Source organism: Cherax quadricarinatus, chromosome 9 (assembly GCF_038502225.1).
Source record: "Cherax quadricarinatus isolate ZL_2023a chromosome 9, ASM3850222v1, whole genome shotgun sequence".
NCBI classification, from domain to species: domain Eukaryota; kingdom Metazoa; phylum Arthropoda; class Malacostraca; order Decapoda; family Parastacidae; genus Cherax; species Cherax quadricarinatus.
The window spans coordinates 13,228,417-13,372,595 of record NC_091300.1 but is presented as its reverse complement, the minus strand read 5'-3'; the positions used below and the strand labels follow the sequence as shown (position 1 = coordinate 13,372,595).

General features: G+C 40.2%; 1 protein-coding gene across 3 annotated transcripts; it reads right to left on the bottom strand.

Annotated features, from left to right (window-relative positions):
• Nucleotides 1–29,051: 29,051 nt before the first annotated feature.
• On the bottom strand, nucleotides 29,052–127,383 carry LOC128686230 (BCAS3 microtubule associated cell migration factor-like). 3 transcript variants are annotated; one of them, XM_070083246.1, is made up of 17 exons: nucleotides 127,229–127,383; nucleotides 119,733–119,865; nucleotides 114,183–114,356; nucleotides 113,603–113,818; nucleotides 112,901–113,055; nucleotides 87,424–87,571; nucleotides 72,056–72,181; nucleotides 70,968–71,216; nucleotides 70,296–70,435; nucleotides 57,708–57,922; nucleotides 53,456–53,541; nucleotides 47,671–47,868; nucleotides 45,624–45,797; nucleotides 44,365–44,599; nucleotides 37,489–37,638; nucleotides 34,672–34,755; nucleotides 29,052–33,042 (listed from the first exon to the last, which is right to left on the bottom strand). In XM_070083246.1, the coding sequence occupies exons 2-17, from the start codon at nucleotides 119,853–119,855 to the stop codon at nucleotides 31,124–31,126; spliced, it is 4,392 nt and encodes a 1,463-aa protein (XP_069939347.1). In that variant the 5' UTR covers nucleotides 119,856–119,865; nucleotides 127,229–127,383; the 3' UTR covers nucleotides 29,052–31,123. The 3 variants fall into 3 exon arrangements, with proteins under 3 accessions (XP_069939347.1, XP_053629049.2, XP_069939348.1); XM_053773074.2 differs by lacking the exon at nucleotides 127,229–127,383 and adding an exon at nucleotides 127,081–127,150; XM_070083247.1 differs by lacking the exons at nucleotides 34,672–34,755; nucleotides 127,229–127,383 and adding an exon at nucleotides 127,081–127,150.
• Nucleotides 127,384–144,179: the final 16,796 nt, after the last annotated feature.

The window sequence follows — 144,179 nt, the reverse complement described above, 5'->3', positions numbered from 1 at the left end:
TTGGGCTTTCGAGCAAGGGAGAGAGAAAGAACAGACTCGAACAGCTAGAACTTCCCAGGGGGGTAGGGAAAAGTGAGATGCTACATGTACATAGAAAGGTGGTAATTGAAGAGAAGACAAGAGCGAATGAAGGCGAAGAGAGAAGGGACGGAGTAAACAGGGGCGGCGAACAAATAAAGAATGTCTACTAATATCAGTGACCATTCTATAAATGGAAGGATTGCGGAGATCATGAGAGCGTACATAGTAGCGAAGGCAATGGGCATCACAGTGATCGGATAAGGATGGAACGTTCGCTTCTGCATAGAGGCTCTCAACAGGGGAAGAGCGAAAAGCACCAAGGCATAAACGTAATCCTTGGTGATGAATGGGGTTAAGGCTAGAGAGAGTAGCAGGAGATGCCGCTGAATAGATCTGGTCACCATAATCAAGTTTTGATAAAATAAGGGTGGAATGTAGGCGAAGGAGGGTTCGACGATCAGCTCCCCATGAAAGATGAGCAAGGGATTTAAGAAGGTTCAGCCGGCTGTGACAAGTTGCCTTCAGAGAGGTAATGTGAGGTTTCCAGGATAACCTACGATCAAAGAGGAGGCCCAGAAACTTGACTGTATCACGTTCAGGGATACGGGAGCCATAGAGGTACAAAGAATGATCGGAGATGACAGAGCGTCTAGTGAAAGTTATTTGGTGGGTTTTAGTGCTGGAAAATTTAAACTCACGTGTGGTGGCCCAATTGGAAACATGGTCGACTGCATGCTGGAGAGAAACTGTAATAAGGTGACAGTCAGCGCCTGCACAGGCAATAGCGAAGTCATCAACATAGAGTGATGACCAAATATTTGATGGAAGACTAGAGGCCAAATCATTAATAGCAAGGAGAAAAAGTGTTGTGCTCAGAACACATCCCTGGGGGACACCTTCAGCTTGGATAAAGTCTGGGGAAAGCACATTATTAACCCGAACACGGAAATGCCTGTCAGTTAAAAAGTTCTTAAGGAAGGATGGTAGATTGCCTCGAAGGCCTAAGGAGTGGGCTTGGGCTAAAATATTATACCTCCAAGTTGTGTCACATGCCTTCTCAAGGTCAAAAAATATGGCAATAACTGAGTGGTTATTCGCAAAGGCATTACGAATATACGTATCCAAGCATAGTAAGGGGTCTATGGTAGAACGTCCCTTACGAAAGCCATATTGACGAGTGGAGAGACTGTTGTGTGTCTCTAAATACCACACTAAACGTCTATTTATTAGGCGTTCCATCACTTTGCAAACTGCACTGGTAAGAGCAATGGGACGATAGTGGGAGGTTTCATGTCCCATAGTGCCTGGTTTGCGGAAAGGGAGAACAATGGCGGATTTCCACAGCTGTGGAAGAACTCCTTGTGACCAAATAAGATTGTAAAGGCGTAATAGGACTGCAAGGGCTAACTGATGTAAATGTTGTAGCATACGAATATGAATGTCGTCGGGCCCAGCTGCCGATGATCGGCAAGCTGAGAGTGTTGCCTCCAGTTCTTGAAGTGTAAAAGGCACATTATACTGTTCTTCTCTGAGAGAAGAAAAGTCCAAGGGTGCTAACTCTCTGGCAGACTTTGAGGAAAGAAATGAGGGGCATAGATGGAGTCCCTGAGAAATACGGACCAGATGATTGCCAATTTCATTGGCAACATCTAGTGGGTTTGCTATATCAACACCGGTAACCCGCAGAACAGGAGCCGGGTCATGAGAATATTTACCACTCAGTTTTCATACTTTTTTCCAGACTGCACTCATAGAGGAAGCAGAGGTGATGGTGGAGACATAATCTCGCCAGCAAGTGCGTTTAGCGTCACAGATGACACGGCGAGCGATCGCACGCTTCTGCTTAAAATCAAGAAGTCTCTCTGTGGTTCTACTGTACCGTTACCTGCCCCATGCAGTGCGTTTCAAACGCACTGCACGAGCACAAGCAGGAGACCACCAAGGCACGCATTTCTGAGAATGCCTGCCCGAAGTTTGGGGTATAGAATGAGAAGCTGCGGTTAAAACAGAGGATGAGAAGAGGTGTAAAAGCTCATCGATGGAGGACGAAGGAGGAACCTCTCTAAAAACAGTTAGGTGTGAGTAAAGGTTCCAATTTGCCTGATCAAATTGCCAGCGTGGGATGCGAAGAGGTGGTGAATATGAAGGGGAAGTAAGAATGATTGGGAAATGATCGCTGTCATGTAAGTCCGGAAGAACAGACCAAGTGAAGTATAATGCGGCAGAGGAAGAGCAGACTGAGAGATCGATGCAAGAGAGAGTGTGAGTCCGAGGATCAAAATAGGTGTGAGTACCTGTATTTAAAACATGGAGGGGGTGGGTGGCAAGAAAAGCCTCTAACTGAATGCCACGGGAATCACAGTGAGACCCCCCCCCAGAGGAAATGGTGGGCATTAAAATCACCAAGTAACAGAATCGGTGGCGGTAATGACGAACCAAGAAAGGCAATATCCGGAATAGATAATGCCCAAGAAGGAGAGAGATATAAAGAACAGAGCGTATACCACCTATGCAAGTGGATACGGGCTGCTGTGTAATGCAGCGAAGTACGAACAAATAGCTGATGGTACGGAATATCAGTGCGTAGAAGAAGGGCACTTTCATTAAAGGTCCCATCAGGAAAAGGATCTGAAGAATACAATAAATTATAGCCTGAGATGGGAGAGATAACAGCAGAGTGTAATTTTGGTTCCTGTAAGCAAACACCAACAGGGGAAAACTGGGAGAGTAACATCTGAAGCTCACCCCGATTACCCCTGAGGCCGCGTATATTCCACTGTAAATAGACCATGATTGGCAATGATAAAGATACCTGAAATCCGCAGGTAAGGGTTCCTACGGACTAGAGGGGTTAGAAAAGTCCACATGCGGAGGCAGTGGAAAACGTTCAAGCGGCGAAGGAACGGTGCACTGTGAAGAAAGGAGTTGCGCAGATGGAGTAGAGGAGAGAGAAGGAGCGGAGGGTGGATCAGTGTCCATTGAGATGGGTAGGTGTTAACGGACCTTTTTTTGACTTTTGAGAAGTAGAGGGACGATTGGGAGGAGGTGTCATACGAGATCTCGTCGCTACTGAGGCTTGTGAGAGAGAACACGAAGAAGCGAGATCAGACTGAGACGTTGAAGTAGGGACGTCTGAGCCGAGGACAGCAAAAGAATTAGCTACAGGAGTGACTATGGGAGAGGTAACCACAGAGGTGGGTGCAGAAGATGGGATACCAGAAGTGGGGGGACGTTTTGAAACACGAGGTAGTCTCCCTTGGAGGCGGAGATGAGAAACTGCCATGGCATAAGGGAGACCTTCTGCCTCTTTGAGGTAACGGATTTCCCGCTCGTTTAAGTAGACTTGACAATGGCGAGAGTACGAATGGTGAGCCTCATGACAATTAAGGCAAAAGGGAGGTCGATTGCAAGACGTATTAGAATGGTCATCGGCACCACAGACTGGGCATTCGGCGATAGATCTGCAATATTTCGCTGGATGGCCAAATCGCCAGCAATTTCTACACTGTTGCGGTGTAGGGATCACCTTTCGAACTTGTAACCGATGTCCTGCTACATAAACTGAGGATGGGAGTTCACGGCTGTCAAAAGTTAAACGAGCCACATTGTTAGGGTATCGTCTCCGCCCGCGAGCAGGAAGAACATAAGTGTCTACCTTGAGGATTGGGAGATCTTGGAGTTCCAGCTGTTCAAGAATGTCAGTGCCACATGTCTGGAAATTTTGTTGAACTATGGTATGGGGCAGAATGACGGTACCACTACAAGAATTGAGGGAATGATGCTTTTCAATAGTGACAGGAACAGTATCGATATGGGAAAGACGAGAAAGCTCATGAGCCTGGGTAGCATTCTGTACGGTGATGATGCGCGTACCGCTTAAGAGCATGAAAAGAAATATCTTTACCAACATGGCGTAGGAGTGCCTTGCCAATACTGTGGTCAGAAAGATAGGCAGTAGAGGAAGTCGGTCGTAAAGTGAAGAATTTAGTCCATTGTGCAGTCTGAAACTTGAGCGTGGAAAGGTAGTGAAGGACGTGTCGATCTTTTCTGAGAAGAACGAGAAGGTGGAGAAGTATCATCAGCAGGGAATTGTCGTTGGCATTTAAGCGTGGGACCAGAGTTGGTCCGACATGGAATGGGCCAGTGATTCGAAAATTGCCGCACCGTAGAGGGAGAGGCCGGAAGCATAGTCAGAGGAGAGCGAAGGTCAGATAAATCGAAGGAGTCAGTCGAGGCCTCAGTACCTGAAGCAGGTGAGGAAACAGCACCGGCAAGAGGTACAGAGGCATGAGGAGTGTCCGAAGAGTGGTCCAAAGACGAGGCGGGGTCAGAACGGGGTGCGGTATCAAGAAGGGGCCCGGGGGTAGCAGGTTCATGGACTAGGGCTGCCATGGTTAGGTTACTTTTTTCTTTTTGTTTTTAAGAAAAAAAAAGAAAAGAAAAGAAAAATAAAAAAAAAGAATAAAAAAAAGGGGGGGACCGGGGAGGGATAGTTCCTAGGAGGAATGAAAGGGCCAGAAATCTCCCTCAGCACCGCAAGTAGCACAGATGCAGCATGGAACCCGTGCCATACCCTACCCATCATGCCAGTAAACCGGCAATCCGGGATAGCAACCTCACATCTGCCGAGCTACCTCAGTGGACAAAAGAGAGGGCGGCCGGAAATCAGCCACAAAGCATACCTCCTTCGGCCACCACCCCCGGAATCCGAAAGGTGGCTTCCAGAGATACACCCGTCGCCCGAGAGACACCCAAAGCCACCCTCCGGGATACCGGAGAGGGATCAGGACATCCCCAGGCAATCCAGAGTCCATGGCAAACTGCGCCACTGCCAAGAACCTCAACGGAATGGGATGGACCCCGGTACCCTTTCCCCTACCTAGGAACTAGCGTGCCTGTGGGGGAAAAAAAAAAAAAAAAAAGGGCCAAAAAGGAAGGGCAAAAGGGAAGGGTGGGGAGGAGGAGGAGGAAAGGAAAAGGGGGAGGATGGGGAGGATGGGATAGGGAACGGGGGATTGGGGGGTAATTAGGTTTGATCTGAGGAAGTAGACCGACAGGTCTAATTCCTCAGACCAAGAGCCTCGTCACCACGCCAAGGAGCCCCCCTTGAAGAGGACAACTAAGCACAGCTTCTGCAATATTCTCACACAAATGTAATGAAACCAGTTAGCCAGATTTGAGTTCTGGAGGTGGGAAGTATAGTACCTGCACTCTGAAGGAGGGGTGGGGGATATTTGCAGTTTGGAGGGGCATCTGAACTGTAGTAACGGCATGTCTTTGGCAAGACAGTGACAGTGAATGATGGTGAAAGTGTTTCTTCTTTTTCAGGTCACCCTTCCTCAGTGGGAGATGGCCAGCATGTTAAAAAAAAAAAAGTCTTCATGTCAGACTTTTAATAAATAAGGTGTTCTGTTGTTAAACATTGTTACGGCCCCCTGCCAAACTAGCGGTTAAATAGTTAACCTGCAGGCCGGCAGTACCATTGGGTACGTCATCAAACCCAATGTGGGGACTGCTGAGCCGGCCTTAGAGCATTAAGTACCTGAACTCCTCAGGGTACGCATCTAAGCAGTAGGTACCTGGACACCTAATGGTACACATCTACTGGCTTTAGAAACATTAAGTACCTGAGCACCTCATGGTACGCATCTATGCAGTAGGTGCCTGAACACCTAATCGTACCCATCTACTGGCGTTAGAAGAACCGCTCACCGCAGCTCACTGAGTCTGTTGGCCTCAGTTACTTGACGGCCGCATTATTATTATTATTATAATCAAAAAGAAGCGCTAAGCCACAAGGGCTATACAGCGCTGCAGGGTAGGGAAGGAAGCAAGGGAATTGGATGGCAGGAGGGAGGGGGGATGATCAGCAGGTTACAGAAAACAGCGGGGCAGGGGATAGTACGGGGGTAGAGGGTAGCAAGAGATACAAGTAGAAAGGGCTGAAAGTATCAGAATTTGTGAAGTAAGTCAGTCGTTGTCAAAAAGTCAATAAGAGAGTCCGGATGAAAGGTGGGTCCATCAGCGAGAAGGGAAGGTAAAGAGAGAGCAGCGGGGCGAAGACGACGACAGAGGTAAATTCTGCGTGCTCGTTGATAAAGTGGGCAGTCCAACAGAATGTGGCTGACTGATAATGGAGCTTGGCAATTCTCACAGAGAGGAGCAAGACGCCTCTCCATGAGATATCCATGAGTAAGACGAGTATGGCCAATGCGAAGACGGGAGAGAGTAGTCTCCCAACCTCGACACTGGTGATAAGAAGACGGCCAGTAACCTATACTCGGTTTAATAGACTGAAGTTTGTTGCCGAGCATAGTAGACCAACGTTGTTGCCAACGGGTGTGAAGGTGGGAAGATATTACAGCAAAATAGTCCGTACATGGAATACCTCTGTAAGAAACTGGTAGGTCATGTACTGCTGACCGCGCAGCAGTGTCTGCCTGTTCATTGCCCTGTACGTCAACATGACCAGGGACCCAACAAAAAACAATATCTTTATGCTTAGTAAAGATGCGGCGTAGCCAAAGTTGGATACGGAGGACTAAGGGGTGAGGTGTATCAAATTTTTGTATAGCCTGTAAAGCACTAAGGGAGTCTGAGACAACCACAAATGATGACACAGGCATAGATGCAATACGGATAAGTGCTGTAAGGATGGCATATAATTCAGCAGTAAAAATACTAGCTGAAGATAGTAAATGCCCTTGTACGACGCTGTCCGGAAACACTGCTGCGAATCCTACGCCGTCAGAAGACTTAGAGCCATCTGTGTACACAGCAATGGCATGAGAATGAGAGTGAAAGTGGTCAAGAAAAAGAGAGCGGGAAGCGACCGTAGACAGTTGGGCTTTCGAGCAAGGGAGGGAGAAAGAACAGACTCGAACAGCTGGGACCTCCCAGGGGGGTAGGGAAAAGTGAGATGCTACATGTACATAGAAAGGTGGTAGTTGAAGAGAAGACAAGAGCGAATGAAGGCGAAGAGAGAAGGGACGGAGTAAGCAGGGGCGGCGAACAAATAAAGAATGTCTACTAATATCAGTGACCATTCTATAAATGGAAGGATTGCGGAGATCATGAGAGCGTACATAGTAGCGCAGGCAATGGGCATCACGGCGATCGGATAAGGATGGAACGTTCGCTTCTGCATAGAGGCTTTCGACAGGGGAAGAGCGAAAAGCACCAAGGCATAAACGTAATCCTTGGTGATGAATGGGGTTAAGGCTAGAGAGAGTAGCAGGAGATGCCGCTGAATAGATCTGGTCACCATAATCAAGTTTCGATAAAATAAGGGTGGAATGTAGGTGAAGGAGGGTTCGACGATCAGCTCCCCACGAAAGATGAGCAAGGGTTTTAAGAAGGTTCAGCCGGCTGTGACAAGTTGCCTTCAGAGAGGTAATGTGAGGTTTCCAGGATAACCTACGATCAAAGAGGAGGCCCAGAAACTTGACTGTATCACGTTCAGGGATACGTGAGCCATAGAGGTACAAAGGATGATCAGAGATGACAGAGCGTCTAGTGAAAGTGATTTGGTGGGTTTTAGTGCTGGAAAATTTAAACCCATGTGTGGTGGCCCAATTGGAAACACGGTCGACTGCATGCTGGAGAGAAACTGTAAGGAGGTGACAGTCAGCGCCTGCACAGGCAATAGCAAAGTCATCAACATAGAGTGATGACCAAATATTTGATGGAAGACTAGAGGCCAAATCATTAATAGCAAGGAGAAAAAGTGTTGTGCTCAGAACACATCCCTGGGGGACACCTTCAGCTTGGACAAAGTCCGGGGAGAGCACATTATTAACCCGAACACGGAAATGCCTGTCAGTTAAAAAGTTCTTAAGGAAGGATGGTAGATTGCCTCGAAGGCCTAAGGAGTGGGCTTGGGCTAAAATATTATACCTCCAAGTTGTGTCATATGCCTTCTCAAGGTCAAAAAATATGGCAATAACTGAGTGGTTATTCGCAAAGGCATTACGAACATACGTATCCAAGCGCAGTAAGGGGTCTATGGTAGAACGTCCCTTACGAAAGCCATATTGACGAGTGGAGAGACTGTTGTGTGTCTCTAAATACCACACTAAACGTCTATTTACTAGACGTTCCATTACTTTGCAAACTGCACTGGTAAGAGCAATGGGACGATAGTGGGAGGTTTCATGTCCCGTAGTGCCTGGTTTGCGGAAAGGGAGAACAATGGCGGATTTCCACAGCTGTGGAAGAACTCCTTGTGACCAAATAAGATTGTAAAGGTGTAATAGGACTGCAAGGGCTGACTGATGTAAATGTTGTAGCATACGAATATGAATGTCGTCGGGCCCAGCTGCCGATGATCGACAAGCTGAGAGTGTTGCCTCCAGTTCTTGAAGTGTAAAAGGCACATTATACTGTTCTTCTCTGAGAGAAGAAAAGTCCAAGGGTGCTAACTCTCTGGCAGACTTTGAGGAAAGAAATGAGGGGCATAGATGGAGTCCCTGAGAAATACGGACCAGATGATTGCCAATTTCATTGGCAACATCTAGTGGGTTTGCTATATCAACACCGGCAACCCGCAGAACAGGAGCCGGGTCAGGAGAATATTTACCACTCAGTTTTCGTACTTTTTTCCAGACTGCACTCATAGAGGAAGCAGAGGTGATGGTGGAGACATAATCTCGCCAGCAAGTGCGTTTAGCGTCACGGATGACACGGCGAGCGATCGCACGCTTCTGTTTAAAATCAAGGAGTCGCTCTGTGGTTCTATTGTACCGGTACCTGCCCCATGCAGCGCGTTTCAAACGTACTGCACGAGCACAAGCAGGAGACCACCAAGGCACGCATTTCTGAGAATGCCTGCTCGAAGTTTGGGGTATAGAATGAGAAGCTGCGGTGAAAACGGAGGACGAGAAGAGGTGTAAAAGCTCATCGATGGAGGACGAAGAAGGAACCTCTTTAAAAACAGTCAGGTGTGAGTAAAGGTTCCAATTTGCCCGATTAAATTGCCAGCGTGGGGTGCGAAGAGGTGGCGAATATGAAGGGGAAGTAAGAATGATTGGGAAATGATCACTGTCATGTAAGTCCGGGAGAACAGACCAAGTAAAGTCTAATGCGGCGGAGGAAGAGCAAACTGAGAGATCGATGCAAGAGAGAGTATGAGTCCGAGGATCAAAATGGGTGTGAGTACCTGTATTTAAAACATGGAGGGGGTGGGTGGCAAGAAAAGCCTCTAACTGAATTCCACGGGAATCACAGTGAGACCCTCCCCAGAGGAAATGGTGGGCATTAAAATCACCAAGTAACAGAATCGGTGGCGGTAATGACGAAACAAGGAAGGCAAAATCCGGAATAGATAATGCCCGAGAAGGAGAGAGATATAAAGAACAGAGCGTATACCACCTATGTAAGTGGATACGGGCTGCTGTGTAATGCAGCGAAGTATGAACAAATAGCTGATGGTACGGAATATCAGTGCGGAGAAGAAGGGCACTTTCATTAAAGGTCCCATCAGGAAAAGGATCTGAAGAATACAATAAATTATAGCCTGAGATGTGAGAAATAACAGCAGAGTGTAATTTTGGTTCCTGTAAGCAAACACCAACAGGGGCAAACTGGGAGAGTAACATCTGAAGCTCACCCCGATTACCCCTGAGGCCGCGTATATTCCACTGTAAAAAGGCCATGATTGGCAATGATAAAGATACTTGAAATCCGCAGGTAAGGGTTCCTACGGACTAGAAGGGTTAGAAAAGTCCACATGCGGAGGCAGTGGAAAATGTTCAAGCAGCGAAGGAACGGTGCGCTGTGAAGAAAGGAGTTGCGCAGATGGAGCAGAGGAGAGAGGAAGAGCGGAAGGTGGATCAGTGTCCATTGATGGTTTGGTCTCTGCAATATATTCAGAGATTGCTTCAAGTGTTTCGGAATTCAGAGATGTCGTATGGGAGACAATATTGGGAATGGTAGGGGGAGGATGAGTAAAGATTGGAACTGTATTGGACTGTACCAAGGTAGGGGGGGGCGAAAGGGTGGAGGGAACTGGAGAAGCGTGGCAGGGGACAGAAGAGACAGGAACCTGGGAGGTGGCAGAAGAGGAAGAAACTTGGGAGGGAACAGGGGAGGAAGGTACATTACGAGGAGGAGGGTGAACCTCTGCACTTGTAACTGAGCCAGTGAGAGGGGAAGAACTAGGGACAGAGACAGGGAGGGTAAAATGAGGAGGTGGAAGATGGGTAGGAGGTGTTACCGGACCTTTTTTTGACTTTTGAGAAGTAGAGGGACGATTGGGAAGAGGTGTCGTACGAGGTCTCGTCGATACTGAGGCTTGTAAGAGAGAACTCGAAGAAGCGAGATTAGACTGAGGCGTTGAAGTAGGGACGTCTGAGCCGAGGACAGCAAAAGGATTAGATACAGGAGTGATTATGGGAGAGGTAACCACAGAGGTGGGTGTAGAAGATGGGATACCAGAAGTGGGGGGACGTTTTGAAACACGGGAATAAGAAACACGTGGGAGTCTCCCTTGGAGGCGGAGATGAGAAACTGCCATGGCATAAGGGAGACCTTCTGTCTCTTTGAGGTAACGGATTTCCCGCTCGTTTAAATAGACCTGACAACGGCGAGAGTACGAAGGGTGAGCCTCATGACAGTTAAGGCAAGAGGGAGATCGATTGCAAGACGTATTAGAATGGTCATCGGCACCACAGACTGGGCATTCGGCGATAGATCTGCAATATTTCGCTGGATGGCCAAATCGCCAGCAATTTCTACACTGTTGTGGTGTAGGGATCACCTTTCGAACTTGTAACCGATGTCCTGCTATATAAACGGAGGATGGGAGTTCTCGGCTGTCAAAAGTTAAACGAGCCACATTGCTAGGGTATCGTCTCCGCCCACGGGCAGGAAGAACGTAAGTGTCTACCTTGAGGATTGGGAGATCTTGGAGTTCCAGCTGTTCTAGAATGTCGGTGCCACATGTCTGGAAATTTTGTTGAACTATGGTATGGGGCAGAATAACGGTACCACTACAAGAATTGAGGGAATGATGTTTTTCAAGGGTGACAGGAACAGTATCTATATGGGTAAGACGAGAGAGCTCACGAGCCTGGGTAGCATTCTGTACGGTAATGATGCGCGTACCGCTCTTAAGAGCATGAAAAGAAATATCTTTACCAACATGGCGTAGGAGTGCCTTGCCAATACTATGGTCAGAAAGATAGGCAGTAGAGGAAGTTGGTCGTAAAGTGAAGAATTTAGTCCACTGTTCAGTCTGAAACTGAGCGTGGAAAGGTAGTGAAGGACGTGTCGATCGTTTCTGAGAAGAACGAGAAGGTGAAGGTGGAGAAGTATCATCAGCAGGTAATTGTCGTTGACGTTTAGGCGTGGGACCAGAGTTGGTCCGACGTGGAACGGGTCGGCGATTTGAAAATTGCCGCACCGTAGAGGGAGAGGCCGGAAGCATAGTCAGAGGAGAGCGAAGGTCTGATAAATCGAAGGAGTCAGTCGAGGCCTCAGTACCTGAAGCGGGTGAGGAAACAGCACCGGCAATAGGTACAGAGGCATGAGGAATGTCTGAAGAGTGGTCCAAAGACGAGGCGGGGTCAGAACGGGGTGCGGTATCAAGAAGGGGCCCGGGGGTACCAGGTTCATGGACTAGGGCTGCCATGGTTAGGTTACTTCTTTCTTTTTGTTTTTAAGAAAAAAAAAGAAAGAAGAAAAGAAAATAAAAATAAAAAAAAGAAAAAAAAAGGGGGGACCGGGGAGGGATAGTTCCTAGGAGGGATGAAAGGGCCAGAAATCTCCCTCCGCGCCCAAGAGGACTCGACACCGCTAGTAGCGCAGATGCAGCATGGAACCCGTGCCATACCCTACCCTTCATGCCAGTAAACCAGCAATCTGGGATAGCAACCTCACATCTGCCGAGCTACCTCGGTGGACAAAAGAGAGGGCGGCCGGATATCCGCCACAAAGCATACCTCCTTCAGCCACCACCCCCGGAATCCGAAAGGTGGCTTCCAGAGCTACACCCGTCGCCCAAAAGACACCCAAAGCTACTCCGGGATACCGGAGAGGGATCGGGACATCCCTAGGCAATCCAGATTCCACGGCAAACTACGCCACCGCCAAGAAACCTCAACGGAATGGGATGGACCCCGGTGTCCTTTCTCCTACCTAGGAACTAGCGCGCCTGTGGGAGAAATCCCAAAGGACAAAAAGAGGAAGGGCAAAAGGGAGGAGTGGGGAGGAGGAGGAGGAAAGGAAAAAGGGGAGGATGGGGAGGATGGGATAGGGGAGGGGAGATTGGGGGGTAATTAGGTTCGGTCTGAGGAAGAAGACCGATAGGTCTAATTCCTCAGACCAAGAGCCTCTTCACCACGCCAAGGAGCCCCCCTTGAAGAGGTTGACGGCCGCATTCAGTGAGCTTGCAGCATGGTGTTCGGCTAGCGGTGTGTCAACCGGCTTTGGAGAGTATTTACTGGACTACCGGTGATGTCTGTGGACTCACCGCCTACGCTTGTCAACTGTGGGCCGGAGTCATCGGATGCTGTTTGGTGGGACATTACATGAAGATAAGGTTGGAGTGTTACACTGAACTGGCCAGGACCATAGTGTGACACTTAGGGACGTATGATGGAGTGGAACACTGAGATATGCTACAGGACCATAGTGGAACACTGAGACGAAAAGGGTGTCGTGTGACACTGAAGATGGCCTGGTTGTAGTGTACATTGAATAGTGTCATGTGACTGGCCTCGACAAAGACGCTATGCGGGTAGTGTGACGCAGAGACAAGGGTGTCAAGTGTGACACGGTTGCGAAAGTGTGTGTATTACACGGAGAAAAGGGTGTCAAGTGACACGGTGGAGAAAGAGCGTCACAACTCGGATAAGTGTCGTGATAAACACAGTTGATTGTAATTTATTATTTTAAATGTTACTTAATTTATTATTTTAGCATAGAGATATATATATAGTGACACAGTAGTGTCAAGAGAGTTGTACCCTGTGTAGGGTCACGAATTATTATTTATTTTAGTTAAATGCTAATTATAATTTATTATTGTAACATGTATATATTATCAGATGTTAGTTCAAATACCTCTAGACCAAAGATAGTTGATTTTAATATTATATTAAAGATTAATTTATTTTAATGTGTGTATTTATGTATCCCGAACTCTTTATTACAAAAGGAGTAAAACTTACCATCTTTAAAAATAACTTTTTTTTGTAATAAACATTTTGACATTTAAGCAGAGTATCAGAATTCACGGTGATTGTAAGCATTGAGAAGTGATGATAATGTAAGCCACCAAGTTTAAATCAATATTTAAATCAAATTTAATATCTAAAACTAATCCACATTCCACTCATTCTCTTGGCATCATAGCAATTATTATCCTGACTTGAAAATATTTCATGCAGAAATAAAACAAAACTTTCATAAAAGAAATATCAAAGCACCTATAACCTTACCTCAAATGCTGTTACAACAAATGCCATCATAAACATTAATTTAGTCAGTGAAGATGTGGATATAAGCACCAACATCAAGGAGATAGAATTGTTGACCTAATTAGCAGAGGTAATGAAAGATGAAACATTTTGCAATGTTTTCTATGCACTTGCATTACAATGATCTTAGAATCATCATGAGACTAAGAAACTGCTCTAATTTATTATTACTTTATAATAAATACTGAGCTTAAAAAGGAAACATTCTTATAGTAAGTATTGGTTTCAAAGTACAACAATACGTATTCACTTAAGCCAAATCAAGCTATAATTATCAAATCTGCATGTAAAAAAGAAAAACAAATTTGGGGATTTTCATTTACTGGTAAAAAAGTAGCACACACATACATAAATACAGAAGTTCCTTACTTGGCTGCTTTGCAAAAGATCATAAACACAATTTATCATTGTGCACTAACGTACATTACAGAGTAAGATCAACAAGGCATAACCAGGAAAACAATTTTGCATTACACCAAAACTGAAGGTATTCTCAGCTGAAGAAACTTGACATAGTATATATGATATTTTTTATATTTCTAATGGCATTTTGATCACAATAATATAGTGTACGGCATTTGGGTATCCTATAACTTAATACAGTAAAATTACAGAATACAATGAAAGAACACACTTACCTATTTTGATTAATTTTGTTTGCAATAATTGTTTAATTTTATTACATGAAAATATATAGCAGAATAATATCTTGAGAAAACAGCCAAGAAGATTTTATCACAGTTTTTCTCTTTTTATAAGTTTCTTAATAATAAATTATACTGATAGTGATTCCCTAAATTTGTGTGTAACCATTAACCAGAAGCTATTGTTCCAGTGATATTTTAAGTACATGTAAAAACATTTAATTTGAATCAACACTTAAGAAACTACAACAGACTATATCAGTCATCATTACACACTATATAAGGCAGGTTACACGAAATTTAGGAAAAGCACACTACAACATAGATAAATTTACACTGAAAACACACCTCTTAGATAGACCACAATGAACATATTTCAAATGCAACAAATACATTAGTAATGACACGGTTAAGGAAAAAAATTAGTCCTACGGAGAAATATTGGATATGCAGACCAGGTGTGAAGCTGTTTATGTACAGCGGGAGTGTTTTAATCCCCGCCATGGGGAATAAAGTATTCTCGGCTGGTAAAGACTTTATTTGCAGTCAATAAGCTACAAACCTAACAGACCAATTCTATAAATACTGTACTCTTTATCAATTAAGTAATCATCATTTCTTATTAATCTAAGTATAATTTTAGGCCAATATTTCCATTATGAACTACAAACCAGCAGTTCCCATTGTCCTTTTTATTCAATTCCACTAACATTTAACATATATATATATACATTCGATAAATGAAAAAAAAGAAATACAGGAAGCATTAAAATAATAACAAATAAAACATTAAATAACTAAAATTCTTATTTTAATAAATATGCAAACATATTTTGATTGAGTCACACTTGGTAAGGAATTCTTGTAACATTTTTAGTATACTGTATGTACAAGATTGGAAACTATCGCATTTTTGTTATAAAGTACTTCAGCTCAATTGCCTCTTAATTTATATTGTTCAGTAGAAAAAAAAAAAGATTTACTGTAACTGCTCAGCAGATTATTATTATTATAATCAAAACAAGCACTAAACCTACTAGGGTCATACAGTGCTACTGCTCAGCAGAGTTGGGTGATTTATAATTTACAGTGGAGGTGGGAAGTGCAATGCCTGCACTTCAAAGGAAGGGTTTGGGATATTTGCTGTTTGAAGTGATATCTGAGCTGTCATATCTGCAAAGACAGTGATTATGTAAGAATGATGGTGAAAATGTTTTTCTTTTTTGGACCACCCTGCCTCAGTTAATTTTACACTGGATTTCATTTTTGGGAGCAAATCATCAAAAAACTATTTTTTCTTTTAATTTAGGTTAGGTTAAAATAAGATAGGTTAGATTAGGTTAGGTTATGTTCTAACCCAATCCATCCCAAATTGACAAACCCAATTTAAAACTAAATCAACCTAATCTAAACATAATCTTACCTAATAAATACATATTCTTAAGTGGTACTCATCACATTATTGATGCAGGAAAAACTCCATGATGTGGAAACACTTGTCATGTTTATAAAAGTTGAGAATTTGGTTATAAAACGTAAATTCACATGTGTAGACATTAGCCCAACCTACTTTTTTTTATAAACTGAGAATATTATTCAAACACCTGGACTAAATATTGACTGGTGAGTGGATATGGCAGGCATTTTATCACAAAATCTTCTAAAAAAAAAAATATTTTGTGGTTTATATCTTGCACAATAGCAATTTGTGAAAAGATATAAATGTGTGTGCCTGGGTTTAGATATCTTGCTTGTATGATAAGAAACAAATAAATGGCTAAGTTCTGCTGAACAGCTGTAACACTTGCACTTCTTTTTCATTATAAAAATAATAATCTGCTGAGCAGCTAAATTAATAACTGATCAATAAAACTAACAAGCATTATGATTCTTACCTGCTACAGTACTTAAACAAAGCCTGTATATTTTTTTATTGTATTTTGAATATACGAACTGTTTTGCACAAGTACAATAATCTGCAAAATTTCAAAATAAGTGAGCACAAGGGAATTATTACAACAATATTTATAAAACTCATAAAAAGCACAAAACCTGTTAGGGGCACTCTGCGCTGCATGACAAAGAGGAGCGCACATCAAAAGTATAATTTGGTAAACATGCGATACAAAGGGTAATTAAAATGAAATGGGAGACAGGGCAAGAATACAAGAATTAGACAATGTGGTACATGACAAAATGTCATCCTCAATAACCATGACATACTCAAAGCACTGAGTAATTCCATACTGTACTACAAAGATTTTTTTATAAATAATATATCATCACATTTTCTGAAGTTAACCCCTAAACTGTCCAAACATAGATCTACGTTCGCTTGCGTAGCACTCCGAATGTAAATCTACATTTTTTTTTTTTACATGCTTTCAAATGGAGAAAATCAAGGTCAGGGTGCTATGCGTGTAAACATAGATCTACATTTGGACAGTTTAAGGGTTAAACACTCTTGCTAATATTACTAGCAAAATATAACTAAAAAAAAATAGTATACAAGATAATGCAGTATTAGATAATATTAGTTAACTTACCACATATGCTACTGAGACAAAGAACACAAAATTAAGTTATTACAAAGATGTTAATGATTTCTTCTCTTTCAGATAAATACCCAGAAGACAGATTAAAAGTTCCTGTTAAGAAGTAGCAGATCTACATTCAGACAGTATCAGCGAGATGTGAGTACAAAATGCCCAAAATAACACATTTTAAGAACCAACCAAAAAAACTGTACAGAAGTATTATGTGGCCATTATCATCATTGCAATGGTATACAGTAAAGTAGTTATCAATTAAAACCTTTATTATTATTATTATTATTATTAATATTCATGAAGTGCTAAACCCTTATTAGGGTCAGGTTGTGATATACAGCAAAATGCTTTGAATTTGCTAACATCCAAGTTACTCAATGGAGATTCAAGACAAAATCTTACAAAACAGATTAAATTAAAGTTAAATTCTGTAATGACTGAGTAAGACACTAATATGACAGTATAAAGACACTCAAAGCAGAGAAATTTTTTTTATTTGTACGTACTATTATTATTTACGGATTAGAGGCTTTATAAAGTACCTGATTGAGCACCTAGTGGATAAAATGTTATAGCACAGAAGAAATTTTTATTTATACAAGTGTCTTCATAACAGCATTTGTGGGCTTACAACCATACATCTACTAACACAATGTTAATAGAAGAATAACTGATTTTTAAAGCTAAACAAGAGCAATATTAGAGCCTGCAGAAAAAAAAAGCAAGTAAAGGGTGAATCTTTCTCTATGGCTGAAATATTTTATCACAAGTGTAATAACTAACACTTGTTTATTAAAACCTATTGCTAAAAGCAATTTCTTAGTTGTCATTATTATTATTATTATTATTTCAGCACACTGGCCATATCCCACCAAGGCGGGGTGGCCTAAAAGGAAAAACGAAAGTTCCTCCTTTTACATTTAGTAATATATACAGGAGAAGGGGTTACTAGACCCTTGCTCCTGGCATTTTAGTCACCTCTTATGACACACATGGCTTACAGAGGAGGAATTCTGTTCCACTTCCCCGTGGAGAATTACTGTATTATTATTATTATTATTATTATTAGGGGGAGTGCTAAACCTATAGGGGTCATACAGCTCCTGGGAAATAGGAGGTAATTTGGTTCAATCCAAGGAAGGGGAGAGATGTAGTTGTCAAATAACACACACTGTTAATAAACTTGCATGTACTGTACTTTCAAAACTTAGGAACCTGAATACACACAGCAGTCAAATTGCACTACACATTCACTATGATTTACACAAATTTAGACTGCAACACAAATATTCTTTAATGGTAATGTGCTGAAGTTATCTGAAATTACTGTTGCACTTATCAAATTTAATGCTCAAATTTATTATTATTATTGCACTGAGTAATTTCTTTAGGTCAGCTATTACTGCATAACAGGCCCCAATATTTAAATAATTCTGTAAAAATTTTATAAATTTAACATTTTTGTTTTTAACATTTCAAAGTGCAAGTAAAACCCTAAAAACCACTTGTCTCTACTAGCTCTGATCTAACATTTTCATATACATGTGCATGCTTACTGCATGTTCAAGCCTCTACCACTTAGAACCTCCTCCACTTCCCCTCCCTCCAACACTTAATCATGACTTTTCCACTGTCTCCAACATCCTCCTCACTGCAACATTTAAATATTATGCCTCACACTCATATAAGTATTGGTACCACAAACTCTCCTACATTTCTCCTTTCTTCCTCCTAAAATAGTCTTCTTTCCACAGACATCTCAACACATCAAACTTTTTTCACTCGTCTTTTCTATGGTTAACCTCGCCTTCAGTAGCCCCCATTAGCTGACATGTTCACTCCTGACTACATTCACTTAATACTCCCTCCCTCCAACATAATATTTGGTACTTAATTACCGAATATCGTATGTAGAAACGGAATGTAAAATTTTTTTTTTTTCAACAAGTCGGCCGTCTCCCACCGAGGCAGGGTGACCCAAAAAAGAAAGAAAATCCCCAAAAAGAAAATACTTTCATCATCATTCAACACTTTCACCACACTCACACATTATCACTGTTTTTGCAGAGGTGCTCAGAATACAACAGTTTAGAAGCATATACGTATAAAGATACACAACATATCCCTCCAAACTGCCAATATCCCAAACCCCTCCTTTAAAGTGCAGGCATTGTACTTCCCATTTTCAGGACTCAAGTCCGACTATATGAAAATAACCGGTTTCCCTGAATCCCTTCACTAAATATTACCCTGCTCACACTCCAACAGATCGTCAAGTCCCAAGTACCATTCGTCTCCATTCACTCCTATCTAACACGCTCATGCACGCTTGCTGGAAGTCCAAGCCCCTCACCCACAAAACCTCCTTTACCCCCTCTCTCCAACCCTTTCGAGGACGACCCCTACCCCGCCTTCCTTCCCCTATAGATTTATATGCTTTCCATGTCATTCTACTTTGATCCATTCTCTCTAAATGACCAAACCACCTCAACAACCCCTCTTCTGCCCTCTGACTAATACTTTTATTAACTCCACACCTTTTCCTAATTTCCACACTCCGAATTTTCTGTATAATATTTACACCACACATTGCCCTTAGACAGGACATCTCCACTGCCTCCAACCGTCTCCTCGCTGCTGCATTTACCACCCAAGCTTCACATTCATATAAGAGTGTTGGTACTACTATACTTTCATACATTCCCTTCTTTGCCTCCATAGATAACTTCATTAATTTAGTTGCAATTTTTATGCAAAGAAAAAAAAAATGGTGTTCAGAAGCACCCAATTGAATCTCAAGAATAAAAGAATCAACAGAATTCTCCATGAAATTCTCATTAAGAGGAAAATATGGCCATCAGTTTGTGTGGAGTGGATTAATAAATTCTAGCAGGGTTGATAAAAATAACCAAAATAATTTAATACAAAAAAAATGGCAAAATAATTTCGCAAAGCAACTAACCTGATAAAAGAAAAAGGCTATGATACGAAGTCTACTTAAAAAGAATGAGAACATGCATAATTTCAAAACTGTCCCAACTCTGAAAGGTTAAGAGAGGATTAATGTAAATTACTAGATATGTAACATAGAGAATGGAAGCAGCATGTCTTGATGCAATGGAAGACTTCTTAATGTAGAATTATAAAACGTTAGGAATAATAATTATGGAAATACTGCACAAAGACAGAAGTGCTGGACAAAAAAAAAGTCAAAGGTACAACTCTTAAGTAGAAATGTACATGCAAATTGTCTTAAAAGCTTTTTCTTGTACACAAGACTTCAGTTTGTGCCTTCACAGAACAGCATCCAGTATAGGATGTGATTGGAGTGTGCGTTAATACCCATAGCCAAGTGGTAACAGCAGCAAGCTCTCAACAGAGATGTTGCAAGATCAGTTCCCAAAACTTCTTTCACAACTCTGTTACTTTCACAATACTTTGCATCATACCAAGATTGTGTAGTGTGATTCAGAACATGCAGATTATTAGAATTTTTATAATTTTTTGAAAATAGCTGATATGTTAATCTATTATTATACAGTAGCCATCTCCCACCAAGGTAAAGTGACTCGAAGAAAAATTCATTCGCTATTATTCGTTCAATAGCTGTCTTGCTGGAATTGCATAGATGTTACAATTTAAATGTCCATGCACTAACTGGCTTCCTTGAATCCCTTCAGGGAGTATTATATTTATGGAAAATACTAAACACATGCATCATTCAGAGTTAAATGGCAACAGTGAAGGAAACAAAAGGGAAAGTAATTGACGCAGCAAGGACAGTGGCAGAAGTTGAGGGTCATAGTCTGTGTAACAAATCGTTGTCAGTTAAGAAGTCAGGCACCACAGCAAAGGTGGAACTGACAGACGAGGGCTAATCATCTCGATAACAACACTAACAAGAGAACAGGGTCAACAGTAACAAGAGAAGCAGGAAATGGACCTAGTAGTGACCAGTGAAGAGGTGGGGCCAGGAGCTATGACTTGACCCCTGCAACCACAATTAGGTGAGTATAGATGCTAGTTTATAAAATAAAACAGAAGCAGGTTTATTTACTCAATCACACTGCAAAGTTATCAAATTCTGATCTAGGATGTGCACCCGTGCCATAAAGTGAACTTTGAAGATCTTCAAGCCGAAGTTATTCCATATTTTATCTACTGTACTGTACTGTACTGAAAATTTTCCCTAAGAGAATAACAAAGTAGTAACAATCTGGTTGTCTCTTGTGGAACTTTTTTATAGAAAGATGATGCCTAAAGAAAAAAGTAACAAAAATATGAATAAATTTATACACAAAATACAATATTTGTCTTCTACTCATCATAAATGAATAGACAGGGAGGTAGTTAATCTTAAAAACTAAACACACTGCAAATACATAAAAAATATTAAAGACAAAATTCAAACAAAATTTGTGTTCTACGTATAAGTGAATACAAAAAATATGTGATAGGTAGGAAAGAACCAAAGGGACAAAAATGTAAGAATGCAACATTAAAAGGGATGCTCTTACATATAAATATAAATCATACAACTTAGGTTGCAAGAAACCTTTTTAAGTACTGTACAGTTTTAATGATAAGACTGAATATTTCTACGATCTAAGCTTGTACCCTCGTGTTTCTCTTTGTGGTCAAAATGATGAGTTCTAACTAGTGGTCTCTCTCTCTCTGAACAGTTAACCAGGAAGGTAAGGAGCCTACTTGACATTATTATTATAATCAAATAATTAAAAAAGAAGTGCTAAACCACAAGGGCCAGCCTACTTGACAAAAATGTGTTTCACTGCAAATTTACCATTATATCAAGCCTAAATCCTTCCCTCCAATTTTATGATATTCACCAAATCCTAAGTATGCTACCTGACATCACATTGTAATGGCTTTCTCTAATCTTAATTCCTAAAATTCATGAAGATCTGATTAGCACTGATATTCAACAATACCACAATGCTAAATTTGCCATTCAGCTTCAGTTATATTAGGTAACATATTACTGTACAATAATTATGATAATATTACTGCAAATAAGAACAAGCACAGAAATTCATTTTCATACTAGGATTGCAACAACTATTTCTCCATACTGTACTGATGAGCACTGATATTTCAGGCTAGCTAATGATTGTACCCACTACTCAGTCTATGGAACTAATAAGGTACAAAAAATCCTGTAAAGTAAAAGGACACAAGTGCAACTAATGTGACATTTTATTGTGGCAACGTTTCGCTCTCCAGGAGCTTTATCATGGAGAGCGAAACGTTGCCACAATAAAATGTCACATTAGTTTACTTTACATATTGTCAGTAATTTTACCAACTTTATTACAAAAAATCCTGTTGTGATAAACAAAAATAATGTATCTGACATTTGCAATTTTAATCAATGTTCACTAATCAAAATGGAAATATCACAATTTATTTACTAAAGTATAAAACCAAAGTTATTTCCTAAATATAATACATTTTTATGTAAGAGATTTGATTGCACATTCAATTAATAAAAATATAATTTACTTTCTAACAGAGTATTCACACATTTATTAGTGCACCCAACTATACTTTCTAATATCATTTTTATTTCTAAAATTCTAACTTAGTTTCTAATCTGCTGAGAAATTACTTTAACTTTAGTACCTAATGACTTCTAATTGTAAGTTCAAAGATCAAAATATTTGCATAAGTAAATTAAGAATTCTAACTACTGCAGCTATCTTATTTTAAGTAAATAAGCTTTAAATAACTTGATCTTGAGATCTGATTTGATCTACAGTGGAACCTCTACTTACAAGTGCATCCACGTGCGAGTTTTTTCAGATACGAGCACCCACTCAGTCAATTTTTTGCTTCCAGCTGTGAGCAAAATTTCCAGATGCAAGTGGGCCTCAAAGGAGGTTCCTTGCTCTTGTTCTAGGGAATTGGATCTCAGTTGTTTGTTGGACTATCTTATTGAAACTTGGGCAATGTATGATGGAAAGATGCTCCTTAGCATACACCAAAAATGAAAGAAATTGGACCATAAATAACAGAGTTCACTTCTCGGCCATTAGCCTCCCCTTAGCGGTATATTTTCGTATGGTTTCTGTGTGTTGCATTCTCATTTTTTTTGGTCTCATTTGATAGAATGGAAGATATACTACAGAAATAGATATGATTTTGATTGGTTTCTTGACGAAAAGTACCTTGAAACTGAGCTCAAAGTAGCAGAAATGTTCAGTTCTTTGGCGATGTTTGAGAGTAAACAAATGACGTCATGTCCAGTGCCTGTCCAATTGGCACCGCCCCTCAACCTTCACATACTGGAAAGCTCTTCAACATGCTAGCAAAAGTGGGAGCAGACATTATGAGGTAGCAGTGGCAGACAACATGAAGTAGCAGTGGCAGACAACATGAAGTAGCAGTGGCATTATTATTATTATTATTATAATCAAAAAGAAGCGCTAAGCCACAAGGACTATACAGCGCTGCAGGACAGGAAGGAAGCGAGGGCATCAGGTGGCAAAAGGGAGATGGATGAGTAATAGGTTACGGATAACAGCGGGGTAGTGGATGGTGAAAGGGTAAAGGGCAGCAAGAGACTGAACTAGAAAGGGCTGAGGGGAGTGCAAAAAGTATCATCAGAGTTTGTGGAGTAAATCAGTCGTTGTCAAGAAGTCAATGAGAGAGTCAGGATTAAAGGAGGGTCCATCAGCAAGAAGGGAAGGTAAAGAGAGAGTAGTAGAACGAAGACGACGTTGGAGATAGAGGGCAGTCTAACAGAATGTGGCTAATTGATACTGGAACTTGACACTGCTCACAGAGAGGAACAGGGTGCCTCTCCATGAGATACCCATGAGTAAGACGAGTGTGACCAATGCGAAGGCGGGAGAGAGTGGTCTCCCAACCTCGGCACTGATGACAAGAAGACGGCCAGTAACCTATGCTCGGTTTAATAGAATGAAGTTTGTTACCGAGCAGAGTTGACCAACGTTGTTGCCAACGGGTGCGAAGGTGGGTAGCTATTGCAGCAAAATAGTCCAGAAATGGAACACCTCGATAGGAAATTGGTAGGTCATGTACTGCTGACCGCGCAGCAGTGTCTGCCTGTTCATTGCCCTGTACGTCGACATGACCAGGGACCCAACAAAAAACAATATCTTTATGTTTGGTAGAGATACGGCGTAGCCAAAGTTGGATACGGAGAACTAGGGGATGAGATGTATCAAATTTTCGTATAGCCTGTAGAGCACTAAGGGAGTCTGAGACTACTACAAATGATGACACAGGCATAGATGCGATACGAATAAGTGCTGCAAGAATGGCATACAGTTCAGCAGTAAAAATGCTAGCTGAAGATAGTAAATGTCCCCGCACAACACTGTCCGGAAACACTGCTGCGAATCCGACGCCGTCTGAAGACTTAGAGCCATCTGTGTACACAGCGGTGGCATGAGAATGGGAGTGGAAGTGATCAAGAAAAAGAGAGCGGGAAGCCACCGTAGGCAGTTGAGCTTTCGAGCAAGGGAGTGAGAAAGAACAGACCCGAACAGCTGGAACTTCCCAGGGGGTTAGGGAAAAGTGAGATGCTACATGAACATATAAAGGTGGTAACTGAAGGGAAGACAAGAGTGAATGTAGGCGAAGAGAAAAGGGACGGAGCAAACAGGGGCGGCGAACAAATAAAGAATGTCTACTAATATCGGTGACCATTCTATAAATGGAAGGATTGTGTAGATCGTGAGAGCGTACATAGTATCAAAGGCAATGGGCATCATGGCGATCAGACAAGGATGGAACATTCGCTTCTGTATAGAGGCTCTCAACAGGGGAAGAGCGAAAAGCACCAAGGCACAAACGTAATCCTTGGTGATGGATAGAGTTAAGGCTAGAGAGAGTAGCAGGAGAGGCCGCGGAATAAATCTGGTCACCATAATCGAGTTTCGATAAAACGAGGGCTGAATGTAGGCGAAGCAGAGTTCGACGATCAGCTCCCCAGGAAAGATGAGCAAGGGTTTTAAGAAGGTTTAGCCAGCTGTGACAAGTTGCCTTCAGAGAGGTTATGTGAGGTTTCCAGGATAACCGACGGTCAAAGAGAAGGCCTAGAAACCTGACTGTATCACGTTCGGGGATACGGGAGCCATAGAGATACAAAGGATGATCGGAGATAACAGAGCGTCTAGTGAAAGTAATTTGGTGAGTTTTGGTACTTGAAAATTTAAACCCATGCGTGGTGGCCCAAGTGGAAACACGGTCGACCGCATGCTGGAGAGAAACTGCAATAAGATGACAGTCAGCGCCTGCACAAGCAATAGCGAAGTCATCAACATAGAGTGATGACCAAATATTGGGTGGAAGAACAGAGGCCAAATCATTTATAGCAAGGAGAAAAAGTGTTGTGCTTAGAACACATCCCTGAGGGACACCTTCAGCTTGGACGAAGTCCGGGGAAAGAACATTATTGACTCGAACACGGAAATGTCTGTCAGTTAAAAAGTTCTTAAGGAAGGATGGTAGATTGCCTCGGAGGCCTAAGGAATGGGCCTGGGCCAAAATATTATACCTCCAAGTTGTGTCATATGCCTTCTCAAGGTCAAAAAATATGGCAATAACCGAGTGATTATTCGCAAAGGCATTACGAACATACGTATCCAAGCGTAGTAAGGGGTCTATGGTAGAACGACCCTTACGAAAGCCATATTGACTAGCGGAGAGACTGTTGTGTGTCTCTAAATACCACATTAAACGTGGATTTACGAGACGTTCCATCACTTTGCAAACTGCACTAGTAAGAGCGATGGGGCGATAGTGGGAGGCATCATGTCCTGTAGTACCCGGTTTGCGGAAAGGGAGAACAATGGCAGATTTCCACAGCTGGGGAAGAACTCCTTGTGCCCAAATAAGATTGAAGAGGTGTAAGAGGACTACAAGGGCTGACCGATGTAAATGTTGTAACATACGAATATGAATGTCGTCAGGCCCAGCTGCCGATGATCGGCAAGCTGAGAGCGTTGCCTCCAGTTCTTGAAGTGTAAAAGGCACATTATACTGTTCTTCTCTGAGAGAAGAAAAGTCCAAGGGTACTAACTCTCTGGCAGACTTTGAGGAAAGAAACGAGGGGCATAGATGGAGCCCTCGGGAAATACGGACCAGATGTGTGCCAAGTTCAATGGCAACGTCGAGAGGGTTTGCTACATCAACACCAGCGACCCGTAGAACAGGAGCTGGGTCAGGAGAGTATTTACCACTCAATTTCCTCACTTTTTTCCAGACTGCACTCATAGAAGAAGCAGAGGTCATGGTGGAAACATAGTCTCGCCAACAAGTGCGTTTAGCTTCACGGATGACACGGCGAGCGATCACACGCTTCTGCTTAAAATCAAGAAGTCTCTCAGCGGTTCTATTGTACCGGTACCTGCCCCATGCAGTACGTTTCAAACGTACTGCACGAGCACAAGCAGGAGACCACCAAGGCACGCACTTCTGAGAATGCCTGCCTGAGGTTTGGGGTATAGAATGAGAAGCTGCGGTATAAACTGACGTCAAGAAGATGTGTAGGAGCTCATCAATGGAGGATGAAGAAGGAACCTCACTAAAAGCAGTGAGGTGTGAGTAAAGATCCCAATTTGCCCGATCAAATTACCAGCGAGGGCTACGGAAAGGTGGTGAATAGGAAGGAGAAGTAAGAATGATCGGAAAATGATCGCTGTCATGTAAGTCTGGTAGAACAGACCAGGTGAAGTCTAGTGCAGTGGAGGAAGAGCAGACTGATAGATCGATGCAAGAGAGAGTATGAGTACGAGGATCAAAATGGGTGGGAGTACCCGTATTTAAAACATGGAGGGGGTGAGAGGCGAGAAAAGCCTCCAACTGAATGCCACGTGAGTCACAATGAGACCCCCCCCCCCCAGAGGAAATGGTGGGCATTAAAATCACCAAGTAACAGAAGTGGTGGTGGTAAGGATGAAACAAGAAAGGCAAAGTCTGGGATAGAAAATGCTCGAGAAGGAGAGAGATATAAAGAACATATTGTAAACCACTTATTCAAGTGGATACGGGCTGCAGTGTAATGCAGCGAGGTATGGACAAATAGTTGACAGTACGGAATATCATTGCGTAGAAGAAGGGCACTTTCATTAAAGGTCCCATCTGAGAAAGGATCCGAAGAATACAATAAATTATAGCCTGAGATAGGTTGGAAAACAGCCGAGTGTAATTTTGGTTCTTGTAAGCAAGCACCAACAGGGGAAAACCTGGAAAGCAACATCTGAAGCTCACCCCGATTACCCCTGAGGCCGCGGATATTCCACTGTAAATAGGCCATGATTGGCGATGAAGAAAATATCAGGAATCTGTAGGTAAAGGCACCTACGGACTAGAGGGGTTAGAAAAGTCAACGTGTGGTGGCATTGGAAGACGTTCAAGTAGCGAAGGAACGGAGCGTTGCGAAGAATGGGGTTGTGAAGATGGAGGAGAGGGAAGAGAAGGAACAGGAAGTGAATCAGTGTCCATTGAAGGTTTAGTCTCTGCAATATATTCTGAAATGGCTTCAAGTGTTTCTGAATTCAAAGATGTATGGGAGACCATATTGGAGATAGAAGGAGGAGGGTGAGTAAAGATTGGGACTGTAATGGACTGTACCAAAGTAGAGGGGGAGGGAAGAGTGTAAGGGACTGGAGATGAAGTGTGGGGGGGGACAAAAGAGGCAGAAACCTGGGAGGTGGCAGAAGAGGGAGAAACTTGGGAGGGGACAGGGGTGAAAGGCATAGTACGAGGAGGAGGGTGAATCTCCACACTTGTAATAGAGCCAGAGAGAGGGGAAGAACTAGGTACAGAGACTGGAAAGGTAAAGTGTGGAGGTGGAAGAAGGGAAGGAAGGGGCAAAGAAGATTTGAGCAATGTGGATTTTTTGGACTTCTGAGTAGAGGGGCGATTGGTATTAGGTGTCGTACGAGGTCTTGTCGATACTGGGGCTTGTGAGGAAGGACGCAAAGATGTGAGAACAGACTGAGTTGTAGTCGGGACGTCAGAGCCAAGGACAGCAAAAGGATTAGATGCCGTAGTGGCTATGGGAGGGGTAACAACAGAGGAGGCTGCAGAAGATGGGACCCCAGAAGTGGGGGGATGTTTGGAAACACGAGAATAAGAAACACGGGGTAGTCTCCCTTGGAGGCGGATTGAGTAACTGCCATAGCATAAGGGAGACCTTCTGCCTCTTTGAGGCAACGGATTTCACGTTCATTTAAGTAGACCTGGCAACGGCGGGAGTACGAAGGGTGAGCTTCATTACAATTAAGGCAAGATGGAGGTTGACTGCAAGATGTATTAGAATGGTCGTCGGCACCACAGACTGGGCATTCGGCCATAGATCTGCAATATTTCGCTGGGTGACCAAAACGCCAGCAATTTCTACATTGTTGTGGTGTAGGTATCACCTTTCGAACTTGTAACCGATGTCCCGCGACATATACAGAGGACGGGAGTTCTCGGCTGTCAAAAGTTAAACGAGCCACATTGCAAGGGTAACGTCTCTGCCCCCGGGCAGGAAGGACATAAGTGTCTACTTTGAGGATTGGGAGATCCTGGAGTTCCAGCTGTTCAAAAATGTCATTGCCACATGACTGGAAATTCTGTTGGACTATGGTATGGGGCAGAATGACAGTACCACTACAAGAATTGAGAGAAAGATGTTTTTCAATAGTGATAGTAGTAGTATCGATATTCGAAAGGAGAGAAAGATCATGAGCTTGGGTAGCATTCTGGACAGTGACGATGCGCGTACCGCTCTTGAGAGCATGAAATGAAATATCTCTGCCAACATGACGCAGGAGCGCTTTGCCAATACTATGGTCAGAAAGGTAGGCAGAAGAAGAAGTCGGTCTTAAAGTAAAGAATTTAGTCCATTGTGTGGTCCGAAACTGAGCGTGGAGAGGGAGTGCTTGACGTGTCGGTCTTTTCCGAGTAGAATGGGAAGGTAACAAAGGAGCATCATCAGGAGATTGACGTTGGCGTTTAGGAGTAGGACCGGAGTTGGTCCGGCGTGAAATGGGCGGGCGATTCGAAAATTGCCGTACCGTAGAGGGAGAAGCCGGAAGCATAGTCAAAGGAGAGTGGAGTTCAGACAAATCGAAGGAGTCAGTCGAAGTCCCGGTACCTGAAGCGGGTGAGGAAACAGCACCAGCAAGAGGTACAGGGGCATCAGGAGTGTCCGAAGAGTGGTCTAAACACAAGGCAGGGTCAGAATGGGGTGCGGTATCAAGAAGGGGCCCGGGGGTAGTGGGTTCATGGACTAGGGCTGCCATGGTTAGGTTACTCCTTTGCTTTTTGCTTTTAAGAAAAAAAAAAGAAAGAAGAAAAGAAAATAAAAATAAAAAAAAAGAATAAAAAAAGGGGGGAGCGGGAGGAATAGTTCCCAGGAGGAATGAAAGGGCCGGAAATCTCCCTCCGCGCCCAAGAGGACCTCAACACCGCTAGTAGCGCAGATGCAGCATGGAACCCGTGCCATACCCTACCCTTCATGCCAGTAAACCAGCAATCCGGGATAGCAACCTCACATCTGCCGAGCTACCTCGGTGGACAAAAGAGAGGGCGGCCGGATATCCACCACAAAGCATACCTCCTTCGGCCACCACTCCTGGAATCCGAAAGGTGGCTTCCAGAGATACACCCGTCGCCCGAAAGACACCCAAAGCTACTCCGGGATACCGGAGAGGGATCGGGACATCCCCAGGCAATCCAGATTCCACGGCAAACTACGCCACCGCCAAGAACCTCAACGGAATGGGATGGACCCCGGTGTCCTTTCCCCTACCTAGGAACTAGCGCGCCTGTGGGAGAAATCCCAAAGGCCAAAAAGAGGAAGGGCAAAAGGGAGGGGTGAGGAGGAGGAGGAGGAATGGAAAAAGAGGAGGTTGGGGAGGATGGGATAGGGGAGGGGAGAATGGGGGGTAATTAGGTTCGGTCTGAGGAAGAAGACCGACAGGGCTAATTCCTCAGACCAAGAGCCTCTTCACCACGCCAAGGAGCCCCCCTTGAAGAGGAGTAGCAGTGGCAGACATCATGAAGCAGCAGTGGCAGACATCATGAGGTAGCAGTGGCAGACCACATGAAGCAGCAGTGGCAGACATCATGATGTAGCAGTGGCAGACAACATGAAGCAGCAGTGGCAGACATCATGACATAGCAGTGGCAGACAACATGAAGCAGCAGTGGCAGACAACATGAGGCAGCAGTGGCAGACAACATGAAGCAGCAGTGGCAGACAACATGAAGCAGCAGTGGCAGACAACATGAAGCAGCAGCAGCAGACAAGAAGCAGCAGTGGCAGACATCATGAGATAGCAGTGGCAGACAACATGAAGCAGCAGTGGCAGACAACATGAAGCAGCAGTGGCAAAGTGTAGCATTAAGAGTGTAGCAATTAAGCATAGCATCAAGAGTGTAGCAATTAAGTGTAGCATTAAGAGTGTAGCAATCAAGTGTAGCATTAAGAGTGTAGCAATTAAATGTAGCATTAAGAGTGTAGCACTTATAAGTCACTCTGTCTGATTTTTTGGGGTTATCCTAGGTTCTCTACACATGTAGTCAGGAGCAGGAATGGCTGCTGTGGTGGCCCTATAAACCCCAACAACAACAACGGCCACTGTCACCACCACTAGCCACATAGGTAATGACATGTATTTTATTCATTCTAGTGTATATTTCATGTTTCTATGTTATTAATATTGTTTATTATGTCATATTACATGAATTGTGATAGATAAATAAGCCGTAGAGTTGATATTAGGGAAAATTTTGAAGTATTTTCTCATGCCTGGAATTCCACTGGAATAAATTAATTCCATTTCATTTAATTTAAATGAGGAAAATTGACTGCAAATGAGCAAATCCAGATGCGAGCAAGGCCATGGAACGGACTAAACTCATAAGTAGAGGTTCCACTGTATCTATACCTTGCATACAGTGATATTTATTCTCAAAATACATTTTTTCTGAAAAAAAAAAAATATTGCTGTATTTCTTCCATGTATGAAGCTAATGATACTGTATGAGCCGTGTATTTTCTCCATGTAAGAAGCTAATGAGATTTAGTAGTTATGCGGGACTTCTACACTTACATATATTTTAGCGAGTCATTGCAATATTCTCATGCTATGATCACAATCTTAACTGCAATATTTTCAATTAGAATTCCTGATCAGAATAACTGAATGAATATTTGCAAAATTTAGTTGCAAACCTTGCATTTAATTAATACTTCACTACTATTTAATGTTCAGATTATCATAAGAAAGGACTTAAAATTTTTATAGCAGCATGTTCTTTTTTAACTATAACTATCATATTTGTGACAAGTTACTTCACTTGTACAGTAACTCACAATACTATTAAGCCTTCTGAAAATATTAATTAATATATGTCCTGCACTTCAATTATTTCCATGTTATAAGCTTTACCGCTTTTTCTTTTTCTTTTTCTTACACTTGGAAGAGGAACTTGTTCGTGGGTTTGGACTGGCTCCCACATCACTTTCACTTGTTGCTGTTTTCCTGTCATCAGTGCTCGATTCTCCACGGTCATCCCCACTTGTTTCACCACGATCATCTGTGCTTGTTTCATCAGTTGCAGATGAGCGACTACCTGATGTTGGGACAACAGTTGAAACAACTATGCGCCGCCGTAATCGAATCTCCTCATCTTCATCTGAAGTATCATCTTTAAATGGAAACATTTCTGAAGTCCTACTGGGCCGTGATCGTGAATGCGTACGTGTTTGTGTTTTGGTTTGTACACGAATGTTATCATCTGAAGAGTATGCTTCTTCTAGAGCTCTTGCAAGATCATTATCATCATGCAATGATCTTAGGAGTGCTTCTGGCTCATGACTGCTCCCTTCTTTGTTCTCTTCATCTGCTTGTAGCTCAAAGTCTTCTAAAGTTTGTATGGCTGACTTTTGAGCTTCTTGGAAGTCTTCAGCTTGTGGTTCAAGAAAACCATCCCTCTGCAACTCATCAAAGTCAAGTTTTTCTACAGGTGGTTCATGGTACTCTTCTGCTGCATGAAAATAATCAGCATCTATATCAATATCTAAAGGAGTATCATCAACCTCTGGTTTATTATTGGATAATGCTTCATCATCCTGTCGAGACTTAGTTTTATTATATACATGAACAGTGGATTCAGAAATGTCTATCAAAATTTTTTGAGAGTCGGATAAATGAGATGCATCAGGCTGAGGTGGATGTTCATTTCCCAGAAGTGGTTTATTTTTCTTTTTTTTCTTTTTTTCTCTTTTATTCTCTGTTGATAACCAAAGATCATCTTCAGATGTAGTGGTGGAAGGTGGCTTCATAATTTTATTTCTGAATCCCCACGATGATTCGCCATGTTTAGTATCTGGTACTGAAGCAGTCGATGATTTACCTAAAGGTGGATACAAGTCCTCTTGTGACACACTAGAATCCTCTGTCACAAAACTCTTCACAGTTGTGCTCTTCATTGAGCTTCCTGACCATACATTTGCTGTTTGTAATTCAGATTCTTTATTACTCATATCTGCTGACTCTTTGCAAATACGGTCTTCTGTTTCTAAAGATGAGGAGTCGCTATATCTCCTTAAATTATCAGGTTGATCAGTAGAAGCTACTGATGATGACAGAGATGTCCTGGTATTACAATTTGCACTACTTGAATTTGTTGATGGTGCCAAACTATCCACTTCTGGAGTAACCGTTTTTTCTGTTATAGTACTTTCTGCTGATTTGAGTACTTCCTTATTTGATGCTGTTGATATTTTTCTTGACATCAAATGTACAGATGACAGCCGTGGTTCATTTGTTAATGCTGGGATACTTGCTGAGCTTTTAGAGCTAATATATCTCGCCTCTCTTGGTGATACCGAGGACTCCCTATCTACTATAATGGGGACTACTTCAGGTTTATTGATCTGAACAAAGTCTGGACTGTAGCTGCTAGATTTTGCCTCAGGCCTGTCAATAGGGACCCACACAGAATCTGCCAATTCTGCCACTCTAAAGCCAGTTCCTAAAGTTGAAGATAGTTCTTCAGCAGAAGACGTCAAAGCTCGGTTATCTTCTAAGCTGGGAGTCCTTTGAATATAAGGTGAGGCTCTAGTTGAATCTGGGCCAGTCACGGCCACCTGATGCAGGCGAGTTGTAACAGCCTGAATCTCCTCTCCTACATGCGAAGATGGCCGTGATGAGATTCGCGATACAGAGGGTGAGGCCGTGGATGACAGAGCTCGTCCTGAGGATGGCCCTGGGGGATCACAGCTAATGTCCATCACATCAGTCATGTCCAAAGTAGAGTCATGGCTGCCTGCTCCATGCGATGTTAGGGCACCATCCTCACCTGCGGACGAAATAAGACCGCTCACCACCATTCTTTGCCACTCTCTTGAGAGAAAACTTAGATCTACACAGTCCTTAGAAGAAGAACTTATACTATGTCCATGCCATCATTTGTATGTGCAGGAAAACTTAAGACTACAAATGTCTTGGTAAGTTCAAGTAAGGGTATTTCTTGTAAGTACTGGAGTTCTTCACAGGAAATTGAGTTCATAAAACCTCAGTTATTCTTTCTGAAATCTTATTAAAAATATTAATACCTTGACCTCCTAATATACAAATATTTTTTATTCCTCAGCATTTATCTTGCTCTCTTCAAGCTGGCTCAGCTCTACTCTTCATTACTTTTAGCATTTCTTAACCAGTGATGAAATTATAAAGCCATACTGTACCTCAAAAACTTTATTTGTAACATTTCTGTATTAGTTTCCTTTTCTACGATGGTTAAACTGTCATAGGAGATCTTAAAAGAAAATTATCAATGTAACTTCAATCTAAGGTTATATATATAAAACACAATATTCTGCAATTAAAGTAGTATGCATATTAATGTTCGCATTATTTTCAATGACCACAAACCATTACAAAATGAAAATTAGTTTTTATTATTATATAAAATAACACTACAATGTATTCATATTTCCAAAAATACTATATGAAATCCAAGAATAACTCAAAATCACTTTACAGTTTTAATATAAAAACTTGAGAAAACATTACTAGTAGCACTGTACAGTACAAAATATATATCGATAGTATCTTTTTGGGGATTTTCTTTCTTTTTTGGGTCACCCTGCCTCGGTGGGAGACGGCCAACTTGTTGAAAAAAAAAAAAATCTCTAATACAGTAATAGTATAACTGATAAAATACAAAATTTACTGAGCATAATCCTTTGCAGAGTCTCTTACTCAAATCCCTTCACAAGCAATCCCTTCATGCCGGTGAAGGGGTTTCGATCTAAAGAATTTAATTATTAAATTTAAGTGGGAAGCACTAAACCCAGAGGGGTCATACAGTGCCTGGAGAATGGGAAGCAATCAGGTTCGATATAAGGGGAAGACACATCCAATTCACTGGATTACGAGTCCCTCACAAATATCAAGGAACCTGCCTTGAGGAGAGCCAAGGAATTAGGACTACCCTCCCCATCACTGGATCGAACCAGAAAACCATATTACGTACCTTACAGATTCAGCATTTCCCCACAAGTATATTATTAATAATCTGATATTGAAATGCTGCCATGAATAGATTATACAGGGAATGTCATGAACGCAGAAGCCATGAACAGAAATATAGTGTAGTGAATAAATAATAAAAGGAGTTAGGTTCATGAATTAGGTGGTCGAGTGATGGCTTAAAACACTTCCTGTTTCTTTGCCTTCTCCTGCTCCTCCTCCTCATGCAATGAGCAAATATTATATGTAAGCTGCACACATCATAGTCAAGAGCAACTAGTACAAGGGTATATACACAACCTATTAAGCCCAATGCTTCTAGTTTGTTAGATTCATACAAACTACACTGGACACACATCACAACCATATCACACCAACCCAAAAAAATGGTTAGACTATACATTATAGTCATGCATGAATCATCCTGCACACATCATACACAAAACACACATACCAAGTACAATGGTGCCTAACAGTTGTGGACCGAGGCTCTGAAGTGAGCAGAGTCGACGATATAATGGGAGCATGCCCTTGTCACCTAAAGATAACAAAAAAAGTTTTTTGCATGAGCCACCTATAAGTCTACTTAAAATATATGCCATCGACAGCACATGCATCTTCGCACATAGAACAATAATAATTCTAGTCTAGATACACAATATTTACTATTATGCATTTGCTGGAAACTAGGAAATCTTATTTTAAAATAATACATGGTAATTCTAGTTAAAACATGTTATTAAAAGTACATGCACGAAGACACAAAAAATAATAAAAATAAAGACGATATGGATGCATTATATTCATTATTATGTATCTAGTGTAAACAAATTTAGCTAAATAGTAGTGAAAGAAATGCAGTATAAGTTTTTCTTCTTTTAATATCAAATGTATTCCATGTGATATTTTCACATTTAAAATATTTCACAATATTACAAATTTGTTTAAATTTGATAACATTATAAGACTGAAAATGCATATTACTGACCAATCAAATATGGTAATTGATCATTTTTATCAGCCTATGCATACACCCATGGTCTACAAATATTTTCCATATTTAATGCTGTATCATTATTTTACCAATCTACTCTTGATACACACACAAAATGAAGTAAAATGCCAATGCAAGACAAATTAAGATACTGTACTTCCTGATAATCATTATTTTATTTTTAATAAATTTATTTATTTTACAGTAACAAGCAGGTTAAGTCACTGTCGCTGTGTACAAATTTGCAAATAAAATATAGTAGTGTGCGTGTCCCACAATTAGCTGGAGGATCATCCAGCCTTCACCAGTCCTTGCACCCCCACAAATATAGTGATTCACACAAAGTCCCCTCTAGGGAGGTTCCTTGATGCTGGTGAGGGGCTCTTGATTTAAGGAAATGGACCTGTACTCCAAGTCCTTGAATTGAGTCTTAATACCTTCCATTCCTCCCCCTGGCACAGTATGACCCATAAGAGTTTAGTGCTCCCCTATGAATGTAATAATAATTCACACAATATGAGTCACTTTCTCAAACATGCATGCACAGGTGATTATTTTATCAAGTAAATTATAAATAGAAAAATAATTCATGGTAAATAATCTGCTCATTTGAGAGGAGAGTGAGTTCACAGTAAATGTACAAGAATGCATCCTTATGATTAGTTGCCCAAAATGCATTGCATAATTAGTGGCTCTTTTTGTGTCTACCAATGTTTTATTACATATAAACTACATTATTTGTACTGCATAAAGAAATAAAACTGGATTGTATTGTCCTGTATTAAACCAACAAAGCCAGAATCAAGAAACCCCATTCATAAAGAACCATTTTTACATGAATTTATCATAATAGCAAGGTTATTAGTCAGACCTAGTTCCAGAACTGGAAGGTTGAATACAGTGCCTGTACACTGAAGGATGGGTGGGTATATTGTGGTTTGGAGGATCATTTAAACTATATCTGTGCACTTTTAGAGAGATAGGTAAGAGAATAAGTTATTGAATTTTTCCTTCTGAGTCTCCCTGCCTCGACTGGAAACAGCTGATGTGTTAAACTTAAAAAAAAAAAAAAAACAAGGTTGTCTTATCTTGCAAAATTATACAACAAACCATTAAAGACATACTTTTCTCCTATTAGTTAAAAGAAGCCTAAATGCTTTATATATTCTCAGTCAGAAGTTGAGACGTACATTTCCAGTACACAAAATCTGTTTTTACCTTTGGTAAATACTTTCTCATCCTAAGCTAATTTTTTTTAAATTCTCAGTCATTATTTGTGAGGTCCACTAACATTTTCATGGGATGTCTAGGTGCAAAACTTTAATTCATCTGGTGAATGCAATAAATGCTGCGATGGGAGTCCACAACTAATAAACTTAATTTTTCCTGCACAGTTTACATAGTATTTGAAACTAAGTAAATATGAGCACTCATCTTCAACTTAAATTTAAACACTCAGTCAAGAAACTGACAACAAAGCAACCATAAATTCATATTTTTTCTATTCAGTTTTGTAGCAACTAAGGCATATGAGGGTATGCACTGTTTACCTAGAGATGTGCTTGCACAAAAAGATTTTTCTATATTCTTTTTATTTCTTTAAGAACAACATGTTTAACTATAGCTTTCTGGGTAACCTAATGATATGGAACATGACTACACCCAAATCTGACGTAAGGAAGGAAAAATTCATGCACAACTACTAAAGGTAGAGTTAAGTTTACATCAAAAAATATTTCACATCAAACCAGAAATCATACAATATATAAACTAACCATTTATGGCACTTTATCATCAATTCTTCATTTGTATATGTGCATTCTAATTAATCTTAAATATAATTACAAATCATGCTTGTAGGTGTTCCCAATAAATGAAGTTTTTCTGGAACTTTAAACACAATCAACCATAATGACATTCGAATGAACATGGGAACAAAATAATATACAGTAGCTTCATGTTTGGCAACCCATTACAACAACGAAAAATCTTACACATACTCTACAGATATAAGCCTAACTCTGCTATTGCCACTGCAAATATTTGCTGTGCTGCTAAATTCTGGCCACTTGTTTAGAATACACCACTATTCATCATAGAGTGATGCATATAAGTACAGTATTGTATGTCATAGTACAATACTGTATGTTAAAATGCAGCACTCTGTCATCATACATCTACATTTATCCAATTAGCAAACCCATGTTCCTCAAGTTTTCAACATTTACACAGCAGTCATACAGCCACATTTAAAATAAAAATAAGAGAAACACTCACCAGTATCACCACGATGAACTGAATGCTGGGTGTCCATCATAGCATCTGCGAGGTCATGTCTTAGCTGCATCATCATGGTCTCGGGATCAAAGCTGTCAGAATCCCCACTATATCTTTCCATGAGTCTTGGTGACTGATCATGACTACCAGCTAGAAGGTAAAACACAGCAAGACAATTAGCAAAAATGTTGGTCAACAAGAATCAGCTTTAGGCCCCCTTTATCCATAATTTACATTAATGACCTTGAAGGAATAAAAAGTGACAAAAGTAACTTCACTGATGATACAAATATACGCTAACAAATAAATTCCGAGGAATACCACTGATCTTTGGAATAATTTTAACCAGCTGATGTTGTGTTCAGAAAGACAGCAGAAGTTCAATGTGGATAGGTGCAAAGTTCTACTCCTCGGGAATGAAAATAACCAATACAGAATGTGATAAGGGGCTTGAGACTTATGGTAAGCAAGATCTAAAGCCCAAAAGGCAGTGCCTGAACATCCATAATAAGGTTAACAGACTGCTTGGATGTATACTGAGAAGTATAAGTAACTGGAGTTCATAGGATATTCTAAAGTGTTCCACATCAACAGTAAGGCCTCATTTGAATTATGATGTGCAGTTCTGGTCTTCATACTACAGAATGAAGATCAATACATTAGTAAACATAAAGAAAACAACAACAACAACAACAAAATAATTCTACCGTATGAGGAACTTTTTCTCCATGGGGTACTGGAACAGAATTCTTCCTCCAGAAGCTGTGTGTGTCATAAAAGGTGACTAAAATGCTGGGAGCGAAGGGCTAGTAACCTCTTCTCCTGTATACAGTGGACCCTTGACATTCGATACTAATCCGTTCCTGAGAGCTATCGAATGTCGAAAATATCGAAAGTCAAATTAATTTTCCCCATAAGAAATAATGGAAATCAAATTAATCCGTGCAAGACACCCAAAAGTATGAAAACAAAAATTTTACCACATGAAATATTAAGTTTAATGCAATAGAATAATTACAGTAACAACAATAACAATAGAATAATAACAATAGAATACACTTGCCTTTAATGAAGATCTGGTGATGACTGATGGGATGGGAGGAGGGGAGAGTGTCGAAGTTGTTACTGTTTAGAAGGGGAATCCCCTTCCATTAGGACTTGAGGTAGCAAGTCCTTTTCCGGGGTTACTTCCCTTCTTTTAATGCCACTAGGACCAGCTTGAGAGTCACTGGACCTCTGTTGCCGTTCCTTTAAGATTTGTCTAAAATGGGCCATAACATTGTCATTGTAATAGTCACCAGCACAGCTTGCAATAGCTGTGTTAGGGTGATTTTCATCCATAAAGGTTTACACTTCAACCCACTTTGCACACATTTCCTTAATTTTTGAAGTAGGCACAATGGAGTTCACAACTGGCATAGGCTTCTCAGGGTTAGCCCCAAACCCTTCAAAATCTTTCTTAATTTCCATACTAATTCTCACCCTTTTTACCAGAGGGTTGGCACTAGAAGCTTTCTTGGGGCCCATGGTGACTTATTTTGCAGAAACAAGCACCAAAAACAGTGATAATATGGAATGTACCGACTGTATCCTTAGTCCTTAGATGCGCGCACACTGGCACACACAGGGCAGTTCAGGCCACACGTGGACACGTCTCGTACGAATCGTATCGAATGTCGGGTTTTCCATCGAATGTTGAGGCAAAATTTTTGCATTAAAATGCATCAAATGTCGGATTTATCAAATGTTGATGGCATCGAATGTCGGGGGTCCACTGTATATTACTGAATTTAAAGAGAGAAACTTTTGTTTTTCGTTTTGGGCCACCCTGCCTCAGTGGGATACTGCCGGTCTGTTGAAAGAAGATGAGGAACTTTTCATACGAAGAGATTGAGAGCCCTGAATCTACTCTCTTGAAAAAACAAAGAATGATGGGAAATATAGCTAAGATATATAAATAAGAAACAGACATAAATAAAGGAAAACTAAATAGGATACAGAGGACAGCTAGCCAAGAAAACTCACAATAATGTATTTAAGTTGGATAATTTCAGATTTACAAAGGATCAAGGAAAATACAGATTTAACAATACACTGCAGACAGTGAAACAAACTGTTGTAGTCATCACTCAACAAGATTGAACCCAGTTCAAATTCAGTACAATAATGTAAGAAACTGATAGGGTACTTATCAATCTCTGGATACCTTGTCAACATAAAATTACTAGATTCCAAGGTTGTATTGTATAGGAAGTGTTCAAACATTTGAACTGAGGCTGCAGCCGACAATCGCACCATGAGGCGTTTCTCTCAATGCCTCTTTGACTCGGCTGTCTTATGGCCTCAGTAGCAGCTCTTAGTACATTAAGCACATCTACAACTATCTTTCATAAGTAATTGCAAAGAAAAGACATTACTAAGGCATATTACTGTCAGTGCTCATCTCTCAGCTGGGAGCAATATTCAACTAGGAGACATGGAGGATGGCAGAGAAGAAGAAAAAAAAAAAGAGTATGGGGAAAGTGAGGGAGGGAACGGGAGAGACAGGCAAGTCAACTTCTTTCAAGTATAGTGCATAGTTATGAATTTCATTCCCCTACCCCATCCCTAAAAATAAGGAATTAGAAAGGAAACAAAGTTCAGAGAGTCTCTAAACATAATTTTTTTCTTAACAAACCTTCTGTCTGATCCCTATGTAAGTAGTTAAGGATGAAGGGTGACTGTAATATAATGAAGACTATTCAATGTACTGATCATTCACAAAAAAAAAAAGTATGAGAGAGATTAGTCAATGTATTAAAGATTTGAGTTCAGTTTTTTTTTTTTTTTAACACATCAGCCATTTCCCACCAATGGAGGGTGACCCCAAAAGAAAGAAAAACCCAAAAAGAAAGGGAAAAAAAAAAAACATTTACCATTCAATACTTTCACCATCACTCATACATAATCAATGTCTTTGCAGAGGCGCTTAGATACGACAAACTGCCAATATCCCAAACCCCTCCTTTATAGTGCAGGCACTGTACTTCCCATTTCCATGACTCAAATCCAGCTAACCGGTTTCCTGAATCTCTTCACAAAATATTACCATGCTCACACTCCAACATCAGGTCCCAAAAACCATTAGTCTCCATTCACTATTATCTAACATGCTTACACACGGTTGCTGATAGTCCAAGTCCCTTGCCCATAAAACCTCCTTTACCCCCCTCCCTCCCACGTTTTCGAGGAAGACTCCTACCCCGCCTTCCTTTCATTACAGATTTATACGCTCTCCAAGTCATTCTACTTTGTTCCATTCTCTTTAAATGACCAAACCATCTCAACAACCCCTCTTCAGCCCTCTGACTCATACTTTTAGTAACTCCACATCCCCTAATTTCCACACTACAAATTCTCTGCATAATATTTGCACCACACATTGCTCTTAGAGAGGACATCTCCACTGCCTCCAGCCACCTCCTCGCTGCAGCATTTACAACCCATGCTTCGCACCCATATAAGAGTGCTGGTACCACTATACTCTTGTACATTACCTTCTCTGCCTCCATGGATAACGTTTTTCATCTCCACAGATACCTCAATGCACCACTCACCTTTTTAACTTCATCAATTCTATGGTTAACCTCATCCTTCATAAACTGATCCACTGACAAGTCAAGTCCCAAATATATGAAAACATTCACTTCTTCCACACTCCCTCCCTGGAAAGTGTTCTCCAGGTTTTCTTTTATCTAAATCGTTTGATACCCTCATCACCTTACTCTTATGTATGTTCACTTTCAACTTTCTGCCTTTACACACCCTCCCAAACTCGTCCACTAACCTTTGCAACTTTTCTTTAGAATCTCCCAAAAGCACAGTATCATCAGCAAAAAGCAACTGTGTCAACTCCCATTTTTTATTTTATTTCCCATAATTTAATCCCGCCCCTCTCCCCAACACCCTAGCATTTACAGTGGCACTTCAGTTTTCATGATTAATCAGTTCGAAAAACTCTGACAATAAACCGAATCGTACGAAAACTGAAGCAGTATTTCCCATAAGAAATAATGTAAATCCAATTAATCCATTCAAGACACCCAAAAATATTAACAAAAAATACATTTTATAGAGAATAACTACAGTTTTACATACAAACTAGGGCATACAAAAACCGAAGTTCCACTGTACTTCTTTTACAACCCCATCTTTAAATATGTTAAACAACCATGGTGACATTACACCTCCCTGTCTAAGACCTACTTTTACTGGGAAGTAATCTCCTTCTTTCCTACGCACCCTAACCTGAGCCTCACTATCCTCATAAAAGCTATTTACTGTATTTAGTAACTTACTACCTATTCCACACATTTGCAACATCTGCCACATTGCTCCCCTATCCACTCTATCATATGCCTTTTCTAAATCCACAAATGCAATGAAAACTTCCCTACCTTTATCTAAATACATACTGCTCACATACATGCTTCAATGTAAACACTTGATCTACACATCCCGTACCCATTCTAAAGCCTCCTTGCTCATCTGCAATCCTGCTCTCTGTCTTATCTCTAATTCTTTCAATAATAACTCTACCATACATTTTACCTGGTATACTAAGTAAACTTCTTTCTTTCTTTCAACACACCGGCCGTATCCCACCACGGCAGGGTGGCCCAAAAAGAAAAACGTAAGTTTCTCTTTTTAAATTTAGTAATTTATGCAGGAGAAGGGGTTACTAGGCCCTTGTTCCTGGCATTTTAGTCGCCTCTTACAACACACATGGCTTACGGAGGAAGAATTCTCTTCCACTTCCCCATGGAGATAAAAGAAAATAAACAAGAACAAGAACTAGAAAGAAAAATAGAAGAAAACCCAGAGGTGTGTGTATATATATGCTTGTACATGTATGTGTAGTGTGACCTAAGTGTAAGTAGAAGTAGCAAGACATACCTGAAATTTTGCATGTTTAAGAGACAGAAAAAAGACACCAGCAATCCTACCATCCTACAGGGTTCCGTTTTACACTCATTTGGCAGGACGGTAGTACCTCCCTGGGCAGTTGCTGTCTACCAACCTACTACCTTAAACTAAGTAAACTTATTCCCCTATAAATTTTACAATCTCTTTTGTCCCCCTTCCCTTTATATAAAGGAACTATACACCCTCTCTGCCAATCCCTAGGTACCTTCCCCTCTTTCATACATTTTTTATTATTATTTTTATTATTATTATTATTATTATTATTATTATTATTATTATTATTATTATTAACACATCGGACACTTCCCACCAAGGCAGGGTGCCTGAAAAAGAAAAACTTTCATCATTCACTCCATCACTGTCTTGCCAGATGCATGTTTACACTACAGTTATAAAACTGGAACATTAACACCCCTCCTTCAGAATGCAGACACTGTACTTCCCATCTCCGGGACTCAAGTCTGGCCTGCCGGTTTCCCTGAATCCCTTCATAAATGTTACCTTGCTTACACTCCAACAGCACTTCAAGCTCTAAAAACCATCAGTCTCCATTTGCTCCTGTCTAACATGCTCATGCACGCTTACTGGAAGCCCAAGGCCCTTGCACACAAAACCCTCTTTACTCCCTCCCCCCAACTTTTCCGAGGTCGACCCCTAATTCGCCTTCCCTCAACTACAATTTGTATACTCTCAAAGTCATTCTATTTCATTCCATCCTCTCTACATTCCAAACCATCTCAATAACCCCTCCTCAGCCCTCCAACCACTCCAACACTATATCTCCCTCTGCTTTTATCATTTCTACCATGATACCAACAGCTCCAGCTGCTTTACCCCCTTTCATTCTCCGTAATGCCTCATGCACCTTCCCCACACTCACATCCTGCTCTTCTTCATCTCTAAAAGATGTTATACCTCCCTCGCTAGTGCATGAAATTACTGCCTCCCTTTCTTCATCGAAATTTAAAAGTTCCTCAAAATATTCCCGCTCTCTACCCAATACCTCCAGCTCCTCATCTACTAACTCCCCTGCTCTGTTTTTAACTGACAAATCCATTCGTTCCCTAGGCTTTCTTAATGTGTTTATCTCACTTCAAAATTTTTTCTTATTTTCAGCAAAATTTCTTGACAGTGCCTCTCCCACTCTATCATTTGCTCTCCTTTTGCACTCTCTTACTACTCTTCACCTTTCTTATATTCTCCATATACTCGGTCCTTCATATATCACTTCTGCTTTGTAAAAAACCTCTCATAAGCTACCTTTTTCTCTTTTACTGCACCCTTTACCTCATCATTCCACCGATCACTTCAATTATGCAGTGTTATTAATGAATCTATGCAATTAAACTAATTCTGAAACCCCAAGATGACTATATTTGTAATTAATTTATCTATGAAACCAGTTATTTTTATATAGCTAGACTTGAGTCCTGGAAATGGGAAGTACAATGCCTGCACTTTAAAGGAGGGGTTTGGGATATTGGCAGTTTGGAGGGATATGTTGTGTATCTTTATATGTATATGCTTCTAAACTGTTGTATTCTGAGCACCCCTGCAAAAACAGTGATTATGTGTGATTGAGGTGAAAGTGTTGAATGATGATGAAAGTATTTTCTTTTTGGGGAGTTTCTTTCTTTTTTAGGTCACCCTGCCGACTTGTTGAAAAAAAAAATGAACAGAGATTACAAAACAAACTCTTTCAAATGAACTTAACACACAAAAACCTAAGTAAAAGATATGAGATTTTCAACAATACAATATACATTTAGTCAGGTAGTTTGTAAATAAATAAAGGAAGGAAGGAAAAAAAAGAAGAGAAAATGCAGTTTAAGAAAACTGAGCAGCTTTATTAATGTCATGTGAAATGTTATCCTTCTTATTATTTTTAAACTGCATCATCAAATTACTCACTAAGTGAACCAGCTTCAATCAACACTGGAACATTTGCACCCCCAGCACCAGGCATATTAACAGGTGAGGACCTGGGAGGTCGGTCCATCGAAGAGCTGGAGATGGGGGTTCCCTCGTAACCTCCCTGGCCACTGCCTCCACCATAACCTGACCCCACACCAGGAATTGACTTGAATGTGAACTGTGGACCCATCCATAGCCGCCGATGTGGCCCTGCGTGTGTGTGAATCTCCACCTGGATAAAATGACTGTCAGACTGCAGTAATAGATTGAAATATTATTCTGTTAACTTCTCTTAACAAATAAATTCTTGTGTTCTTTACTAAAGATGTTAATAAACACATGGTAAGACAAAAAATTTTCTTAAATATACACAAAAATATATATATAAAAATATGTAGTTAACAGTGGATCTCTAGTTTGTACTAAATTAATTTTATGCACAATCAACAAAATATGTAAATTCCAATACTTAGATAAAAAATTAAATGTAAAAGCTGCAAGCTTATGACTTGACCAAAGAATGAGAAGAAAGGGGTTAGGCCACACAGAAGGCTACTTAGTAAACTGGAGAAGCAAGCCAAGAAAAAAGGTATTAAAATGAAAAAGGAAATACAGTACAGTGGACCCCCGCATAACGATCACCTCCAAATGCGACCAATTATGTAAGTGTATTTATGTAAGTGCGTTTGTACGTGTATGTTTGGGGGTCTGAAATTGACTAATCTACTTCACAATATTCCTTATGGGAAAAAATTCGGTCAGTACTGGCACCTGAACATACTACTGGAATGAAAAAAGTTCGTTAACCGGGGGTCCACTGTAGTTGAACAATAGAAAACAGTCACTATAAGGAATGAAACATCGGAATTACAAGGTTCCAAGAAGTGTACTTCAACACAGTGTACAAAGGTATAAATTCATTTTCCCTAATTATATTCAACTTCATATTCCCTTAAAAAACTGAATGAACTGCCTACAACAACAGTTGATGATTTTCAAGATTATTCAGAAAGCCTGAAGGTTACAATTAATGCATTTTGCAGTTATAGCATGAGTAAATAAATACTCAAATGAAAAGTAAAAGTATAATGAATCCAAGTTCAAAATACAGCAACATAACTATGAAGAAGCTGCATAACAACAGGCATGTTCTTTTTTATTTCTTAGGAAAGAGAGAATTTTCTCCAGCCACATGCCATTTATCATGTGTAATTACCATAGGCACAAGACAAAAATCTAAAACAAGAAATATTTACCTGGGCCATCCATCGTTCCTCTGGGTCATCATGGTCAAAGGAATGAGCTGGTGAGAGCGAACGTGGCCGAGTAGGAGACAGGGGAGCCAAAAGCGGAGATTTCATGTCTAATGGTGGTCTCAGTTCAACACTAGTGGATTCCCTAACCAATGCCCACTGAGCACTCGCATGAACCTGAGGTATATCAATGTTTTATCACTTGCTTAGAGCAATACAACATAGAATAGTTATAGCTATTATCTATTGCAATGTGGAAACAATCTTTGTAAAAACAAAGCAAAACATAACATCAAGAACCTATTAACACTTTCCAAAGGTAAATGAAATTTAGGAGGATGGATGTTATGTTTATATAAATTACTATAGTTTTTCTTGTGATTTTTAACATGTGTTTTGCAGGTATAAGAATGTAAGAATAGAGGAGCATTGTTTTATGACTTCTGGCCTATGCTAGGTAGGCCCTGCTCACACCAAACTATTTCCACTCATATTTTTCTAACCCATTTTTCATGCTACCCTAGACATTAGCTTCAATGATGCCACTTGGCAGTTTGTTCCACTTATTTACAGCTCAATTACAAGTATGTTTATTTATATTTTTAGTGCTTAAAATATAAAGTACGTATTTCCTTTCACTATAAAATGGCCCCTCTTAGGTACATTTGTCTGATGGCCTTAGTATAAACTGTCACTTTGGTTGTGCATTACACTTCAGCACTTTCCAATTTTCCATAAAAATTTCAGAAAAACCTGCTACCACATGATAAACATTGCGGTGGTTAACCCTTTCAGGGTTTTCGGCGTACTAGTACGGCTTATGCACCAGGGTTATTGACGTACTAGAACGCCTAAATTCTAGCGCCTTCAAATCTAGCGAGAGAAAGCTGGTAGGCCTACATATGAAAGAATGGGTCTATGTGGTCAGTGTGCGCAGTATAAAAAAAATCCTGCAGCACACAGTGCATAATGAGAAAAAAAAACTTTGCCTGTGTTTTTGGATTAAAACAGAGACTTTGCAGTGTATTTTCGTATGGAATTTATGGTTGTATTCTAGTTTTCTTCGTCTCATTTTATAGAATGGAAGACATATTACAGAAATTGAGATGATTTTGATTGGTTTCACAATGAAAAGTACCTTGAAATTGAGCTCAAAGTAGCAGAAATGTTTGATTTTTGCCAAAAGTTCAAAAGTAAACAAATCATGCCAAGCATCCAATACACATCAACTGGTGAGTCTAATATTCTTTCACAAGTGCGCTGATATTATTTATACCATTTCTATACTAATGCAGTAGTCTGCATAACAGTAAATCTTTTATTTTTTGTAAGAATAAAAATTCAAAGTGGAAAGCAAAAGAAATATAAGAGGGGCCTAGGGACGTGACTAACAAACAGAGAACTTGTTATTTTAGTGCCAGGAATGTCTGTCTTGTTTATTCTGGACCCTATTTGGAAATTGGCATCTTCTGAAATTTGTGTGAAATTGGCAAAATTGCCAAATTCTAACCACTTTATTAGATAATTGAAATTGGTAAATGGGTGGTTTCTTGTACTCATTAGATAGAAAAAATGGAGTTCTAGTGAAATAAATATGATTTTTGTCGACTATTACACAGAAATTGGCTGAAAATAGAGTTCAAAGGGGACAAAATCGCCATTGCGTAAACATCCATAAGTTTTCCATCAAATTTCATACTTTTGGTGTCATTATGATCGGGAAAAGATTCTCTATCATTTCATAAGAAAAAAATAATTTTTTTTTTTCTGAAAAATTTTCGACCCTGAGAACAAGTTTAGGAGAGAGCCTCTCGACCCTGAAAGGGTTAATGATACATACTGCCAAAACAAAGTACTGCATATGTACTGCAGGAGATGACACATAATACCATAACAAGGAGTTTATACAACAGGAATTTATACATAATTGAAGCTGCCATTTTTTTAAATGATAAATATAAAAAACCAATATGCAGAAGCCCTTATTTAAATTCTGAAAAATTTTGAAAAATAATCTCATGCACAACCCAGGCAAAAAAATTTTTTTTACCTCTAATTCAATAGGAGAGTCTTCTGTCACCTTGTCTTGGGGTATACCAGCAGCAGGATGAGGCTCAAGATGATATTCCAAGAGGTTACCATGATATGCCATTACAAAAAGCGAATCCATTGTTCGCCTTTGTTTGTCACGAGGTACGGTTGGTGATCCAGCAAGCCAGCCACGGGGACTTCCAAATACAGAAGAAACCTACCAGACATGTAAGAAACTAGAAATGTTGAGATTCATAATTAAGCACAGTTCAGGCTCCTAATTACCTTATATAGCTTATATGCCCAATTTGCTACTTACGACTCCAAGACTCACTAATTAAATTTTTATTTCAATTTATCAGGCATATCTCCGCCTCCCACCTTCAAAATGGGAAACCCAAAGTTTCTTCATCATCACTCAATCATTACTTAGATTTCCTAGACACACACACACACACACACGGGGCCAGGAGCTCGGACTCGACCCCCGCAACCTCAACTAGGTGAGTACACATACACACACACACCCACACACACACACACACCCCACACATACACACACACACACACACACACACACACACACACACACACACACACACACACACACACACACACACACACACACACACGCGTGTGCTGGAAAACCTCATGCACCAACATGTTAAGGACACTACCAGAGTGAGAGGGGAGGATGAACCAGCAAGATTGGACCTTGTGTTCACCCTGGGCAGCTCAGATATTGAGGACATCAAGTATGAGAGTCCCCTAGGAGCTAGCGACCACGTGGTTCTGTGCTTTGAATACATAGTAGAGCTGCAAGTGGAGAGAATAACAAGAGTTGAATGGGAAAAGCCTGACTATAAAAGAGGGGACTACATAGGGTTGAAGAACTTCCTGCGGGAGGTCCAGTGGGACAGAGAACTGGCAGGGAAGCCAGTAAATGAAATGATGGAATATGTAACAACAAAATGCAAGGAGGCAGTGGAAAGGTTTATTCCCAAGGGCAACAGTTACAACGGGAAGACCAGAATGAGCCCCTGGTTTACCCGACGGTGTAAAGAGGCAAAAACAAAGTGCAATAGAGAATGGAAAAAGTACAGAAGGCAGAGAACACACGAAAATAGGGAGATCAGTCGCAGAGCCAGGAATGAGTACGCACAGGTAAGGAGGGAGGCCCAGCGACAGTATGAAAATGACATAGCATCGAGAATCAAGACTGACCCGAAACTGTTGTATAGCCACATCAGGAGGAAGACAACAGTCAAAGACCAGGTGATCAGATTAAGGACAGAAGGTGGAGAACTCACAAGAAATGATCAGGAGGTATGTGAGGAGCTGAACAGGAGATTTAAGGAAGTTTTTACAGTAGAGACAGGAAGGGTTGTGGGAAGACAGCACAGAAGGGAACATCAAGAGGGAATATACCAACAAGTGTTGGATGACATACGAACAACTGAGGAGGAGGTGAAGAAGCTCTTAAGTGACCTTGACACCTCAAAGGCAATGGGACTGGACAACATCTCCCCATGGGTCCTTAGAGAAGGAGCAGAGATGCTGTGCGTGCCTCTAACCACAATCTTCAACACATCCCTTGAAACTGGGAAACTACCTGAGAAATGGAAGACAGCTAATGTAGTCCCCATATTTAAGAAAGGAAACAGAAACGAGGCACTAAACTACAGACCTGTGTCTCTGACATGTATTGTGTGCAAAGTCATGCAGAAGATTATCAGGAGGAGAGTGGTCGAACACCTGGAAAGGAACAAGATTATAAATGAAAACCAGCATGGGTTCATGGAAGGCAAATCTTGTATCACAAACCTCCTGGAGTTTTATGACAAGGTAACAGAAGTAAGACACGAGAGAGAGGGGTGGGTAGATTGCGTTTTCCTAGACTGCAGGAAGGCCTTTGACACAGTTTCCCACAAGAGATTAGTGCAGAAGCTGGAGGATCAGGCGCACGTAAAAGGGAGGGCATTGCAATGGATAAGGGAATACCTGACAGGGAGGCAGCAACGAGTCATGGTACGTGAAGAGGTATCACAGTGGGCGCCTGTTACGAGCGGGGTCCCACAGGGGTCAGTTCTAGGACCAGTGCTATTTTTGATATATGTGAACGACATGATGGAAGGAATAGACTCTGAAGTGTCCCTGTTCGCAGATGACGTGAAGTTGATGAGAAGAATTAAATCGGACGAGGATGAGGCAGGACTGCAAAGAGACCTGGACAGGCTGGACATGTGGTCCAGCAACTGGCTTCTCGAATTCAATCCAGCCAAATGCAAAGTCATGAAGATTGGGGAGGGGCAAAGAAGACCGCAGACAGAGTATAGGCTAGGTGGACAAAGACTACAGACCTCACTCAGGGAGAAAGACCTTGGGGTGACCATACACTGAGCACATCACCGGAGGCACACATCAACCAAATAACCGCTGCAGCATACGGGTGCCTGGCAAACCTGAGAATAGCGTTCCGATACCTTAATAAGGAATCGTTCAAGACACTGTACACTGTATATGTTAGGCCCATACTGGAGTATGCAGCACCAGTCTGGAACCCACACCTGGTCAAGCACGTCAAGAAGTTAGAGAAAGTACAAAGGTTTGCAACAAGGCTAGTCCCAGAGCTCAAGGGAATGTCGTACGAGGAAAGGTTAAGGGAAATCGGACTGACGACACTGGAGGACAGAAGGGTCAGGGGAGACATGATAAGGACATACAAGATACTGCGGGGAATAGACAAGGTGGACAGAGATAGGATGTTCCAGAGAGGGGACACAGGGACAAGGGGTCACAACTGGAAGCTGAAGACTCAGACGAGTCACAGGGACGTTAGGAAGTATTTCTTCAGTCATAGAGTTGTCAGCAAGTGGAATAGCCTAGCAAGTGAAGTAGTGGAGGCAGGAACCATACATAGTTTTAAGAAGAGGTATGACAAAGCTCAGGAAGCAGAGAGAGAGAGGATCCAGTAGCGATCAGTGAAGAGGTGGGGCCAGGAGCTGAGTCTCGACCCCTGCAACCACAATTAGGTGAGTACAATTAGGTGAGTACACACACACGCATACACACACGCATACACACACACACACACACACACACACACACACACACACACACACACACACTCAAAGGCAATGGGGCCAGATAACATCTCCCCATGGGTATTGAGAGAGGGAGCAGAGGCACTATGTGTACCCCTAACAACAATATTCAATACATCTATCGAAACAGGGAGATTGCCTGAGGCATGGAAGACAGCAAATGTAGTCCCAATCTTTAAAAAAGGAGACAGACATGAAGCATTAAACTACAGACCAGTGTCACTGACATGTATAGTATGCAAAATCATGGAGAAGATTATCAGGAGAAGAGTGGTGGAACACCTAGAAAGGAATGATCTCATCAACAGCAGCCAGCATGGTTTCAGGGACGGGAAATCCTGTGTCACAAACCTACTGGAGTTCTATGACATGGTGACAGCAGTAAGACAAGAGAGAGAGGGGTGGGTGGATTGCATTTTCTTGGACTGCAAGAAGGCGTTTGACACAGTTCCACACAAGAGATTGGTGCAAAAACTGGAGGACCAAGCAGGGATAACAGGGAAGGCACTACAATGGATCAGGGAATACTTGTCAGGAAGACAGCAGCGAGTCATGGTACGTGGCGAGGTGTCAGAGTGGGCACCTGTGACCAGCGGGGTCCCGCAGGGGTCAGTCCTAGGACCAGTGCTGTTTCTGGTATTTGTGAACGACATGACGGAAGGAATAGACTCTGAGGTGTCCCTGTTTGCAGATGACGTGAAGTTGATGAGAAGAATACACTCGATCGAAGACCAGGCAGAACTACAAAGGGATCTGGACAGGCTGCAGACCTGGTCCAGCAATTGGCTCCTGGAGTTCAATCCCACCAAGTGCAAAGTCATGAAGATTGGGGAAGGGCAAAGAAGGCCGCAGACGGAGTACAGTCTAGGGGGTCAGAGACTACAAACCTCACTCAAGGAAAAAGATCTTGGGGTGAGTATAACACCAGGCACATCTCCTGAAGCGCACATCAACCAAATAACTGCTGCAGCATATGGGCGCCTAGCAAACCTCAGAACAGCATTCCGACATCTTAATAAGGAATCGTTCAGGACCCTGTACACCGTATACGTTAGGCCCATATTGGAGTATGCGGCACCAGTTTGGAACCCACACCTAGCCAAGCACGTAAAGAAACTAGAGAAAGTGCAAAGGTTTGCAACAAGACTAGTCCCAGAGCTAAGAGGTATGTCCTACGAGGAGAGGTTAAGGGAAATCAACCTGACGACACTGGAGGACAGGAGAGATAGGGGGGACATGGTAACGACATACAAAATACTGAGGGGAATTGACAAGGTGGACAAAGACAGGATGTTCCAGAGATTGGACACAGTAACAAGGGGACACAGTTGGAAGCTGAAGACACAGATGAATCACAGGGATGTTAGGAAGTATTTCTTCAGCCACAGAGTAGTCAGTAAGTGGAATAGTTTGGGAAGCGATGTAGTGGAGGCAGGATCCATACATAGCTTTAAGCAGAGGTATGATAAAGCTCACGGCTCGGGGAGAGTGACCTAGTAGCGATCAGTGAAGGGGCGGGGCCAGGAGCTCGGACTCGACCCCCGCAACCTCAACTAGGTGAGTACAACTAGGTGAGTGAGTACACACACACACACACATACACACACACACACATATACACACACACACACACACACACACACACACACACACACACACACAACCATCAATGTTGATGCACCAAACCACAACATACAGCCCTACTATCAAACTGCCAACACAGAACTTTTCAACCTCTCAGTCAAATATGTGGTTTACTAGTTTTCCTGAATTAAGCACATTAAAATGTAACACAGCAAGTGTAAAAAGTAAAGTAAGACTTGTCAGCAATCTACCATCAACTTAAAGGGAAATCTACCAGCAAACCCCTAACTATCTTTAAGCAGTTCTTAATCAACTGCTCCTCCAAGCAGTTCCTAATCAACAAGGCTATGGTGCCCACACTGGACTGCATGCTGCTAACACCCATAGTCTAACTGATCAGGATATCAACCAGAAACCTAGTCCAAGACTTTGTCATTGGAGTAGTGACCCTCAGAACCATTAAAAGGCAATCTGTATTATGATCAGGTCATTTGCAAAATTATTTAAAGATGACTAAGAAAATCTGCCCTCCTTTCTTTTACTACTTTCAGTATAAAAAATAAAACTACAAGTTTTAAAAAAAAAAAAAAAACAGTAGTGTACAAAATAAGTACAGCCTCCCCTCACTTAATGACGGAGTTCCATTCTTAAGATCACATCAGTAAACAAATTAGTTGCTAAGCGAGGAGCATACTATAATGGTAGTGGGTTTGTGTCAACCAACTTTGATATTGTTTTAATGTCACCTTTGCACCATTTATAACATTTTTACTATATTTTTAAATGTTTATACAGCAGTGTACTGTATATTGTAATAAACAGAATAGAAGATATCAGCTCTAATATACATTATTTAGGTATGCATACTGGAAAGAGAGCCCATCATAAGTCTGGGTCGTAAGTAAATGATTATGTTGCTAAATGAGGAGAGGCTGTATTCTACTGCCAATGGCATGACAAGCAGACACTGGGCTGCATGTAGTAGACAAGGGATCAAGCCTTCACCTTTCTGAGTGGAATAGTCCACAAAGGATTAGCTCTTCATGAAATACAATAAAAATCTTTTCCTGACTAGTTTCAACTATTCTTAAAAACCCTGGTTCCCCACTCACTAACCTTAATTATATCATCACCGCTTGGGGATCTTGGAGACTTGCTGTTAGGAGGACTTCGACTTGGTGATGGACCTGTGCCCATGGTACCTTCAAACAAAACAAAATAAAAACAAAAACACAGTAATATGTGCAAGTTTGTGAGTACACGTACTGTCCAGGAAAATTTTTAAAGTTTGGAATATAATTCATAAAACTAATTAGATTATTTTGCTTTTATAACTGCAATGTTGAGGGTAAATAATTTCAGAGTTTTTAGCAAATATGAAGATCATTTTTTACTCATGTTTAAAAAAAAAAACAGTTTTCTCGTCCATATTTGACTAACTTTTTTCTTTCCCACAAATCTGATTCTCAAGCCTCTATTGGTTTGATCAATGTAAGGAAAGCCTGTCTGTCTGGTATCATATGTGATAACATTGGAGTAAGCTACAAGGAGTAAGAGCATAGTCACTGGAAATGCAATCAACCTACAAGCCATAAAAAAAAAAATAATAATAAACACCCTTCTTTTCAAATATTTCAGTTTTAACAACTCAAAGGAAGTTCCTTGATGCTGGTGAGGGGGGTTCTTGATCCAAGGAATTTAAACTGTCCTTCACTTCCTTGGATCAAACCTGATTGCTTCCCATTCCCAAGGTGCTGTATGACCCCTGTAAATTGAGCACTTCCCTCTACATATATTTATTACAGCTGCCATGCATAATTTATGAGATTTTTCTGACTGGTTCCATAATAAACTTTGCTAAGAGACTGGTGAATATCAAGTAGATATATATGAAGGGAAATAAGTGATGTTAACCCTTTGGGGGTTGCCAGGCCCTCTCAGAGACTTGTTCTCAGGGTCCCCAAAATTTCAAAAAAAAAAAAAAAAAAATTTTTTTCTTATGAAAAGATAGAGAATCTTTTCCCGATCATAATGACACCAAAAGTATGAAATTTGATAGAAAACTTATGGAATTATGCTCTCGCGAAGTTAGCGGTCTCGACGATGTTTACGCATCGGCGATTTTGCCCACTTTGAGCCCTATTTTCGGCCAATTCCAATGTACTAGTCGACAAAAATCATAACTATTTCGCTAGAACTCCATTTTTCTATCGAATGAGTACAAGAAACCACCCATTTACTGATTTCAACTATCCAATAAAGTGGTCAGAATTTAGCAATTTTGCCAATTCACACAAATTTCAAAAGATGCCAATTTCCGAATAGGGTCCAGAATAAACAAGAAAGACATTCCTGGCACTAAAATAACATTTCCTCTGTTCATTAGTCACATCCCCACGCCCCTCTTACATTCTTTTGCTTTCCACTTTGAATTTTTATTCTCACAAAAAATAGAAGATTTACTATTATGCAGACTACTGTATTTGTGTAGAAATGGTATAAATAATATCAGTGCACTTGTGAAAGAATATTAGACTCACCAGTTGACGTGTATTGGACGCTTGGCATGATTTGTTTACTTTTGAACTTTGGTAAAAATCGAACATTTCTGCTACTCTGAGCTCAATTTCAAGGTACTTTTCATTGTAAAACCAGTCAAAATCATCTCAATTTCTGTAATATGTCTTCCCTTCTATAAAATGAGAACAAGAAAACTAGAATACAACAATAAATACCATACGAAAATACAGTGCAAAGTCGCTGTTTTATTCCTAAAACACAGTCGAAGTTTTTTTTTCTCATTACGCACTGTGTGCTGCAGGATTTTTTTTATACTGCACATACTGACCACATAGACCCATTCTTTCATATGTAGGCCTACCAGCTTTCTCTCACTAGATTTGAGGGTGCTAGAATTCAGACGTACTAGTACGTCAAAAACCCTGGGGCGTAAGCCGTACTAGTACGGCCGAAACCCCCAAAGGGTTAAAATTGTCTTGTTATTGGTAATACCCCTGTGCAGTGTTATTAAATGCAAGTTCTTACATGACACTACATCTTTTACCCAGCTTATGGAGCAAAAAAGAAATAAAGATATGCTGCCAGAAAATCTGATAAAAAAAGAAATGCTAAGTTTAAGTCTAGAGCCAGCAATGCTGGTATTGCACTGCAACATGATGAAATGGAATTAAAGGAAAGGTAATAACCTTAATAATGAAATGCTTGAACAATAGAAAACAGTCACTGCAAGAGATGAACCTCAGAGCGGAAAAATGTAACTACTGGAGTTCCATAAAGATCAATGTTCAGGCCCATATTATTCCTGGTGAATATAAATTAAATGATTACACGATTTAATTCTTACATACCCTTGTCTGATAATGGTGCCAAACTAATGAAGACAAAATATACTGAAGAGGATATAAGAAGCTTGCAAGAAGACCTGGAGAGACTTTAGGAATGGTTGAAAACATGGCTGCTTAAATTTAATTCCTGCAAAGGAAATTAAGAAGCCGGTACATTGGAAAAGGATGCCAAAAACAAAGTAACATCTGGAGATGAGGGAGAAAGCTCCAATAGTTAAAAGAAAAATACCTTGGGATAACCACTATCACAGCCTTTTTCCTGAAGCATTTAAAACATCATCATCAGCACAAGCTAGGTATGCAAACATAAAAGTTACATTCAGGAACCTAGATACTCATTCAAAGCACTCTAACCCATACTTGCAACTTCCTCTTGCATATGCAGTGCAAGTGTGAAGTCCCTTGTCTGGTACAATAAAAAAGCAAAACTGTAAAGAATGCAAATGAGTGCATCAAACTAGTGTCTGGACTGAGGGAGCTGAACCATATGGAAAAAATGCAAGAACTATTCCTTCAGTCACTGGAGAAGTGAAGTACAAAAAGGAATATGAACATGACATCCCTAATACTACAAAGCATAGACAGTATGGGTAAGAATAGACTCTTTACCAGACTGCATCAAGAACAATGAAGCATGGTAGGAAATTACACATCCAAATGAGCCAGACGGATAAAAGGAAGCCATTCTTCACCATAACTCACTTAGAAATACAATGAAATGAGCAATAACATAATGGAAGTAGACTCCTTTAATGAGTTAAATAATAAATCTGACATGGCTCAATCACACTAGTTGGTCAAAAGTTAAGAGGAGGAACCAAAAGTGGGAGCTTACCCTTTACTCTGCAAGCACGAATAAGTAATGTGAGACAGAACTTAAGAGTTAAGGGTTAACTAATTAGCATATATTTTTAGATTCCAGCAGTTGTGGAACAAGCTACCCCCTTTTGAAGCCTACTCAAGTCCTCCACTAATCAACTTATTAGTTCCTCCTATTGCTTCTTTTACCTCATTTTATTACCTCTTTTTTTTTTTTTTTTAATTTTAAATTGTATCTTTTTTCTTAATGCTGATTAGGAAAAGCTTCCCAGCTGTTGCCTTATGTGTTTAGCAAGTGTGGTGTTTGCTTACTCACTGTTGAATTATTGCATATACACCAAGAAACCTCTTCAAGAAAATAAAAATCTGGTTCCACAAATAGTCATCCGACTGCAACCCTGGCCAATTTCAATGGAAAACTTTCTTTTAAAAACGTATACTTGCATTGTATGATTTCAGTCAATATGTAGAGGAATTCTCTAATTATCCTTTAGAAATATAAAAATCAAAAGCCATAGAGTATCTTTACCATATGCAGTACAGCAATATAGCTTTTCCAACTTATCATCAGAAGTGGAGTGCAACTATAGTTCACATCTTAGACAAATGATGTGAACTTGAAGAATATTACTAAATATAAATGCAAGTTATAGGTAGTAGGTTGGTAGACAGCAACTGCCCAGGGAGGTACCACCGTCCTGCCAAGTGAATGTAAAACGGAAACCTGTAATTGTTTTACATGATGGTAGGATTGCTGGTGTCTTTTTTCTGTCTCATGCAAGATTTCAGGTATGTCTTGCTACTTCTACTTACACTAAGGTCACACTACACATACATGTACAAGCATATATATGCACACCCCTCTGGGTTTTCTTCTATTTTCTTTCTAGTTCTTGTTCTTGTTTATTTCCTCTTATCTCCATGGGAAAGTAGAACAGAATTCTTCCTCCGTAAGCCATGCATGCTGTAAGAGGCGACTAAAATGCCAGGAGCAAGGGGCTAGTAACCCCTTCTCCTGTATAAATTAATAAATTTAAAAAGAGAAACTTTTGTTTTTCTTTTTGGGCCACCCTGCCTTGGTGGGATGCGGCCGGTTTGTTGGAAAAAAATAAATAAATAAATACAAGTATGTACAGTACTGCTGTCCTGATACATGTACATGAATAATTTTTTAAATTACTCACCAATGAGATTTTGCAGTAGAGGCTGTCTAAGTTGTACAAGAGGTTTGATGATGGTTGGTGTAGGATAAGGCGGGTACCGTGGATTAGGATAAGCCAAATTGGGGCTTACTTCAAAAACAAATTTTGAGGAACTGGGTGATGCTGAAAGTACTGGTGAGTTGCGTCCTGATGAAGGAGTATCATCGAGACCTGCACTGCGATGAAAACGACTTAACCTGTCAAAATAAAAACAAAGAACACATTTAACCCTTTCAGGGTTGGTGCCATACTAGAACAGCTTGCATGCCAGGGTTGGTGCCGTACTAGTACAGCTTGCATGCCAGGGTTGGTGCCGTACTAGTACGCATAAATTCTAGCGCCTTCAAATCTAGCAAGAGAAAGCTGATAGGCCTACATATGAAAGAATGGGTCTATGTGGTCAGTGTGCACAATATAAAAAAAATCCTGCAGCACACAGTGCATAATGAGAAAAAAAAAAAACTCTGACTGTGTTTTTGCTTTAAAACAGCGACTTTGCAGTGTATTTTCATATGTTATTTATGGTTCTATTCTAGTTTTCCTGGTCTCATTTTATAGAATGGAAGACATATTATGGAAATGGAGATGATTTTGATTGGTTTCACAATCAAAACAGTGACTTTGCAGTGCATTTTCATATGCTATTTATGGTTCTATTCTAATTTTCCTGGTCTCATTTTATAGAATGGAAGACGTATTATGGAAATGCAGATGATTTTGACTGGTTTCACAATGAAAAGTACCTTTGAAATTGAGCTCAAAGTAGCAGAAATGTTCAATTTTTGCCAAAGTTCAAAAGTAAACAAATCAAGCCATGCGTCCAATGCACGTCAACTGGTGAGTGTAATATTCTTTCACAAGCGCGCTGATTTAAGGTTGGTAGACAGCAACCACCCAGGGAGGTACTACCGTCATGCCAAGTGAGTGTAAAACGAAAGCCTGTGATTGTTTTACATGATGGTAGGATTGCTGATGTCTTTTGTCTGTCTCATAAATATGCAAGATTACAGGTATGTCTTGCTACTTCTACTTACACTTAGGTCACACTACACATACATGTACACATTTATTTATACACACTCATCTGAGTTTTCTTTGATTTTATCTTAATAGTTCTTGGTCTTATTACTTTTCCTTTTATATCCATGGGGAAGTGGAATAAGAATCTTTCCGCCGTAAGCCATGTGTGTTGTAAAAGTCAACTAAAATGCCGGGAACAATGGGCTAGTAACCCCTTTTCCTGTAAAGATTACTAAAAAGAATAAGAAGAAGAAAATTGTCAAAGTGGGAAGTCTGAATGTGTGTGGATGTTGTGCAAATGATAAGAAAGAGATGATTGTGGATGTTATGAATGAGAAGAAGCTGGATGTCCTGGCTTTAAGTGAAACAAAGCTGAAGGGGTTGGGAGAGTTTCAATGGAGAGGAATAAATGGGATTAGGTCAGGGGTTTCAAATAGAGTTAGAGCTAAAGAAGGAGTAGCAATAATGTTGAAGGATAAGCTATGGCAGGAAAAGAGGGACTATAAATGTATTAATTCAAGGATTATGTGGAGTAAAATAAAGATTGGATGTGAAAAGTGGGTTATAATAAGCGTGTATGCACCTGGAGAAGAGAGAAGTGTAGAGGAGAGAGAGACATTTTGGGAAATGTTGAGTGAATGCAAGGGGAGTTTTGAATCAAGTGTGAGAGTAATGGTGGTTGGGGATTTCAATGCTAAAGTGGGTAAAAATGTTATGGAGGGAGTAGTAGGTAAATTTGGGGTGCCAGGGGTAAATGTAAATGGGGAGCCTTTAATTGAGCTATGTGTAGAAAGAGATTTGGTAATAAGTAATACATATTTTATGAAAAAGAGGATAAATAAATATACAAGGTATGATGTAGCACATAATGAAAGTAGTTTATTAAATTATGTATTGGTGGATAAAAGGTTGATGGGTAGGCTCCAGGATGTACATGTTTATAGAGGGGCAACTGATATATCGGATCATTATTTAGTTGTAGCTACAGTTAGAGTAAGAGGTAGATGGGAAAAGAGGAAGGTGGCAACAACAAATAAGAGGGAGGTGAAAGTGTATAAACTAAGGGAGGAGGAAGTTCGGGTGAGATATAAGCGACTATTGGCAGAAAGGTGGGCTAGTGCAAAGATGAGTAGTGGGGGGGTTGAAGAGGGTTGGAATAATTTTAAAAATGCAGTATTAGAATCTGGGGCAGAAGTTTGTGGTTATAGGAGGGTGGGGGCAGGAGGAAAGAGGAGTGATTGGTGGAATGATGAAGTAAAGGGTGTGATAAAAGAGAAAAAGTTAGCTTATGAGAGGTTTTTACAAAGCAGAAGTGTTATAAGAAGAGCAGAGTATATGGAGAGTAAAAGAAAGGTAAAGAGAGTGGTGAGAGAGTGCAAAAGGAGAGCAGATGATAGAGTGGGAGAGGCACTGTCAAGAAATTTTAATGAAAATAAAAAAAAATTTTGGAGTGAGTTAAACAAGTTAAGAAAGCCTAGGGAAAGTATGGATTTGTCAGTTAAAAACAGAGTAGGGGAGTTAGTAGATGGGGAGATGGAGGTATTAGGTAGATGGCGAGAATATTTTGAGGACCTTTAAATGTTAAGGAAGAAAGAGAGGCAGTAATTTCATGCACTGGTCAGGGAGGTATACCATCTTTTAGGAGTGAAGAAGAGCAGAATGTAAGTGTGGGGGAGGTACGTGAGGCATTACGTAGAATGAAAGGGGGTAAAGCAGCTGGAACTGATGGGATCATGACAGAATGTTAAAAGCAGGGGGGATATAGTGTTGGAGTGGTTGGTACTTTTGTTTAATAAATGTATGAAAGAGGAGAAGGTACCTAGGGATTGGCGGAGAGCATGTATAGTCCCTTTATATGAAGGGAAAGGGGACAAAAGAGACTGTAAAAATTATAGAGGAATAAGTTTACTGAGTATACCAGGAAAAGTGTACGGTAGGGTTATAATTGAAAGAATTAGAGGTAAGACAGATTGTAGGGTTGCGGATGAGCAAGGAGGTTTCAGAGTGGGTAGGGGATGTGTAGATCAAGTGTTTACATTGAAGCATATATGTGAACAGTATTTAGATAAAGGTAGGGAAGTTTTTATTGCATTTATGGATTTAGAAAAGGCATATGATAGAGTGGATAGAGGAGCAATGTGGCAGATGTTGCAAGTATATGGAATAGGTGGTAAGTTACTAAATACTGTAAAGAGTTTTCATGAGGATAGTGAGGCTCAGGTTAGGGTGTGTAGAAGAGAGGGAGACTACTTCCCAGTAAAAGTAGGTCTTAGACAGGGATGTGTAATGTCACCATGGTTGTTTAATATATTTATAGATAGGGTTGTAAAGGAAGTTAATGCTAGGGTGTACGGGAGAGGGGTGGGATTAAATTTTGGGGAATCAAATTCAAAATGGGAATTGACACAGTTACTTTTTGCTGATGATACTGTGCTTATGGGAGATTCTAAAGAAAAATTGCAAAGGTTAGTGGATGAGTTTGGGAATGTGTGTAAAGGTAGAAAGTTGAAAGTGAACATAGAAAAGAGTAAGGTGATGAGGGTATCAAATGATTTAGATAAAGAAAAATTGGATATCAAATTGGGGAGGAGGAGTATGGAAGAACTGAATGTTTTCAGGTACTTGGGAGTTGACGTGTCGGCAGATGGATTTATGAAGGATGAGGTTAATCATAGAATTAATGAGGGAAAAAAGGTGAGTGGTGCGTTGAGGTATATGTGGAGTCAAAAAACGTTATCTATGGAGGCAAAGAAGGGAATGTATGAAAGTATAGTAGTACCAACACTCTTATATGGGTGTGAAGCTTGGGTGGTAAATGCAGCAGCGAGGAGACGGTTGGAGGCAGTGGAGATGTTCTGTTTAAGGGCAATGTGTGGTGTAAATATTATGCAGAAAATTCGGAGTGTGGAAATTAGGAAAAGGTGTGGAGTTAATAAAAGTATTAGTCAGAGGGCAGAAGAGGGGTTGTTGAGGTGGTTTGGTCATTTAGAGAGAATGGATCAAAGTTGAATGACATGGAAAGCATATAAATCTATAGGGGAAGGAAGGCGAGGTAGGGGTCGTCCTCGAAAGGGTTGGAGAGAGGGGGTAAAGGAGGTTTTGTGGGCAAGGGGCTTGGAATTCCAGCAAGCGTGCATGAGCGTGTTAGATAGGAGTGAATGGGGACGAATGGCACTTGGGACCTGACGATCTGTTGGAGTGTGAGCAGGGTAATATTTAGTGAAGGGATTCAGGGAAACCGGTTATTTTCATATAGTCGGACTTGAGTCCTGGAAATGGGAAGTACAATGCCTGCACTTTAAAGGAGGGGTTTGGGATATTGGCAGTTTGGAGGGATATGTTGTGTATCTTTATATGTGTATGCTTCTAAACTGTTGTATTCTGAGCACCTCTGCAAAAACAGTGATAATGTGCGAGTGTGGTGAAAGTGTTGAATGATGATGAAAGTATTTTCTTTTTGGGGATTTTCTTTCTTTTTTGGCTCACCCTGCCTTGGTGAGAGACGGCCGACTTGTTAAAAAAAAAAAAAAAAAAAAAGTGCGCTGATATTATTTATACCATTTCTACACTAAAGCAGTAGTCTGCATAACAGTAAATCTTCTATTTTTTGTGAGAATAAAAATTCAAAGTGCAAAGCAAAAGAAATGTAAGATAGGCCTGGGGACATGACTAATAAACAGAAAAAATGTTATTTTAGTGCCAGGAATGTCTGTCTTGTTTATTCTGGACCCTATTTGAAAACTGGCATCTTCTGACATGTGTGAAATTGGCAAAATTGCCAATTTCTGACCACTTTATTGGATAGTTGAAATCACTAAATGGGTGGTTTCTAGTACTCTTTCAATAGAAAAAAATGGAGTTCTAGCGAAATAGTGATGATTTTTGTCGACTGGTACATTGGAATTGACCAAAAATAGGGCTCAAAGTGGGCTAAATCGCCAATGCGTAAACATTGTCGAGATCACTAACTTCGCAAGAGCATAATTCCATAAGTTTTCCATCATACTTTTGGTGTCATTATGATTGGGAAAAGATTCTCTATCATTTCATAAGAAAATTTTTTTTTTTTTTTTTTTAAATTTCTGACCCTGAGAACAAGTTTAGAAGAGGGCCTGCCGACCCTGAAAGTGTTAACATAGCACACCAAGCTGAATTTCTTGTTCTGAAGGCAATAATGCTTCTAAAAAATGGAAATCAGTGCTGTATGACCCATGTGAGTTTAGCACTTAGTTTCGATTATAATAATAATAATTAAAAATGTTAAAGAAGAAACACAGACATGTTATTTAAAAAAAGGGTAGCTGCAACACAATGTTCTTGGAGAGCATTATAAAACTAAATTATAGCAGAGTACTGATGAAAATAATCTTTATAAATAGAAAAGGGAAATACCTGATGGTGGCCAATGGATTTTATTGTAAATCAAAGAAAGTTACTGCAGGTATAGGTTAATGAGTGCATGAGAACTGAAAAAGAGAAGATTTGATAGTGTTGGAACAAGAGTATACATTGTCCACATCAGTAAAAAAAAAAGGTTGGCAAATGCAGCAGTGAGACAACCCTTGGCTTCATAGTATCATTTATCAGGCAAGGACCAAGTACAGTGGACCCCCGGTTAACGATATTTTTTCACTCCAGAAGTATGTTCAGGTGCCAGTACTGACCGAATTTGTTCCCATAAGAAATATTGTGAAGTAGATTAGTCCATTTCAGACCCCCAAACATACACATACAAACGCACTTACTTAAATACACTTACATAATTGGTCGCATTCGGAGGTAATCGTTATGCGGGGGTCCACTGTACTTGGGTGTTTGAAGTAGTATGTAACTGCATGTTATGTGCAGAGAACAACTTGTCTTACAGTAAAATGGTAAACAACGGATAAGATCTGCAGGTGATGGCAAAACAGCACCGAGAGTTACTGAGGAGGATCTTTGAGAAAGTGGGCAAGGCTGCCTGCTGCCTAATGTTGCCAATCATGTGTCTGTGTAGTTCTTCTATTGTTCTGGCAAGATTTATACATGCCAAAAGTATGAGTTGATAGGGCTGCTAGATGGCCAATGGTAAAACGACCATTTACAAGTTGCTGAAGGCTAAGTCACACTCAGTATGATCTAATTACCACAGATTAAGTAACTCAAATCATTAAGGTGCCTAAACAAATATATTTACTTCACTTTGTGGTGTAAATGTACTTATTTATTTTTAATTACCTACTTGTAATTATTTATTTGTTTTGTTGTAGTACAGTGGAACCCCGGAACTCAAACTTAATTCATTCCAGAAGGCTGTTCGAGTGCCTATCTGTTAGAGTACCAAACAAATTTTTCCAAACTAATTATGTTTTTTGGTGGCTGTTATCACTAATCTTCTTAGGCCCCACGGTGACTTATTTGTGCAATATAAAAAAATGCCAAAAAATCCGAAGAAATACAAAATAGTGTATGGTGAAGTTCTGACAGGTCATGTTTGTTTGGCCGAGTGCCGAGCAAATGATTGACTGAGTGATTTATTTTACCAAACAGTGTTCGAATACCAAATTGTTTGAGTAGGGAGCTGCTCAAGTACCGAGGTTCCATGTAGTAAAAATTACAGAGCTATATATACTCATCCTAGGTAGTAGGTTGGTAGACAGCAACCGCCCAGGGAGGTACTACCGTCCTGCCAAGTGAGTGTAAAACGAAAGCCTGTAATTGTTTTACATGATGGTAGGATTGCTGGTGTCCTTTTTTCTGTCTCATAAACATGCAAGATTTCAGGTACATCTTGCTACTTCTACTTACACTTAGGTCACACTACACATACATGTACAAGCATATATGTACACACCCCTCTGGGTTTTCTGCTATTTTCTTTCTAGTTCTTGTTCTTGTTTATTTCCTCTTATCTCCATGGGGAAGTGGAACAGAATTCTTCCTCGGTAAGCCATGTGTGTTGTAAGAGGCGACTAAAATGCCGGGGGCAAGGGGCTAGTAACCCCTTCTCCTGTATAAATTACTAAATTTAAAAAGAGAAACTTTCGTTTTTCTTTTTGGACCACCCTGCCTTGGTGGGATGTGGCCGGTTTGTTGAAAAAAAAAATATATACTCATGGTGTCCTATCTTCAGTTTAGTTTGTTGTATGGTATTCTAATATAATTTTGAAGTTTCCAGTGGTTGTAGCACATGCTACCACACTACGTCTTGGATCTCATTCTAGCTATCTACCACTTTATTTATAAAATGTTTTATAGGGTCCTTTCAGTATCATTATTTTTATATTGCAATAATGGCCTCTTGTTTTCCATAGTGATAGTGACAAAAATGCAAGATAATATTTTATTTTCTTATATTGTTTAAAGATTTTATACATATGTGGTTATCATGATCTTTCTTCTCTGCCTATCATCCTTATCCACCAACAAGGAAGTCTCCAGCATTTTCAGTTTTTCTTTTATAATTTATATTACTTAGATATAGTAGCCAATTTATGGCATGGCTCTTAAGAATTTTTGTTTTATGTACCATTGCATATTCTGGTTGTGTCCCATTTTTTATAGCACCTCTCAATTTATAGGGCTGTATGACTTTCTATTACAATTATGTGATCTTTTTGTGGCAGTATTTTGTTTTAACACATCAGTCATTTCCCACCAAGGCAGTGTTACCCAGAAAAAGAAGAAATGCTTTCATCATCATTCACTCCATTAGTGTCTTTTCAGAGGCATGTCAATAGAGTAGGGCCCCACTTATACGACAGGTTAGGTTCCAGGCTACTGCCGTAAAGCGGAAATCACCTTAAAGTGGAACACCCTTTTTTTCCACTTATAAATACTTATAAATACCAGATAACAAATTTACACTAACATATATTAAGTTAGCAATAGAACTAGATATGTACTAAAAAACAATAAAAAAGTAAAATACACATATAGTACGCTCGTTACTTACTTTAAAATATTTGTAGTCTTAATCTAGGGTGAGATGAGTAGTACAACGGACCCCCGCCTTACAATATTAATCCATTCCTGAGAGCTCATCGTAAGTCGAAATTATCGTAAGGCGAATTAATTTTCCCCATAAGAAATAATGAAAATCAAATTAATCCGTGCAAGACACCCCAAAGTATGAAAAAAAAATAACTTTTACCACATGAAATATTAATTTTAATACACACAAACAGATCGTTGGAGTGTGAGCAGGGTAATATTTAGTGAAGGGATTCAGGGAAACCGGTTATTTTCATATAGTCGGACTTGAGTCCTGGAAATGGGAAGTACAATGCCTGCACTTTAAAGGAGGGGTTTTGGGATATTGGCAGTTTGGAGGGATATGTTGTGTATCTTCATATGTGTATGCTTCTAGACTGTTGTATTCTGAGCACCTCTGCAAAAACAGTGATAATGTGCGAGTGTGGTGAAAGTGTTGAATGATGATGAAAGTATTTTCTTTTTGGGGATTTTCTTTCTTTTTTGGGTCACCCTGCCTCGGTGGGAGACGGCCGACTTGTTGACACACACACTGAAGAAGACATGCACAATTACTACTTATTAACAATAGAATACATCTTGCCTTTATTGAAGATCTGGTGATGATTGATGGGATGGGAGGAGGGGAGAGTGTGGAAGTTATTGTTTAGAAGGGGAATCCCCTTCCATTAGGACTTGAGGTAGTAAGTCCTTTTCCGGGGTTACTTCCCTTCTTCTTTTAATGCCACTAGGACCAGCTTGAGAGTCACTGGACCTCTGTCGCACAACAAATCTCTCCATAGAGGTCTGTACCTCCCGTTCCTTTAAGATTTGCCTAAAATGGACCAGAACATTGTCATTGTAATAGTCACCAGCACGGCTTCCAATAGCTGTGTTAGGGTGACTTTCATCCATAAAGGTTTGCACTTCAACCCACTTTGCACACATTTCCTTAATCTTTGAAGCAGGCACAATGGATTCCACAACTGGCATAGGCTTCTCAAAGTTAGCCCCAAACCCTTCAAAATCTTTCTTAATTTCCATAATAATTCTCATCCTTTTTACCACAGGCTTGGCACTAGAAGCTTTCTTGGGGCCCATGGTAACTTATTTTGCAGTGACAAGCACAAAAAAAACACTGGGAAAAGGTGAAATGTACCGAATGTATGCGTGGATGCGACCACACTGGCTGGCTTGTAAACACTGGTGCTGAGGCCACACGTGGGACGCGTCCCAGACGAATCACATAAGGCGAGTTTTTTAGCGTGAGGTGAGGCAAAATTTTTGCTTTAAAATGTATCATATGGCAGATTTAACGTAATGCAATGCCATCGTAAGGTGGGGGTCCACTGTATTTATTGTAAGAAATCAAGTGTGGTATGTATGGTAGCCAACCAGGCTACCATACCAGGCTATCCCACCCACACATAGTATTCTATGACATTTAACCGTCCCAGAGCAATAAAATGCATATCCAGTTCACTCATTACTTACCTTAAAATATTTGTAGTCTTAATGTAGGGTCAGAGGTAAGTAAATGAGATAAAACAAATAAACGAGAGAGAGAATAAGTACATGAGGACAGGCGCAGAGTTATATAAACAAACCAGGCGAACATGTCTGGTTTGTGTACAAGTTGTCTCTATGTTGATACGGTAGAATAATGAGGAACACTCCCATTCTCATGTAACACCATTTTTAGAAGAAATGACGCTCTGAGTGAAGGTATACGAAAGGAATAATTTTCTATAGTTACCCCCCAGTAACACATTTTCTCTGATGTTGGACTAGAGAAAACATTATTCTTGCCGTCACTCGTACAAGTCGTCTGGCTACCAGATCTCATATTTGTGTTTATTTATTCTACTGTGGGGTGTATTTATCATCTTTATATGTTACATATCATGTTTATTATGTAATTTTGAAAAAATATCATGGAGGGATTAATGAAAATGTGTATATTAACTTAACATAAGACATTTAATGAGACTCGGTGATTATTATTATTATTATTATTATTATTATTATTATTATTATTATTACTTATATGGTGTCTCGAGACATATTATTACTAATATGGCATCTCGAGACACATTAAAATCAATAAGACACTCTTATTGATTTTAATGTGTACCTGCACGCCAGCACAGTGTGTAAGTTTATTTAGGTAGTACAGGTATACATACAGCCGGTTTGTTGAAAGAAGAATATAAAATATGAAATAACTTTTAAAAACACTTGAAATTTTGGAGTTTCCAGACATAAAGGAGAGACGTGGAGCTTACGGAGCTCATGGAGAATGTAAACAAACCGGGTGGGGCGCAGTGACCGTATTAGAAAGTCAGGTGGGGGGAGCTGCATAGTGAGTTTTGGTCATAATTTGAAATGTCCGTATTAGCGGAACGCCACAAAGTGAAACGCCGTAAAGCAGGGCCTTACTGTAGTTGATTTAACCCTCTGACTGTCACAAGCCCATTTCTCAAACTGTCACACTATGTCGCAAAATTTTTGGAAAAAAAAATTATTTTTTCTTATGATAGAGAATCTTTTTCCAATGCTAATGACACCAAAAGTATGAAATTTGATTGAAAACTTGTGGAATTACCGATTTCAACTACCCAATAAAGTGGTCAGAAATTGGCAATTTAGCCAATTTCATGCAAATAAAAAAATGCCAATTTCAAAATAAGGTCCAGAATAAACAATGCAGACATTCTTGGCACTAAAATAACATATCCTCTGTTCATTAATCATGTCTCCAGGCCCCTCTTATATTACTCTTGCTTTCTATTTTGATTTTTTATTCACACAACAAATAGAAGATTTACTGTTATGCAGACTACTGCATTATTGTAAAAATGGTATAAATAATATTAGTGCACTAGTGAAAGAATATTAGACTCCCCAGTTGACATGTATTGGACGTGTGGTGTGATTTGCTTACTCTTGAATATTGGTAAAAACCGAACATTTCTGCTACTTTGAGCTCAATTTCAAGGTCCTTCACATCGTGAAACTAGTCAAAATCATCTCTATTTCTGTAATATGTTTTCCATTCTATCATATGAGACCAAGAAAATGAGAATACAACCATAAATACTATACGATAATACACCTCAAAGTCGGCATTTTAATCCAAAAAACGATCAGTTTTTTTTCTCATTATGCACTGCGTGCTGCAGGACTTTTTTTTATACAGTGCACACTGACCACACCAACCCATTCTCTCACATGTGGGCCTACCAGCTTTCGTCTGAATATATATACGTCTGAAACACTGGCTTGTAAGATTATATATACGTCCAAAACAGTTAAAGGGTTAACCCTCTGACAGTGAAGCAATGATCACAAATTTGAGCTTGTTTAGTCTCCTTCACTTAAGGTTTTTTGAAATCTTATAATCAATACAGTGGACCCCCGCATAACGATCACCTCCGAATGCGACCAATTATGTAAGTGTATTTATGTAAGTGCGTTTGTACGTGTATGTTTGGGGGTCTGAAATGGACTAATCTACTTCACAATATTCCTTATGGGAACAAATTCGGTCAGTACTGGCACCTGAACATACTTCTGGAGTGAAAAAATATCGTTAACCGGGGGTCCACTGCATTTTGACTTTGTATGGCTGAAGAACCACAATATATACATTACCTAACAACCACAGGTACTATAATATGGATAAGGATAGTGTATACAATGACAAACTAATCGTTCTTGCTGTAAATTCAATATACATATGCACAACCCCTAGGTAGTAGGTTGGTAGACAGCAACTGCCCAGGGAGGTACTACTGTCATGCCAAATGAGTATAAAATGAAAGCCTGTAATTGTTTTACATGATGATAGGATTGCTGGTGTCTTTTTTGTCTCATAAACATGCAGGTAGGTCTTGCTACTTCTACTTACATAAAGGTCACACTACACATGCATGTACAAGCATATATATACAGACCCTTCTGTGTTTTCTATTTTTCTTACTAGTTCTTGTTCTTGTTTATTTAAACATATCTCCATGGGGAAGTGGAACAGAATTCTTCCTCCATAAGCCATGCGTGTTGTAAGAGTCAACTAAAATGCTAGGAGCAAGGGGTTAGTAACCCCTTCTCCTGTATATATTACTAAAGGTAAAAGGAGAAACTTTCGTTTTTTTTTTAGGGCCACCCCATCTCGGTGGGATGTGGCCAGTGTGTTGAAAGAAAGAAGAAAGATATGCATAACCAATATAACAGAAATTTCCATAGTTATACAAACATATTTATATCGTGGTTTTCAATTTTTTTCACTGGTATTTGGTATTGCTGTCCCACACCAGTGTCCAGCAATAGCAGACCATCAAATTGATCATCAGGTTTCCCTGCTATCAGTCAACTATCAAAATGATTGTCAAGTTTCCCTGATAACTCTTCGTGACGTCTATGTCTTATGGAAATCACTTACCGTGGCATTCTATTTCACAGAAACTGTGTGTTACAGCAAAACTAAGTGCAGATTTGAATTCAGCATTTCAAAATTATTCAGAAACATTTTTCAACATGAACTGAAACCTCTGATGATCAGTGAATTGAACATTCACTCACACCACCCTATTATCTTACCTATTAACTACACAGTTTGAGGTGTGTGTACGAACTCCAATATTTCCCCCATAAGGAGTTATGGGAAAAACATGTGTAGTTCCTCGATGAGTTGATACAGCAACCCAACGTGAGTCGAGGGAAAATGATATGTCAGTAACCTGAAAAATAAATATTTCATGAATAAGTCAATATGAAAAAAAGACAAACTATAATAAAAACTAAAATAAAATTCCTTTGTTCATTAAAGATATCCTTTATGTCACAAAAATCACTTGTCCTAAAAAACACCAACAACACATTCTTTTCCTACTATGAAATCAAGATTACATTAATTCAAGAAGACCCCCAACTGCCATTTTCAGCTTACAGTATCACAGTAAAATATTTATATAACCAAGTAGGTATAAAGGATAAGATACAACCAACATAAGGCTAATTCTTTAACTTTCAAATCTCTGTTCTTGATAAACATGAATTTAATATAACTGTTTTGTAATTAGATTATACTGACAAAAGGTGTGGTACCAGCTTCAAGTCACCGGTTTCATGACAAAAGCCCCAAAACTAAACAAAGATTATCATATCTTGTAGTTACACTCAACCACTAAACAAACACAATTTTCATTATATATTTTCCTCCACATTTCCAATTGCAAATATAACATGCCTCAAGTAATTCTGCCCCTTCACCTTTGCTGTGGTATCTCCTCGATGTAGTGTGTAAAGATGATGAACAGCAGATTGAGCAGCAGACAGAGGATGAGGCTGCAAGCGGAAGAGGTGAAAGTTGTGACCCTGTTTATCAGCTGTAAGGAGCAACATTCCTGTTGGATCAAAGCTGAGAGCCACAATTGGAGCTCCATGATGGGCAGAAAAGTGAGCAACGATGCCATTAGCTGTGCCACTACTCATAAGACTTATCTCACCCGAGCCCACCATCTGTGTCAAAGTACAAGCTTTAATTACTATATAACATTTCAATATTAAATTACATAAACAATCAATACAGAAGAGAGAAAATACACTACAAAAAATCATACATAAATTACTATTCTTCAGTATCTATACTGTTGTTCCAATGTTATTTCAGACTAGACATTTTACAGAAATCTCTCTGTTCAAGGAAGCAATAAGGTATACTTTCCCTAAACTGAAGCAAGAGAAATATAAAATGAAGAGTCATTAAAGTCTGCCGAACAGACTGAAAGGACAGACTGGAAAGTGAAGGTGAAAAGTATATGCAGAAATGAATATAAATTCAAGTTATTAGAGATGAAAAGAGTAAGTCAAGTAGAAAAAGAAAGTTGCTGAGATGACCTCGTCTTTGAGATGAGAGGAAGCAAGATAGGAGCATTAGAGGTGATGCAGGAAGCATCTGAGGAAGTAATAGTTTATTTATTAAAGAGACGTGAGTGGCAATGGGAAGACTATGGCATCTGACGTGTTGCTGAGGCATGACAGAAAACTGGTTAAGCTGGCAATGAGTTTTGCAAGCTGGAAAGTCGAGGCCATACCATTATAGAGGAATGAGGAGGCTAAAGTTAGGTGGGTCAATACTGGATGGTGATATTTTTTATTCATCTCACTATGTTTGAAAAAAAGTGAGTAAGGTTATAATCAGTACAGATCAATGAGAAGAAAAATTCTAAAGATATCCAGAAATGATGTTACTGAAAATAAGAAAATAAACAAACAACGAACACATAAGATATTTTAAAATGGGATAGCTATTTATAGTCCAACAATACAAAATAAAAACAAAATTCTAAAAATCATACTTGTGTGTCAATGACTGTTACTACACCCGGTGTAGGAAGGTTCATCGGTGGGGTCTGCTGGGCTGGGGACCCTACCCGTTGACCCATCAGATTGGATGCAACACTCTCACTTAGTTCTTTGAGACCCTGGTGGATGAAAAATTAACGTTTGGTTATCCTGATTAATTTATAGAACATATTAAATATGGAGAAGGGAGAGGGAAGGGGGCAGGGAGAGAGATAATTTACTCCTAGGAATATTTATGTCTGGAACATGTTTGTACAGCACAACATGAGAGTGAAACATATAAGTGAACAGTATTTAGATAAGGCTAAAGAGGTCTTTGTGGCATTTATGGATTTGGAAAAGGCATATGACAGGGTGGATAGGGAGGCAATGTGGCAGATGTTGCAGGTGTATGGTGTAGGAGGTAGGTTACTGAAAGCAGTGAAGAGTTTTTACGAGGATAGTGAGGCTCAAGTTAGAGTATGTAGGAAAGAGGGAAATTATTTTCCAGTAAAAGTAGGCCTTAGACAAGGATGTGTGATGTCACCGTGGTTGTTTAATATATTTATAGATGGGATTGTAAGAGAAGTAAATGCGAGGGTCTTGGCAAGAGGCATGGAGTTAAAAGATAAAGAATCACACAAAGTGGGAGTTGTCACAGTTGCTCTTTGCTGATGACACTGTGCTCTTGGGAGATTCTAAAGAGAAGTTGCAGAGATTGGTGGATGAATTTGGTAGGGTGTGCAAAAGAAGAAAATTAAAAGTGAATACAGGAAAGAGTAAGGTAATGAGGATAACAAAAAGATTAGGTGATGAAAGATTGGATATCAGATTGGAGGGAGAGAGTATGGAGGAGGTGAATGTATTCAGATATATGGGAGTGGACGTGTCAGCGTATGGGTCTATGAAAGATGAGGTGAATCATAGAATTGATGAGGGGAAAAGGGTGAGTGGTGCACTTAGGAGTCTGTGGAGACAAAGAACTTTGTCCTTGGAGGCAAAGAGGGGAATGTATGAGAGTATAGTTTTACCAACGCTCTTATATGGGTGTAAAGCATGGGTGATGAATGCTGCAGCAAGGAGAAGGCTGGAGGCAGTGGAGATGTCATGTCTGAGGGCAATGTGTGGTGTGAATATAATGCAGAGAATTCGTAGTTTGGAAGTTAGGAGGAGGTGCGGGATTACCAAAACTGTTGTCCAGAGGGCTGAGGAAGGGTTGTTGAGGTGGTTTGGACATGTAGAGAGAATGGAGCGAAACAGAGTGACTTCAAGAGTGTATCAGTCTGTAGTGGAAGGAAGGCGGGGTAGGGGTCGGCCTAGGAAAGGTTGGAGGGAGGGGGTAAAGGAGGTTTTGTGTGCGAGGGGCTTGGACTTCCAGCAGGCATGCGTGAGCGTGTTTGATAGGAGTGAATGGAGACAAATGGTTTTTAATACTTGACATGCTGTTGGAGTGTGAGAAAAGTAACATTTATGAAGGGGTCCAGGGAAACCGGCAGGCTGGATTTGAGTCCTGGAGATGGGAAGTACAGTGCCTGCACTCTGAAGGAGGGGTGTTAATGTTGCAGTTTAAAAACTGTAGTGTAAAGCACCCTTCTGGCAAGACAGTGATGGAGTGAATGATGGTGAAAGTTTTTCTTTTTCGGGCCACCCTGCCTTGGTGGGAATCGGCCAGTGTGATAATAAAAAAAAAATAAAAATAACATGAGAGAGGGGAAGGGAGGGAGGGAGGTGGGGCTTTTGAATGAGATGATGTAGGTAACAGCTCTTAGCATGTAAACAAAGTTAGGAACCTTGTAAAATCCTGTGTAAAAAAAATGAGAGAGAGATAGAGAGAGATATCTCTATCTCCTTTTTTTTTTTTACACAGGGTTTGACAAGGTTAAGGATCCCTAGCTTTATTGACAAGCTATTGACAAGTTAAGGATTCCTACCTTTATTGGCAAGCTAAGAGCTGTTACCTACATCAGCTCATTTGAAAGCATTTTTATTGTCATGAAACATACAAGTAGGGAACAGGATGAAGTTGGAGCCATCTGTGGGCCAGCATTTTCATTTGATCAACTGACTTTATCTCGTTGACATCATTATGCTGTACAAATGTGTTCCATACCCGAGTCATACCCAGGATGGCTCGAGTATGGAACACATTTATACAGCATAATGATGTCAACGAGATAAAGTCAGTTGATCAAATGAAAATGCTGGCCCACAGATGGTTCCAACTTCATCCTGTTCCCTACTTGTATGTTTCATGACAATAAAAATGCTTTCAAATGAGCTGATGTAGGTAACAGCTCTTAGCCTGCCAATAAAGGTAGGAATCCTTAACTTGTCAATAGCTTGTCAATAAAGCTAGGGATCCTTAACCTAACCTTGTCAAACCCTGTGTAAAAAAAGAGAGAGAGAGAGAGAGAGAGAGAGAGAGAGAGAGAGAGAGAGAGAGAGAGAGAGAGAGAGACAGAGACAGAGAGAGAGAGAGAGAGAGTACATGTGTATAGGGGAGGGGGAGGGTCAAAATACACTAGCAGTAATAGGAGGGGGGGTTGATGACAAGAAACAGCAGTAATAGGGGGGGGTTGATGACAAGAAACAGCAGTAATAGGAGGGGGGGGGGGTTGATGACAAGAAACAGAGATAAGTTCATGTAACATAGCTGACACAATGTACAGTAGATGCATGATAAAACTTGTAAAAGGCACTGCTGTGTTCTTTATGAATGAAGAAATATAAGGATTCAGGAAATGTTAAAAGTGAGGAATAATAATTTTCAAGTACATAAGTGTGTAGAGAAAGTTCTGCTTGAAGAGCTGTACCAGACTTAAACTGAGAAAGAAGGATGAAATATAATAAGAAATTTGGAAGAATGTGGTTTGTCAGTGTCCATAAAAATAAAGCCCAAGATCTGCACAATGAAAGAGCAAAAGGAAAACCTCATTAACGAACAGGGGGTTGCATCCCTGTAAACCCCAGATAATCACACTACCTCATCAAAACCTATTGTGTGAATTTAAACACTGCTAGTTCAACTGAAAAAATATCTAGTCTTAAATCATGTGTCTGATGTTGGCTGTCACGCATAGCAATGGCACATCCCACTTTCACTCAAGTACAGTGGTACCTTGACTCACGAGTGCCCCAACTTATGAGTTTTCCGAGTTATGAGCCATTACTCGGTCGATTTTTTGCTTTGAGTTGCAAGCCAAAATCCAAGTTACGTGCGAAAAAAAGTATTTACTGAAAAAAATTTTTACTGAAAATGACATCTGGCAATAACCCCGACCTAAATGGCACAACGAACGGTGGTTTTGGGACTTGGTACTTATAAAACAATGCTAGTGCGATGTTCTCACTGGAGGTAATAATGTAATTATCTTTAGTTATTCTGCAAAAAAGTGAAGTTGCAAAGTTTCTGACATGTGCAAAATAACTTGCCCTTTATTCCCACACAAATCTCAAAATATTTAGAATATTTCCAATATTCCACAAGCCAATTGTAGAACAATCATTTTTTTATGATTCCTGGTCAATAATAAATGGTGGGCTTCATGAAATAAGTCAATAACTTACTTCCGGGTTATTCATATATCACTGCACTAGTGATCTAGTGCAGTTAGCCTCTCAAAAACTCCATTTTCTCTTACGTTATAGGAAGGAACGGTAATCATTTTATATGCTAGGACTGGTCCTGGACACTCGCCATATTATAGCCTATTTTATTCATTCTAGAGTATATATTGTGTTTCTATGTTATTTACAGTGTTTAATATGTCATATCAGATCAATTATGATAGATAAATAAGCCACAGAGTTGATATTAGCGTGGAGTTAAAAGATAAAGAATCACACACAAAGTGGGAGTTGTCACAGCTGCTCTTTGCTGATGACACTGTGCTCTTGGGAGATTCTGAAGAGAAGCTGCAGAGATTGGTGGATGAATTTGGTAGGGTGTGCAAAAGAAGAAAATTAAAGGTGAATACAGGAAAGAGTAAGGTTATGAGGATAACAAAAAGATTAGGTGATGAAAGATTGAATATCAGATTGGAGGGAGAGAGTATGGAGGAGGTGAACGTATTCAGATATTTTGGGAGTGGACGTGTCAGCGGATGGGTCTATGAAAGATGAGGTGAATCATAGAATTGATGAGGGAAAAAGAGTGAGTGGTGCACTTAGGAGTCTGTGGAGACAAAGAACTTTGTCCTTGGAGGCAAAGAGGGGAATGTATGAGAGTATAGTTTTACCAACGCTCTTATATGGGTGTGAAGCGTGGGTGATGAATGTTGCAGCGAGGAGAAGGCTGGAGGCAGTGGAGATGTCATGTCTGAGGGCAATGTGTGGTGTGAATATAATGCAGAGAATTCGTAGTTTGGAAGTTAGGAGGAGGTGCGGGATTACCAAAACTGTTGTCCAGAGGGCTGAGGAAGGGTTGTTGAGGTGGTTCGGACATGTAGAGAGAATGGAGCGAAACAGAATGACTTCAAGAGTGTATCAGTCTGTAGTGGAAGGAAGGCGGGGTAGGGGTCGGCCTAGGAAGGGTTGGAGGGAGGGGGTAAAGGAGGTTTTGTGTGCGAGGGGCTTGGACTTCCAGCAGGCCTGCGGGAGCGGGTTGGATAGGAGTGAATGGAGACAAATGGTTTTTAATACTTGACGTGCTGTTGGAGTGTGAGCAAAGTAACATTTATGAAGGGATTCAGGGAAACCGGCAGGCCGGACTTGAGTCCTGGAGATGGGAAGTACAGTGCCTGCACTCTGAAGGAGGGGTGTTAATGTTGCAGTTTAAAAACTGTAGTGTAAAGCACCCTTCTGGCAAGACAGTGATGGAGTGAATGATGGTGAAAGTTTTTTTCTTTTTCGGGCCACCCTGCCTTAGTGGGAATCGGCCAGTGTGATAATAATAATAATTTTCTCCTGCCCCTGGGGTGGTTTTTTGGGGGCTGGAATGGATTAATGGCAGTTCAATTAATTTCAATGAGGAAAATTGATTTGATATATGAGCAAATTGAGTTACAAGCTAGGTCATGGAACGGATTAAACTCCTAAGACAAGGTACCACTGTAAACTGCATTCCTTTTGCACAACAAAATAAAAAAAAGTTTCATAAACAGTAAACCTTTGTGGTAGTGTGTAGCTACCCATTCCATTACTTTCAGTATAATAGAATGCTGCACATTTTGTAATCATCCACAATATTAGGTGTTTTCATTCAAGCAGGCCATCAGCACTAATTCCACAGCAAAGAAATTTTTAATAAACTGTGAGAACTGCAAAAACTGAATACGTATAGCAGATTCATTGATAAAAACAGGATAACGCATAACAGCAAATTGGCAAAAAGGGAATCTGCATAAAGCAAGAAGAAGGAAACCAGTACTGTATTTTTAATTACTGTACCTATCTGTAGCTACAGGAGCAGAGCCAAGTTCATACTGACCCATACTCAATATTCTATTATTTTTTTTTTAATTTTCAGTGGCTGTATCACTTGCTACCACCTCTTGTAACCTAATCCAGTGTTATAACGGTGTTTGCACATAAAAGCGTTCTAGTATTTTCAATGCCTCATCTTCCTTAGTGTTTAGCTATAGCCACTCGTTTTGTATGTAGATGGTTTTTAAGAAATCTTGCTTATTATTCTTTGCATTTTCCTTTTCTCCCTATCAGCAAAAGTGGACATGTCTTAAGCTTTGCCCTTTAAACATAACTCAATTCTTATCTCTGAAAGCCAAGTTGTAGTTCATCTTTTGATTTTTCCTAGCTTATCCACATGTCTTACTTAGGAATGGACATGATACCACTGTAGCATACACATACACATAGATGAAATAAATATTGTGAATAACACACTTAATATCTCCCCATTCACATATCTAAAGGTTAACTCCTTCAATGGCCATCACATAGATCTATGTTATTGATGCCAGGGTCCCTTACGTAGATGTACATAAAATTCTAGTGGTTTCAAATTTGGCGCAAGAGGCCTGGTAAACCTGCATATTAGAGGATGGGTCTGCATGGTCAGTGTGCACAGTATACAAAAAATTGCTTTCCCCCCCCCCCCACAGTGCATTGTGAGAAAGACATATTTGGTACACCTTGTTCACCATGCCACAAAGACACAAAATCCTCACTCCCAAGTGAACTGAATGAGTTTTATTCCTCAGTGACAGCTCCAACAGCAAGGAATATTGAACCGATGAACAATTCTTTGGTTCCAAACATATAGCGACTGAAATCGATGCTCAGAATACCAGAACTATCACTGAAAACCCTGATGACCCAAAACTATCTGTTTCTGAAGTTGGTTCATCTAAAACACATCCATCTCAACCACACTGTAAGCAAAAATTCATATTCTCCCATGGCCTGGGCTCAGATGTGAGTAATGGTGATGACAGTGATGTGGACTTTGATTTCTTAGCAATCAATGATTACTCTAGTAGTGATAGTGATGAAGAATATTCACCTGTGAAACATCCATTTATATAGCACCAAATGAGGTCTGGTAATGTGCCCACTGCTATCCCAAGGGAACAGAATACACCACGGGATCCAACACCAGCACCAGATAGTGAGATGACAATGAGGTTGCATTAATTGGGAGAGGTAACAGGCAGTCGGCAATGGCACCACCACATGTGGTAAAAGCTAGTGACGTGAGGTGCACAGCACCATTGCCGCCCCAGACAGGGAGGCAAGGCCCACATTCAACACCCCAACAACCCACAAATACCTCCCTTACCCATACACCACTACCATCTGCACAACTAGCTGCTAATATCCAGCAACCATCACCAGACCACATCTTTTCAATGTTGATTCCTAGAGCCTATTATTTTCACTTTCTCCCATTTTTATTATATGCCATTTATCCACTTTAAATTATATCATCAGTCTCTCATTCTACTTGCTCTGTCTATTTGGACTTTCCTTCAGGGATAAAACCATTCTTTCAGTCAAAGAACTTTTACATTATCCAAGTGCATGTAGTTTTGATCAGGCCCTGATCCACCATGAGGCCTGGTCACAGACTGGGTTGCGGGGGTGTTGGCCCCCGGAACTCTCTCCAGGTAAACTCCAGGTATAGAGCAGAAACATAATCAGGGCAAGCACCTATCCTTGCAGCACACTGTTGGTGACATTAGCTCATGAAGACATTTTACCTTATATCATGGCTCTTCCTTTTTATAGCCTGGTTGTGAGAGCAGTGTGTCTCATCAAGTGATTAGCAGTTGGAGGATCAATTGTCCAATACCCTTGTGCTAAATGACCTACATGGGTTTAGCACCTCACGTAAATATATGTTAATGGGACAAAAATGGACATGTACACAATGAAAACACTCTTTGAGAGGGATTTCAACACCAACCACTTTATTAATACTAGTAATGAAAATTCTTAAGCTAAGCAGGCTAAAAATAACAATCATTTATTTTTTAAATAGGCAGCAATATTCAGATCATAAGTTATTAGAGACTTTCTTGTAACAAAGATACAATAATATGATTTTTTAAACCTCTTGTAAGAAAAGACATCAAGAATCTCCAAGCAGATGCATGGGTAGTACAACTTAATTTTTAAGTCATGTTAGGACATCAAAAGAAAAGCACTAAACTTTCCCAATAACATATATCAAATCAATCAATCAATCAATCAAGTTTATTCTCTATAAAGATTACACTGTGGGGTTTACATATTACTGGATATTGGTTACAATGTGTTGTTTACATATTATAAAATACAAATTACAGAGAGGGCCATTATCATGCCTAGCATGGCTAGGCATCTTGGGCAGACTAAGATTAATTCAAACTCTATATTGGTACAGATTATGGAGCATGTTGATATTAAGGCTAGGTAACTGCATTACAGTTCGTAAATTGAGCAATGTGAATGGTTTTGTCTTGGGACGATACACAGTTTCTATTATTTTTTTTATTATTTTATTATCACACCGGCCGATTCCCACCAAGGCAGGGTGGCCCGAAAAAGAAAAACTTTCACCATCATTCACTCCATCACTGTCTTGCCAGAAGGGTGCTTTACACTACAGTTTTTAAACTGCAACATTAACACCCCTCCTTCAGAGTGCAGGCACTGTACTTCCCATCTCCAGGACTCAAGTCCGGCCTGCCGGTTTCCCTGAATCCCTTCATAAATGTTACTTTGCTCACACTCCAACAGCACGTCAAGTATTAAAAACCATTTGTCTCCATTCACTCCTATCAAACACGCTCACGCATGCCTGCTGGAAGTCCAAGCCCCTCGCACACAAAACCTCCTTTACCCCCTCCCTCCAACCCTTCCTAGGCCGACCCCTACCCCGCCTTCCTTCCACTACAGACTGATACACTCTTGAAGTCATTCTGTTTCGCTCCATTCTCTCTACATGTCCGAACCACCTCAACAACCCTTCCTCAGCCCTCTGGACAACAGTTTTGGTAATCCCGCACCTCCTCCTAACTTCCAAACTACGAATTCTCTGCATTATATTCACACCACACATTGCCCTCAGACATGACATCTCCACTGCCTCCAGCCTTCTCCTCGCTGCAACATTCATCACCCACGCTTCACACCCATATAAGAGCGTTGGTAAAACTATACTCTCATACATTCCCCTCTTTGCCTCCAAGGACAAAGTTCTTTGTCTCCACAGACTCCTAAGTGCACCACTCACTCTTTTTTCCCTCATCAATTCTATGATTCACCTCATCTTTCATAGACCCATCCGCTGACACGTCCACTCCCAAATATCTGAATACGTTCACCTCCTCCATACTCTCTCCCTCCAATCTGATATTCAATCTTTCATCACCTAATCTTTTTGTTATCCTCATAACCTTACTCTTTCCTGTATTCACCTTTAATTTTCTTCTTTTGCACACCCTACCAAATTCATCCACCAATCTCTGCAACTTCTCTTCAGAATCTCCCAAGAGCACAGTGTCATCGGCAAAGAGCAGCTGTGACAACTCCCACTTTGTGTGTGATTCTTTATCTTTTAACTCCACGCCTCTTGCCAAGACCCTCGCATTTACTTCTCTTACAACCCCATCTATAAATATATTAAACAACCACGGTGACATCACACATCCTTGTCTAAGGCCTACTTTTACTGGGAAAAAATTTCCCTCTTTCCTACATACTCTAACTTGAGCCTCACTATCCTCGTAAAAACTCTTCACTGCTTTCAGTAACCTACCTCCTACACCATACACTTGCAACATCTGCCACATTGCCCCCCTATCCACCCTGTCATACGCCTTTTCCAAATCCATAAATGCCACAAAGACCTCTTTAGCCTTATCTAAATACTGTTCACTTATATGTTTCACTGTAAACACCTGGTCCACACACCCCCTACCTTTCCTAAAGCCTCCTTGTTCATCTGCTATCCTATTCTCCGTCTTACTCTTAATTCTTTCAATTATAACTCTACCATACACTTTACCAGGTACACTCAACAGACTTATCCCCCTATAATTTTTGCACTCTCTTTTATCCCCTTTGCCTTTATACAAAGGAACTATGCATGCTCTCTGCCAATCCCTAGGTACCTTACCCTCTTCCATACATTTATTAAATAATTGCACCAACCACTCCAAAACTATATCCCCACCTGCTTTTAACATTTCTATCTTTATCCCATCAATCCCGGCTGCCTTACCCCCTTTCATTTTACCTACTGCCTCACGAACTTCCCCCACACTCACAACTGGCTCTTCCTCACTCCTACAAGATGTTATTCCTCCTTGCCCTATACACGAAATCACAGCTTCCCTATCTTCATCAACATTTAACAATTCCTCAAAATATTCCTTCCATCTTCCCAATACCTCTACCTCTCCATTTAATAACTCTCCTCTCCTATTTTTAACTGACAAATCCATTTGTTCTCTAGGCTTTCTTAACTTGTTAATCTCACTCCAAAACTTTTTCTTATTTTCAACAAAATTTGTTGATTCTATTAAAGCTCCTATATTGGAGTATCTCAGGCAAACTTATGACTAGTTTAAGATTCATTAGGTAATAGTTTTATTACTTATTTCTATGTTTACAGTCAATTGGGTGAGTGTAAGTGTGAATTGTGGGGAATCACAGATATCGAGAGTAGGTCTAGGTTTTTTTTTTTTTGTGTGTGGTTATCATGTAGTTAGCTGACGGTGGGGTGTGTCAGGGAGATGTTTTCTAATGGTAGTTTTGAAAGTGATGGTTGTGTTTGCAGTTCTAGTTTTCAGGTAGGGTGTTCCAGATTTTAGGCCCTTTTATGTACATTGAATTTTTGTATAGGTTTAGCTGGAATAACATAAATCAGAACGTTGATTAAGCAATAAAAAAAATCTGAAGATAGAAAGATAACATGAGTGAAGAGTTTGCATTTTAAAACTACTCCCAAAGTACAATAATGACAGGCAACAGGAAAAAAATTCAAGAATGTCACATAAACATATCTTCACGTTTGACAAAATAGCATGATTAAGGAATTAATGATGTCCCTAATACTTTATGTAGAAGACCCCCCTTTTCAATGTAAATCATTAAATAAGAAACAAATACGTAGGTCGAATGACAAAATTATTAAAATATTCACGAGAATAAAAAGAATTGAAATGAAACAAGACAAGACATAAAAAACAAAATTTCAGTAATAAATTTAGAAAAAAATTACTACTTCTTTCTTTCTTTCAACACACCGGCCGTATCCTACCGAGGCGGGGTGGCCCAAAAGAAAAAAAACAAAATTTTCTCCTTTTACATTTAGTAATATAACAGGAGAAGGGGTTACTAGCCCCTTGCTCCCGCCATTTAAGTCGCCTCTTACAACACGCATGGCTTACGGAGGAAGAATTCTGTTCCACTTCCCCATGGAGCTAAGAGGAAATAAACAAGAACAAGAACTAGAAAGAAAATAGAAGAAAACCCAGAGGGGTGTGTATATATATGCTTGTACATGTATGTGTAGTGTGACCTACGTGTAAGTAGAAGTAGCAAGACATACCTGAAATCTTGCATGTTTATGAGACAGAAAAAAGATACAAGCAATCCTACCATCATGTAAAACAATTACAGGCTTTCGTTTTACACTCACTTGACAGGACGGTAGTACCTCCCTGGGCGGTTGCTGTCTACCAACCTATTACCAAGAAAAAATTATTACTTTAAGTTAATAATACTTTTAGAAAATGAAGGCCAATGTGAGAACATTACTAATATTATATTTTGAGTTTAATATTAATTCATCTTTTGATCTGATGACATACAAAAATTTAAGTTCTCAATCTACAACTTAATTAAAATATGCAACTGAAGTAGAAAAAAAAATTCTTCCAAATACTACCAAAGTAATAACAACTAGGAAGAAAAAAAGGCATTTGCTGATACTGTAATATATTAAAATTATTCACCTTGCTATTATCAAATGTTCTGATGACTCAAAATGGCTAGATCATGAGTTCCTCTGGTTTGTTTTAATGGCAAACTATATTTCAGGCTAGCTAAGGTCATAAAGAGCAGCTTAAGCAAGAGAGTCTAGTTTACTGCCATGGCAAACTTTATTTCAAGCCAGCTAATTAAATTATGAAGTGCACAACATGAGAGAATAGCTCTTAAACAGCAGTGCTATGAAACAAAAAAAAAAATGCATTTGCCAAATAGTCAAAGCAGTCACAAGCCTCTGAATTCTACAAACCTTAGTAAGGGACTTGGCAGCATGAAAGGTAAATGCACAAGACCTTAACGCATATTTCGAACTTAGAAAGAAAACAGCAACATGAAGCTTAACACTCACGAACAAAACTGTAAAACAATCCAATCAGTTGATTTCATGACATTTCTTGAAACAAAGAGTTTATGTTATGGAAATTAATACACTTGCTCCAAGAAATTGGACTTTTTGTTCCTTTCCTTGGACTGAACCAGACCGCATTCTATTCCCAGGCACAGTATGACCACTACAGTTTTAGCATTTCCCTTAAATATAAAATTAATAATATTCTTACTGGTAAAGTAGTGCACAGTATCTCTATACAATTACTGTATAATAGCTTAAACATGTCTGTGCATAACGTGATCATAATTAAAAAATGCTTTTTGAATTACGCTTCACAATTATCTATGGATAGATTATGTCCTTTTACTCTAGTATAAAAGTTTGAAAAAATTTACTCCAGTAAAAACATAGAATAACTTTTGATTATTTTTGTCTTTCTTATATTCTCATATTTAACTATGTTGAATATCTTTTGATTATTTACATCATTCTTGTATTTAAAAATTTAATACAAACGTATTAATACAAACGTTCCTGCGACCCCTTCATTTATCAGGAGAAATGTGCTTTTCTCCTTCATCCTATAATATTGCTTTATAAGAAATGAAGGTGCAAATACTACCAACCCTAACCTTCAATGTCTGTGAGAAGTATTATTAATAGGCCATGAAATATGGTATGTACAAATTTTTATTTTTCAGTGTGTTGAACCAGATTTTTTCTTGGGACCTGTCCTCCTTGCTTGGTAACTGAAGCTTCTTTCCCTTTGTATAATTATACTACTCTCAGAAGCATTATCTTCAGGCAACAGTAAGTAAAATGACAAATTATGCATGCTTATGAATGTTTTTCAAGTTACATACTCTGGCTATATTACGGATTCTTAAGGGTGGGCTTAGTGTATAGTATCTACTAATCTATAACACAAATAACCAGCACACAATGAAACGAAACTCATGCCAATGTTCCGGTCCGACTTGGACCATTAAACCTTTCACTGTCCAGACCCCCGAAATGAAATTTGCTCTCATTGTCCAAAAACTCCCCCCTCCCCTTCCCCCCCCCCCCCAAAACAAAATTTGAAATGATAAATAATCTTTTCCCAAAGGTAATGACACCAAAAGTACAAAATATGATGGAAAAATACAGAATTATGCTGGCACAAAGTTAGCAGTCTCAGCACAATTTATGCACAGGGCATTTCACCCACTGAGTCATATTTTAGGCCAATTCCTTTGTTCCAGTCAACCAAATTCTTAGATATTTCACTAGTATGCTTTCCATTCTATGGATTGAGCACAGGAAACTGCCCATTCAACTATTTCAACTACCCTATAAAGTGATCAGAATTCAGTAATTTGGCAAATTTCACAAAATTAAAAAAACAATGACTCACGAAATTGTAATGACACGATTGCAAACAAACCATACCACGGGCGGGATTGAACCCACGGTCAGAGAGTCTCTCTGACTGCGGGTTCAATCCCGCCCGTGGTATGGTTTTTTTTTTTTAAAAACAATGCCAATTTAAAAATAGAGTTCATAATAAACAATGCTGACATTCCTGGCACTAAAAAAACATTTCCTGTGTTAATCTGTCATATCCCTAGGCCTCTCCTATATTACACTTGCTTTCCATTTTGAACTATTATTCATACAAAAACAGAAGATTTACTCTTTTCCTTGGATAACACTATATAACCAGGAAAGATTATTCATCCCAATAATTGAATCAGACCTATTAAAAATCCATAAAACAGACTGGGGGAGGGCCTTATCCGTCCTCTGAAATATCGACAAAATCAAATATTTCTGCTACTTTGAGCTCAATTTCAAGCTACTTCCAATCCTGAAATCAAAATCGAAATCCTGAAATCAAAATCATCTCTATTTCAGCTAATATATTTTCCTTCTATCAAATAATACCAAGCAGCAGCCAATAAAATCATAAGAACCATCCAAGAGAACACTGCAGTCGCTATTTTAAATCATACAAAAGATCACAGTTTTGTTTTCCCATCATGCACCATGTGGGGCATGTTTTTTTTTTTTATAAGGTGCGTATTCACTGTACAAACCCATTCTCTGATATCTAGCCCAAAATTTACCACTCACAGCTTATGAATGACATAGACCTATGCGTTTCCTTACACCTGTTGACCTGTTCACCTAGCAGCAAATAGGTACCTGGTGTTAGTCGACTGGTGTGGGTCGCATCCTGGGGGACAAGATTGAGGACCCAATGAAAATAAGTTAGACAGTCCTTGATGATGCACTGACTTTCTTGGGTTATCCTGGGTGGCTAACCCTCCGGGGTTAAAAATCCAAAGAAAATCTTATTTTATCTTAATATCATAGTTCTATGTGACAGCCAGCGAAAGGGTTAACTAGTCACACTAGTTAATGGCCCAAGCTGGACTGAAACACTGTCATGAGTTTCATTCTCCTATGTGCGAGTTATCTGTGTACTGTTCCAGTCATGGTATTGTGCCTTTTTATTCTTCATCTACTAGTCTAAATTTACGAATTTAGTGGTTCAATAAATTACATGGTGGCAATTTTTCTCAGGATAATTTTCAAAATTACGTTCATTTACTTTATAAGATTCTAGCCAGTATGCCAGATGCACTCACTCTGACTGGACCATGAGAATTTGATCATTCGTCATGCACAGTATCTGATCCAAACAAGTTAAAACTAATAAAGCCCCATCTGCCTGTCTACCTTAGTCCCACTCCTTCAGTCAATCTGTATCAAACAAACAGGCCAAAAGCTTATTGAGTTACAAATTGAAACTCTTCACATGAGAATCAAGATAAAGAAGATTTTTGAGGCAAACACAACATTTAACATGAGGTGGGGAAAAAGCTTTATACTTTTTTAAAATAAATGGGAAGTCACTTTGTTTTGAGTTCATATAAACAATGGGTGTGCCACAAAAATACAACATACAGCAACATTATAAAACATGGCACAATATGGAACACTATATAGGAAACAATCACAGGCCAATATTATGAAATGCAAAAATAAGAAAAAATATCAAGTATGCACAACTGTATATGTGGCACATATATACACATCTACATGTTGCAATCCAACAGCATTTATCAAATGAAAAAACATTACTAAAAATTGAAGTGATGTTAAAGGAAATGCTTAAAATAGTCTCTAGGAGAAAACTCAACATTTAGCCTTGAAGTCCATTCTCCAAGGATAACTGAAATGCCATGTCTGCATTTGTCAGAGAAAAGTCATCTAATGGATCATAATAAGATGATCCGTTAAGTGGTGGAAGCACAACCAAGAATGGTGGCAAATGAAGATGGAGGAGCTAGTGACCCTGTATCAGGCCACAGCAGCAGCAGCAACTGCTGGATTACTGGTGATAGACTCATCAGTTAAGTGCAATGGAAATAAATTCCAAGCACAAATGCTTCTGAATTTATTTTCTCCTAACAGTGATCATGTTGCATATTATGGTATTATGTGCTTTTAGTAGTTTTTTTGTATATGTATGTCATCTACATTTTGTTTAGGAATTTGCTACACAGAAAAAGAATGCTTAAGGTAATAAAAGGTAAATAATCATATACAAAAATTAACTTAACACACCTTAGTGAGGGATTTGGCTGCATGAAAGACAGTGGCTTTGTATGATGTTGATCCCTCGGGAACCATCCCACCACATGACTGGTGAAGGGGAATCAGGCGCCGGTCTGCATATGCCAACCAACGATCACCTAAAGCTATTGGATTTACACTGAAAAGAAAAATGCTCTACATTACATCCTATTATTATTGTTAATGTTGCAGTTTTATAACTGTAGTGTAAGCATGCCTTTGGCAAGACAGTGATGGAGTGAATGATGAAAGTTTTTTTTTTTGGGGCCACCCTACCTTGGTGGGAAACGGCCAATGTGTTAATAAAAAATAAACAATTATTATATCTACAGAGAAACTGATATGAAATAATACTTATGTAATAAAGTTTCCTTCTAGGAGAAATGAGGGTCCAACAGTAATTATTACTACAGTGGACCCCCGCATAGCGATTTTAATCCGTGCAAGAGGGCTCATTGTTATGCGAAATGATCGGTATGCGAATGAATTTTCCCCATAAGAAATAATGGAAATCAAATTAATCCGTGCAAGACACCCAAAATTATGAAAAAAAAATTTTCCCACATGAAATATACATTTTTCTACACACAAAGAGAAGGATACATGCACAATAGTAGAGTAGTACATGCACAGTATATATTGTGCATGTACTACTCTACTAAATGAAGAATAAATGACACTAACCTTTATTGAAGATGCAGCAATGACTGATGAGACACTGTCCTGGGAGTGCCTTTTCCTCCTGAGTACTGAAGGTCCTGTTTGGCATTTTCTTCCAGAACAGGCCTTATCACACTGTGTATGTCACTACGATTCTTAAATCTCTCAAACCAACCTTTGCTGGCTTTAAATTCACCAATATGAGCACTAGTTCCAGGCATTTTTCCCTGTTCACCTGGGTGTTAGTCGACTGGTGTGGGTTGCATCCTGGGAGACAAGATTAAGGACCCCAATGGAAATAAGTTAGACAGTCTTCGATGACACTGACTTTTTTGGGTTATCCTGGGTGGCAAATCCTCTGGGGTTAATTGTTTCTTGGTATTATCAATAAGCCACACCAACAACGGTGCTACAGCAGCAGCAGCAGCAGCAGCTGACAGTGATACAGCAGCAGCAGACGATGCTACACCAGCAGCAGACGGTACTACAGCAGCAGTAGATGGTACTACAGCAGCAGCAGCAGCTGACGGCAGTACAACAGCAGCAGCAGCTGACAGTGCTACAGCAGCAGCAGACGATGCTACAGCAGCAGCAGATGATGCTACAGCAGCAGCAGACGGTACTACAGCAGCAGCAGCAGCAGCTGACGGTGGTACAACAGCAGCAGCAGCTGACAGTGCTACAGCAGCAGCAGACGATGCTACAGCAGCAGCAGACGATGCTACAGCAGCAGCAGACAGTACTACAGCAGCAGCAGCAGCTGACGGTGGTACAGCAGCAGCTGTACCACCAATAGTAGCGATGGTTGATTGGGGTTTCTTGTACAACCTGGCCAGGTCGGCGATACGCACTCCACTTTCATACTTATCAATGATCTCTTTCTTCATCTCTATTGGAATTCTCACCCTTATTGCTGTAGGGTTGGCACTAGAAGCTTTCTTGGGGTCCATGGTCACTTATTTTCCAGAGAAAATCACCAAAAACAATGTATGCTTGGATGTTACCGCGGAGGCTGGCTGGTAAACAATGGCACGGGCGGCACATGTGAGGCTGGCTGAGGGCGCACATTGGACGCGTCTCGGACGAACAGCGGTGAGCGGGTTTTTAAGCGGTATGCGAGGCAAAATTTTTGCTATAAAAGCAAGCGGTATGCGGATTAATCGTTATGTGATGCCATCGGTATGCGGGGGTTCACTGTATTATTATTAGTCACAGGGAAGCACTAAACCCATAAGAAGTAATCATGTTTAATACAAGGAAATGGAGAGTAGCTCCAATTCACCAGAATAAGAGCATTTCACTGAATTAAAGCACCCTCCTTCAAGAGTGAGGTACCAATAGTACTTATCTAGGTCAGCGTAAATGGCTCTCTGGAAGGGGAGAAAAAAGTGCCAATGAGTGAAACTTATTAGTAAAACCTCAGAGATCTGAGTAGCTACACAATGTGGTTCATCTTATTCTGAGAATAGAGCAAAAAGAATAATGTATACCTTCAGAGGCCTGACCACTACGACGCTGAAATGACCAAATGTTGGCCGACAATAAGGCATACAATGTTGTATCTCTTAACCCTTTCAGGGTTTCGGCCGTACTAGTACGGCTTACGCACCAGTGTCCATGACGTACTAGTAAGCATAAATTCTAGCGCCTTCAAATCTAGTGAGAGAAAGCTGGTAGGCCTACATATGAAAGAATGGGTCTATGTGGTCAGTGTGCGCAGTATAAAAAAACATCCTGCAGCACACACTGCATAATGAGAAAAAAAAAACTTTGACAGTGTTTTTGGATTAAAACAGCGACTTTGCACTATATTTTCTTATGGTATTTATTGTTGTATTCTAGTTTTCCTGGTCTCATTGTATAGAATGGAAGACATATTATAGAAATTGAGATGATTTTGATTGTTTTACAATGAAAAGTACCTTGAAATTGAGCTCAAAGTAGCAGAAATGTTCGATTTTTACCAAAGTTCAAAAGTAAACAAATCATGCTAAGCGTCCAATACACGTCAACTGGTGAGTCTAATATTCTTTCACAAGTGCGCCGATATTATTTATACCATTTCTACACTAATGCTGTAGTCTACACAACAGTAAATCTTATTTTTTTTGAGAATAAAAATTCAAAGTGGAAAGCAAAAGAAATGTAAGAGGGGCATTGGGACGTGACTAATGAACAGAGGAAATGTTACTTTAGTGCCAGGAATGTCTTTCTTGTTTATTCTGGACCCTATTTGGAAATTGGCATCTTCTGAAATTTGTGTGAAATTGGCAAAATTGCTAAATTCTGACCACTGTATTGGATAGTTAAAATCGGTAAATTGGTGGTTTCTTGTACTCATTCCATAGTAAAAATGAAGTTCTAGCGAAATAGTTATGATTTTTGTCAACTAGTACATTGGAATTGGCCGAAAATAGGGCCAAAGTGGGCAAAATCGCCGATGCGTAAACATCGTTGAGACCGCTAACTTCGCAAGAGCATAATTCCATGAGTTTTCTATCAAATTTCATACTTTTGGTGTCATTATCATCGGGAAAAAACTCTATCTTCTCAAAGGAAAAATTTTTTTTTTTTTTTTTTTTTGAAATTTGGGGGACCCTGAGAACAAGTCTCTGAGAGGGTCTGTGGACCCTGAAAGGGTTAAGTATATATAATAAAATTTAGAAAATATGTAAAAAAAAAAATTGAGATTTCAAACATTTCTATGATGCGAGAGGTGAAAACCTGCCAAAGAACTTTTTTTTTTTTTTTTTTTTCAACAAGTCGGCCATCTCCCACCGAGGCAGGGTGACCCAAAAAGAAGAAAATCCCCAAAAAGAAAATACTTTCATCATCATTCAACACATTCACCTCATTCACACATAATCACTGTTTGTGCAGAGGTGCCCAGAATACAACAGTTTAGAAGTATATACGTATAAAAATACACAATATATGGCTCCAAACTGCCAATATCTCAAACCCCTCCTTCAGAGTGCAGGCATTGTACTTCCCATTTCCAAGACTCAAGTCCAGTTATATAAAATAACCAGTTTCCCTGAATCCCTTCACTAAATATAACAGCTCGTCAGGTGCCAAATACCATTTGTCTCCATTCACTCCTATCTAACACGCTTGCTGGAAGTCCAAACCCCTCGCCCACAACACCTCCTTTACCCCCTCCCTCCAACCTTTTCGAGGATGACCCCTACCCCGCCTTCCTTCCCCTACAGATTTATACGCTCTCCATGTCATTCTACTTTGATCCATTCTCTCTAGATGACCAAACCACCTCAACAAACCCTCTGACTAATACTTTTATTAACTCCACACCTCCTAATTTCCACACTCCAAATTTTCTGCATAATATTTACACCACACATTGCCCTTAGACAGGACATCTTGTTAAAGGTAGATCCCTACTACTCAGGATATCTTCTTATTCGTTTTAGTAATTATTACAGGAAAAGGTGTTACTAGCCCATTGCTCCCAGCATTTTAGTTGACTTTTACATCACGTATGACTTACATCACGTATGACTTAAGTGAACAGTATTTAGGTAAGGCTAAAGAGGTCTTTGTGGCATTTATGGATTTGGAAAAGGCATATGACAGGGTGGATAGGGGGGCAATGTGGCAGATGTTGCAGGTGTATGGTGTAGGAGGTAGGTTACTGAAAGCAGTGAAGAGTTTTTACGAGGATAGTGAGGCTCAAGTTAGAGTATGTAGGAAAGAGGGAAATTATTTCCCAGTAAAAGTAGGCCTTAGACAAGGATGTGTGATGTCACCGTGGTTGTTTAATATATTTATAGATGGGGTTGTAAGAGAAGTGAATGCGAGGGACTTGGCAAGAGGCGTGGAGTTAAAAGATAAAGAATCACACACAAAGTGGGAGTTGTCACAGTTGCTCTTTGCTGATGACACTGTGCTCTTGGGAGATTCTGAAGAGAAGTTGCAGAGATTGGTGGATGAATTTGGTAGGGTATGCAAAAGAAGAAAATTAAAGGTGAATACAGGAAAGAGTAAGGTTATGAGGATAACAAAAAGATTAGGTGATGAAAGATTGGATATCAGATTGGAGGGAGAGAGTATGGAGGAGGTGAATGTATTCAGATATTTGGGAGTGGACGTGTCAGCGGATGGGTCTATGAAAGATGAAGTGAATCATAGAATTGATGAGGGGAAAAGGGTGAGTGGTGCACTTAGGAGTCTGTGGAGACAAAGAACTTTGTCCTTGGAGGCAAAGAGGGGAATGTATGAGAGTATAGTTTTACCAACGCTCTTATATGGGTGTGAAGCATGGGTGATGAATGTTGCAGCGAGGAGAAGGCTGGAGGCAGTGGAGATGTCATGTCTGAGGGCAATGTGTGGTGTGAATATAATGCAGAGAATTCGTAGTTTGGAAGTTAGGAGGAGGTGCGGGATTACCAAAACTGTTGTCCAGAGGGCTGAGGAAGGGTTGTTGAGGTGGTTCGGACATGTAGAGAGAATGGAGCGAAACAGAATGACTTCAAGAGTGTATCAGTCTGTAGTGGAAGGAAGGCAGGGTAGGGGTCGGCCTAGGAAAGGTTGGAGGGAGGGGGTAAAGGAGGTTTTGTGTGCGAGGGGTTTGGACTTCCAGCAGGCATGCGTGAGCGTGTTTGATAGGAGTGAATGGAGACAAATGGTTTTTAATACTTGACGTGCTGTTGGAGTGTGAGCAAAGTAACATTTATGAAGGGGTTCAGGGAAACCGGCAGGTCGGACTTGAGTCCTGGAGATGGGAAGTACAGTGCCTGCACTCTGAAGGAGGGGTGTTAATGTTGCAGTTTAAAAACTGTAGTGTAAAGCACCCTTCTGGCAAGACAGTGATGGAGTGAATGATGGTGAAAGTTTTTCTTTTTCGGGCCACCCTGCCTTGGTGGGAATCGGCCAGTGTGATAATAAAAATAATAATATGACTTATGGAGGAAAGATTCTTAATCCACTTCCCCATGGATATAAAAAGAAAAGTAATTAGAACAAGAACTAAGATAAAATCAAAGAAAACTCAGATGAGTGTGTATAAATAAACGTGTAGTGTGACCTAAGTGTAAGTAGAAGTAGCAAGACGTACCTGTAATCTTGCATATTTATGAGACAGATGAAAGACACCAGCAATCCTACCATCATGTAAAACAATTACAGGCTTTCGTTTTACACTCACTAGGCAGAACGGTAGTACCTCCCTGGGTGGCTGCTGTCTACCAACCTACTACATATCATACTACAATATCATACTTAAAAACTACTCAGTTAAACCAATGTGTTGCAGATCAAAAATTATGCTTGACTCTTAGGATTGTTAGTGTAAGACCCATCTGCAGTCCTAAGGCCATCAAGATCAAAAGCCATATGCAAATATAACATCAAAAACACTTTTATCCCTAAAATACTCATCACAGGGCAATGTGTGGTGTAAATATTATGAGGAGAATTCACAGTGTGGATATTAGGAGGAGTTACTAAAAGTATTATTCAGAGGACTAAGGAGGGGTTGTTGAGGTGGTTTGGTCATTAAGAGAGGATGGAGGGTGTATAAATCTGTGGACTTGGGAAGGAAGGGTAGGAATCATCCTAGGAAAGGATGGAGGGAGGGGGTAAAAGTAGTTTTGTGTGCAAGAAGCTTGGACATACAGCAGGCATGTGTGTGTGTGTGTTAGATAGGAGTGAATAGAGATAAATTGTTTTTGGGACTTGAGCTGTGGGAGTGTGAACAGGGTGATATTTTATGAAGGGACTCAGGGAAACCAGTTAGCCAGACTGGAGTCCTGGAGGCAGGGGTTTGGGATATTGGCAGTTTGGAGGGACATTTACACTGTCATATCTGTGCACATTTGCAAAGACAGTTATGTATGAGTGATAGTGAAAGTGTTGACTGATGATGAAAGATTTTTCTTTCTTTTTGGGTCATCCTGCCTCGGTGGGAAACAGCTGATTATTTTTTTTTCAACGAGTCAGCCGTCTCCCACCGAGGCAGGGTGACCCAAAAAGAAAGAAAATCCCCAAAAATAAAATACTTTCATCATCATTCAACACTTTCACCTCACTCACACATAATCACTGTTTTTGCAGAGGTGCTCAGAACACAACTGTTTAGAAGCATATACATATAAAGATACACAACATATCCCTCCAAACTGCTAATATCCCGAACCCCTCCTTTAGAGTGCAGGCACTGTGCTTCCCATTTCCAGGACTCAAGTCCAGCTATATAAAAATAACCAGTTTCCCTGAATCCCTTCACTAAATATTACCCTGCTCACACTCCAACAGATCATCAGGTCCCAAATACCATTTGTCTCCATTCACTCCTATCGAACACGCTCATGCATGCCTGCTGGAAGTCCAAGCCCCTCGCCCACAAAACCTCCCTTACCCCTTCCTTCCAACCTTTTCAAGGACGACCCCTACCCCGCCTTCCTTCTCCTACAGATTTAAATGCTCTCCATGACATTCTACTTTGATCCATTCTCTCTAAGTGGCCAAACCACCTCAACAACCCCTCTTCAGCCCTCTGACTAATACTTTTATTAACTCCACACCTTCTCCTAATTTCCACACTTTGAATTTTCTGCATAATATTTGCACCGCACATTACCCTTAGACAGGACATCACTGCCCCCAACCGCCTCCTCGCTGCTGCATTCACAACCCAAGCTTCACACCCATATAAGTGTTGGTACTACTACTATACTTTCATACATTCCCTTCTTTGCCTCCATAGATAACGTTTTTTGACTCCACATATACTTCAACACACCACTCACCTTTTTTCCCTCATCAATTCTATGATTAACCTCATCCTTCATAAATCCATCTGCCGACACGTCAACTCCCAAGTAGTATCTGAAAACATTCACTTCTTCCATACTCCTCCCCAATTTGATATCCAATTTTTCTTTATCTAAATCATTTGATACCCTCATCACCTTACTCTTTTCTATGTTCACTTTCAACTTTCTACCTTTACACACACTCCCAAACTCATCCACTAACCTCTGCAATTTTTCTTTAGAATCTCCCATGAGCACAGTATCATCAGCAAAAAGTAACTGTGTCAATTCCCATTTTGTATTTGATTCCCCATAATTTAATCCCACCCCTCTCCCGAACACCCTAGCATTTACTTCTTTTACAACCCCATCTATAAATATATTAAACAACCATGGTGACATTACACATCCCTGTCTAAGACCTACTTTTACCGAGAAGTAGTCTCCCTCTCTTCTACACACCCTAACCTGAGCCTCACTATCCTCATGAAAACTCTTTACAGCATTTAATAACTTACCACCTATTCCATATACTTGCAACATCTACCACATTGCTCCCCTATCCACTCTATCATATGCCTTTTCTAAATCCATAAATGCAATAAAAACTTCCCTACCTTTATCTAAATACTGTTCACATATACGCTTCAATGTAAACACTTGATCTACACATCCCCTACCCACTCTGAAACCTCCTTGCTCATCCGCAATCCTACATTCTGTCTTACCTCTAATTCTTTCAATAATAACCCTACCGTACACTTTACCTGGTATACTCAGTAAACTTATTCCTCTATAATTTTTACAATCTCTTTTGTTCCCCTTCCCTTTATATAAAGGGACTATACATGCTTTCTGCCAATTCCTAGGTACCTTTCCCTCTTTCATACATTTATTAAACAAAAGTACCAACCACTCCAACACTATATCCCCCCCTGCTTTTAACATTTCTGTCATGATCCCATCAGTTCCAGCTGCTTTACCCCCTTTCATTCTACGTAATGCCTCACGTACCTCCCCCACACTTACATTCTGCTCTTCTTCACTCCTAAAAGATGGTATACCTCCCTGGCCAGTGCACGAAATTACTGCCTCCCTTTCTTCCTCAACATTTAAAAGTTCCTCAAAATATTCTCGCCATCTACCTAATACCTCCCTCTCCCCATCTACTAACTCCCCTACTCTGTTTTAAACTGACAAATCCATACGTTCCCTAGGCTTTCTTAACTTGTTTAACTCACTCCAAAATTTTTTCTTATTTTCATTAAAATTTCTTGACAGTGCCTCTCCCATTCTATCATCTGCTCTCCTTTTGCACTCTCTCACCACTCTCTTCACCTTTCTTTTACTCTCCATATACTCTGCTCTTCTTATAACACTTCTGCTTTGTAAAAACCTCTCATAAGCTAACTTTTTCTCTTTTATCACACCCTTTACTTCATCATTCCACCAATTACTCCTCTTTCCTGCTGCCCCCACCCTCCTATAACCACAAACTTCTGCCCCACATTCTAATACTGTATTTTTAAAACTCATCCAACCCTCTTCAACCCCCCCACTACTCATCTTTGCACTAGCCCACCTTTCTGCCAATAGTCGCTTATATCTCATCCGAACTTCCTCCTCCCTTAGTTTATACACTTTCACTTCCCTCCTACTTGTTGTTGCCACCTTCCTCTTGTCCCATCTACCTCTTACTCTAACTGTAGCTACCACTAAATAATGATCCGATATATCAGTTGCTCTTTGCTGATGACACTGTGCTCTTGGGAGATTCTGAAGAGAAGCTGCAGAGATTGGTGGATGAATTTGGTAGGGTGTGCAAAAGAAGAAAATTAAAGGTGAATACAGGAAAGAGTAAGGTTATGAGGATAACAAAAAGATTAGGTGATGAAAGATTGAATATCAGATTGGAGGGAGAGAGTATGGAGGAGGTGAACGTATTCAGATATTTGGGAGTGGACGTGTCAGCGGATGGGTCTATGAAAGATGAGGTGAATCATAGAATTGATGAGGGAAAAAGAGTGAGTGGTGCACTTAGGAGTCTGTGGAGACAAAGAACTTTGTCCTTGGAGGCAAAGAGGGGAATGTATGAGAGTATAGTTTTACCAACGCTCTTATATGGGTGTGAAGCGTGGGTGATGAATGTTGCAGCGAGGAGAAGGCTGGAGGCAGTGGAGATGTCATGTCTGAGGGCAATGTGTGGTGTGAATATAATGCAGAGAATTCATAGTTTGGAAGTTAGGAGGAGGTGCAGGATTACCAAAACTGTTGTCCAGAGGGCTGAGGAAGGGTTGTTGAGGTGGTTCGGACATGTAGAGAGAATGGAGCGAAACAGAATGACTTCAAGAGTGTATCAGTCTGTAGTGGAAGGAAGGCGGGGTAGGGGTCGGCCTAGGAAGGGTTGGAGGGAGGGGGTAAAGGAGGTTTTGTGTGCGAGGGGCTTGGACTTCCAGCAGGCATGCGTGAGCGTGTTTGATAGGAGTGAATGGAGACAAATGGTTTTTAATACTTGACGTGCTGTTGGAGTGTGAGCAAAGTAACATTTATGAAGGGATTCAGGGAAACCGGCAGGCCAGACTTGAGTCCTGGAGATGGGAAGTACAGTGCCTGCACTCTGAAGGAGGGGTGTTAATGTTGCAGTTTAAAAACTGTAGTGTAAAGCATCCTTCTGGCAAGACAGTGATGGAGCGAATGATGGTGAAAGTTTTTCTTTTTCGGGCCACCCTGCCTTGGTGGGAATCGGCCAGTGTGATAATAAAAATAAAAATAAAAATATCAGTTGCCCCTCTATAACATGTACATCCTGGAGCCTACCCATCAACCTTTTATCCACCAATACATAATCTAACAAACTACTTTCATTACATGCTACATCATACCTTGTATATTTATTTATCCTCTTTTTCATAAAATATGTATTACTTATTACCAAATCTCTTTCTACACATAGCTCAATTAAAGGCTCCCATTTACATTTACCCCTGGCACCTCAAATTTACCTACTACTCCCTCCACAACATTTTTACCCACTTTAGCATTGAAATCCCCAACCACAAGTACTCTCACATTTGGTTCAAAACTCCCCACGCATTCACTCAACATTTCCCAAAATCTCTCTCTCTCCTCAACACTTCTCTCTTCTCCAGGTGCATATACGCTTACTATAACACACTTTTCACATCCAATCTTTATTTTACTCCACATAATCCTTGAATTAATACATTTATAGTCCCTCTTAAGGTAGTAGGTTGGTAGACAGCAACCACCCAGGGAAGTACTACCGTCCTGCCAGATGACTGTGAAACAAAAACCTGTAACTGTTTTGCATGATGGTAGGATTGCTGGTTTCTTTTTCTGTCTCATAAACACGCTAAGATAACAGGGATATCTTGCTACTCCTACTTACACTTTGGTCACACTTCACAGACACGCACATGCATATATATATATACATACATCTAGGTTTTTCTCCTTTTTCTAAATAGCTCTTGTTCTTTTTTATTTCTTCTATTGTCCATGGGGAAGTGGAAAAGAATCTTTCCTCCGTAAGCCATGCGTGTCGTATGAGGCGACTAAAATGCCGGGAGCAATGGGCTAGTAACCCCTTCTCCTGTATACAATTACTAAAAAAGAGAAGAAGAAAAACTTTATAAAACTGGGTTGCTTAAATGTGCGTGGATGTAGTGCGGATGACAAGAAACAGATGATTGCTGATGTTATGAATGAAAAGAAGTTGGATGTCCTGGCCCTAAGCGAAACAAAGCTGAAGGGGGTAGGAGAGTTTCAGTGGGGGGAAATAAATGGGATTAAATCTGGAGTATCTGAGAGAGTTAGAGCAAAGGAAGGGGTAGCAGTAATGTTAAATGATCAGTTATGGAAGGAGAAAAGAGAATATGAATGTGTAAATTCAAGAATTATGTGGATTAAAGTAAAGGTTGGATGCGAGAAGTGGGTCATAATAAGCGTGTATGCACCTGGAGAAGAGAGGAATGCAGAGGAGAGAGAGAGATTTTGGGAGATGTTAAGTGAATGTATAGGAGCCTTTGAACCAAGTGAGAGAGTAATTGTGGTAGGGGACTTGAATGCTAAAGTAGGAGAAACTTTTAGAGAGGGTGTGGTAGGTAAGTTTGGGGTGCCAGGTGTAAATGATAATGGGAGCCCTTTGATTGAACTTTGTATAGAAAGGGGTTTAGTTATAGGTAATACATATTTTAAGAAAAAGAGGATAAATAAGTATACACGATATGATGTAGGGCGAAATGACAGTAGTTTGTTGGATTATGTATTGGTAGATAAAAGACTGTTGAGTAGACTTCAGGATGTACATGTTTATAGAGGGGCCACAGATATATCAGATCACTTTCTAGTTGTAGCTACACTGAGAGTAAAAGGTAGATGGGATACAAGGAGAATAGAAGCATCAGGGAAGAGAGAGGTGAAGGTTTATAAACTAAAAGAGGAGGCAGTTAGGGTAAGATATAAACAGCTATTGGAGGATAGATGGGCTAATGAGAGCATAGGCAATGGGGTCGAAGAGGTATGGGGTAGGTTTAAAAATGTAGTGTTAGAGTGTTCAGCAGAAGTTTGTGGTTACAGGAAAGTGGGTGCAGGAGGGAAGAGGAGCGATTGGTGGAATGATGATGTAAAGAGAGTAGTAAGGGAGAAAAAGTTAGCATATGAGAAGTTTTTACAAAGTAGAAGTGATGCAAGGAGGGAAGAGTATATGGAGAAAAAGAGAGAAGTTAAGAGAGTGGTGAAGCAATGTAAAAAGAGAGCAAATGAGAGAGTGGGTGAGATGTTATCAACAAATTTTGTTGAAAATAAGAAAAAGTTTTGGAGTGAGATTAACAAGTTAAGAAAGCCTAGAGAACAAATGGATTTGTCAGTTAAAAATAGGAGAGGAGAGTTATTAAATGGAGAGGTAGAGGTATTGGGAAGATGGAAGGAATATTTTGAGGAATTGTTAAATGTTGATGAAGATAGGGAAGCTGTGATTTCGTGTATAGGGCAAGGAGGAATAACATCTTGTAGGAGTGAGGAAGAGCCAGTTGTGAGTGTGGGGGAAGTTCGTGAGGCAGTAGGTAAAATGAAAGGGGGTAAGGCAGCCGGGATTGATGGGATAAAGATAGAAATGTTAAAAGCAGGTGGGGATATAGTTTTGGAGTGGTTGGTGCAATTATTTAATAAATGTATGGAAGAGGGTAAGGTACCTAGGGATTGGCAGAGAGCATGCATAGTTCCTTTGTATAAAGGCAAAGGGGATAAAAGAGAGTGCAAAAATTATAGGGGGATAAGTCTGTTGAGTGTACCTGGTAAAGTGTATGGTAGAGTTATAATTGAAAGAATTAAGAGTAAGACGGAGAATAGGATAGCAGATGAACAAGGAGGCTTTAGGAAAGGTAGGGGGTGTGTGGACCAGGTGTTTACAGTGAAACATATAAGTGAACAGTATTTAGATCAGGCTAAAGAGGTCTTTGTGGCATTTATGGATTTGGAAAAGGCGTATGACAGGGTGGATAGGGGGGCAATGTGGCAGATGTTGCAAGTGTATGGTGTAGGAGGTAGGTTACTGAAAGCAGTGAAGAGTTTTTACGAGGATAGTGAGGCTCAAGTTAGAGTATGTAGGAAAGAGGGAAATTTTTTCCCAGTAAAAGTAGGCCTTAGACAAGGATGTGTGATGTCACCGTGGTTGTTTAATATATTTATAGATGGGGTTGTAAGAGAAGTAAATGCGAGGGTCTTGGCAAGAGGCGTGGAGTTAAAAGATAAAGAATCACACACAAAGTGGGAGTTGTCACAGCTGCTCTTTGCCGATGACACTGTGCTCTTGGGAGATTCTGAAGAGAAGTTGCAGAGATTGGTGGATGAATTTGGTAGGGTGTGCAAAAGAAGAAAATTAAAGGTGAATACAGGAAAGAGTAAGGTTATGAGGATAACAAAAAGATTAGGTGATGAAAGATTGAATATCAGATTGGAGGGAGAGAGTATGGAGGAGGTGAACGTATTCAGATATTTGGGAGTGGACGTGTCAGCGGATGGGTCTATGAAAGATGAGGTGAATCATAGAATTGATGAGGGAAAAAGAGTGAGTGGTGCACTTAGGAGTCTGTGGAGACAAAGAACTTTGTCCTTGGAGGCAAAGAGGGGAATGTATGAGAGTATAGTTTTACCAACGCTCTTATATGGGTGTGAAGCGTGGGTGATGAATGTTGCAGCGAGGAGAAGGCTGGAGGCAGTGGAGATGTCATGTCTGAGGGCAATGTGTGGTGTGAATATAATGCAGAGAATTCGTAGTTTGGAAGTTAGGAGGAGGTGCGGGATTACCAAAACTGTTGTCCAGAGGGCTGAGGAAGGGTTGTTGAGGTGGTTCGGACATGTAGAGAGAATGGAGCGAAACAGAATGACTTCAAGAGTGTATCAGTCTGTAGTGGAAGGAAGGCGGGGTAGGGGTCGGCCTAGGAAGGGTTGGAGGGAGGGGGTAAAGGAGGTTTTGTGTGCGAGGGGCTTGGACTTCCAGCAGGCATGCGTGAGCGTGTTTGATAGGAGTGAATGGAGACAAATGGTTTTTAATACTTGACGTGCTGTTGGAGTGTGAGCAAAGTAACATTTATGAAGGGATTCAGGGAAACCGGCAGGCCGGACTTGAGTCCTGGAGATGGGAAGTACAGTGCCTGCACTCTGAAGGAGGGGTGTTAATGTTTTTTTTTTTTAATGTTGCAGTTTAAAAACTGTAGTGTAAAGCACCCTTCTGGCAAGACAGTGATGGAGTGAATGATGGTGAAAGTTTTTCTTTTTCGGGCCACCCTGCCTTGGTGGGAATCGGCCGGTGTGATAATAAAAAAATAAATAGTCCCTCTTTTCCTGCCATATCTTATCTTTCAACAATATTGCTACTCCTTCTTTAGCTCTAACTCTATTTGAAACCCCTTACCTAATCCCATTTATTCCTCTCCACTGAAACTCTCCCACCCCCTTCAGCTTTGTTTCACTTAAAGCCAGGACATCCAGCTTCTTCTCATTCATAACATCCACAATCATCTCTTTCTTATCATTTGCACAACATTCACACACATTCAGACTTCCCACTTTGACAATTTTCTTCTTCTTATGCTTTTTAGTAATCTTTACAGGAAAAGGGGTTACAAGCCCACTGTTCCTGTCATTTTAGTTGACTTTTACAACACGCAAGGCTTACATAGGAAAGATTCTTATTCCACTTCCCCATGGATATAAAAGGTAAAGTAGTAAGACCAAGAACTATTAAGATAAAATCAAAGAAAACTCAGATGAGTGTGTATAAATAAACATGTACATGTATGTATAGTGTGACCTAAGTGTAAGTAGAAGTAGCAAGACATACCTGTAATCTTGCATATTTATGAGATGGACAAAAGACACCAGCAATCCTACCATCATGTAAAACAATTACAGGCTTTCGTTTTACACTCACTTGGCAGGACGGTAGTACCTCCCTGGGTGGTTGTTGTCTACCAACCTACTACCTACAAACAGCTGATGTGTTATGAAAAATGTATATACAGTAAAACTCCGATTTTCGTCCAGCCCGAATATCGTACAATTTGGATTTCGACCACTTTTTTCAGTGAATTTTTACTCCAGGTTTCGTACATCAACTCGGAAATTGTTCATATCAGACACGTCCGCCCACCCAGGCCGCTGCCACCTGACTCAGTCTGCCTCTGTCACTTGTCGAGTGAACAATACTCCATGCGTTCATCCATTGTTTTTGGTCCTTGTTTATCGAGTGTGACTACAAAATAAGCCACCATGGGGCCAAACAAAGTCAGAGTGCCAACCCTTTGGTAAAGAAGGTGAGAAACACAATAGAATTCAAGAAAGAGTTTGCATCAAAATATGAAAGTAGCGTATGTGTGGCCGAGCTCACCAGGATGTATGGGAAGTCCAAATCAACAATCAGTTCCATCCTGGCGAAGAAAGTAAAAATAAAGGAAGCTGATGTTGCAAAAGGGGTAAATATGCTAATGAAACAGAGATCACAAACAATCGGAGATGAGAAGAAGTTGTTATTGGAGTGGATCAACAAAAAACAGTTAGCGGGGGTGCAGTGCTCAAGCTGGTCCTAGTGCCAGTAAAAGACAAAGAAGGGAAGTAAACCTGGATAGGGCTTTGATACCTGAAGTCCTTATGGAAGGGGATTCCCCTTCCAAAAAAATAACCTCTCTTCTCTCTCCCCTCCTTGCCTTCTTTCATATGCCAACAATAGTCTTCAATAAAGGTATGTAATAGTGATTTAAATGTTCATTTATCCATTAAAATTAGTGCTTTATATTTATTTCTCATTGTTTTCTGTATGTAAAATTACAGTTATTTTCTATAAAATGTATTTTTTTTTTAATATTATTGAGTGTCTGAAACGGATTAATTGGATTTACATTATTTCTTATGGGTAATATTACTTCAGTTTTCATCCATTTTGGATTTCAACCAACCTTCTGGAACATATTAAGGACAAAAACCGGGGTGCCACTGTATAATTTTTTTTTTTTAACAAGTCAACCGTTTCCCAATGAGACTGGGTGACCCAAACAGGAAGAAAAACCCAAAATGAAAGAAAAAACTTTCATCATCATTCAACACTTTCACCATCACTCATACATAATCAATGTCCTTGCAGAGGCGCCCAGATAAGACACTTTAGACGTCCCTCCAAACTGCCAATATCCTAAACCCCTCCTTTAACATGCAGGCATTGTACTTCCCATTTCCAGGACTCAAGTCCAGCTAATCGGTTTCTCTGAACCCCTTCACAAAATATTACCCTGCTCACACTCCAACAGCTCATCAGGTCCCAAAAACCATTCGTCTCCATTCACTCCTATCTAACACGCTCACGCACGCTTGCTGGAAGTCCAAGCCAGTTGCTCACAAAATCTCCTTTACCCCCCTTCCTTCCAACATTTTCGGGGACGACCCGTATCCCACCTTCCTTCTACCTTACCACCTATTCGATACACTTGTAACATCTGCCACATTGCTCCCCTATCCACTCTTTTCATATGCCTTTTCTAAATCCATAAATGCAATGAAAACTTCCCTACCTTTATCTAAATACTGGTCACATACATGCTTCGATGTAAACACCTACACATTCTAAAGCCTCCTTCCTCATCTGCAATCCTGCTCTCTGTCTAACCTTTAATTCTTTCAATAATAACTCTACCATACACTTTACCTGGTATCCTCGGTAAACTTCCCCTATCATTTTTACAATCTCTTTTGTCCCCCTTCCCTTTATATAAAGGAATTATACATGCTCTCTGCCAATCCCTAGGTACTTTCCCCTCTTTCATACATTTATTAAACAAAAATGCCTCCCACTCCAACACTATATCTTCCCCTCCTTTTAACATTTCTGTCATGATCCCATCAGTTCCAGCTGCTTTACCCCCTTTCATTCTACGTAATGCTTCATGCACCTCCTCTCCACTCACATCCTGCTCTTCTTCACTTCTAAAAGTTGTTATACCTTGATTGCCAGTGCATGAATTTAATGCCTCCCTTTCTTCATTGACATTTAAAAGTTCCTCAAAATATTCCCACCATCTACCCAATGCCTCCATTTCCCCATCTACTAACTCCCCTACTTTCATTTGTTCCCTAGGCTTTCTTAACTTGTTTATCTAACTCCAAAATTTTTTCTTAATCTCAGCAAAATTTCTTGACAATGCCTCTCCCACTCTATCATTTGCTCTCCTTTTGCACTCTCTCACCACTCTCTTCACCTTTCTTTTACTCTCCATATACTCTGCCCTTCTTATATCACTTCTGCTGTGTAAAAACCTCTCATAAGCTACCTTTTTCTCTTTTATCACATCCTTTGCCTCATCATTCCACCAATCACGCCTCTTTCCTCCTGCACCCACCCTCCTATAACCACAAACTTCTGCCCCTCATTCTAATACTGCATTTTTAAAACTATCCCATCCCTATTCAACCCCTCCCCCCCACTACCCATACCTACACTAGCCCACCTTTAATTTAATTTAATTTAATTTATTTTATAATTTGAACATACATACAGAGGTACAAAAAAATACAGGTAAGAGCAGCATGCCAAAGCCACTTGTATGCATAGCATTACGGGCAGGCTTAAAATTAACTTAAGATTAACTAAGCAATGATGTAATCAGTGATAAAACATTATTGTAAACAGATAACAATAAAGCACAAATGAGTATTACAAAGACAGCTCATATGGTTGCATGCATTGCTGTACATTCAGTAGAATGGAGTATTCTGTTAGGTAGTGTATTTAAAAAATAACAAAGTTAGATTGGGTCTTAGGTTTAACATTTATGTGATATAATTGTTAGAAACATTTAAGATATACAATTTATAAGGTTCAGTTATTCAGTATTTATATGGTTTTGGGTGAGTAAGTGATCTTTGAGAAGAGACTTGAATTTATAAACAGGTAGTGTTTCTTTTATATTTACAGGTAATGAATTCCAGATTTTAGGGCCTTTTATGTGCATTAAGTTTTTGCATAGCGTGAGATGGACACAAGGAACATCAAAGAGTGATCTGTGCCTTGTGTTATGGTCATGTGTTCTGTTGAGGTTGGGAAGAAGATGTTTGAGGGGAGGGTTAATATCAGAGTTAAGTGTTCTATGTATGTAATAGGTGCAGTAATAAGTATGGATGTTTTGTATGGTGAGTAGGTTTAGTGTTTTGAATATTGGTGGAGTGTGCTGCCTGTAGTGGGAATTTGTTATCATTCTGACTGCAGCCTTTTGTTGGGTAATTAGTGGTCTGAGATGGTTAATTGTTGTTGAGCCCCATACACAAATTCCATAGGTGAGATAGGGGTAAATAAGAGAGTGATATAGGACCAGGAGGGCTGACTGTGGAACATAGTACCGTATCTTCGATAGTATGCCTACAGTCTTGGAAATTTTATTAGAAATTTGTTGTATATGTGTATGAAATTTGAGTCTATTATCAAGGTGGATTCCTAAGAATTTTCCCTCTGTTAGCTTTGTGATAGGTGATCCGTTTATCATTATGTTAAGAGGGACATCTGTAGCTCTGTTACCAAACTGAATGATGTAGGTTTTGTCAATGTTTAGTGTAAGTTTGTTAGTCCTCATCCAGGTAGATATTTTCTGTAATTCGGTATTTACAGTATTGGCTAGCATGACTGGGCTCGGGTGAGAGAAGACATATGTAGTGTCATCTGCAAATAGTGTGGGTTTGAGTAATTGCGAAGCATTTGGTAAGTCATTTATGTATAGGAGAAAGAGAAGAGGGCCAAGGACACTTCCCTGTAGGACACCAACTGTAATTGGTTGTGCGGAAGAGTTTGCCCCATTTGTGTACACATATTGGCTTCTGTTGCTGAGGTATGACTTGAGGTAGTTGAGGGAGTGCCCTCTTATACCATAGTGTGACAATTTTATGTGGAGCAAGTCATGGTCAACTGTATCAAAAGCTTTATGTAAGTCAATGAAGATCCCCAGTGGAACTTCTTTTTTCTCTATTGCAGTGTATATATGTTCTAGCATGTGTATAATATCATCATTAGTATTTTTATTAGGCCTGAATCCAAATTGGCAGGGGTTGAGTATGTTTTGGGAAATGAGGTAGGAGTAGATTCGTTTATGAATTAATTTTTTGAAGATTTTTGAGAGAGGGTGTAAGTTGGACATTGGCCTATAGTTATTCAACTCTGTTTGGTCTCCTCCTTTATAGATCGGGGTGACCCTTGCTATTTTGAGAACTGTAGGGAAGGTAGAGGATTCAATGGATTTGTTAAAGAGTGTTGCAATGATTGGTGATAGCACTTGTGACACTTTTTTGTATATAAAGGGTGGTAAGGTATTTAAATCTCCTGCCTTGTTTTTTAGTGTGTTGATAATAAGGGAGACTTCGTATGGGTTAGTCGGAGCTAGGAACAGTGTGTTCGGGTAGTTGCCAGTGAGATAGCCATTTGGTGGGGTATCTGAGCTTGGGATTTTATTGGCAAGGTTTTGTCCTATAGTGGAGAAGAAATCATTGAGTCTGTTTGCTGTTTCTGTTGGTGGGAGTTGGGGTTCATCTGATTTTGCTAATTTTATTTCGCTATTTCTTGATATCTTTTCTGTTCCTAGAATTTCTGATAGGGTTTTCCAAGTCTTTTTTATATCACCTCATAAGTTGGATAATCTGTTCTCATAATACAATTTTTTTGCCCTTCTTATCAGGCTGGTTAGGATTGACGAGTAACGTTTTGTTTGGTCTCTGGTTATGTGACCCATTCTGTACTGTTTTTCATATAGGCGTTTTGTATTTATGGATTTGAGAATGCTGGGTGTTAGCCAGGGACTGTTCAGTCTCTTAGCTGTCATCTGTTTAGTTTTTTTAGGGCAGTGCTTGTTGTAAGGGTATTGGGTCTTTTTTAGAAAATTATTAATACTTTCGTCAATATCTGCATAGATTTCTAGCTCAGTGTGCCAGTCAATGTTTGTTACTGCTGTTGTGAGGTTATTAATGGCTGCCTCATTGTGAAGTCTGAAGGTGACTTTAGTAGTGTCTTGGGGTAATTTACCAAGAGTTGTTATGAGGAAAGTAGGGTAGTGGTCTGTGGTATTATCTGTGATTATGCCTGATTTTAAAGGGGATATGGTGTTGGTCCAGATGTGGTCTAGTAGGGAAACACTAGTCTCTGTAACTCTTGTAGATTTTGTTACTGTTGGTAGCAACATGCAGTTACTCATTGTGTTTGTGAATTCAGTAACGTGTGGGTCCTGGTCTTGCAGGAGATTTATATTGAAGTCACCTGAGAGTAGTAAGTGATCTTTGTTCATGCATGCATCAGTTATCATACTTCCTAGGTTTTGACTAAATTGGCTAATGTTTGACTGTGGAACTCTGTAGATGTTTATCAATGTGAGAGGTTTTTGTAGGTATCTGGATTTGAATTTAGCTATTATATATTCCCCTTGTTCATCCCTTGTGCAAGTATTAGTGATACATTCTAGTTGGTCTGAGTAGTATATAGTTGTGCCACCCCCTTGTTGGTCTGGCCTACAGTTGTGTATGGCTGTGTAACCAGGAATGGCATAGACATCAGTAGTATCAGGCTTTAGCCAGGTTTCAGTTAGTGTAATGATGGACATATTGGCATGCAAGGAATTTAGTAATGCTATGAGGTCATCGTAATGTTTGCTTAAAGATCTGATATTGTAGTTAAAGACAGTTATGTTGTTGTTGGCTCTGAGGAGTGCCTTTGATTGTTCTGCTGTGTAGTAATTACAGTAACTGTTTGATTCATTTAAGTCATTAAATAAGAGGTTGGTATCAGGATCAATGCTTGTAATCATAAGATTTGTAGTGAATCTATAGTTAGAATTAAGTATAAAACAAAGTAAATATTCTAAAGCTAAACAATAGCACCTGAATTATTTAACAAATGTAAAAATAATGAGCTAAGGTAGTTTTTTAAAACTAAAATAAAGGAGACAATATAAAAGGGACTAAAATAATTTGTGGTGAACAAATAAAGTGATGATCAAATAATGGAGCTTGGGAATATGATAGTAGGTAGTACTTTAAAGGTAATTCTTTAAAGTTAGAATTAGGGAAAACATTATAAAAGGGACTAATATAAGTTGTGGTGAACAATAAAGTGGTAATCAAATAAATGAGTTTTGGAATATAATGGCAAAATAGTGAACTTATTACACTTTAGCACCTGAGAATAGCACCTTGATTATTTTAACAATTTTCTGAAAATAGTTGCTTATATCTCACCCTAACTTCCTCCTCCCTTAGTTTATAAACTTGCACCTCTCTCTTACTTACTGTTGCTATTTTCCTTTTGTCCTGTCTACCTCTAACTGCAGCTACAACAAGATAATGATCCAATATATCCATTGCCCCTCTATAAACATGTACATCCTGAAGCCTACCCATTGACCTTTTATCCACCAATACATAATCTAACAAACTACTTTCATTATGTGCTATATCATATTTTGCATAGTTATTTATCCTCTTTTTCATAAAATATGTATTACTTATTACCAAACCTCTTTCCACCCACCCACACCCACACCCACACACACACAGTCTAGCAAGTGATGTAGTGGAGGCAGGAACCATACATAGCTTAAAGACATGGTATGATAAAGCTCATGGAGCAGGGAGAGAGAGGACCTAGTAGCATTTAGTGAAGAGGCAGGGCCAGGAGCTGAGTCTTGACCCCTGCAACCACAATTAGGTGAGTAAAATTAGGTGAGTACACACAGAGGAGGCCAAGGCAAGAGTATGATTTATTTATTTATTTATTTATTTATTTATTAACAATTTGAGCACACATACAGAGGTACAAAAAAATACAGATAAGAGCAGCATGCCAAAGCCACTTATACTATGCATAGCATTATGGGCTGGCTTAAAATTAACTTAAGATTAACTAAGCAATGATGAAATCAGTGATGAAACATTAATGTAAACAGATTACTATAAAGCACAAGTGAGTATTATGATGAGAGTAACAGAGCGATGGTTGACACACTGGCTGAAGTGGCCAGAAGGGCTCATGCAAGCAGGGCAAAGCTACTGATTGTGGTTGACTTCAATCACAAAGAAATTGACTGGGAAAACTTGGAGCCACAAAAGGGCCCAAAAACGTGGAGGGCTAAGATGATGGAGGTGGTAATGGAGAAAATCATGTACCAACATGTAAGGGACACTACCAGAGAGAGAGAGGGGAGGGGATGAACCAGCAAGACTGAATCTAGTATTCACCTTAAGTAGTGCAAATATTGAGGACATATGAAAGACCTCTCGGGGCCAGTGACCACATGGTTCTGAGCTTCAAATACACAGTAGAGTTACAAGTCGAGAGAGAAGCAGGAAGGACAGAATGAATGAAGCCAAACTACAAAAAAGGGGACTACAGAGACATGAAGAATTTCCTGCATTAGGTTCAGTGGGACAGAGCACTGCCAGGGAACTCAGTAAACAAGATGATGGAACATGTGACAACAATATGCAAGGAAGCTGAAGAGAGGTTTGTACCCAAGGGTAACAGAAATAACGAGAAGGCCGGGATGAGCCCTTGGTCCACTCAAAGGTGTAGAGAGGCCAAAACAAAGTGTGCTAGAGAATGGAAGAAGTACAGAAGGCAAAGGACCCAGGAGAATAAGGAGACCAGTCATAGAGCAAGAAATGAACATACACAGGTAAGAGGGAGGCCCAATAACAATACGAAAATGACACAGCAGCGAAAGCCAAATCTGACCCGAAGCTGTTGTACAGCCACATCAAGAAGAAAACAACAGTCAAGGATCAGGTAATCAGGCTGAGGTAGGAAGGAGGGAAAATCACAAGAAACGACCAAAAAGTATGTGAGGAGCTCAACATAAGATTTAAAGAAGTGTTCACAGAAGAGACAGAAGGGACTCCAGAAAGACAGAGAGGTGGGGTACACCATCAACTGTTGGACACAATACATACAACCGAGAAAGAGGTTAAGAGGCTGCTAAGGGAGCTAGATACCTCAAAGGCGATGGGGCTGAATAACAACTCTCCATGGGTCCTGAGAGAGGGAGCAGAGGCACTGTGTGTGCCACTAACAACAATCTTCAACACATCTATCGAAACAGGGCGACTACCTGAGGAATGGAAGGCAGCAAATGTTGTCCCAATCTTTAAAAAAGGAGACAGACACGAAGCATTAAACTACAGGCCAGTGTCACTGATATGTATAGTATGCAAAGTCATGGAGAAGATTATCAGGAGAAGAGTGGTGGAGCACCTAGAAAGAAACGAGCTCATCAACGACAACCAGCACGGTTTCAAGGACGGGAAATCCTGTGTCACAAACCTACTGGAGTTGTGTGATAGGGTTACAGCAGTAAGACAAGAGAGAGAAGGGTGGGTAGATTGCATTTTCTTGGACTGTAAGAAGGCTTTTGACACAATTCCACAAAAGAGATTAGTGCATAAGCTGGAGGACCAGGCAGGTATAACGGGGAAGGCACTGCAATGGATCAGGGAATACCTGTTGGGCAGACATCAGTAAGTCATGGTATGTGACGAGCAGGGTTCCACAGGGATCAGTCCTAGGACCAGTGCTGTTCCTGTTATGTGTGAACCACATGATGGAAGGAATACTCAGAAGTGTCCCTGTTTGCAGATGATGTGAAGTTGATGAGAAGAATTCAATCAGATGAGAACCAGGCAGAACTACAAAAGGATCTGGACAGGCTGCAGGCCTGGTCCAGAAACTGGATCCTAGAGTTCAACCCCACCAAGTACAAATTCATGAAGACTGCGGAAGGGCAAAGAAGACCGCAGATGGAGTACAGTCTAGGAGGCCAGAGACTACAAACCTCACTCAAGGAAAAGGATCTCGGGGTGAGTATAACACCATGTACATCTCCTGAGGTGCACATTAACCAAATAACTGCTGCAGCATATGGGCACCTAGCAAACCTAATAATTGGATTCCAACAATAAGGAATTGTTCAGGACCCTGTACACCATATATGTCAGGCCTATACTGAAGTATGCAGCACCAGTTTGGAATCCACACCTAGCTAAGCATGTAAGGAAATTAAAGAAAGTGCAAAGATTTGCAACAAAAATAGTCCAGGAGCTATGGGGCATGTCTGACAAGGAGGGAAATCAACCTAACGACACTGGAGGACAGAAGAGATATGGGGGATATGATAACAACATATAAAATACTGAGAGGAATCGACAGGGTAGAAAGAGACAGGATGTTAGGGAGCATTTCTTTAGTCAAAGAGTTGACAGGAAGTGGAACAGTCTGGCAAGTGACGTAGTGGAGGCAGGAGCCATACATAGTTTTAAGACAAGATATGATAAAGCTCATGGAGCAGGAAGAGAGAGGACCTAGTAGCAATCAGTGAAAAGGCGAGGCCAAGAACTATGTATCAACCCCTGCAACCACAAACAGGTGAGTACACACGCATTTTTTACCACAACAGCCATTGAGGCAGGGTGACTAAAAAAAAATGAAGAAACAAACTTTTTCTTCTTTTTTCAACAAACTGGCCATATCCCACCAAGGCAGAGTGGCCCAAAAAGAAAAATGAAAGATTCTGTTTTTACATTTAATAATTTATACAGGAGAAAGGGTTACTAGTCCCTTGCTCCCAGCATGTTAGTTGCCTCTTATGACATGCATGACTTATGGAGGAAGGATTATTTTCCACTTCCCCACGGAGATGAAAGGAAATAAGAACAAGAACTATTAAGAAAATAGAAGAAAACTCAGATGGGTGTGTACACATATATGTGTACATGCATGTGTAGTGCGACATCAGTGTAAGCAGAAGTAGCAAGATGTACCTGTTATCTTGCATGTATATATGTAAGCTCTTTAAAATGATGGAATAGCTTGAAATAGATGTAGCACGAGTTATCAAAATAGTAGTGCACAATAAGTGATGCCTGTTATTTTTTTTTTTTTATTATCACACTGGCCGATTCCCACCAAGGCAGGGTGGCCCGAAAAAGAAAAACTTTCACCATCATTCACTCCATCACTGTCTTGCCAGAAGGGTGCTCTACACTACAGTTTTTAAACTGCAACATTAACACTCCTCCTTCAGAGTGCAGGCACTGTACTTCCCATCTCCAGGACTCAAGTCCGGCCTGCCGGTTTCCCTGAACCCCTTCATAAATGTTACTTTGCTCACACTCCAACAGCACGTCAAGTATTAAAAACTATTTGTCTCCATTCACTCCTATCAAACACGCTCACGCATGCCTGCTGGAAGTCCAAGCCCCTCGCACACAAAACCTCCTTTACCCCCTCCCTCCAACCTTTCCTAGGCCGACCCCTACCCCGCCTTCCTTCCACTACAGACTGATACACTCTTTAAGTCACTCTGTTTCGCTCCATTCTCTCTACATGTCCGAACCACCTCAGCAACCCTGTTATGCCTGTTATGATTAGATTTACTATAATAAATTCTGGATTTCACACTGCAAACCAGACACAGGCATAAATGACATTCCTTAGCTTTACATACCTAGGGCCAGGACATGGGTAGCAAGTAGTGACTGTGAAGGTGTCTTCCAAAGTTGCAGCATCAAAAACAGCCAATTTCTCCGGAAATGCAATGACAACAACATTTTTGTTTGCATGGATGTCATGTACAGGATGTTTGAATTTTATAGTTTTCACCTAAAAATACAGAAATTATTTTTTTAATTGTCATAAGCTGAAGTAGTATCAAAATGAATATTAGACACTGAAAAATATATTAAATTAGTGACCTCTGTTCACAATCACCTTGGGAAGCACACCACCTATGAACAAATTTGATGTTATTTTTTCATCTGAAAATTTATTTGTTTGGCTTGATTTCCACCTCAGTCCCTTCAAAAATATGATAATTTCCCTGTCTAACTTTAGGTTATACTTCAAGTTCTCTTTCTGAAATTCATAGTTTTATCACTTTCCATAACTATATTTATTAATATTATATTTAAGGGGAAGACTTAACCAGTATGTGTCATGCAGCAGCCAGGAATGAGAAGTAATCACGTTTGACTGAGGAAGATAGTATCTCCAATTCCTTGGTTTATGAGCCCTCCACCAGCATCAGAGAACCCCTTATAATCAGACATCCATTCATTTTTGCTCATGCTTCCCTCTCTTTAACATCAAATGTGGTCTACAAACTTAATGTTTTCATGAAAATATATATAAAAAAAATTTATGTACATACCTGTTCACCCGTTTTCAGAGAAATAAATGAAACAGTACAGAACTGAGGGCCAGGTCCAGCAGTATCACAGAGTGCAATAATTGGCCGCTTAAGGGAGTAATGATCTACGGTGCTAGCAGAAGTGGAGGGAGTTGGAAGGACCTTAAGAGTCCGTACAGCTCCCTGGCGCCATGATAAAACTTCCATAGCCTCTCCATTGACTGGTATCACCCAAGCCTGAAAAACTACTGTAATGCCATCCACATTTTCCTGGGGTGTTTGTACATGGTTATACCATTAACATAAGTTGAACACTTCTTTGCTAACTACAATTCCAAAAACTGCATTCACTATAAATGGCTTAGAAGTATTGTAACTCATCAGCATAGACAGTACAAAAAAGTAGAAATGCACGGTATCAAACATATTCTAGGTAAGAGAGGTTGCTTATTGGATATACTGTACTGCAGAAGATAATTACAAAATATACATATTTACTTTTTACAAAAGAATACATAAAAAGCAAAGAAGAATATAAATTATTGTTTGCAATCCTTAATTTATTTAGTATATTAGTACTGTAATAATGTAAGTTTCATACCTGTACACCACATACATATCCTATAATGAGAAGAAGAGGCGGAGAATTTCCATTAACTTCTATCTTGTCACGAAATCGTGCTAAGTCATTAATGTCACAATAATCAAATCGCACCCACAAGATGGTTTCTTTGCCTTCATAGTGTGATGGATTGCTATAAGTCTGCGGTGCCACCTAAAAATAAATATATATTATATAAATGAAAAATACTGAACGACAACATGAATACAGCCTCTCCTCACTTAGTGATGTACTTGTTTACCAATGACTCGGACTTACAACAGACTCCCTCACCAGTATGCATACCTAAATATTGTACATTAGAGCTGATTTCCTCTATTCTGTTTATTACAATATACAGTATACAGTGGTACCCCAAGTTTCATACAGCTCCCAACTTGAACAATTATGTAAGTGTATTATTCTAAGTGCTTTTGTAAGTGTATTTTTGGGGTCTGAAATGGACTAATCTAATTTATATTATTCCTTATGGGAACAAATTCATTTGGTAATGGCACTCGAACAGCCTTCCGGGACGAATTATGGCCGAAACTCGGGGTACCGCTGAACTACTACATAAACATTTAAAAATATACAGAAATGTTATAAATGGTGCAAAGGTGACAGTAAAACAATATAAAAAATAAACCATACCACGGACGAGGATAGAACCCGCAATCAGAGAGCCTCATTACGATTTCCTGAGTCAAGTTGATATAAAAAATGATTGACACAAACCCACTACCATTTCAGTATGCTCCTCACATAGCGACGAATTCGTTTACTAACGTGGTCTTAGGGACAGAACTCCATCATTATGTGAGGAGAGGCTGTATACAAAATGTACATACAGCTTTATCTTTTATTTTTTTTATTAACACATCGGCCATCTCCCACCAAGGTAGGGTGGCCTGAAAAAGAAAAACCTTCATTATTCACTCCATCACTGTCTTGCCAGAGGTGCGCTTACACTACAGTTATAACACTGCAACATTAACACCCCTCCTTCAGAGTGCAGACACTGTACTTCCCATCTCCAGGGCTCAAGTCTGGCCTGCTGGTGTCCCTGAATCCCTTCATAAATGTTACCTTGCTCACACTCCCACAGCACGTCAAGTCCTAAAAACCATTTGTCTCCATTCATTATCTAACAAGCTTGCTGGAAGACCAAGCCCCTTGCAAACAAAACCTCCTTTACCCCCTCCCTCCAACCTTTCCTAGGCCGACCCCTACCCCGCCTTCCCTCCACTACAGATTTATACAGTCTTGAAGTCATTCTATTTCCTTCCATCCTCTCTACATGTCCGAACCACCTCAACAACCCCTCCTCAGCCCTCTGAATAATAGTTTTGGTAATCCCGCACCTCCTGGTAATTTCCAAACTACAAATTTTCTGCATTATATTCACACCACACATTGTTTTGAGACATGACATCTTCACTGTCTCCAGCCTTCTGAAGGCAGTGGAGATTTAACATGGCTTAATTTTCTATGATAACACAAAAAGTACATTATGAATACATACTACAATCATTTTAACAAACTTTACCATATAAACAAAATGCATTTTTTTTAACCCTTTGACTGTTTACACCGTATAAATACGTCTTACGCGCCACTGTTTCTGACGTATATATACAGTGGACCCCCGATTAACGATATTTTTTCACTCCATAAGTATGTTCAGGTGCCAGTACTGACCGAATTTATTCCCATAAGGAATATTGTGAAGTAGATTAGTCCATTTCAGACCCCCAAACATACACGTACAAACGCACTTACATAAATACACTTACATAATTGGTCACATTCGGAGGTAATCGTTATGCGGGGGTCCACTGTACTCAATAATTCTAGCGGCTTCAAATCAAGCGGAAGAAAGCTGGTAGGCCCACATGTGAGAGAATGGGTCTGTGTGGTCAGTGTGCACCACATAAAAAAAATCCTGCAGCACACAGTGATTAATGAGAAAAAAAAAAAACTCTGATCGTTTTTTTGGATTAAAACGCCGAATTTGAGGTGTACAGTATTTTCGTATAGTATTTATCGATGTATTTGCGTTTTCATGGTCTTAGGTGATAAAATGGAAAACATATTACAGAAATAGAGATGATTTTCATTACTTGGACGATGAAAACGACCTTGAAACTGAGCTTAAAGTAGCGGAAATGTTCGATTTTTACCAATGTTCAGGAGTAAACAAATCACACCACACATCCAATACACGTCAACTGGGGAGTCTAATATTCTTTCACTAGTGCACTGATATTATTTATACCATTTTTACAATAATACAGTAGTCTGCATAACAGTAAATTTTATATTTTTTTGTATGAATAAAAAATCAAAATAGAAAGCAATAATAATATAAGAGGGGCCTAGAGATGTGACTAATGAATGGAGGATATGTTATTTTAGTGCCAAGAATGTCTACCTTGTTTATTCTGGACCCTATTTTGAAATTGGCATCTTTTTTAGTTTGCATGAAATTGGCCAAATTGCCAATTTCTGACCACCATATTGGGTAGTCCAAATTGCTAAATGGGAGGTTTCTTGTACTCAGCTGATAGATGAAATGGAGTTCTAAAGAAATAGCTATGAGTTTGGTCAACTGGAACAACGAAATTGGCTGAAAATAGGGCTCAAAGTCGGCGAAATCGCCGATACGCATTTGTCGCCGAGACCGCTAACTTCGCGGGAGCGTAATTCCATGAGTTTTCGACCAAATTTCGAACTTTTGGTGTCATTACCATCGGGAAAAGATTCTCTATCATTTCATAAGAAAAAATAATTTTTTTTTTTTTCAAAAATTTATCGACATAGAATGACAGTTTCAGAAAGGGGCCTGAAACAGTCAAAGGGTTAAACATACCAGCCACATCCCACTGAGGCAGGGTGACCCAAAAACGTAGAAAACTATAGTTTATCTTCTTTTTACATTTAGTAATTTATTCATAAGGGATTACTAGGCCTTTCTTTCCAACAATTGAGTTGCCTCTTACAAAGGGGTTTAGCTATGTTTACACATCCACGAAATTTTTTTGACAGAATGAGATGCATTGCAAAGTGGATGTACTGTACAATATTAAAAACAGATGGATGAATTTGGTAGGGTGTGCAAAAGAAAATTAAAAGTGAATACAGGAAAGAGTAAGGTAATGAGGATAATAAAAAGATTAGGTGATGAAAGATTGGATATCAGATTGGAGGGAGAGAGTATGGAGGAGGTGAATGTATTCAGATATTTGGGAGTGGACGTGTCAGCGGATGGGTCTATGAAAGATGAGGTGAATCATAGAACTGATGAGGGGAAAAGGGTGAGTGGTGCACTTAGGAGTCTGTGGAGACAAAGAACTTTGTCCTTGGAGGCAAAGAGGGGAATGCATGAGAGTATAGTTTTACCAATGCTCTTATATGGGTGTGAAGCATGGGTGATGAATGTTGCAGCGAGGAGAAGGCTGGAGGCAGTGGAGATGTCATGTCTGAGAGTAATGTGTGGTGTGAACATAATGCAGAGAATTCGTAGTTTGGAAGTTAGGAGGTGCGGGATTACCAAAACTGTTGTCCAGAGGGCTGAGGAAGGGTTGTTGAGGTGGTTCAGACATGTACAGAGAATGGAGCGAAACAGAGTGACTTAAAGAGTGTATCAGTCTGTAGTGGAAGGAAGGCGGGGTAGGGGTCGGCCTAGGAAAGGTTGGAGGGAGGGGGTAAAGGAGGTTTTGTGTGCGAGGGGCTTGGACTTCCAGCAGGCATGCGTGAGCGTGTTTGATAGGAGTGAATGGAGACAAGTGGTTTTTAATACTTGACATGCTGTTGGAGTGTGAGCAAAGTAACATTTATGAAGGGATTCAGGGAAACCGACAGGCCAGACTTGAGTCCTGGAGATGGGAAGTACAGTGCCTGCACTCTGAAGGAGGGGTGTTAATGTTGCAGTTTAAAAACTGTAGTGTAAAGCACCCTTCTGGCAAGACAGTGATGGAGTGAATGATTGTGAAAGTTTTTCTTTTTCGGGCCACCCTACCTTGGTGGGAATCGGCCAGTGTGATAATAATAATAATAAATTATAGTCAAGCTAGATCATGCAAAAATTGGGCTGCCAGGAGGCCTTTCTGCTATTCAAGGGAGTTTCTGAATAAAAACAAGTCATCATAAGTGGAAGGACATAAAATACAGTAATGTATATAATAAATGAAAGAGGGTGAAATAAATATGAAGACAAGGCTATTTATTGCCATACATGCATACACATTATCATGTATTCTATTCACTCATCATCTCTGTTACTTTTTCTTATTTTGATTCATGCAGTATAAAAATCACTTCTTCCACTTAATCACTGAATACAGTGGACCCCCACATAACGATATTAATCCGTTCATGAGAGCTCATTGTTATGCGAAATTATCGTTATGCGAATGAATTTTCCCCATAAGAAATAATGGAAATCAAATTAATCCGTGCAAGACACCCAAAAGTATGAAAAAAAAAATTTTACCACATGAAATATACATTTTCCTACACACAAAGAGAAGGATACATGCACAATAGTAGAGTAGTACATGCACAGTATATATTGTGCATGTACTACTCTACTAAATGAAGAATAAATGACACTTACCTTTATTGAAGATGCAGCAATGACTGATGAGACACTGTGTCCTGGGAGTGCCTTTTCCTCCTGAGTAGTGTAGGTCCTGTTTGGCATTTTCTTCCAGAACAGGCCTTATCACACTGTGTATGCCACTACGATTCTTAAATCTCTCAAACCAACCTTTGCTGGCTTTAAATTCACCAATATGAGCACTAGTTCCAGGCGTTTTTCCCTGTTCACCTGGGTGTTAGTCGACTGGTGTGGGTTGCATCCTGGGAGACAAGATTAAGGACCCCAATGGAAATAAGTTAGACAGTCTTCGATGACACGCTTTTTTGGGTTATCCTGGGTGGCTAACCCTCTGGGGTTAATTGTTTCTTGGTATTCTCAATAAGCCACACCAACAACGGTGCTACAGCAGCAGCAGCAGCAGCAGCAGCAGCTGACAGTGCTACAGCAGCAGCAGCATCAGCAGTTGACCATGGTGCCACAGTATTTCGATAATATTTCTCACCCTTTTTACCACAGGGTTGGCACTAGAAGCTTTCTTGGGGCCCATGGTCACTTATTTTGCAGATAAAATCACCAAAAACACTGTAATAATATGAAATGTTACGATTGTATGCTTGGATGTTACCGCGGAGGCTGGCTTGTAAACAATGCCACCGGCGGAACATGTGAGGCTGGCTCAGGCTGCACATTAGACGCGTCTCGGACGAACAGCGTTGAGCAGGTTTTTTAGCAGTATGCGAGGCAAAATCTTAGCAATAAAATGTATCGGTATGCGGATTTAACGTTATGTAAGGCCAACGGTATGCGGGGGTCCACTGTATACATTCATACAACCATACAGCCTCTCACACACTTCATATGCAGTACTTTACAAATTTAACTAATATGATCAAGCTTTAATTATCTAACATGGTACAGAAGACATTTGCACAATACTTTAAACTTACCTCATTTATGAACCCTGCTACATTCTCAACGAAAGTTTTCTCAACCACAGGTTCAGGACGAACCTGCTGGCCCACTGAAGGTCGTGAACCACGTCCACTTTCACCAGACATGGCTGATGACATGACCAGTCCCCTGTTAAGCGCAAAACTGTTATGCAAGAAGTTCATTACAGTTCATTTCAACACCTGGCCCTGGATATGATTCCCTAGACTATTACCCAGGCACTGAGCAGTGTAGAATACTGGTATAAGTGAAATTTGACAACTACCATCAGCCCATTAGCTCTAGGGACACTTGCTAATATTAAGCATATAATTAAGGATACCAACAGTATAATAAAAAAATAGATTAAGCAGATATATTAAAAGTAATTTGAAATTTTTTTGAGAACTCTGTTAGAATGGGTTCCTGATCCCAATATGCTATGCTGGGTGAATTACCAATCTTTACATGGAATACTTCGAGACTGTTCTTCTTCCTACCATCGATGTGCGCCCTTCACTCTGTCTCCGCTATGTTGATGACATCTTTGCTCTGTGGCCTCATGACTCCAGTCTCTTCCAACCTTTTCTTGAAGCCCTTAATAATCTTGCCCCTTCCATTAAGTTTAAAGCTGAATGGGAATCTAATTCCTTGCTTCCTTTCCTTGATGTCCATGTCCACCACTCAGATACAGGTTTTTCCTTTTCCGTTTACCGCAAACCTATGCACAGTGGCATGTACATTCACTACTTTTCCTATCATGCTTCCCCTGTCAAGAAAAGTGTTCTTATTTCCCTCTTTCTCCGTGCCCTCCGCATCTGTGGTCCTCAGTTCCTTCCAGCAGAAATTTCCACTCTTCATAATTCGTTTTCCCGTCTTGGCTACCCTTCCCATTTCATAGACTCTGCCCTCTCAAGTGCTAAACGTAATTTCTTCTCTCCCAAACTCTCTACTCCTGGGAACTCTTCTGTCCTCTGCCTTCCCTACATTTCCGGTCTTTCTAATCTCAACAATTCTCTCCGTCCCTTAGACATCAAGCTTACTTTCTGCCAGACTAATACTCTTCGCACTAATCTCGTGCATACCTCTCCTCCCTCTACAGATGTTCCTGGTGTCTACTCTATTTCTTGTTCCTCCTGTCCTCTTCAATACTTTGGAGAAACTGGTTGATCTCTTTCTGCCAGACTTAGGGAGCACCAAAATAGTGTTAGGCTTGCCAATACTAACAATGCTCTGTTCTGTCACGTCAGAGATCACAGCCATCCTATTGATTGGTCTTCTGCTAAAACTGTCTTCCCTACTTCCAACTTTAACAGTCACTGTCTAGTTGAATCCTCTCTAATACACAATTTTCCTTGTATGAATCTTAGTCCTGGCTTCGTCTCTGTAGATGCCTTCCTCTCCCACTACATTGTAAAATGCTCCAAACTTCAGAACACCCGTGACTTAACCTGATTCCTCCTTTTTTCTTCTTCTCCCTCTTCCCCTTTCCTCTTTCCCTTTTTCTCCTCTGGGTTGTCTTTCTTCTGTCTCATGTTTCTGTTCCTTCATTATTTATTTCATCACTTCCCCTTCTTCCCCACCTCTGTGTACTTGCGCTCCCTCTGTGGGCACTTAGTTCTCTTGCAGTGCTCCCCTTTCTTTGTATTTGACTGGCTCGTCCTCCTTATTCCCCACTACCGCCGCCACTGCCACCGCTGCCGCCGCCACCACCGCCACCACCTCTTCTTGCCTATATATACCCCTTCCTGCTCTACTTCTCTTTAGTGTGACTTTGTAAATGGTCCAAGTCGGACCGAAACGTCGCCGTAAGCTCCTCTCTTCTATGTGAGGGTTATTTGTGTACCAATAGACCCCTGGCTGTCTTCAAGAGGAAGCTGGAGAGATACCTAAAGTCAGTACCTGACCAGCTGGACTGTGGTTCGTATCTGGCAGAAGCAGCCTGGTTGATCAGGCCAATCCACTGGGAGGCCTGGTAATGGGCTGGGCCATGGGAGCGTTCACCCCTAGAACATCCTCCAGGTAGACTGGCATGGTTATGGCAGCAATTCAAGGACAATTTTATTTCCTGCCAAAATTAGGTGGATACTGTTTGGAAATAGTGTTGATCCATAACATACTGATAATGATACAGTAAAACCAATGGACCTCTCTCCATTGGACTGCACTCCAACCTTCCCAAAAGGATGGGAGGACCCCAGATGAAACAAGCCACACTGTTTATGACATGGCTGTTGTGGGTGTCTCATGACTCAGTTGGTACCCACCTCAGCTTGCACACTGAGGGACCAGGATTTGATTCCCTGCACGAGTAGAAACACTGGTCACATTTCCTTATACCTGCTGCCCCTGTTCACCTAGTAACTGATAGGTACCTGGGTGTTAAACAAAAGGTGTGGGTCACTTCCTTGGGGAGAAGACTGAAGGATTTCATTGGAGATAAGACAGTCCTCAATGACAACCTGATTTTACTGGGCTACACTGGCTTACTAACCCTCTTGGTTAGGTTAGGTTAGGTTAGGTTAGGTTAGGTTAGGTTAGGTTGCCCATCGGTCAACCATGACTCGATCCAGGAAGTATTTCCTCCTATATCATGTGTTGCGACTTTCACCCTCAGTCTCCTGTGTGGGGCCCTATCAATGGCCTTACCAAAGTCCATACATACACAATACTGTATTCCTTATCTTGGTCTATTGCCTCAAACACCTTGGGAAAAAAAAAAGATAGAAAATTCATAAGAAGGAAGATTCCCTTTGTAAAACCGTATTCAGATTCATAGACAAAAATTATATCTTTCAAGGCATTTTCAAATGGCATTTACGAACATAAGAAAGAAGGAACACTGCAGCAGGCCTACTGGCCCATGCAAGGCAGGTCCAAGTCTCCTACTGGCTTAAGCCTAGTCATCAGGTCAGGTCACATCCACTTAAGGAGTGCAGCATTCAAATCTACGAACTTATCTCCCACCTTGTAAATAGGTATCACATTTCCCCATTTTCCACTTGTCTAGTACAACACTCATTTATAGTGATTTACTGAAGACACTTGATAATGGTTTGCTAGGTTCCTCTTAAGACTCCTCTTAAAACAGTTTGTGACAGAGCCAACTAGGGGAAATAACCTCCTTGACTTGGTTCTTGCCAGTAGGGAAACACTAATTAATAATCTTGAGGTTAATGATGAGCTTGGGGAAAGTGATCACAAATCACTCAGTTTTAACCCTTTGACTGTTTTCGACGTATAAATACGTCTTACGAGTCAATAATTCTAGCGCCTTCAAATCAAGTGGGAGAAAGCTGGTAGGCCCACATGTGAGAGAATGGGTCTGTGTGGTCAGTGTGCACCACATAAAAAAAATCCTGCAGCACACATTGCGTAATGAGAAAAAAAAAACTCTGATCGTTTTTTTGGAATAAAACGCCGACTTTGAGGTGTATTTTCGTATAGTATTTATCGTTGTATTCGCGTTTTCATGGTCTTAGGTGATAAAATGGAAAACATATTACAGAAATAGAGATGATTTTCATTACTTTTACGATGAAAACGACCTTGAAACTGAGCTCAAAGTAGCGGAAATGTTCGATTTTTACCAATGTTCAAGAGTACATAAATCATACCACACGTCCAATACACGTCAACTGGGGAGTCTAATATTCTTTCACTAGTGCACTGATATTATTTATACCATTTTTACAATAATGCAGTCGTCTGCATAACAGTAAATTTTGTATTTTTTTGTATGAATAAAAAATCAAAATAGAAAGCAATAATAATATAAGAGGGGCCTAGAGATGTGACTAATGAACAGAGCTTATGTTATTTTAGTGCCAAGAATGTCTACCTTGTTTATTCTGGACCCTATTTTGAAATTGGCATCTTTTTTATTTTGCGTGAAATTGGCCAAATTGCCAATTTCTGACCACCATATTGGGTAGTCCAAATTAGTAAATGGGAGGTTTCTTGTACTCAGCTGATAGATAAAATGGAGTTCTAAAGAAATAGCTATGAGTTTGGTCAACTGGAACAATGGAATTGGCTGAAAATTGGGCTCAAAGTCGGCGAAATCGCCGATACGCATATGTCGCCGAGACCGCTAACTTCGCGGGAGCATGATTCCACGAGTTTTCGACCAAATTTCGAACTTTTGGTGTCATTACCATCGGGAAAAGATTCTCTATCATTTCATAAGAAAAAATAATTTTTTTTTTTTTTCAAAAATTGAGCGACATAGAATGACAGTTTCAGAGAGGGGCCTGAAACAGTCAAAGGGTTAATATATCATGGAATTCCCCTAATAATGGCAATCAAGTCTCCGTCCCTGACTTTCGCTTGGCTGATTTCATAGGACTGAAAAATTACTTAGGTGGGCTGAACTGGAATGACCTGACTAAGGGTCAGGTAGGTGGTGATAGTTGCCGATATGATGCTTTCCAGGGCATAGTTCTAGCTGCTCAGTCAAATTATGTTCCAAATAGGGAAATCAGATCAAACAAAAATGATCCTAAATGGATGAACAATAGATTAAAATATCTGATTGGTCAAAAGAGAGGCATATATAGGCAAATCAAAAGAGGAGAGGGGCAATTAAGAAATCGATATATTCAGTTAAAGAGAGAAATAAAAAAGGGAATTAGAAAAGCAAAATGAGATTATGAGGTTAAAGTTGCAAGACAATCGAAGACTAACCCAAAAGGATTCTTTCAGGTATACAGAAGTAAGATCAGGGACAAGATAGGCCCACTCAAAAGTTCCTCGGGTCAGCTCACTGACAGTGATAAGGAAATGTGTAGAATTTTTAACACATACTTCCTCTCAGTTTTTACACAGGAGGATACCAGCGATATTCCAGTAATGATAAATTATGTAGAACAGGACGATAATAAACTGTGCACGATTAGGGTCACAAGTGACATGGTCCTTAGGCAAATAGATAAATTAAAACCTAACAAATCCCCAGGCCCTGATGAACTGTATGCAAGGGTTCTAAAGGAATGTAAAGAGGAGCTTAGCACACCTTTGGCTAATCTTTTCAACATATCACTACAAACTGGCATGGTGCCAGATAAGTGGAAAATGGCAAATGTGATACCTATTTTCAAAACAGGTGACAGGTCCTTAGCTTCGAACTATAGACCAATAAGCCTAACCTCCATAGTGGGAAAATTTATGGAATCAATAATTGCCGAGGCAGTTCATAGCCACCTTGAAAAGCATAAATTAATCAACGAATCTCAGCATGGTTTTACAAAGGGGCGTTCCTGCCTTATGAATTTATTAACTTTTTTCACTAAGGTATTTGAGGAGGTAGATCATGGTAATGAATATGATATTGTGTATATGGACTTCAGTAAGGCTTTTGACAGGGTCCCACATCAGAGATTATTGAGGAAAATTAAAGCACATGGAATAGGAGGAGAAATTTTTTCCTGGATAGAGGCATGGTTGACAAATAGGCAGCAGAGAGTTTGCATAAATGGGGAGAAATCAGAGTGGGGAAGCGTCACGAGCGGTGTTCCACAGGGGTCAGTGTTGGGCCCCCTGCTGTTCACAATCTACATAAACGACATAGATGAGGGCATAAAGAGCGACATCGGCAAGTTTGCTGATGACACCAAAATAGGCCGTCGAATTCATTCTGACGAGGACATTCGAGCACTCCAGGAAGATTTGAATAGACTGATGCAGTGGTCGGAGAAGTGGCAGATGCAGTTTAATATAGACAAATGCAAAGTTCTAAATGTTGGACAGGACAATAACCATGCCACATATAAACTAAATAATGTAGATCTTAATATTACGGATTGCGAAAAAGATTTAGGAGTTCTGGTTAGCAGTAATCTGAAACCAAGACAACAGTGCATAAGTGTTCGCAATAAAGCTAATAGAACCCTTGGCTTCATATCAAGAAGCATAAATAATAGGAGTCCTCAGGTTGTTCTTCAACTCTATACATCCTTGGTTAGGCCTCATTTAGATTATGCTGCACAGTTTTGGTCACCGTATTACAGAATGGATATAAATTCTCTGGAAAATGTACAAAGGAGGATGACAAAGTTGATCCCATGTATCAGAAACCTTCCCTATGAGGATAGACTAAGGGCCCTGAATCTGCACTCTCTAGAAAGACATAGAATTAGGGGGGATATGATTGAGGTGTATAAATGGAAGACAGGAATAAATAAAGGGGATGTAAATAGTGTGCTGAAAATATCTAGCCTAGACAGGACTCGCAGCAATGGTTTTAAGTTGGAAAAATTCAGATTCAGGAAGGATATAGGAAAGTACTGGTTTGGTAATAGAGTTGTGGATGAGTGGAACAAACTCCCGAGTACAGTTATAGAGGCCAGAACGTTGTGTAGCTTTAAAAATAGGTTGGATAAATACATGAGTGGATGTGGGTGGGTGTGAGTTGGACCTGATAGCTTGTGCTACCAGGTCGGTTGCCGTGTTCCTCCCTTAAGTCAATGTGACCTGACCTGACTAGGTTGGGTGCATTGGCTTAAGCCGGTAGGAGACTTGGACCTGCCTCGCATGGGCCAGTAGGCCTTCTGCAGTGTTCCTTCGTTCTTATGTTCTTATGTAACTTGCAAAAACAGCTATATGGATTAGATGACTTTAGATTCAATCTATAAAGTTGTCTGAAGACCATATCACACAACTATGACCTTGAAAAATTTATTATAGTACTGACTTGTATAATTATTGATCTCCAGGATTTCATATATATTTTCATGTAAAAACTGAGTAAACAGGTTTTAAAAATGGTACACATTTCTTTGTCATTAACAGTAAGATGACCTGAGCTATTTTAAATGGGCCTATCTTTTCCCTAATCTAATGCCTTTATGCCTTAAAGAAACTTTTTGGATTAGTATTTGATTCCCTTACAACCTTAATTTCATATTTTCTCTTGGCTTTCATTATACATTTTTTCCATTTAAATCGATATTGGTCAATACGTTGACCCTCTCCTCATATTCGTCTGTAATTTTTTTTTTTTTTACCTTAGGGGATGTTTAAGTTTATTGTTCATCCATTCAGAAGCGTTTGTTCTAATTAGGGATATACGCAGCCTGGGCGGCGACTTCCATTAATTTACTTTTTAGCACCTCAACGGAAGTAGGTTCCATGATGGTGTTATATGGTTCTTGATCCAAGTTAATGGACCTGCTCTCTCATTCCTTGAATCGTACCTGACTGCCTCCCATTCCATACGTGTTATATGAAGTTTAATTTTCCCCTAAATATAATAGTAAAGATAATAATCTGCTTTTTCAATCGGCACTGAACTGACAGGTCCATCAGAACATTTAGACGTAATAAATGTAAATAGGGTAAGTGGTACCGCGTATCACGTGTTAATACCTGGTTGACAGCTCCCCACACAAGCAGTAACTTGCATCATCCATACAAAACAAAGGATTCCCAGCCAACCTACGTCACACAATAATGGTCCTTTCTCACTTCTTACATTATTTTGGCTAGTAAATGAAGGCAATCGGGCAATATTTACCTATTGTCTACCAAGTTCTCATTGCATCACATGTACGAAGCACCAGACAACGGAAAAAAAAGCGAAATAAACGCAATTTTCCTGCGTTTTTCCTACTGCGTCGCACCAGCGTCAGCTGATCTTTGTTTTGTTTGTTACTTTAGTTGTGAATATCGACGCTAGAGGGACGCTGCACCAACATATATTTATTTATATTTTTAATTTTCTCTTTCTTTTTAATATATACATAGAGAATGGCAACTTTGTTTATTTTAAAACTCAATCCACTTCCCTAAATAAAACACAATATTTGTTTGGCTTCAAACCTAATATACTACGTCTCTACGTAAGCTCTCAATTGTATCCTAGACAGACAGGTTGCCAAGATGCAAATCTCGTCCTGCTCAACACGTTTTCTGTTTACTTTCTTAAGATTATTATTATTATAATCAAAAAGAAGCGCTAAGCTACTTTCTTAAGAATATATTATAAATCAAAGAAGCCGCGCAATGAGGTGTATCTAATTTTAATAAAAGAAAGTAATTAAAAAAATTTCAGCTGAAATGCTGTGCATAACAAGAGGCTTTCTATAGCGTCAATAATGTCACCTATTCCTGAATTGTAAATTATGATTTGTAAAAATCAAGTTTATATTTCAAATTTATAAGGGAGTACCTAGAGTTCCCCCTGAAGCAAGTTTATTATTATTATTATTATTATTATTATTATTTTATTATTATTATTATTATATATATATATATATATATATATATATATATATATATATATATATATATATATATATATATACCTCAAGAGGGTTTGAGACCAGGCCTCATGGTGGATCAGGGTCTGATCAACCAGGCTGTTACTGCTGGTCACACGCAAGCTGACGTACGAACCACAGCCCGGTTGGTCAGGTACTGACTTTAGGTGCCTGTCGAGTGCCTTCTTGAAGACAGTCAGGGGTATATTCGTAATCCTCCTTATGTATGCTGGGAGTGTGGAAAATTACATTTATCTGAATGTATCATTATGTACATAACAGTAAATGAACACAGATAATTATTATTTATCAGTTAGACCAGTAGGAATTTGGGACACCTAGGTCGCAAAAAATGTCCCCCTTCGATACCTACCACTGTCATATCCACAAGTTGCTCTGGACCTATTAATTACTAATGAAATATACATCACCAGGAATGCTGGTAAATATATAAATTTGTGGACTGTATATTAAAACTAATAAATTATATATATATATATATATATATATATATATATATATATATATATATATATATATATATATATATATATATATATATATATATATATATATATATATATATATATACACATTTATACAACAGAAGGAGAATATATCTTAATCATAACACACCAATTTGACTGGAGATTAATGTGTATCATACTCAGAAAACCTCACTGTCTATCTATGAAAATAACACTGGCCAGAGTTAAACATAACAGACTTATCTGAGGTTCCTGGAGCTGTCTTGTCCAGTCGTCTGATATCTCAAGTTATGCAGGAATGCACATCCAACAATTTCGCCCCCTATTTGAGAGGTGTCAACCCAATTTTAACCTCTAGAGCACGAAAAATTCTTCCCATTATACACTACCGTTAGTGTCCAATTCAAACAAAATGGCGACTGTCTTTTGCGCACGCGCAGCTTCTTCCCATTTTCGATAACATAATTTTTATTATATACAATATAGGCCATCTATTTACCTATAAATTTCTGTATTTCCGGAAAATATACAGTATTTTCCACAGGGAGGCAACTGAACAGTTTTGGGTCCCGGACACTTATTTTGTTGTCTCTCAGTATACTCGTGGCGCCCCTGCTTTTCATCGGGGGAATGTTGCATCTCCTGCCGAGTCTTTTGCTTTCATATGGACTGATTTTTGTGCGCAGGTTTGGTACCAAGTGTATATTATCACGTATATCTCTCGCTTGTGTTCGAGGGAATACAGATCAAGGACCTTCAATCGTTCCCAGTAGTTTGGGTGCCTTATCGCACCTATGTGTGCCGTGAAAGTTCTTTGTACACTCTCCAGGTTTGCAATGTCGCCACCCTTGAAGGGGGCCGTTAGTGTGCAGCAGTATTCCAGCCTAGAGAGCACAAGCGATTTGAAGAGAATCATCATGGGCTTGGCGTCCCTAGTTTTGAAGGTTCTCATTATCCATCCTATCATTTTCCTAGCGCATGAGGTAGATAGATTGTTGTGGTCTTTGAAGGTGAGATCCTCTGACATTATCACTCCCAGGTCCTTCACATTACTTTTCCACTCTATTGTATTACCTGGAGTTTACCTGGAGAGAGTTCCAGGGGTCAACGCCCCCGCGGCCCGGTCTGTGACCAGGCCTCCTGGTGGATCAGAGCCTGATCAACCAGGCTGTTGCTGCTGGCTGCACGCAAACCAACGTACGAGCCACAGCCCGGCTGATCAGGAACTGACTTTAGGTGCTTGTCCAGTGCCAGCTTGAAGACTGCCAGGGGTCTGTTGGTAATCCCCCTTATGTATGCTGGGAGGCAGTTGAACAGTCTCGGGCCCCTGACACTTATTGTATGGTCTCTTAACGTGCTAGTGACACCCTGCTTTTCATTGGGGGGATGTTGCATCGTCTGCCAAGTCTTTTGCTTTCGTAGTGAGTGATTTTCGTGTGCAAGTTCGGTACTAGTCCCTCTAGGATTTTCCAGGTGTATATAATCATGTATCTCTCCCTCCTGCATTCCAGGGAATACAGGTTTAGGAACCTCAAGCACTCCCAGTAATTGAGGTGTTTTATCTCCGTTATGCGTGCCGTGAAGGTTCTCTGTACATTTTCTAGGTCGGCAATTTCACCTGCCTTGAAAGGTGCTGTTAGTGTGCAGCAATATTCCAGCCTAGATAGAACAAGTGACCTGAAGAGTGTCATCATGGGCTTGGCCTCCCTAGTTTTGAAGGTTCTCATTATCCATCCTGTCATTTTTCTAGCAGATGCGATTGATACAATGTTATGGTCCTTGAAGGTGAGATCCTCCGACATGATCACTCCCAGGTCTTTGACGTTGGTGTTTCGCTCTATTTTGTGGCCAGAATTTGTTTTGTACTCTGATGAAGATTTAATTTCCTCGTGTTTACCATATCTGAGTAATTGAAATTTCTCATCGTTGAACTTCATATTGTTTTCTGCAGCCCACTGAAAGATTTGGTTGATGTCCGCCTGGAGCCTTGCAGTGTCTGCAATGGAAGACACTGTCATGCAGATTCGGGTGTCATCTGCAAAGGAAGACACGGTGCTGTGGCTGACATCCTTGTCTATGTCGGATATGAGGATGAGGAACAAGATGGGAGCGAGTACTGTGCCTTGTGGAACAGAGCTTTTCACCGTAGCTGCCTCGGACTTTACTCTGTTGACGACTACTCTCTGTGTTCTGTTAGTGAGGAAATTATAGATCCATCGACCGACTTTTCCTGTTATTCCTTTAGCACGCATTTTGTGCGCTATTACGCCATGGTCACACTTGTCGAAGGCTTTTGCAAAGTCTGTATATATTACATCTGCATTCTTTTTGTCTTCTAGTGCATCTAGGACCTTGTCGTAGTGATCCAATAGTTGAGACAGACAGGAGCGACCTGTTTTAAACCCATGTTGCCCTGGGTTGTGTAACTGATGGGTTTCTAGATGGGTGGTGATCTTGCTTCTTAGGACCCTTTCAAAGATTTTTATGATATGGGATGTTAGTGCTATTGGTCTGTAGTTCTTTGCTGTTGCTTTACTGCCCCCTTTGTGGAGTGGGGCTATGTCTGTTGTTGTTAGTAACTGTGGGACGACCCCCGTGTCCATGCTCCCTCTCCATAGGATGGAAAAGGCTCGTGATAAGGGCTTCTTGCAGTTTTTGATGAACACAGAGTTCCATGAGTCTGGCCCTGGGGCAGAGTGCATGGGCATGTCATTTATCGCCTGTTCGATGTCATTTGGCGTCAGGATAACATCGGATAGGCTTGTTTTAATCAAATTTTGTGGCTCTCTCATAAAAAATTCGTTTTGATCTTCGACTCTCAGTCTGGTTAGCGGCTTGCTAAAAACTGAGTCATATTGGGACTTGAGTAGCTCACTCATTTCCTTGCTGTCATCTGTGTAGGACCCATCTTGTTTAAGTAGGGGCCCAATACTGGACGTTGTTCTCGACTTTGATTTGGCATAGGAGAAGAAATACTTTGGGTTTCTTTCGATTTCATTTATGGCTTTTAGTTCTTCCCGCGATTCCTGACTCCTATAAGATTCCTTTAGCTTAAGTTCGATGCTTGCTATTTCTCTGACCAGTGTCTCCCTACGCATTTCAGATATATTGACCTCTTTTAGCCGCTCTGTTATTCTTTTCCGTCACCTGTAAAGGGAGCGCCTGTCTCTTTCTATTTTACATCTACTCCTCCTTTTTCTTAGAGGAATAAGCCTTGTGCATACATCGAGTGCCACCAAGTTAATCTGTTCTAGGCATAAGTTGGGGTCTGTGTTGCTTAGTATATCTTCCCAGCTTATATCGGTTAGGACTTGGTTTACTTGGTCCCACTTTATGTTTTTGTTATTGAAGTTGAATTTGGTGAATGCTCCCTCGTGACTAGTCTCATTATGTCGGTCTGGGGTTCCACGCATACATGTCTGAACCTCAATTATGTTGTGATCTGAGTATATTGTTTTTGATATGGTGACATTTCTTATCAGATCATCATTGTTAGTGAAGATGAGGTCTAGTGTATTCTCCAGTCTAGTAGGCTCTATTATTTGCTGGTTTAAATTGAATTTTGTGCAGAGATTTAAAAGCTCGTGTGAGTGTGAGTTTTCATCAGAGCTGCCTCCTGGTGTTATTACTGCAACAATATTATTTGCTATATTCCTCCATTTTAGGTGCCTTAAGTTGAAATCCCCCAGGAGCAAGATGTTGGGTGCAGGAGCTGGAAGATTTTCCAGACAGTGGTCAATTTTTAACAACTGTTCCTGGAATTGCTGGGATGTTGCATCCGGAGGCTTGTAGACTACCACAATGACTAGTGTTGTGATAGAAACACAGGCCTTATCTCTAGGCTTTATTGAACATAGAATCTTCATAGTACTTCTGCAACAACAAAATATAATGACTAGTACATCTAATAATGGCTTCTACAGGGATGGTGATGTCTTGCATATGTCAAGAGAAAAGTTATAACTACAGGCCACATATTTAAACTCACCATGTAATCTGCATCGCTGATAAATGGATAAAGTAGGAGAGAATCACACACCATGTGTTAGTGCCCATGACACACACCAAACTGTTGTTGTTGTTAAGGGCCCCTAGAGGTGGTGCAGTATTATCCTGCTGCTGCTCCCCACAGGACCAGTATCACTACAATCTCCCCCTTCTAAAATATCAGAGACAGTAATCTCCCAAACTGTTAGGTGGGCGACGTACACGTCCCGACCTTCGTAGCCCTTGAGCCTCTTCACCAGGTTCGATATTTTCCAGCGGGGTTTGATTAACTGCTGGAGCAGAATCCTCTATTTCCATAGGGGTAGTCTCAAGGGGCTTTCCAGGAGAAAACGAAGCATCTTTCACATCTATTGGTGTATCTTGAGATTCCACACTAATAGGGATTTCAACTGGGGCTAAATGTCTTGTAGATACTGTAGTCTCTTCACCATTTTGGTAGCGAATGTGGGCGTAATGTGGATTAGCTTGCAGGAGCTCTACCTCTTCCACTAAAGGATCCGTCTTGTTCATCCTACAGTGACTCTTCAGGAGAACGGGTCCAGGATGACATAACCAAGTGGGCACGGAGGCTCCCGTAGAGGAACGACGTGAATAGTTGAGGAGTCTTTCATGAGGGGTTGCATTAGTAGCTGTGCACAGCAGTGATCTAATAGAGTGAAGAGCATCAGGTAGGACAGTTTGCCAGTGTTGAACAGGTAGATTGCGCGACTTTAATGTCATTGTAACTGCCTTCCATATAGTACCATTGAACCGCTCCACTTGACCATTGCCTTGAGGGTTGTAGCTTGTTGTTCTGCTGCAGGCAATACCTTTGCTAGCCAAAAACTCCTGAAGTTCGTTACTCATGAACGAGGATCCCCTGTCTGAATGGATATAAGCTGGCATACCAAAAATAGAGAACAACTGTGAAAGACAACTAATAACAGTTGAAGCAGCCATATTTGCACAGGGGAATACAAAGGGAAACCTTGAATATTCATCTACTATGTTAAGGAAATACCTATTCTGATTTGTGCTTGGTAGAGGTCCTTTGAAATCTATATTCAATCTTTCGAAAGGCTGGGTGGATTTTATGAGATGAGTCTTCTCTGGCTGATGAAAGTTTGGCTTGCACTCTGCACATACTCTGCATGCTCTGATCACTTGTCGCACATCTTCCACTGAGTAGGGCATGTTCTTTGATTTGACAAAATGGTACAGGCGTGTAACTCCTGGGTGACACAAAGCCTTGTGGAGAGCTGAGAGTGATTGCAAATCATGACATGCTGCTCCACAGTGGGACCTAGAGAATGCATCAGGTGAGATGTTCTCTTGACCCGGTCGGTACAGAATATCAAAGTCATAACACGATAGTTCCATCCTCCAGCGTAATATCTTGTCATTCTTTATCCTACTTTTGTGCCTCTTGTCGAACATATACATCACGGACCGTTGGTCAGTCCTTATGGTGAAATGTCTACCAGTTAAATAATGCCTCCAGTGGCGAACTGCTTCTATGATGGCCTGGGCTTCCTTTTCTACAGCAGCATAACATTTCTCTGATCCTTGAAAAGTTCTCGAAAAGAAGGCTACTGGTCGTCCTGCCTGAGATAAGACTGCAGCAATGGCAATGTCAGATGCATCCGTTTCCACTTCGAATGGTAGGGACTAATCAATGGCTTGAACTACTGAGTTTTCAATGTCCTGTTTGAGAGTATGGAAAGCGGCTTCTGCTTCCTTTGTCACAGGAAATGTGGTAGCACTCAATGGGCGGACTTTACTTGAATAGTTGTAGATCCATTGTGAGTAATAAGCAAAGAGACCAAGAGTTCTTCGGAGTGACTTTTTGTCTTGAGGCATTGGAAGTTCCCGTAGAGGTCGTAGTCGTTCAGGGTCTGGGAATATTGAACCTCCTTCCACTACATAACCAAGGATGCTAAGCCTTTTAGTTGAAAAAGTGCACTTTTCCTCATTGTAACTGATATTTTTCTTCTTGGCGGCTTCCAAAAACTTATCAAGGTTTGCATCATGTTCCTCCTGGGTCTTGCCACAAATGGTAACATTATCTAAATACGCGTAGGTTCCCATGAGTTGCTCTTCCTGAATGAGTGAATCCATAATTCGTTGGAAGCAGGCTACCCCATTGGTGACTCCAAAAGGGACTCTGGTAAACTGATACAGGCCATCACTAGCCTGAAACGCTGTGTATGGTTTATCTTCATTCCTTATAGGGACTTGATGATAGGCACTCTGCAGATCAATTGTGCTAAACACGTAGTACTGAGCAATTTTGTTCACTGTATCGTCAATTCGAGGTAGAGGGTACCCATCAAGAAGTGTAAATTTGTTGATTGTCTCAGAGTAATCGATAGCCAGTCTCCGTTTCCTATAACCATCTTTAACAACAACAACCTGTGCACGCCAAGGGGAATCACTCGGTTCTATAATACCCTCCTTCAGCAGCCTCTGAGTTTCTTTCTCAATGAACATCCGATCCTCATAAGAATAGCGGCGTGACTTAGCTGATATAGGATGGCAATCCGCGGTAAGATTTGCAAACAGCTTTGGTGGGTCTACCCTTAAAGTGCTAAGTCCACAGACAACAAGAGGAGGCAGTTCACCTCCATATGTTAAGGTGACACTACCATGCAGCTTCTGAAAGTCCTGACCAAGGATAACATCAGAGCACAGTTGTGGCAGAATAGCTAAATGTACATCTTGATAATCCTTTCCATTAACTCTGAGATTTACCTTACAAAACCCTAAGGTCTGAATAGAGAGAGATGTTGATGCCATGGAAACGGTACCTGATGAGTGATGTAGAGTCAAGGAGAGCCGTTTAACTAAGTCAAGGTTGATGAAACTCTCTGAGCTGCCACTATCAATAAGACCATCTACTTCTGTTCCTTTGATGAATACTTTCACAACTGCCTTTGACAGTGAATTTGGAGTAGCCGCAGAAGTCACTGTTGCTAGAGTCGCATGATCACTGGAATGTGTGGAGGCACTAGCTCTTGTTGATGCATTAGCACGACATACTTTAGCAAAGTGACCTTTCTTGTGGCATTTATGGCACATTGCTTCACGAGCAGGACACTTTGGACGTGGATGTCTTGAAAAACCACAAAAGAAACACACCGTACCTGCTGCTGCTGTCACTGAGGCAGGTTCCCCAGTAACTTCATTGCAAGAGTCTTGGTCAGGAATTGCAGCACTTACCACTCGAGAAGGCTGAGTGGTACTGTATACTTCAGAATTCTTCTGGGCTGAATCTAGAGCTCTTGCCTGGTCAAAGGCAGCGGCTAAGTCGAGAGTTTTATTCTCCAATAAACGCTGCCTTATTATTGGTGATTGCAGGCCACTGATAAAAGCATCCCTGATGGACTCTTCACAATACTGAGCAGCTGTCACTGCTTGGAAGTGACAGTCCTTACCTAAAATTTTCAGTGCTTGAAAGTATTCCTCTAAGGACTCATCAATCTGCTGGCGGCGAGTTGCAAGGCGATAGCGTGCAAAGATTTCATTTGTAGGTTTAATATACTGAGACTTGAGGGTTTTGATAGCATCTTCGTAGGTATTACACTCAGAAATAGCCTCATATATCTTAGGTGACACAAAATTGATGAGCAGACTTAGTTTATCTAGATCTTCTTTAGGAAGGGCTCCCAAGAAGTTTTCGAAAGTCTTAAACCAGTGCTTCCATTCCTGAGCAGCCGTTGATAAGCTGGGGTCACAGTCTAGCCTCTCAGGTTTCAGTAAACGCTCCATGTTGTGATGTAGTCTAGCGCAGGATCACCACCAGGTAGCCCAGGATTCTATGTTCAATAAATTGTTGTGATAGAAACACAGGCCTTATCTCTAGGCTTTATTGAACATAGAATCTTCATAGTACTTCTGCAACAACAAAATATAATGACTAGTACATCTAATAATGGCTTCTACAGGGATGGTGATGTCTTGCATATGTCAAGAGAAAAGTTATAACTACAGGCCACATATTTAAACTCACCATGTAATCTGCATCGCTGATAAATGGATAAAGTAGGAGAGAATCACACACCATGTGTTGGTGCCCATGACACACACCAAACTGTTGTTGTTGTTAAGGGCCCCTAGAGGTGGTGCAGTATTATCCTGCTGCTGCTCCCCACAGGACCAGTATCACTACAACTAGGTTTTGGTTCTCGACCTTTACTGCTAAAACTTCCACTACATCATTTGAGGCATTTAGCAGTTTTGTGGTATACCCTGACACATTTTTAATTTCTTCAAGTTTTCCATATCTGAGTAGTTGAAATTTCTCCTCGTTGAACTTCGTATTGTTTTGAGTGGCCCATTCGAAGATTTGGTTGATGTCCGCTTGGAGTCTCACAGTGTCTTCGATAAAGGTCACTTCCATGGTGATCCTGATGTCATCCGCCAAGGAAGACACGGAGCTATGGCTTACATCTCTATGTCAGAAATGAGGGTGAAGAATAGAATGGGAGCGAGTACTGTGCCTTGTGGAGCAGAGCTTTTTACCGTGGCTGCCTGGGACTTTACTCTGTTTACTATTACTCTTGTATTCTGTTTGTCATGAAGTTGTAGATCCATCTATCAACTTTTCCCGTTATTCCTTTATCCCACATTTTGTGTGCTATTACACCATGGTAACACTTGTCGAAAGCTTTTGCAAAGTCTGTGTATACTACATCTGTATTTTGTTCATCCTCTACAGCATCCAGGACCTTGTCACAGTGGTCCAGTAGTTGGGACAGACAGGAGCGACCTGCTCTAAACCCGTGTTGCCCTGGGTTGTGTAATTGATGGGTATCTAGGTGGTTGGCTATCTTGCTTCTTAGAACCCTCTCAAAGATTTTTGTGATATGGGATGTTAGTGCTATCGGTCTGTAGTTCTTTGCAATTGCATTACTGCCACCTTTGTGAAGTGGGGCTATGTCTGTTGTTTTTAGTGTGTGGGATGACCCCTGTGTCCATGCTCCCTCTCCATAAAATGCTGAAGGCATGCGATAGGGACTTCTTGCAATTCTTGATGAACACGGAGTTCCACAAGTCTGGGCCTGGGGCAGAGTGCATGGGCATGTCATTAATTGCCTCTTCAAAATCTTTTGGAGTTAGAATAATATCCAAGAGTTTTGGGATGACCAAATTTTGGGTTTCGTTCATAAACAATTCATTTGGATTGTCGATCCTTAGAGTGGGCAGTGGATCGCTGAACACTGAGTCATATTGGGACTGTAGTATCTCACTCATTTCTTGGCTATCATCTGTATATGTCCCATCCCGTCTAAGCAGGGGCCCAATACTGGATGTTGTTTTTCCCTTATATTTGGCATAATAGAAGTTTTTTTTTCAATTTCCTTTATGGCTTTTAGTTCTTCCTGTGATTCTTGTCTCCTACAAGATTCCTTCAGCTTAACTTTGATATTTGCAATTTCATTGACTAGTGCCTCCCTTCGTATTTCAGATATAGTGACCCCACTCAGCAGCTCTGTGACTCTTCGCCTTCATCTGTATAGGGAACGTCTCTCTCTAGTTTACATCTCTCTCTTTTTCTTAATGGAATGTGTCTTGAGCAGATCTCAAGAACCACAGAATTCATTTTTTTCAAGGCAAATGTTCGGATCCATGTTGTTTAGGATATCTTCCCAGCTTGTTTTATTTAGGACATGGTTTACTTGATCCCATTGTATGTTTTTGTTATTGAAATTGAATATCGTGAAGAGACCTTCATGACTGCTCACATTTTGCTGGTCTGGAGCCCTGTGCATACATGTCTGTAGCTCTATTATGTTGTGATCTGAGTGAATTGTCTTTGATACAGTTATATTATCAGATCATCATTGTTAGTGAAGATGAGGTCCAGCGTATTTTCTAGTCTTGTAGGCTCTACTATTTGCTGGTTTGAGGTGAATTTGTTCATGTGTGTGAATTTTCATCTGAGCTGCCTCCCGGGCAGCTATACTCCTCCATTTTAGGTGTCTCAGGTTGAAATCTCCTAGTATAAGATGTTTGGGGCAGGAGTTGGGAGATTTTCCAGACAGTGGTCAATTTTCTCAAGCTGCTCCTGGAATTGCTGGGAAGTTGCATCTGGAGGCTTGTATACTACCACATTGACAAGATTTTGGTTTTCGATCTTTACCGTCAAAACTTTAGCTACATCATTTGAGGTGTTTAGTAGTTCTGTGCAAATGAGTGACTCTGACATACAGGCCAATCCCCCCCTTGTTGCCTGTTTAGGCTGTCGCATCGGAATAGGTTATAATCTGGGATCCATATTTCTTGGTCATAATGATCCTTTATGTGGGTCTGTAAATGCTGCAAACATTGCATTTGACTCTGCGAGCAGTCCCTTGATGTAAGGAATTTTGTTTTTTGACGGCTTTAGACCCTGTATATTTGCAAAGACAAATGTATTGGTGGATTATAGGGGGGGGGGGGTTATTTGCTGGCTCTAATATCTGTTGTTCTGGGGTAGAGGCCAATGTCCGTGCCTCTGCTCCATTATTATTATTATAATCAAGGGGAAGCGCTAAACCCGGAGGATTATACAGCGCCTGGGTGGGGGGATGTGGAAGGCATTCAGGCTTAATTCGGGGAACTGGAGCACAGATCCAATTCCCTAAATCAAGAGCCCCTCACCAACATCAAGGAACCTTCCTTGAGGGGCCTCTGCTCCAGAAGTGTTTTCAGGTGGTGTAGGATTATTGTCATTTCTTGCCAGTCTTTTTTCCCTTCTGGCCCTGAAAAACCTGTCCCTGGAGAGGTTGTGGCTCCTCTCTTTTGTTTCCCATAGTCTGACTGGTCTGCCTTCTAGTCCCCTTTAGATGTGCCTGGCAGTATGCATTGTAGTATTTTCTTTTATGGATTGAAGAGTGACACATTTCTAGGTGAAATAAGTTACAAGAAGGGAAGTTGCACTCTCCTGTTTTCATATGGGTGCGGCATTTTTCGGGATGGTCAAAGGTGCATGTGTTCCCTGTATTACCAGATATACCGTGTCTGCAGATACCCAAGGCGTAGTATTTACATAGGTTGTACTTCTGTTTGCTAGGATTTATTGTAGCTGCTTTCACTGCTGGTGCATTTATTTTTCCTTTTTCCTCAATATCGTTTACCCCTGTATGGACATCTGTGCTTCCACCAGGTTTTGCTGGTAGTGTGTCGACACTCTTCCCTAAGGCATCATCCCATTTTGATCCATCTCCAGCAGTATTTCTATTTTGAACGTCTGTGGACTGAGTAGCGCTGTATAGCCTTTGTGGCTTAGCGCTCCTTTTTTATTATAATAATAATTATAATAATGTGGACTGAGTAAGGTTGCCTTCAATGTCCTCCAGGACAACAGTAGTACCCTCACGAGTACTATCTTCTAAGACATCACTAGGACCGTCTGGATTATTATTATAATCAAAAAGAAGCGCTAAGCCACAAGGGCTATAGAGCGCTGTGGACCATCTGGAGCACTTTCCTCTAGGACAACACTAGCACCCTCAGCACTGTCCTCCAGGACAGCACTTAATCCACTGGACCATACAATCTTGGATCAAGAGCCATTCAGCATCGAGGCACCCTCCCTGTAGGATCTGCCTTAAACATTCCATATACATGCTGGATGCTTAAATGACTATGACTTAAAAACCTTCCTACCCTTCCCTACTTCCATGAATCTTTACCCTGCACTGTATGACCCTTGTAGGTTTAGCGCATTTTTTTATTATAGCAATGTGGCAGATGTTGCAAGTAGTATATGGAATAGGTAAGTTACTAAATGCTGTAAAGAGCTTTTATGAGGATAATGAGACTCAGGTTAGGGTGTGAAGAAGAGAGGGAAATTGCTTCCCGGTAAAAGTAGGCCTTAGACAGGGATGTGTAATGTCACCATGGTTGTTTAACATATAGATGGGGTTGTAAAAGAGAGGTGGGATTAAATTATTGAAAATCAAATACAAAATGGGAGTTGACGCAGTTATTTTTTGCTGATGATACTGAGCTTTTGGGAGATTCTAAAGAAAAGTTGCAAAGGTTAGTGGACGAGCTTGGGAGGGTATGTAAAGGTAAAAAGTTGAAAGTGAACATAGATAAGAATAAGGTGATGAGGGTATCAAATGACTTAGTTAAAGAAAAATTGAATATCACATTGGAGAGAGGGAATATGGAAGAAGTGAATGTTTTCAGATATTTGTGAGCAGACTTGTCAGCGAATGGGTTTATGATGGATGAGGCTAACGATAGAACTGATGAAGGAAAAAAGGCGAGTGGTGCATTGAGGTATTTGTGGAGACAAAAAACGTTATCCATGAGGCAAAGAAGGGAGTGTACGAAAATATAATGGTACCAACACTCTTACATGGGTGTGAAGCTTGGGTTGCAAATGCCGCAGCGAGGAGGCAGCTGGAGGCAGTGGAGATGTCCTGTCTAAGTGCAATGTGTGGTGCAAATATTATGCAGAGAATTTGGAGAGTGGAAATTAGGAGGTGTGGAGTTCCTAAAAGTATTAGTCAGAGGGCTAAAGAGAGGTTGTTGAGGTGGTTTGGTCACTTAGAATGGATCAAAGTAAAATGATTTGAAGAGCATATAAATCTGTAGGGAAAGGAAGGCAGGGTAGGGGTCACCCTCAAAAAGGTTGGGTGGAGGGGGTAAAGGTGGTTTTGTGGGCAAGGGGCTTTGACTTCCAGCAAGCATGTGTGAGCGTGTTAGATAGGAGTGAATGAAGACGAATGGTTTTTGGGACCTGACGAGCTGTTGGAGTGTGAGCAGGGTAATATTTAGTGAAGGGATTCAGGGAAACTGGTTATTTTTATATAGCTGGACTTGAGTACTGGAAATGGGAAGTACAATGCCTGCACTTTCAAGGAGGGGTTTGGGATATTGGCAGTTTGGAGGGGTATGTTATGTATCTTTATATATGTTTCTAAACTGTTGTATCTGGGTGCAACAGATTATGTGTGAGTGAGGCAATAGTGTTGAATGATGATGAAAGTATTTTCTTTTTTGGGGATTTTCTTTCTTTTTTGGGTCACCCTGGCTCGGTGGGAGACGGCCGACTTGTTAAAATAATAATAATAATAATAATAATAATAATAATACAGTGGACCCCCGCATAACGATCACCTCCCAATGCGACCAATTATGTAAGTGTATTTATGTAAGTGCGTTTGTACGTGTATGTTTGGGGGTCTGAAATGGACTAATCTACTTCACAATATTCCTTATGGGAACAAATTCAGTCAGTACTGGCACCTGAACATACTTCTGGAATGAAAAAATATCGTTAACCGGGGGTCCACTGTAATAATAATCCCCTACTTCCAAGGACACACAATGCATTACTATTATTACTACTAAAAACACGCTACAGCCACTTTGGTTAGTCAATGCTGTGGATTTATTATTGTTACACTCACTGAGGGAGCACTAAACCCTTAAGTATTATATTGTAGATTGGGAAATGGGAGGCAATCATTTGATCCAAGGAATAGAATAGGTTCAATTCCCTTGATTAAATTATAAGCTCCTCATGGCATCAAGGTGCCTCCCATGAGTGGAAATTTGTCAGTGGATGCAGAAAGCTATATGTTTCAGTTAAGCATCCCGAAAGGAGTACCTTAAAGTGGTTTCTTGAATTTTTTCATCTAAGCCTGTCTTTTATAGCTTGAAAATGCTTTGCCCAGTCCACTTGAGAATTTCAAAACTACTGTACTATAACTTGGAATAGGTTCATGCAGCTACTGGCATGTGCAGGTGCCCTCTTGTCAATTTTGTAGACCACTGAGGTGAGATTTTTGGGTAGTTCTAAACATTTGAGTGCAAGTTAGATTTTCCTAGTAAGGGCCATTAGGCCTACTGCAGTGATCTTGTATTCTTATGTTCATTCCATATTTGGTTGCCTTGTAACAACTTGAGAAACTCTTCAGATAGACTTCAAACTTTCAAAACTGCTGTGTCCTATTTAGAAAAGTTTGGGATTTTTATTGGAGTGTTTTTAAAAGGTTGTGTATTTTTTCTGTTAAATACCCTGATCCACTGTAAGGCCTGGTCACAGACTGGGCCACAGTGGATCAGGTATACATCTCACCCAAACAGCTTCAATCATAAATGGCTGATACATTTTACACAAAAAAGGATGATATTCATTAAGTTCAAGTTGTGTAGATGCAATTTTGCCATCATTTTATTAGTTACAAAATTTAAATCCTTGATTAATGGTCCTCGACTTATTAGTGGAAATATGGGACAAAATCCACTGGATCAGTTGATTCAGAAACAATGGACAAAATACATTGGTCACAAAATTGTCCATAACTGTTATGACCACTGCAAAACAATTTCCATCCATAACAATTGCCATTAATGGCCACTTGCTCTCCCTTATTGGTCTATTAAATCAAGAGTTTACTATACAGTAGAAATTAGGCATTGATACCATTCTCTAATTGTTTATGGAACCTATTTTTATTTAGTTTATTCTGTTTTTTCCTATCTCACTCTGTTGTTACTTAAGAGCATAGCTTAAAGATTATCCCTTAGAGCATTTTTTTTATCTCTTGTCTCTACAATATTCAAAGGAAACTGGGAGGATGACTAGAAGAATGACCACTGACTTAGTGCATCATGTAAAATAGTAATCATAAAGCAAAGACTACATACAAAAAATAGGAATATGTTCTAGATATCACCAAATTTGCCAATCACTTACTATTGTACTAGGTAAAAATTGCCACAGTATAACTTACCTTGCATTCTGTTAGTACTTGAAAGCATCTGATGAGTTTGGGAAGGGTTAGCATGGGCCTATTGGATACAGTTGGATGTAACCAAGGTGAATCAGCTGACATGTACAATAAGTACACATTAACATCATAATACAAGCCACATTTCCTTACCAAACTACACCAAACAAGTAGAAACTTGTCACACTGACACCAAGCATATACCAATGATAAATACATTTGATAAAGTCAAACAAATAAAAAATATTAATACAGAAATCTACTAATAATATAATATACTATTAATCATAATATACAGTAGACCCCCGGTTATCGGCCAGTTTGGTTATCGGCCAGCTTGGTTATCGGCGGGTTTTTCGGTGCCCACTTATTGGCCATTCACTCGGTTATCAGCGGTTTTGGACACGTCCATCCACCGGCTGGGGCAGCTTGCGCTTCAGTTTGGCTTTCTCTCTCGGTGGCTGAGGAGGCGTCTGCTCATACATCCAAACATTTCACTTGTTTACCATTGTTTTTAGTGGTTTTTCTTGCAGTGCAACTGTGAAATAAGTAACCATGGCTCCAAAGAAAGTTCCTAGTAAAGTTCCTGTGGTAAAGAAAGTGAGAAACACCATGGAATTTAAGCCTGAAGTGATCAAAAAGTTTGAGAGTGGTATGAAGGTGATGGAACTTGCCAGGGTGTACAGCAAGAATAAATCAACAATTACATCCATCCTGGCAAAGAAAGAACAAATCAAAGATGCTAACATTGCAAAAGGAGTAACTTTTCTAACTAAACAAATGACACCAATAATGGAAGAGATGGAAAAGTTATTACTATTGTGGATTAAGGAAAAAGAATTAGTGGGAGACAGTGAAGTGGAGTCTACTATTTGTGAGAAGGCAAAGCAGTTGCATGAGGATCTTGCAAAGAAAATGCCTGGAACAAGTGCTGCAGTTTGTGAATTTAGGGCCAGCAAAGGATGGTTTGATAGATTTAAGAAGCTTAGTGGCATACA

What these genes read in the sequence shown, in the direction of transcription:
- LOC128686230 (XM_053773074.2), bottom strand. Translation starts at nt 127,124, where the DNA reads ATGGATGATGCAAGTTACTGCTTGTGTGGGGAGCTGTCAACCAG. An exon ending in TCAAACTGTGTAGTTAATAG is followed by an intron (nt 57,923 to 70,295) that starts GTAAGATAATAG and finishes TTATTTTGACAG; the next exon opens with GTTAAGTCGTTTTCATCGCA. An exon ending in AGTTCATCGTGGTGATACTG is followed by an intron (nt 34,756 to 37,488) that starts GTGAGTGTTTCT and finishes TGTTATCTTTAG; the next exon opens with GTGACAAGGGCATGCTCCCA.